The sequence below is a fragment of the Mastigoproctus giganteus genome, chromosome 7 (assembly GCF_048544385.1).
Source record: "Mastigoproctus giganteus isolate SK-2022 chromosome 7, ASM4854438v1, whole genome shotgun sequence".
Classification (NCBI taxonomy): Eukaryota; Metazoa; Arthropoda; class Arachnida; order Uropygi; family Thelyphonidae; genus Mastigoproctus; species Mastigoproctus giganteus.
The window spans coordinates 218947257-219091435 of NC_143581.1; the positions used below are offsets into that span (position 1 = coordinate 218947257).

Consider the following 144179-nt stretch of genomic DNA (forward strand, 5'->3'; position numbering starts at 1 on the left):
TCATAGTGGTCGCAGTCATACATGCTGCCACGTCTCCTCGCGGCCACAGAGGCAACGAGGATCCTCAGTGATTCCGAAGCTAGAAAGCTTTGCATTAAATGGCCCGTGCCTGGTGAGCAGAAAGGTGATATGGAGCCCCGGTTGGAACCAATTTGGTGTTTTTGGAAAGACTCTGTTTACGCTCGGAAGGAACGTCTTGGTGATTTCCTCTTTAGTGGACTCTGTCCACCGATCCTGCCATTCCTGTCGGAGGTGGTTGAACAGTCTGGTTTTTTTCAAACTTCCTGTTGTTGACGAGGTCCAATATAGTACACGGTATTTCTTTTGCCATATTTTATGTCAGGGCGCATCTAATGATTTCCAAATCCAGGGGGAGGACTCCCGCCAGAACCTGGAGTGCGTGCGTGCTGACCGTCGAGACAGCTCGTGTGATTGTCACAATTATTGACCGCTGGATACTGTCCAAGGTTCTTCTATTTACTACTGTGGTTACCTTTTTGTACCAAACTGGTGAAGCATATGTGATGACCGGGATGAAGGTAGATTTGTAGTAGAAGGACACGGTCTGCTTGTTTACCCCCAGTCCCTCCTGGTCACTCTTGCGACCAATGCAGAATATTTCGGTATCTTTTGTTTAATGTACTTTAGATGGAGCTGGAAAGACAGATTTTTGTCTATGATGATTCCGAGATATTTGATTTCTGTAGCAAGTTTTATTGTGATCCTTGGATTTTCACTTGCGGTGGTCTGGCAAGGTCGAATCTACCCTTCAGGAGTACTGAGCAGGTCTTATTTAGCGAAATCCGCAGGCAATGGATTGTAGCCCAGTTTTGAAAAATTCCTATCGCGTGGTTGGCTTTTTCTTCGATGTGCGCTCGTGAGTCAGCAGCAACAGTTAGCCTCAAATCATCGGCGAAGGCCTGGGCACACTCTTCGCCAATATCAAGGGCTTTGCTTTGCTTCACGACAATGCACCTTCACACAACACGACCATTGTCAAGCAGTTTCTTGAACGGAAGGGCTTACAGTGCTTCGCCATCCTTCGTGTCCTGCGGATTTGGCACCTTCTGATTATTATCTGTTCCTCAAAATGAAATCCCACATGAAGGGCCACTATTTTTACAGTTTCCAAGACCCAAACCAGAGTGACGAGGGAGTTAAATAGGGTTCCATCAGATCAGTTCCACAGAGCCATTCAGAAGCTGCACGACTGTGCAAAAGGTGTATTGAGTTAGAAGGAATGTACTTCGATGATTAAATGGTAATAATATTTTTTCCTTGAGATTTCGATTTTTTATGAATGAATTCCTAAAACTTTTTAGACACACCTTGCATATCTGCGAGAGAGACAGGGATATTGAAAAAAATATAATAAAAATGTCACACTGCAGTCACTCGGAACATTAGTTCAACTACCCAAGTGTATTATGTTCGTGAATTGCGTGTATTCTCTGGTCGATTTTCCTGTTTTGCTGGACGAAAAACTCAAGTTTTCAGGAGAAAAACCTTGCCATCTACGCCTGAGACCGACTAACTCAGCCACGGAGTGAAAAAAACCCATAAAAGTTCCTAGCGTCACCGACGGGATTCGAACCCGGGCCTTCACTATGATTAAGGCATGCTGTTGGTCAATAGCATTTTAAATATGCTACCATGGCAACCGTTTGCAAAAACGGGATGGATAGCCAAAATAATATTAGTGTGAGGTACCAGCTAAAATAGCATGAGAGGACTTTTTGTAATCATCATGGCGAAAGGAGAGTAAAACTATTGTTAATAGAATCAAGCCATCACTGATGCAGGATAATGACTCTTTCCCATATGTAACTCCAGCTACCTTCCTAAAACTCTTGGCATAAAGTCTATCATTTTGATGATTGAAATTTCCTTCAACACCGAAGATTTTCTAGTCTGCGAAAAGGATAATTTTCTGTTTTTCTGCCATCCCAGTAAGTTTTATAGCCAACACCCCGGTTTCCCTTAGAGAGGGAGTTAATGGATGGGTATTACTCATCCTCCTAAAAAATGCATAAATCTCTAAATCTGATTTAACCCTGATATGACTCAGCACCATCCAATTTTCCTGGCCACGATCATATGTTTGCAAAGAGGATTTCTATGAACCAAACTGATAAAAACCTTTATCGCCTCTGAAGTTCAGGCTGTGCACAGACAACCAAAATTAGAACTGCCATCTATTCACTGGGTGTTGCTATATCTTTTCAACAGCACAGTAACAAAATTGTCTGATAACGGCTAGAGCAATTTTAAAGTATCTTAAAACAGCTACTAGATTTCTGTACAAACAAAGAAACATTAAGATTACCGTATTTGCCTGAACATACGGTGCACTTTTTAAGTGGAACACGTTGCCTACAATTCCACTGCGTCTTATGGTCGAAAAGCATACCAAATGAATGCAGCTATTTTTTTGAATAAGACTATACATTGCAGAGGTGACCAACCCTGCAGCATGCGTGCCACGCGCAGCTCTTGTTATTGGCACACCTATCGATGGAAAAAAATAAAGTAAAAAAATCAGAAATGAATATACAATTTAAATTCCAATTTTATTTCAAAAATTATAATACGGATTTTAAAGTGATAGGAACCCATTTGATATTTACTGCTTTTATCAGCAGTTTAACTCACATACATTCCCCCTTAAAAGTTTGGAATCGCAGCGTATGACAGTTTCAGTTATTTTTTTAATTTTTTTTATTTTTTGTGAAATTAGTTATGACAATGTAAGGTTCAATATAAGAAAACAACGCACTGCAAAGTATGTTAAGATTTCTTGTTAAGCATCGAAAAATTTACAGCAAAAATATTAATATGATTAATATTAACTATACTGATTTTAATCAAAATATCCCCCACGAGATTTTATCACTGCCTCACCAAACGTGGCATTCTGGAGATTAATTTTATAATAATGTCTTGACGCATTATTTAAAGCGATCTGTAAGGTTTTCGATAAATTCTGTGAAGATGGACAGACTTCACGGTCTAGATGATCCCATAAGAGCTCTATTGGGTTTGAGTCAAACGATTGGAGGGGCCACACCATAATTTGCAATACTCCCCCTCCTGTTTAGTTTGCTAGAGCTGCACAGCTCTAGCAAAGTCCCTACACAGCTGAAGGCTGTACTTCAGATCACTGTCTTGTTGTAATTTAAAATTTTTTCCACAAAGTCGAAGTCCAGAAGATACTGTATTATGTTCAAGAATATTTTTATAGCCTTCTTTTCTTAAAATTCCTTCAATTCTGATGATGTCACCCACTCCAGAAAAATAGAAGCATCCCCTAGACCGCGATGGAACTACAACCGTACTTGACTGTAGGTACTAAACAATGTGGCACCATTTTTTTGTTCAGTTGATAGTTTCACATAAAATCTAGGCTTGGATCCAAATATTTCGAATTTGAATTCATCCGTCCACAGTACTTTTTTTCCCACTCTTCAATTGTTCAATGTTGATTGCTCTTAGCCCAAGTCAATCATTTCTTTCGATTTTCCGGGTTTAATAAGGGTTTTCAGATCGCTATACGACCATGAAGTCCTACTTATTTAAGACAAATTTTTAGAGTGGATGTAGACACGGGAGTTTTATGTTCCTACTGAACTCATCTCGGATTTCAAGTGCAGTAAGTCGTCGACTGCTTTTAGAAATAAGTGTTAGGGTCTTATTCTGTGCTTTCGTTTTACGTGCAATCGTCCTGATCGTGGTTTGTCCTATAAATTGCCAGTCTCCTTGAATCGTCAAATTGTATTCTGTACTCCTTTAAATGAAACACCTAGTTTTCTGCCAATACTTTTCATGGAATAACTTTCTTTATACAGGGTTTATGACAGCACTTCATTTTATAACACTCAGTTCCTTATTTCTTGCCATGTTTATCACGAAACACACAAAACTTACATCAACCACTCTTTCTGAATGACTGGTGTTTGATTTTATAAGTTGCAGCTCTTACTCCTCAGTTTATATTATTGCAAACCACTAGAATCATCTACAGCCTTCTATAAATTAAAAACTACTCCTAATTTCTAGAATATTCTAGAATAATCTATAATGTTCTACCACATTCAGGGGTCTTCTATACCTTTCTGGGATATTCTTCAAATGAAATATGATTTCAGACTTTTAGGCGGACAAATATTTATTCTTTAACCTATATTAAATTTATTTTATAAACATAAAATTGTTCAATTTTTTATTATAATCTTTTAGCTTATATAGTAATTTCTTTACGTAGTTGGCAAAAAACATTTGGTGGGGTGGTCCAGCAGTGCGTGATATTGGTTCCAGTAGCTTATGGATATTAGTACAGTATTAGGAGTGGCAAATTATATTAGAAAGAAAGCTTATACGTACGGCATCAGCCAAAAGAAAACGAAACTTCCCATTTCACTTATCCATTCCCTCCAATAGTTTATTTAATACTTCCTTGAATTTATTTAAATTATCCATTTCCACAACAACAGATGGCGGTTTGTTCCAGCAACCAACCACTCACTGGCTAAAGGCAAACTCCAACCATCCTTTCTCAATTTGAATTTATGCCCCTCGTGTGCAGTCTGAGCAAGGAGAAGAATCTTATCAGCATTGACCTGCTCAATCCATTCAAAACCTTAAACAATCAGATCACATCGCAAGTGCCTAGTCTCCAGATGCTGCAATTTGCAGAAGGGCCCTCACCAAAGCCTTTCTTTGGATGAGTACCCTTTTGTTCCTCTCATCAATCTCGTTGCCCTTCTCTTTACCCATTCCAGCAGCCCTACACCCTTCTTAAAACGAGGCTTCCAGTCCTGTATGCAGTGCTCAGGGTGTGGCTTGACCATTTCTTTACACAAAAAAAATCCAAATCATTATATTAGGGCCACCCATAATTTCTTACATATGCCCGTATATGTATGATGTCTGTAAATTGCGTGTGTTCTCTGGTCGATCTGCCTTTTTTACTTAATGAAAAAAACCCAGTTTCTGGGGGAAAAACCTTACTATCTATGCATGAGACAGACTAACTCAGCCACGGAGTGAAAAAAGCCCATTAAAGTTCCTCGCGTCATCGACGGGTTTAGAATCCGGGCCTTTTCAACCCGGTGTGGGGAGGACGGTGACAATACCACTGTGCTACCGCGCAGACCATTTCTTTATACAATAGGATAATCACCTCCTTATCTCTGTTGACTGTTGTTGTTGTAGGGTTTTAGGAGCATCAGCGACTAACGCATATTGCTCTGTGTATATTTTCTGTAAATTGCGTGTGTTCTCAGGTCGATTTTCTGTTTGCAGGACGAGAAACCCTAGTTTCTGGGAGAAAAAAACCACGCTACCCACGCTTGAGACCGACTAACTCAAACACGTTGTGAAAGAAGATCATAAAAATTCCTCACGTCATCGATGGAACTCAAACTCTGGTCTTTTCCACTCACCCGGTGTGGGGAGGAAGGCGATCCTACCAACTGTGCTACTCACGAGGGCTTCCCTGCTAGCAAAATTCCAGTATATCATTGGCAAAACCTTATAAGCTGTCCTGGCAGCCCATCAAAACCTTTCCTAAGTACACATATATCATATGAAAATTATTTTTTTGCATCCAGTTCCTTTGTTACTGCATCACACTATCCAATCATATTGGTCAGACAAGACCAATCCATTCTGTGACAAGTATAACTGTCTAGATTGTCCTGTATTACTTGTTTAATCAGTGACTTCATTATTTTTCTTGGAACAGCTAACAGGTCTGTAATTTGTCGTGTCACCCTTTGATTTCCCTTTGTGAATTGGGGATACATCTGTACATCTCTCCAATCCGTGGGGACTTCCCCTGAATCCAAAGATGCTCTCATAATTATGGCTCAACGGTTTGCTTCCCTCCTTAGCTGCCTCCCTTAATATAACTCGATAGATCCCATTCCCCAGGTGCCTTTTTTATGTTTAACTTTAAAGCTCTTCCACCACTTTCTTCTCAGTTGAGGTATGCTTTTAGGTGGGGCGCGACGCTCTAGAGGATAGAGAAAAACATCTCTTTAGTACTCATGCTTCTGTGTTTTGTGCAATACGGTAATTTTAATTTATTATGAATTTGTACTTCTAACGAAATTGGTACAAGGCAAAAGAGGTTTCACAAACTATTGGTGGCGTCAAATTGAAGGTGGTAAAATATGCCAACGAAACAGGGCATCTGAAAGATATTTGGGTCCTCCTCCAACCAACAAAATGATACCTTTACTCGTGAATCTATATTTCAAAAATATACAATACAATATTTTATCCGAAAATTCTCCTTCTAAAATCTGGGTGCGTCTCATGGTCTGGCAAATACGGTATTTTGCTGCGCTCAGGCAAAAGATCAAGGAAATATTTCAATTATGCGTTCATATTTTTAGATATTTCATCGCTGAAAATTTGTAATAGTACCAATTGAACTTCCATTCATTTGATTCAGTTCTGTGTTTTCATCCCAGAAAAAAAAAGTGCTGGAGAATGGCTTGGATGACAGAAAAACTGAGAGAATAGATGCGGGGGGAGGGGAGAGAAAGAAGAATGCAAACTCGAACATCACTGCATGTTTGCTCCTCACCCTAAATTGTCAAATAGGGAGAAAACACATATTGTGTACGCATTTCTTTGTTGTCTGCTTCGAGGCTAAGTGTTGATAGATATCTTTGTTAGTTCAGGCAGCTTGTGGAGGCACGGCATCCATCCACCACTCTCCTCTCTTTCTATTTACGCATCTACACACATACGCTGCAATTCCTATCGATCGTTTTAGCCCTATATGACGGAGATGCGCCTGCGCATAGACAACTCATCGTTGGAAACTTTTTTTTTTTTCCTCCTGTCCGTGTTATTTGTTTGTTCCAAAGGGAGAAAAGGGGCACAAATCTCATTGCGCTCGCACGACGGTCTCACCGTAGGCGGAGTTTGATAGTGAGAGGTAGTCAGCGAGGTTGGAGGTAACCGCTTTCTTCATTTCGACTCTTGCTCGATCTCACTTGGTAACGGCATCTTGAACAAAGAATTGCTACCAGGTAAGTAAGGCTTAAATCTTTGCTAACGTGTAGGTAGGTGGCAACTGTTGGCAGTTTGTGGTGGAATAAGCCAGCGAGGTTTTCATTGTGGCAGCAGATTTGGAAATATCGAGTGATTGTTTACGTGTATTTAAGAAGTGTACGAAAATAAAACTCGAATATTTGAATTGGGTTGAACGATCCATATGGTAGGCAATATGTATGGCGTATTATTATTAGAGGAGAATTGTATTGATACCCGATGGTCAAGGAATTGAAGTTGATATAAAATCTTTGGGTTGAATAATATTAATAAAGTAATGAATTTGATATTAGAAATAAATTAGACAAACATCACTAAGGAAATAGTTTGCATAAGTAAATTGTAGAGCTCCAATATGGGCGAAAGGACACTAGGATATTTCGCACCATTTATTTTAAGTACAGTATGTCTAAAGGGGGGGGGGTTGTCTTTAACCACTTGCACGTCAATCCTTAACACGGACGTTTGCGTGCTAAACCTTTCTATCTATCTGTCCAATATTATATCCGACGCGTATCGCCCACCTGACAGAAGGCATAAATCTTATTCCAACAAGGTACAGGTAACATAAGAGAAGACGTGTTACCACCACGTGATCAAGAGGAAGCGCTTAGGGTATAACAGGTTACATCTCTACCAATGAAAATTCTAGGATGCCTAGATGATAGACGACGCTTTTCATCCTGATATACAACCCATCCTCGCTCTTCTATCCATTCTAAGATTTATCAGTTTCTTTCAGCAACGATGGCGTACCTTTCAGAGCTCCATTAATTTTCTTAATGATTATAATTGTTCTCTTACCATTAATCTTTGTGTCTCCGTCTTTCTCTCACCGTTCTGCTCCGAGCGCTGATGGTATATCAAACTCCAGATTTCATTGTAGTTTTGGTTGATCCATTGTCTTGCTCTCTCTCTCTACGTTTCTTTAATCACTCTATTTTTAAGCATTTTGTTATCCAATGCATGTTGTGTTTCTGGGAGCAAATAACCTCTTCCATTATCCCTCTTTGCTTTTATTTTTTACTATTTCTACGCTTCATTCGTAATCTTTCCCTTTCTCTTTGTGCTCAGTTTGGTCTCCGTGATACAAGCCTTGAGGCGAGTCAAAGAATCACAGACAGAATGTAAGAAAACAAATAGACTGTTTCCCAAAAATCCTCACGTAACAAGGCTTTTCTTTTGAAGAGCAGTAAAAAAAAGAGGAATGAACGAGATATGGAAGATAATCCCGAAATAAATAGCTTCGAAAAGCTCACACGCACAAAAAAACTCTGCTAAAGTGTTGGAGTCCCCGTGGGACTTAATATATCTAGGACCTTGCCAGTGTTTTCTTTTTAAACCTCACCATTAAAACATGAAAGCACACGTTTCCAATAAAATATGAACTACACGGATTATCTGTTACTGCTTACATTTGTGGCTATCAAAAAGGGAGATAAATTTAAATGGAGAATTTTAATTGCAAACTTGACAGTATATAGTCAACACTGTATTTCGATATATGTAAAACGACATTATACACTAATTATTTTTATTTTTAGTCCTGTTTTATTTTACCAAAACAGAGTGATAAAAGGAGTTACATGATTTTACTAATAATATATTAGTAACTGAAAATTTTTAAATCTTAAAAGTTAACCATATGATTTTGATTATATGGTTAAATATTCAACGAAACTGGATTGTTATATTTCCAAAATGATAATGGAAATGCATGCTGTTTGACCTGTAAGGTGCGAAATTAAGATTCTGGATGACAATGACAGACAAAACCAAAAAGTATTATCTCAAGTAGAAGATAACAAATAATAGCCCTTATGGTAGCACACCGGGTGGAAAAAACATGAGTTTGAGTCCCATCGATGAGGGGAAGAATTTTTATGGGGCTTTTTCACAAAGTGGCTGAGTTAGTCAGTCTTAGGCAAGAGCAGCATGATTTTTTTTAATTTCCGGAAAAGCGGGTTTTTCTTCCAGCAAACAGAATGATAACATCGATTGACGAATTAGAGCATGTCTAGGCAAGTTATTACATGTATAAAGTTCTTTCTTGCTCTATCATATAGAGCAGCAAACAAATGAAATGTCAAATGAAGTGTTTCAGGATTTTAACTGCTGCAAAAGCAAGATTTCCGCCTCCATTCTTGTTTGAAAAACAAACAAGAAAATGTTGAAGATGGAGTCAGTTCTGCAAGAAAGATGATGTCAAAAAATCTTCATAAAACTTCATTAAATTTTCACAAGTAGTTCGCTCGACTACAGTCTTATCTGTAATTTTGTGTTCTTTAAAGGACAAAACAAAATTTTGGTTATTCACCCTCTCTTCTTTTATTTCAGAGACCGAAACAGACCCTTTTATGAATATTGAACACAAAGCTGTAAAAGATAATTATTGGTTTTACGTGGTTGGTTGTTATAAGGTTTTAGGAGCATCAGCGACTAAGGCCATATTGCTCTGTGTATATTGTTTGTAAATTTCGTGTGTTCTGAGGTCGATTTTCTGTTTGCTGAGTGAAAAACCCGACTATCCGGGAGAAAAAACCATCTACCCTAGCCTGAGACCAACTAACTCAGCCACATCGTGAAAATGGCCCATAAAAATTCTTCCCGACTCGAACTTAGATCTTTCCACCCGGTGTGGGGGAGAACAGCGATCTTACCATCTGTGCTACCCACGAGGGCCTGCTTTAACGTCATTAATTATGTTTTTAATTTTTTTTGGCATTTTCTAAACTCTCAGATGTTTACATAGGATATTATGGAGATCAGTAAACAAAAAGTCAATAAAGATCAGTCAAATGTCCACAAGCATAAACATGACTAATTTAGCCTATCCTCGAACTCATGGTCCCGCATATTCCCCAACAGACACCCTGGTCTGGCTTCTTGTTTAGCGATTTATTGTGATAGTCACTTTTCATACAGATGCTCGACTTCGACATCAGTGATGTACGGCTCCATCCAGTTACTCACCTTGTACAGTGAGTGATTTTTCCTTTGCATCGACATACGTAAATCTCCTGAGGCGCTCTTCTCTTGACATTGGGGGCTCTGTTCTTAGATCTTTCGCTAAGTACTCTTTGTGAGTTGCTTTTACTGTTGTTTCCGTGGGGACGTTTAGAGATTGACAAAAGAGCGTTTTCTCCTTCAAATGAAAGAACACAACAAAACAGGTTCTGACTTGAGTTGCTCAGCGCTGAAATACTTTAAAGAAACTAGTTTTTTTGTTGTTGTTTTTTTTCAATGTCTTACAATATTTTGGTATTTGGGATTTACGGTATTTTTTATTTAACTCTCTGCCTTTTGATATGTTAAAATCATATGCAGATAAAACAACAGACCCTGCTTGTTTTATCTGCATATCAAATGTTGAATTTCGCATTAACTTCGGAGGGGCACCTGAGTGCTTTTAAGAAGGAAATGCACTTCAATTTGAAAGGTAGAGGCAGTGTCCCATTCACGAAGTTCTGAATAATTAATTTCGATATAAGTCGTTCCAAATTACGTACTTTCGATATAAGTCGTTCCAAATTAAGTATACTTTCGACATAACGCCATTTTACACACACTGGCCAAAAAAATAAGAACGAATCGGGATGCCTTTGTTTCGAGTTCGAGTCCTGTTGATGACGAGAGGAATTTTTATGGGCCTTTTCACAACGTGGCTGAGTTAGTCAGTCTCAGAGATGTTAGCATGGTTTTCCTCTGGAAACTCAGGTTTATCATCCAGCAAACAGAAAATCGACCTCAGAACACACGCAATTTACAGACAGAAGACACGGAGCAATATGGCCTTAGTCACTGTTGCTCCTAAAACCGCACTACCACAATGAGGGGCATCGACCAGTGTAACAGCACATGTAAAAACATGTCCGATAAACGCTGTTTCGACATATACTGACCTGCCATTCATATCCAGACACCCCTCCGTTGATGGTCACGTCCTACGTATCAAACAACTATAAATATGCTAGCAGGCTTTCCGAGGAGACAGCAGTATAATTATGAATGCATGATGCCGCGAATTAACAGACTTCCAGCGCGGAAAGATGATAGGGTGCCATATAAGCAATCTGTTTGGACACGATATTTCAAGGGTACCGAAGATCCTTAGGTCGATGATTGATGATATGATCTACAATGGAAGTAGACTGGTGCCGAAACCGTCAAGAAATGGCCCAGAAAACGCCCGAAGCTGAAGGAACGTAATAGGAGAGCCCTAGAAAGGATCATCCGCTCGGAACACAGGTCAACATTGCCGCAGCACACAAGTCCTCAATGAGAAGATTGGGTCCTATGTCAGCACCAGTACATTGCGCAAGACGCTGCATGACATGGGTTATCATGGTCGTGCAGCCGTACATCAGCCACTAATCACACCGACTAATGCCAAATTTCGTCTAGCTTGGTGTAATGCTAACCGTTCTCCGACCGTAGATCAACGGAGAGCTGTGCTCATCAGTGATGGGTCACTGATGAGCACAGGTGTGGGTATGGAGGATGCCCAGAGAAAGCCACCTGCTTGACTGTTTCGTCCCGACGATGATGTTTGGCAGAGGCAGCGTGATGGCCTGGGACTATTTTTCAGGCGACTGCCAATTGGCCGGGACAATTGGTTATTTTGGACAAAATCATTGATGTTGAGGTCTATATAGACCATGGACATTATAATAATGTTTTACTTATATTGTGGAAGCATGTCCGGGAAGGCCCGTAGCTATATCAGCAGGACAAAGTTCCATGTCATACTGGTCAGAACTATTTGAGGACATGAGCGTGGAAAAGTTGGAGTGGCCAGCCCAAAGCCCCGACCTCAATGGTTCTCTATGCTATAGGTTCTCTATGCTATAGATTCTCTATGCTATAGAGAACCTATAGGTTGAATTCGATCATCAGTTGCGAGTGAGAAGGAGTGCCCGAAAAACAGAGCTGAACTGGTTGCTGCTTTGAAGGCCCAATGGCGGAAAATATCGCAGGCAATTTATAAACAAAAAAAAAAAAATGGTGGAGAGCGTTCCACGGCGATTGTCATAAAGGCTACAGGTTTGAGCACACGTTATTAGTCTTCCTGTAAATAAAGCTTATTTGTATATATGCAGGTGTCCGGATATTAATGGTATGGTAGTATACTTCGACGTTTACAGGATCACATCACCGACGTACGACTACCTGTATCTCATTTTTCACACATCTTCTATCTTTAAATTTAGTGCATGCATTAAATCTAAATACTTCATGGTAGCTTATTCAGTGTTCTGTGCGAATATTTTAAGATTCTTGGATAAATCTTGAACACTTAAATCCGACATTAAAGTGTCAAAATTTTTAGAATATCTTTGTCGAGACTCCATTACTGTGTTCTCTGCAAATGTTTGTTATTCGCCAGCCGCTTCAATATGCGATGAAGCTACGGAGTCTTAATGAAACGTCAACCATTCAGCAACCTACTCAACAGAGATGGTAATAAAACCGAAAGCTGTCTAATGAATTATTTCCTGTCAAGTTTTATCGCAGAGAAGTTTCTAGAGGAACGTGATTATTAATGATCGAAGGGAAAGCATCATTTGGGTGCGATGAGATGGCAGGAAAGAGCACTTGCGCTCATTCCGATCTAAATGTGTTTAGCCAAATTTGATAAAATTTCCCATCAAATGCAGGTCTCCAATGAGAGACTGAGGATCTTTGGAATCTTGTGTGTTTGTTTGTTTGATTGATATTTTCTATGAATTATGTTTATTATCATTGAGTTCTATTAATTTCGATCACATCCAGACGGTGAGAAATATTATTTTAAACAACCAAATTATTAATTTCTACTCAGATTACTTTGTAAACAATTTTTCATTAAGTTTCGACTTGCTTTGGTGACATGTTTAAATCGATTTAATTACTTTTATTTACTGTACAGTAAGGTTGAATTGATTGTACAGTACGATTAAGCTGAGGTGTTTGTATTAGAATATACGAAACCCAGGTTACTAAGATGATGAGGAGTCAGTGCACTGTACTCCTTTTGAAACACCCAATTCGATCCTATTGGCGGGTTAAAAAATCCATTTATTTTCGGGAGAATAAACCAATTAATCTTCGCCGATCATGAAGGAAAATATACATATAAAAATGTTCGCCTCATATCAATGAAATTGCATCCAGAACTTTTGCAGCAAGGTATGTAGCCAATGTGACAAAACTTTATTACAAGTTTGCTTTAAGAATCTCGCCACTAATATGGTAGTTACGATCCACGACCTTCTACACCCTAAGGAAAAAGGCCTAAGTTCGAATCAGATGTGGACGACAGGACTTTTTAAACGTTTTTTTGCACTCAATGTATCTTCAGGTATCAAATTTCGCTCAATGTATTATCAGATATAAAATTTCCCTCACTATATCATCAGATATAAAAAAATACCAACGTAGTTTGCTCATCCCTTTCAATAATTTACCAGTCATTTAAATCAATTCAACTACTCATTGCCAAAATATTAGGTGGAAGCATATTTCAACAATCACACTGGCCGAAAGCAAATTTCCCCAAATCTATCCTGCAACTACCCATTTACACTTTAAATTTATGTCCCCCCTTGTGCGTCATTGGAGAAAGAGTAAGGATGCATTTAGTCTGCTCGACCCATTTTCTCAAGCCTTAACCAATTCAATCAGATCTCGTCGCAGATACCTATTTTCTAGATGAGGCAATTTACATAAATGAAGTCTTTCTTGGTAAGAGTACCCTTTTGTGTCCCTGACTAATCCTGTTACTCTTCTCTGAACCCGTTGCAACAGATCTACATCCTCCCTAAATATGAAACATTCCAGACCTATATGCAGTACTCAAGGTTCGGCCTAAAAGGTAAAAGGTAAACTGCAGCCATTATCAATCCACTGCAGGATGGACGCCTCCTCAACGATTCATATTGAAGGAAATAGACCATAATCTGCCACGCTGGTCCAGTGCAGGTTGGCAGATCGATCGTATTTAGCAGTCAGGGGCTTGAACCCAGGTCTACTCTAAGAGTGTATGCTACAGCACTCCCGCTCCTGACCACGCAGCTACGGCAAGGTTTATACAACTGGCCTATATACAACAAGGTTTATACAACCATTGCCTTATACAACTGGTTAAACACCTTGTCCGTGCTGGAAAAATTCCCGCGTATCACTGGCAGAATCCCATGAACTGTCCTAACACCAGTGTAGCAGCAGCAGCAACAACAACGGTAGCAGTAACAACACTCTTTGTCTTCTCCCACTCAGCCCATCTCTTTATCCATAGAAATAAATTTCCCCTAATGCACACTGCTGCAATTTGTACAGCACTCTTTTTACGGGAAAAACAGAATCAAAAGCTTCTCTGAAATATAAACATAAGATATCAAAATTATATGTTAGCACAGAAAAGCTCCGGGTCTTCGTCCAGAAAACTGGCAAACTTGCCCTACACTCAATTTACAGACATTATATACTTATATAATGATGCCTTATGGCCTGAGCTACCTCGTTGAAAAGTCTTAGTTTTAATAATGCCCTTTTTATGTTTTATAACATTAATTTTGACACTATGTTGTTAACTGAATATGATAATGATCATAAAATGTGATCGTTTATTTTTACAGGATGTGGTTATGAAGGGATGTTACTAAGTTGACTGATTTACAAAATTACATTTTGGATGAGGATAAAAGAATTCGACTATAAATAAATAATAAAAAATAAATACATAACAAAATTTTAATAAATCTAAACTTGTACAAATTTCTTTCTATTTAAAACCATTTTATTGTTGAATATACTGTCTGATCACTTTATTAGAATCAATGAAGAAATGTGGGTTATATTTTAGCGTATTTATGCAAATTTAGGCAAATTAACACAATTATGTGGTGTGTAACGTAATGCAAGAGACGTTAAAGATGTGTTGGGTACCACTAGAAATAGGAAAAGCAAAGGAACTCATCAGAGGTGTGATTATCGGTATGCATCTAGAGGGCATGCTATATATAAAAGAATTTACTTTGGCTCCTTAATATATGTTAATAAAGTTTGTCGTATACGGTTGGTGTATTCCATTGTAGTTATTATGAGCCAGAACTTTCCCAACCCAAGAAGCCAATTTGAAGAATCAGTTTTTTTTTTGTTGTTGTTGGGTTTTCCAAGATGGTTGTTATCTAGGTATTCCAAGAATAGTGAAATGCATAAAGTTCAGTCATTCGAACTTCATAGATTGTATGGAAAAAAATAGTGCAGAATTCCGAGGAAAATGGATAGCTAATGTATAATTGAATGGTAATTCCTCTAATTATATTTAACAATAAAAATAATAAATATATAAGAAGTTCACGCTTTTTGCTTCATACCTCATTCTTCTATTCTAAGAAGCCTATTTTGAAATGCACACGTTTCACTTTCAAAATTTTAACTCTCAATTAGGAATTCTGGAGTGCTCAATTTAAAAAAAAGGGTGACAAGAGTTGATAAACTCTAATTCATTACTTAAACACTATAGTTTCATTCACCAATCGTGTTTGGGATCATTATAAAAAAAACCCTTCAAGAGCCAATACGGTTCGAATCAGAGCTATACACCAATTAAAAACACAAAGGCAGTACTTTTGTTTTCAAACTCCTAGAGGTTGGCATCTTCAATTGATATCCTTCTGCTGTAATTGTTTCTGCTACAACGATCGCTGATGCCGAAAGTTAATTAGCTATCCACTCTATCATAATAAGGGACTCTCCATCGACAAAATATCTTTTAATTCCTTGAATGAGATACAAAAAAAAAAAAAAATCTACATCTTATTAAGGCGGGGGGCGTACGCAACGGTGTCATTTATTTCCTACTATTACCACCCAGGAGATAGCTACTATCTTAAAACATCTGTTTATATTTATCGAGGAAAGGAGGGGGGGTGAAAATCTATTCTTCAGTAATGTCAAAGAAGTATGAACTCCAGAAATGCGCATGTCGATCCATAAGATCTCTTCGTGGTACTAATATTAAAGACAAATATTACGTTTTCCCTGGGCTGCAATACGCTTTGTATTCATGCAGGGTTTCAATGACTGATTCGCTGACAAGAAGCTGTATAAATGAGTCCCCTTTGTTATCCTTTCGTGGTAATGGTTGCTAGGCAACAAAGAGACAGAATGGAGAAGGGCAGACGCACAAAGATCGACCATGGGCAATAAAGATATGGCACAACAGCATTCATAAACACGTCTAATAATTACAGTTAGAGACTGTAGTAGAACAAACACACCATGGCAATCCGACAAGCTGTTTATCTGTTTAGGAGATACGCAGATGGTTTGAGTTTGGAGACGCTGGTAAAGTTACTCCATTCATTTCAACGAATTTCTGAAAAGGAGCATCTATCTTGAGAGAAAAGGTGCAATACAAATAAAAAAATATAAGGTTGAATTTCAACTTTTACGTTAAAAGCAGTTTGTCAATACCAGCCTTGTTTAGTAGTAAACATAAATGATCCGGTCTTCGTATTTTATCTTATATTTTTCTACAATGACTTACCAAAATATTAGAGTGAACAGTCGCAAGCGAGTTTGTCCTTCTTCAGTAGTGATATGGAGAGGCATCGACAAAGTTATTCAAGATCTACAGACCATTACCAAAAGTCAGTAAGCAGGCGGGGAATTCGGCATACTAAAAATTCTCCTAGAATAGCCATTATGCGGTAAATTCGAATTATGTGTGAAGTGAAAATAAAAAATCTTAACGACGAAGTAAGAAACTGATTTTCCAAGTCTCTCGAGGTATTTTAATTTTCGTAATTATATTCAGATATCGTTATGAAATTTGGATATGGCTGGTTGTGCTATTTTAATATTTTCCGGAGCAACGTATATTGATATGCAGGGTGTTTCAGTTAAACGTTTCAGAACTTCTAAGAGGGGTAGGGTACATGCTGACAACTCGAAATCATATAGCAATGTGGGGTCGGAAATGCTTTCCTGAAGCGGTGTTGTACACAGAAGCACCATAAAAAGAAAAGAGACCGTAAGTGAGAAATCGTTTTAATAATACATGAAAAGAAGCAAAAGGTACATGGATTAAAGTAAGTGTTCGAAGTTTCTTCCACGGGCTACAATGCACGCCTCACATCTCCGATGCATGGACATCCGAACATTCTGGAATACTCCAGGCGAATTTCGAATTTCTTCGGCAGCTACTGCGATTCTTGCAACCAGCTCCTCAGCATTGTCAACAGGGGTGTCATGGACTAGCGATTTCATATAACCCCAGAAATAAAAATCAAGACATGATAGGTCGGGTGACCGAGCAGGCCAACGCACGGGACCACCACGTCCGATCCACTGTTGACCAAATGTGACATCCAGGTAGTTACGAACATCTCCGCTATAATGGGCAGGGGCTCCATCGTGTTGGAACCACATTGTCTGTTGCATCGATGCAGAAATCTGTTCATCTCTCAAAAGTTGTGGCAATACTTGCTGCAGAAAGATCAAGTAGATAGGTCCGGTTAGACGACACGGTAACAGGTAAGGTCCGATGAGGTGATCTCCCATAATACCGGCCCATACATTGACCGAAAATCGAATCTGTGCTGCACGACGTCGTATTGCATGCGGGTTCTCGACCGCCCAGACATGGTCGTTATGCGTGTTGAAAATTCCTTCCCTTGTGAAGGATGCCTCATCGGAAAACAACACTTCAGCAGGAAAAAGGGGATTTGTAGCACATTTTCCAAGGTACCACTGTGCGAAAGCAATACGAGGTTGAAGAAACTTCGAACACTTACTTTAATCCATGTACCTTTTGCTTCTTTTCATGTATTATTAAAACGATTTCTCACTTACAGTCTCTTTTCTTTTTATGGTGCTTCTGTGTACAACACCGCTTCAGGAAAGCATTTCCGACCCCACATTGCTATATGATTTCGAGTTGTCAGGATGTACCCTACCCCTCTTAGAAGTTCTGAAACGTTTAACTGAAACACCCTGTATAGCTATTATACACTAAGTAGCCATTTTATTAGGTGCACCTGCCGCCCACCTTTTGGCCCTCAGAACATCCTGGATTTATCGTAGCACAGACTCAACCAGGTATCGCGAGCGTGTCACCAGGATGCTGGTCCATGCTGACTCAGTTCATTCCCACAATTGTTGCTTGGATGGTTGTGGATCTCTATTCCGAAGAGCTCATTCTATCTTATCCCACAGGTGTTCAACTGGATTGAGATCTGGTGATTGATGAGGCCATCAGACTAGGCCAAATTGAGTCTCATGTTCTTTGAACCAGTTCAGTACGATTCTGACCCTGTGACATGGTGCATTATTCTACTGGAAGAATCCATTGGTAGATGAATACACTGCAGCCATGAAAGGATGCACCTGGTTAGAAACAATTTCCAACCAAACCAGGCAGGACACCTATCAGGACGAATCGATGGATTCATGCTGTTTTCGACATAGCCTGGTCCTTCTGAGCGAAACAGCAGGAACCGCGATTCGTCAGACCAGGTAACGTTTTCTCAATCTTCCACTGTCCAGTGTTGGTGTTTACTGAGCACATGGAAAGACTTAACATTTTTTTTTTTAAGATTTACAGAAGGGAATGACACAGGGCGATTCAAAATTCAACATTACTTTATCATTTTACTAGACACACAGCACATGTTCATAATTAAACATCCACGATGATCGGATTTTTATTTTTCAAACTTTTTAAAAAAAGATTTTAGGTGCATTATCGACTTAGACCATATTGCCCCGTATAAATTATGTCTGCAAGCTGCATGTTCTATGGTCGAATTGCTGTTTGCTGGATGACAACCCAAGTTTCCGGGAAGATAAAACCATGCTACTCTCGCTTGATACCAACTAACTCCGCGACGTGGTGAAATAAGACCCCGTAAAAATTCCTCGCGTTATTGACGGGATTCGAAGTCAGGTCTTTTCCACACGGTGTGGGGAGAACAGTGGGCTATCTTTCATACTGAATGTAAGGAGTGGTACTGTATACACCATGAACTTCACATATTGGAAGAATTAAATGTCGATATCGAATCAGAAATTTCAATAACTGTTCCAACACTATATCTAGTCTCATCAGTCGTGGTAAAAAAGTTTGTGCTAAAATTTGGGAAGGAGGACACTGTCACCATTTCTCTGTTGCAATTTCTGCTGTAATCATGTTTATAATAATAAAATAATAATAATAATTAAAATAAAACTTACTGTAACATCTACATAATCATATTTATAACAATAAATATGATTATAATAGAGTTTTATTTTCAGAAATTTCAAGTTCAGTTTTATTTTATAAGATTGAATTTGAAAATAAAACTGAAAATATACTAAGGGTTGTGTATCTTTTGAATCCCTGTAGTTGGATGTCTTGTGCGTAAAATGCCTGGGCGTGCTATTTTATCAGGAATTAAACATTCCCAAGTAGCAAACGGCAACGTGCTGGAGAGATGGAAGCCCAGACGTGATTCTGGGCCAAGAAACGACCAGGTAGGCGTATATTACTGACCGAGAAGAGTCGATACACCTTGAGACGGTTGTTTACCTCATCTTGCTATCAAACTCTAGAGAATCCGAAGCAGCTACAGGCAATCCTGTAAGTGGCTTCTACGACATATACAGAGATGCATCTGTGAATATTCTTGGAAGAACCACAGTCCATAAGCTTTTGATAACAAAAACAAATGCACACCATCGATTGGCATGGTCAGGAGTCACATTATATGCACTTCCACGCATATGGACGTGTCTGGATATGGAAGTTGCCTGGGTAACGCTTACTACTTGATGTGTTGTTGGGTGGAGGAGGAGGAGGAGGAGAGAATGTAATGGTCTGGGAGTGTTTCCCGTAGTATGGAACCGTGAATGATGAACTAAATTGATGTTCTGTACGATTCTGTGTGCTCTACATTGTGACAATTGTAAGGAAGTGGCCTTCATCTTCCGATAGGATAATGTAACATCATCCGATAGGATAATGTTACAAAGCAAAGATTACGAATATTGTGGTTTTATAAATAAAAATATTTCGTATTAGGGTTATCCGAACGAGCAAAGTCATCCACCTATGGGTAATCTGTCCGTAAATTGCGTGTGTTCTCTGGTCCGTTTGATTGTTTTGCTGCGAGAAAAAAAAACCCGGGATCCCAGGATAAAAAAAAAAAAAAAAAAAAAAAATTGATTGCTATCCTCGCCCGAGCATTTTTAGTTTGGACTGGAACGCAAAATTAAGGGGTAACAAGAAGGCTCTCTCTTCCTTTGCGGGACTCAAGAATGCTTTAAAGGTTTTGCCGCGAAGCAGAGAAATAATCATTACGACCAAAGATGAGCGAATACGTTATTAATTTTTTTTAATAAATACGTTTGTTCATAACTACAACTGTTCCACGATTTTTGGTAAGATAGTGTATTTAATAAAATGGTAGGGGAAGGTATTTTAATGTTTACCGAGTATGATTCTAGATGGACAATGTGTATAATTCAAAGCAAACTAGAGGAGTGATGAAGATCGATGCTAAGAAAAAGGATTTTTTTTTTTTTTTTTTGGCTGTCTTATTCTCAAAGACCAACCCTCTTCTTTCCGCTACCAGAAACCTGTTTTTCTACCATTTCCTCATTTCTCTGTACTCTCTTTTGTTTCTTTAAGAATGTGCAGCTCTTCCTGTAGGTGGATGGGATGAAGTTGGTGCAATTAATTAAACGTCTCATGTCCAACAAAGAGCCTCTTTTGTTCGAGGTGTCATGCCAAAGTGTGCCAGGTTTCGCTTTCCAGCGGGTGTATTGTTCAGCCAACTGAACAGAGTATCTAAAGGAATGACTGCGTTCCCAAAGCGTTCTATTTATAGAAATGAAAGGGATGGGTTGTAAGGACGATGTCAACGAAGCACAGCGGAATTACTGTATGAAGTTATCTCTTGATGAAAAGACAAAAGGATTCTGCTAGTGGAATTGTAGAAATTCATAATTTTCGATAGCAATAATCTGAGTGATACGCCCCTCACGATTACAATTTTACTCTTTTGGTGTCCTCGAGTGCTCTCCAGAGCAGCTAGAAGAATTCGAATCCTGTCAATGACTCGAGGAATTTTTATGGGCTTTTTTCACAACGTGGTTGAGTTAGTCAATCTCAGGCAAGTGTTGCATATTTCTTTTCCTCTCGGCAACTAGGGCTTTCCTTCCAGCAAGCAGGCATATGGACCTAGGAATTCAAGAAAGTTACAGATACAATATATTGTCGCCTCATAGCCTCAGTTGCTTTGGCGTTTAGTAGAAACGCACCCTTTTGTCTGCTAACTGCGACAATCACAAGCAGGGTTGGGTTATCTTCCAGAAAGCCAGAAAGCGGTTCTAAGTTCATCATATCGAAAAGCTTTAAACGAGAGTTTTTATTAATTTTTTTTTTATTCGCGAAGCTGGATTTCTTCGACTAAGAAATCCAGCTTCGCGAATAATATTTTACAAGACTGTAAGGTTTAATTGCTAGTTCTTTGTTACAATTGCTCTGGCATCTAAATCAGATTGGCATGACATTCGACAAAGGCACAGTACGACGCAGTCTCGATTATTATGGATGCTTAACTATCAACAGAATTATTTTAGGAAACGAATCTAAGAGGATTCGATTATTATAGATGCTTACACAGCGAACTACATGTAAAGTTCGTATAGGAGAATATTAAAGGTACCAGGAGATAATATCTTTATTAATTTTTCATTCAACATCGAAATAGCAAAGTTTATCCTTCTTTAATTGATCAGGGCAAAAATAGATGGATTTTGAAAGTTGTTCATTCAAAGAGGGGAGCGACACGGTAATTTAACTTATTAATACATCACTTATAATTAATGTAAACATATAGATAAAAGTTAATCACTTAGTGAAATTTAAAGGCTTTTAAATTACATACAGTTTAATTATAAATGAACCATCCAATATCACAAGTTCACTGCCTTCATGGGTAGCACCGTCCTCCCCACGCCGGATGGAAAATACCTGACTTCGAATCCCTCGATGATGGGAGCAATTTTTTTGAATCTTTTACACAACTTGGCTGAGTCAGTCGGTCTCAGGCGAGGGTAGCATGGTTTTTCCTACCGGAACCTCGGATTTTTTGTACAGCAAAACAGAAAATCGACCTCAGAACACACGCAATTTACAGACAATATACACGGAGCAACATGGCCTTAGTCGCCGATGCTCCTAAAACCCAACGACAGCTACAAGTTTACTGATATCGGCTGCTTTGGGAAGTTGGCAATATATTATTTTAGCGCTAACACTAATACACTGTTCAACAAAATTAACAGACCAAAATGTTTTTCATGAATATTTTATTGTGGACAGTGTTGCCGAAATTTTGTATAATAGACATCCTGGCATGCAAATTCCGAGTGTCCAATAGAAATTGACCTACCGCCTTAAAGAGCCGCACATTATGCAAATCATTTATGCCTATAAAAACACGGGCTGCTACCACATCACTTCATTCCCGTTTTTTGGCTTGCTCAGTGGTATAGCCACATCTCCAGTACTCAGAATGGCAAGTCATCGTCGTTTAGATGACTCTTTGAGATGGTGGGCCGTTGAACGACATGAAGCCCGAAGGTGGCACTTTGGCTTAATGTGTCGTCTCGGCATTATGAAAGCAGTTTCAGGAGAGAGAAACCGTTACAAGAAGAGCTGCCAAAGGTCGCACTAGGGCTACTCAACCAGAACAGACCGCTATCTGGCTCTAATAACAAGACAGAACCCTACAATGTTCTGTCATCAACTGTCTCTTGAGGTTGCTACGGTCACAAGTGAAAACATTTCCAACCGGACTGTGTTAAGACGGCCCAGTTCGAGTGAACTCTACGAAATGAAGCCATTGGTTTGTGTTCCATTAACCCCAAACCACCAGTTCATGGCTCCAGTTCGTCGAAAGTGGTGCCATGGACATGTGACTTGAAGCCCTGACAAATGGGGGAAGCAGTCCTGTTCACTGATGAGCCCCGTTTTAGCCTACAAACAGATTCTAGACGTTATTTCATTTGGAGACAATGAGGAATGAGGTACCATCCCTCCAACATCAGAGAAAGGGACACTTACGGTGGACACAGTATTCTGGTGTGGGGCGGAATAATGATCAACAGGGGTATCGTGACTGTGCTAAGGTACCAATTACAAATCTTCGAACCCTGTGTGAACAGTTGGCCCATATTTTCTTTTCATGCACGACAACGCCACTGAACATAGAAGTGAAGTGGTGGAGGAATATCTTGAAACTGAAGATATCCAACGACTGCCGTGGCCAGCACGATCACAGACTTAAATCTGAATGGAACATGTGTGGGACGCCCTTGAGTGTCGCATTGCGCGCCGACAGCCAACTCCTCGGTCACTTGACGAGCTAAGGTCTGCGCTAGTGGAAGAATAGGATTTGTTGCCACAGAATCGTACAAGTACCATTATATCGAGCATAGTCACCGCTGTCATGCCTTTTTAGCCTTGGAGGATCATACGCCGTACAGATATCGTGTGACCATGTTTTCGAGCATCTTCTATCGAATTCTGTAATGTGACCGTTTTGGTAATTTTTATACAACCCCTATAAATAACTCTTATACCTATCCGAAGTTTCTCGTTTCCTGTCTCCTCATTTCATAGCTATTCTATGGTACACTACCATACTAAATTTTGTCCCGCTTCATCGCAAGCTGCACGAGTTATAAACCTTTTCTATGTGTTTTGTTAATTTTGTCGAGCAGTGTATTTTCGCCTCATCACGTGGCTCGAATTTACTGTGCGTAATGGTTGTTGCAAGAAGCCTCCTCTTTTTTGTATGCATTGCTCCCTTTACCCTTCAGTTAGCAACTAGATCTTGAACAAATTTGTCCTGCCCTGTCTTCAATTAAAGTTCCCATACTATGAGGTCTATTTGAACTAATTCACAATTGTTTCCATCAACACCATATGTCACGATGCAGACCAAGCATTATTGCTATTGTGACCATGGGCCATTTTATTCTGGATAGTGGATATACTCTTGAAAATGTAGGATGCATTGGGAGATTTAAGCACATCAGCAACTAAGACCATATTGCATCATATATATTATGTCAACAAAAATACATGTGTGCTACGGTAGATTCATCTGTTTGCTGGCGAAATAACTCAACTTTCCGGGTTTCACTAAATTTCAAGCTATCGACTGGCGAACTGAACGACTTGTGAAAAAAAAAAAATGGCCATAAAAATTCCTTGTATTATGGACGCGAATCAAACTTGGAACGAGCTAAAACATTATGACTACTCCTGTCTCCACGAGTGGACGCATCCCGCAGTACCTAGGAGTGATGTCACCAACGGGCGCAACATATAGATTGACGGCATGGGTAGTTCAGTTTGTCAGTACGAAGCCGGTGCAGTGGGAAAATGGAAGGAGTTGACGGGAATAATCTATGGCGCTAGGAAGGCGAGCCAGTATCTCAGCAATCGCAGTTACTGTCGGCTGTTCGAGAGCCGCCGTAGTGAAGGTTTGGTGGGAATGTCCAAAGAGGTACAACTACCCACGGGGCCGGGAGAGGGAGGCTACCACTGGCTAACGGTCGCGGTGAGCGGTGGTTGGTACGTGCTATCCAGGAGAACAGATGGCTCGTGATCCCTAAATTAATGGTAGACTACAACATGGGCGCACAGAGCAATATTTCCGAGCACAACATCCATCGGACGCCCTTGAGAAAAGGCCTAAGAAGTAGGCGACTTGTTCATGTGCCCATGCTGAACGACCGTCGTCGACACCTCCGCCTGCACGGGAGCACCGTTCCTGGACAATGGACGACTAGAAAAGACTCGCCTGGTCTGATTAATCACGGTTCCATCATGCCGACGGACGGGTGGATATTCAACAGTGGGCAGGTGAACAGCTGCAATCAGACTGCACGGTTGGATGAAAACAGGCCGGCGGCCGCGGTGGTATCATAGTTTGGTGGATGCCCCTACCTTAGCATTATATCTAAACAAATTTTACCCTAATTGTGAACTTGTATCCAGATGTCACCGGATTCTTTCTAAAAGGCCATGCCCCGTGTCACACACCCAGGGCAGGAATGGTTCAGGGATCATGTCCAAGTATTTCGTGTGCTTCCCTGACCACTAAATTCTCCCGTTCAATCCCATGGAAGATTTCTGAGATGCGGTGGTACTTAGCATTCACCAGTCGACGCAGGTTGCCGAACTCCGGACGTCCTTATGTCCATTTTATTTTCATTTATTGAGTAAAGCGGCCCCTATCCAAAAAAAAAAAAAAAAATCTGGCAAATCCACCATACATATAGAAATGGCATAGTACAGTATACAATTATTAACAATACAAATTTCACATTCACATTACAAATCAACTATACTGAGCAATGGTCATCCCCTCAGCTACAGCACAACTTGGGCAAGTAAGCTACAGCAGAAACCGATGAAGAGACACTGTCCACAGATGAGCACAAGCAACAAATCCTAGAGACTGATCGTCACAACGAGCTGGACAAATAGGCTACAGTCCTTCTGTCCAGCTTGTCCAAGATATCTGAAGACACCTTCCGCGGTCTCGTGGAGTCGATGCTATGCCAGGTGCAAACAGTTATCAGCGAAAGGCAGCCCAACACTATTACGTAGGCGGTCATAATGTTAAGGCTCATGAGTATTAATTGAGCTATCGTGAAGTTGGGAGCAATATTTTTTCATATATCTTCTTATATACACCTTGGTTTCGTATATCTTAAAATCTGGTCATCTTTTTTCTCATTCCCTATTAAAAGGATCCGCACTCAATATATGCTTGCGTCTGTCTACGTTTGTGCGTCTATCGTCCCTCTGGTGGTCTGTTTTAAACTTTTTTTTTTTTTTGAGTCTCTACTGCAGTCTTCGGAACACATAGGTTCCAAATTTGGACAGTCTGCCTGTTCCTTAGGTCAACAGAGCCCTAAGTGTACAGGAACTTCAATTATTTGCGCCTTGCATTTATTTAAAAAGATGTCGTTATATCAACCGTAACTGCAAAACGGAAAGTGTAACATTTCCGTATTTCCGTGACATAATGCCCCTATATCTACGTCAATGGTACAAGTAAATGTTCTTAAGATGAAAGTTAACCCTGAAGAGAAAGCGGTTTTTTTTGTTTTTTTTTTGCATTCACTTGTACGACATCTTAGCTTCATCAAGTTGAACTTGACCTTTTCAACCCGGTGTGCATACACGGATAATGCACCATGCTGTTTAACAAGTAGAAAAATATATCGATTTAACGTGAAGGGTTTCTTCATTTATTAAACGCATACAGCTGATAAGGAGACTAAATTTGCATAATTAGATTTCTAGCATGCGCTCCTGGTAATCCAAAAATACACACCAATAAAAAAGTTGAGTTTCTAAAATTACATTTAAAAAATTTTTAAAATAACTTCACGTAGCCCATCTCCACCTTTGTTCTCTGTGTTGGTGTAGAAACTCTAGGCTACTTCGCCACCAGGGAGCAGAGAACACCTGGGTAGCTGACGCCTGGTGCCCGTCCCCAGGCAAGGTGAAACCGGCCTGGGTCTACTGTCCTATATGTGCACAAAATTTCGCACCCACCGGAGGTAGTGCAATACCGCGGGGTACCAGCAATCCAGCTTCCAGGTTGCGCAGACCTGGGAGCCAGCAAAAAATAATAAAAAAATAATAAATAAAGTGGCATAGTTACTCATAATAGTACCACTACATATTTTTTGGTAAACATGGCAATCAATGCTTAAATTATAGCAATTTAACATTTATCACTACTTAATTAAGGTTACTGATAATAGTGCCGAGTCCAAACAAGGCCTGGAGTAGTACCAAAACGAGCATGGCTTTTAATATTACATCATGTACACTATTTACAATATAAACATTTAGTTGTTGCCAAGGCCTAATTCGGGCAAACACAACGGCAATCATCATAGCATCCTACGTTTTATGTCATCTACCAAACTGAAGGATCCTTTACAAGTCCTCACCTCAGAGCCATGTACTTACCCAAAATTATAGCTGTAGTTTAATTGTAATTAGTACATGCTTGAACTTTAATTGTAATTAGTACATGCTTTATATTGTGGTTCTACGTTAGGTGACGTGTCACAATATGGCAACTATTGTGACTGCAGAGCAATTATGATTACGATGTCTAAAAAAATAATTTTAAAAATCAGAAGAATCAAACAATTCTCATTCTGAAACCGCAGAGGTCAGCCAAAGGTCAAGGTACGCATTACAATTTTTTTTTATTTGTTGAAAGCAGAAGTAAAGTTTTATATGCATAACGGCTGAACACCACCGTTCAGTTGGAATAGAAGATATTGCTACGTGTGTTAAATGTAGTGTTACCTTCTGTTCCTTCCAAAAATTCTCGTGGGTAGCAGAGTTGGTATGATCACCCCCCCCACCGGGTGGAAAAGACTTGAGTTGGAATCCCGTCGATGACATGAGGAATTTTTATGGGTTTTTTTCACAACGTGGCTGAGTTAATCGGTCTCAGGAGAGGGTAGCATGATTTTTCTCACGGCATCTCGGGTTTTTCGTCCAGCAAGCAGAAAATCGATATAGAACACACGTAATTTACAGACAATATACACTGAGTGGACAGAAATCATGGGATACTTACTTAGTAATGGGTAGGCCCACCTTTCGCCCGGATAAGGGCACTCACACGGCGAGGCATTGAGCCCACTAATTCATGAAAGCGTTCCACAGGTATTTCCATCCATGCTTGCTGCACCGCTGTCCATAATTCCGTGGCATTCCTGGGTGGAGGATCCAAAGCTCGAACGGACACCCTGCCTTCAACAAATAACTGTTCAGGCAGGTCCATGTTGACATGACGGGTGCATAGGCTCGTGTGGTTTCCATCAGATACGCACCCTGACGTCCACTCGAAATAACTGGAAACGGAACTCATCGGACCAGGAGACCCGTCTCCAATCATCTAAGATCCAGTGCCGATGTTATTTCGCCCAGTTGAGGTGTAGAGTCCTGTGTCGTGGTGTTAGCAATGAGACTCTGGTGGGTCGGCAGCTGCCATAACTTATTGCAGCTAATGACCGCCTGATGGTCTTGGTGGAGACGTTTCTGGCACCTCCCTCGTTGAGGTCGGCGGTGATTTGTGTGATTTGTGCCACTGTCGCTCTCCGGTTGACTGAAATGATGAGAGACAGCCGTCGACGGCCACGTTCATCCACCACCTTTCTCCGCCTACAGCGCTGTCCACGATGAGATATTATTCCGGAAATGGCGTATTCCGATACACTCTTGATACCGTCGAACGGGGATAGTGCAATTTCTATATCACCTCCGCGACAGAGTGAGTCATGCGTCGGGCACCCACTATCATCCGTCTTTCAAAGTCAGTTAACTCACAACGTTTATCCATACTGACATCGAATTACCGTCTACGTAAATGCAACGATTAACTGACTTTTTACAGCGAGCTGGACTCCAACTCAACAATGCCACATTACAATCACAAAGAGGAAGGTCAAGAATGACATTCGAGTTATGGTTAATGGTGAGTCAGTCCCCAAAGTTTCATTTTATACTGACCTGGGACTAACGTGGGATGAAGACTTGAATTTCGAGAAACACTTCCTAAAGGCAAAGAAGAAGACCTATGCTGCTTTCTGGGCTATCCGCCAAGAGCTCGCAGGCTGTCATAACACCAGACTGATTGGACAATATATTAATAGATGTCTCACACCCATACCATTATATGCCTCAGAAATCTGGTCCTCTGCATCTACCTCTCGATGTAATAAATTTCTATCAATGGAATATTGGATTCTGCGGTGGCTGAACCGTCTGGGAGGGAACCCCTTCACAATCTCGAAATCCATTCTCCTAGTCAACCTAGGCATGACCTCCTGGAAGCTAATTGTCCTAAAAAAAAATCTGTCAACGCTTACCAAGCTGCTAACTCGCCATATTGATGCCCCATCAATAAAAGATATCATCGCACCAACAGGAGGAAGAAATAGAAGCCATCCCCCACTTAGGATGAAGCTATCAAACTTGGGCTCCCTAAAAGGAATGTTCCCATGTAACACCATGGAACACTTCAACACCTTCTCCATTGATCCGGTAAAGTTTGAAGTCAACAAAACCTACAGAAGCCAAATTATAGACCAAATCTGGACTAAATCACCAGGATCGCTGTGAAAATTGAGAAGTTTTTATTAGAAATTTGATGATATGACCAAATAAAATGCAATAAGGTAATGAATAAATAAATCTGTTATGTTAGTTACTGATAAAGAAGTCAACCTATGTATTTAACTCTTCAATTATCAAGATCTATGTTAATTCGAAGGGAATACATTTAGTAAATGTATATATCTATTTAATAGTTTTTATTATACAATAATTATATTGTAAAGAGCTGAAAATTTGTACAAAAGTGTATAATGTATATTTTATAATTTCTGTATACCCTTCTAGCCCACTTGCTGTACAGGGGGTGAACCTTGTGTTAATAAACTGATAGTAAATTAAAAAAAAAAAAAAAAACGATGCAGTGTACCTATGTACCTGCCAAGCGGTGGGTTCGTCCATTAGCGTCTGACGTCGCGGTGACCAGGAACCAGGTATCCCATGAATTCTGTCCTTTCAGTGTACACGGAGCAATATAGCCTACGTGCCTGTAGGTAGCATCACGGTATGGGATATGTTCTGTTGGTATGGGCTGGGTCCATTTATATTATAAGGTCATGCTACTTCCAGTGAATATCTCTGTCATATTGGCCCAACTTCACCCTGCAGTATTTCATTTTTACCCGGATTGTGATGGATCCTTTCAAGACAACGCAATTATCCATTTTGCAAAAAATTGTATGTGAATGGTTGGAGGAACATTCTCAAGATTTCCAAGACCTACTCTGTACGCCAGGCCTTCAGATCTGAATCCAATTGATAATGACAGCGATATCTTGGAAAGGACATTTCAGCTTCCCACATAGAGAGGTATGTTAATATTAACATACCTCTCTATGTGGCCATAAAATGTTTCTGGGTTTGTTAAATAATAAGTTTTATTATTACAATTATCTAGACCGCATTTAGGACCTGAAATGGGATCCTACCATTTTTTTTCATATGGTTGTCGTCTTGCATCTTCTGATTTTTGTCTGTCATTTACAGATGGACTTCAGTTGTCCAATTGGATGATACAGGAAATTCAGAATGTTGTTCGTAACTGTCTATAATCTTTACCAAATAGGTTCTTTTCAAATGGGCTGTCGCCAATAGTCCGGATTCGAATCCGATTGAATCAAACCGCTATAGAAGCTTAAATATAGAAACTTTTATTGTTTTTAAAGTTTGTTATTCAAAATATTAGCTCAAACGACGTGAAAGAAAGTAATATTGCCAGGTTTCATCCATTATGAAACCTGCTATAAAAAAGTAACGCAAATCTTTACAAAAACAAGTTAACTTACTATTGACTTAAGAAAGTTAGCTATCCCAAAAAGCCTTACGAATATATTAAAGAAATTTCCATTTTCTCAGCACAATGGAGTTCTTTATGTCTTGCTCTCCATTATGACATTATCGGATTTTAATCGGAGAAGAGGAAACGCTTCATTATACGTTCCCGACATCCTTGAAGGCAAATCGAATCAGGGAGCGGATGAATGTTACTAAAGAAACGGAGGTCATTAAGCGGCCCGGTGTTATGAAATATTTTTAGAACATGCTGTGATTTTGCTTCCTAATTATTTTGTTTTAAAATTTACATTGCTCTGCCAATATTATTTCGGCCATGGTATTTCACAACAAACCCTATATGAAATGGTGAAATCTTGTAGCATCCCCTCGGTATATTTAACTTCTTAACAAAATAGGTGTAGAAGGTGGCTGGCACAAATTAGAAGAAAGAAATGGCGCTGTAGAGTAGCTTCCTTAGTAAAGGACACTGTTTAGCATGTAAATGGGCGAGTTGATCTATGGCTTAACTTCTTAAGCAAACTGATGTGTCTTCGAGATAATGAAGTGATGAATGAAGTTTTAAGAAGCCCAATTACAGAGAGGAGGAAGGAAAAATTCGAAGAGTTATGTACCATTAATCTTCTATAGTTTGGCTCATCTTTTTAATCTCATTAGTCTTTACATCAGGAGTTCGATTTAGATTATAAAGAAAAATTTTTCTAGCTTTAACTGATTAGGGTAAATTTCCATTTACAAAAGATCGGTCTATGTGATGAAAGATGTCTATTTTCAAAATACTGGCCTTAGAGACCTTGAAGACCTTCTAATGGATCAAGAAGGCCTTTCAGCTGGGAGGGGGGAATATATGGAAGTAGCAGGGACCTCCCGAAACAGCGTTTAAAGCCAAAATCTATTAGAATCTTGGCCACAAATGGCCAAGTGTCTAATAAGTTACATAACAATGCACAGCAGTATGGCAACGAAAATGAGTGTCAATATACTGCGTCTGTTCTATGATCAATTTCCTATTATCGGGATGAAAACCCATGTTTCTTGGATCAGAAAACACGAAACTTTTTTCCCGAGGCTGATTAACTTGCTATGATGTAAAAAAAATCATAAGTTTCTTCTGTTTAGACCGAGGTCGAACCCGGGCCCTTTTACACAGCTGAACGGAACCGAGAGTTGAGTGCAAAGGATGAAAAACCAGTGAACAATTATTGCTGTATGGTAGTTGGGGACGATGGGGGGGGCTGTTTGGAATCTATTAAGACCTTCTAATGGAGCAAGAAGTTCACACGCGATACGATCTAACCAGGAACTGCCAAGTGAAGGCTAAGAGTGCGGCTGTCCCTCTTCAGCTCTTGAAGAAGGCCCTCAAAGGTAGTCATTTTCACTCTATATTGTACTGAATTTTATCAACTTGTTTTGAATTTGAACCAAGACAAGTAAGGCTATGAGGCTCTGGTATCTCATTGTCTGTAAAATTGCGTGTATTCTTAAATATTTTTGGAACCTTGTGGCCTGCTCTACAAATGGAAAATACCAAAATTCAAATTTAGAGACAATTAGCAGTCATTAAAAATTCTCTAAAATAAAAAGATACAGTTACAACTTCACAAAAACATGATTTCGAAATAAATATACATTTCATACAGCTCTGTTTTTATAATAAATATATTCTAATAAATTCACGAATGAATCCACATGAAAATCATGAAACAAAACTTGTTTTCCGAGAGAGAAAAAAAAAAAAAAACATTTTGCGAACGCACCAATAAGTACTGTACTCACAATGAAACTGCCTTCTATTATAGTCCTAAAAATGTCAACAGAGCATATGATACCAATGGCGTCGTGTGTTCTCTTGTCACCACAGTCACGTAAATAACTTGGTGAACGACGGTTTGTGTATTCCTGAAGCATTTTATGTTTCGTTTTGACAATATACTGTATATTTAATGTATGAGTAGCAGAGGAAGAATTGTAGAACAAGCTATTCAAGATGTCCCTAATCACTGGTTAACGATGCATTGCAGTATCATCTAGACAAGACTGCAGCAATAATTCAGACACAGCATGGGTTTGTTAAGGGAAAGTCTTGTCTGACAAATTTGATAGGATATTATGATGTGGTTACAAAGGAACTGGATGCAAAAAATAATTTTAATATCATATATTTGGATTTCAGAAAAGCTTTTGACACTGTTGCGCATGGAAGACTATTGTACAAATTGGAGCAAAATGGTATTAAGGGTAAGTTGCTACAATGGATAAAAGGATGGTTAAGTGGGAAAAGACAGAGGGTGGTACTCAATGAGTGCTGCTCTTCGTGGACTAATGTTATTAGTGGAGTCCCACAGGGTTCGGTGTTAGGTCCACTGTTGTTTTGTGTGTGGTACTACACTTAAGGTGGTAGAAAATGAAAAAGACCTGGGAGTAATTGTGCAGTCAGATATGAAGTTTTCTGAGCAATGCAGACAGGCTGCCAGGGCAGGTCATGGGGTTCTGTCAATGATATATAGGAATTTTGCTAGCAGGGAGAAGGAGGTGATTGTCCCTCTGTATAAGGCAATGGCCACGCTTTGAATACTGCGTACAGGTCTGGAAGCCTCATTTTAGGAAGGATGTAGATTTACTTGAGCGTGTACAGAGAAGGGCAACAAGATTGGTGAGGGGAATGAAGGAGTGCTCTTACCTAGAAAGGCTTAAGTTCTGAAAATTGCAGCAGCTGGAGACTTAGGCACCTGCAAGGTGATCTGATTGAGGTATATAAGGTCTTGAATGGGTTGAGCACCTGAATTCTGATGGGATCCTTCCACTTGTTCAGATTACGAACCAAAGGGGGCATAAATTCAAATTAAGAAAAGACAGATGTAGAATAGATGTGAGGAAATTTGCCTTTAGCCAGCGGGTGGTTAATTGCTGGAACAAACTTCCATCTGTCGTTGTGGAAATTGATAGGTTGAATAAATTTAAGGAGGAACTGGACAGGCATTTGGAGGGAATGGTGTGATTTTTTTTTTTTTTTGGCTGATGCTGCATAAGCTCATACACTTGCTTTCTTGAATCACATGCCACTACTACTACTACTGTTTCACTCTTAGAGTAGAAACAATTATTATTTTGTTTGTTGGCAGATAAGGCAGTGGCATATATTCTCCCTGTGAAAAACCCGGATTCGCCTAACCATATGACCAGTGCTACGGTTCACGACATCACAACAAATGAACAGCTGTTGCGCACGGAAGTAATGCAGGTTAATAGGATATTTCTCCACTTGCAATGAGGGTGTCCGTGATTTTACGGAGTACTGCCATTCGATTTTGCTAACATAACGAAATATAATTGGAATTACTTCTTCTAATTGCTTTAAGTTTGTAGTTTCCGTTTTTTTTTTTTTTTTTTTCCTATCAACATAGTTTGCACCGATATATGTGTCACCTCCGCTGTTACAAAAGTCGTGTGGCTCTAATGACAGATAAGTTCGTTTCCATATATTATGTGGTGAGCTGTTCCGTTTAAATTCAACAGCAGTCATTGAATATGGAAATGTTCGATTTTGTAATCTTCTGGTAAGGTAGTGTACATTGCTTACTGATGTGAGGTTTAAGTGTACGCAGTAATGAAAAAGAAGAAATTACAGAGTTTCCTCATATCGTTTCATTCCACCAAAGTACTACTCCAACTTTCGGTTACTTAGAATGCCAGCCAAATCCACTTAAACAATCGGCAGAGGCAATAAGTAGCTTCAGGTAATAAAGAAAACAGAAAAACAAAAAAGACACTGCACTAAGTGGAACTCACTATCAACCACAGGCTGATAATGGCGTACATTAACAACGAAAAGAAACTAAAACCTTTTACTAGATTCCGAAAAAAAGCACATTTCGGTTGTTTGTAGAAAAGCACTACTGCCAAAACATTAAATTACTAATAAAGCTACAAAGGTATCTATTTTTAATTCGTGTGTCGTCAGAAACCTTTCCACATAGTAGCTAATTTTGGTAATTACTTTGTTGAAAGTCCATAAAGCATTTTACCAGTGTTTTCGAAGTACGCAGGTCAGTTGCTGATAACAGCGGCCTCTGATGAGAAGAAAACATTAAAATGTACATTATTGTGAAAATTTAAAATATTATTTTATTCTAAAAACCGCACGAACATAAAACGTTCGTGCGGTTTTTAGGATAAAACTAAAACATACGTAAAAAATGAACATAAAACTATTTATGTTTCCTGTGATCGTTTAGCCAGCGATCAGAGGCTCGCAATTGGACATCGGTTGTATTCTACCATTAACACACTGCAAATTGTTTTGTTGGTGAAGTTGTTGTTTTTGTTGTTGTAGTAGGGTTTTAGGAGCATCAGCAACAAAGGCCATATTGCTCCGCGTATATTGTCTGTAAAATGCGTGTGTTCTGAGGTCGATTTTCTGTTTCCTGGAAGAAAAACCGAGTTTCCGGAAGAAAAATCATAGTACCCTCGCTTGAGACTGACTAACTCAGCCGCGTTGTGAAAAAGGCCCATAAAAATTCCTCTCGTCATCGACGGGACCCGAACTCAGGTCTTTTCCACCCAGTGTGGGCAGGACGGCGATCCTACCGTGTTACCCACGAGGGCGAGTTGGTGATATGGCGCCTTCGATGTGCGCGGCATAGGTTCACAGGACGACAATCGATGATGTGATTTTTTGGTGTTGGTGATGAGTCATTTTGTGTCGCACATTGACAACCTATCAAAAAATAGCTTGGCTCGTTGCCGACAAGCTAAAGAAGCGACAAACAAACTGATAGTGTCTGGAGTTTGTTGTCGGCTGTAAATTTATGTGGAATCCATTTCCTCCCTCAATTCTTATACCTTTCCCATTTGATGTAAATGCAAACGAATGGTTTCATAAGCCATATTGAATCTACACGCATCTGACATGTCTGGCTTGAATGCAACTCAATAGTGGCCTCCAATTCGTTGTTATCAGTGGCGGTTGGTCGTCCCTGACAGGATGCATTATCAAATAACTCAACACGTGGTTAGATTTTTTTAACCATTTTTGGGCTCTGCGTTTACTCACTCCACCTGTTTCCAATTAATGTAAATATTATACGAGCTGCTAGTATAGTGTTCATGCCTGGTTTATACTAAAAAAGTAATCATGCTCGAATAGGCTCTAAAAAAGTAAACATGCTCGAATAGGCTCTAAAAAAGTAAACATGCTCGAATAGGCTCTAAAAAAGTAAACATGCTCGAAAATGTGAATGCTCCAATTCCTAATTGGAGCATTCACATTTTCATTGCTTTTCACTATTATAGCGAAGCACGCTTCACGCTTGCTAGTCATCGTTAGCTCAGTATCACATGCACGTTCGAAGTAGCCTAGTTGGTATAATCACCATCCTCCTCACATCGGGTGGAAAAGACCTGAGTTCGAATCCCGTCGATGACGTGAGGAATTTTTGGGACCTTTTTCAAAACATGGCTGAGTTAGGCGACGTTGCTACGGTTTTTGATCCCGATAACTCGGGTTTTTCATCCAAAAAAAAAAACCAGGTAAATCAACCAAAGAACACACTTTATAGACATATAATATATATTGCGCAACATGACCTAAGCCGCTGATGCGCCTAAAACCTTATAACAAACAAGTAGACTTTCGAAGTCCATCGACGGTTAATCTCCATATACATTTGCTTCCATATGCAATAAAATCTCGATTTTACAGAATATTAAGAGGAGGGAATGTTGGTTATTGCCGAATGTTCGCTAAACCGAAAGTTTTTTGCTCAGTCCGTTTGCAACCCTTGACTTCATTGGTTGACACATGGTCCATGGAGTATAAGATAGTATACTCTGGTCGTATAGTTGTGCCTAGAAAAACTGTATTCAGAGTCAGAGCCAAGAAGTCGAAGTCGAGAAGTTCAAGGAGACCACTGCATTTACGCTAGGAAGCTTTGAATTGTGTTTGTTTGTAATTCAAGTCTGTAATTCAACGTATATAATACATTTTCTATTTATACTCCGGGACGACCACGTGGTCAGAGGAATTCACAAGATAGAGAATACAAGAAAGAGCACCGGATTTTAGCAGGTCACGGGTTTGAAACTCGGTCTCTCAAAATATGTGTTCGTGTGCACCCTCTGTCTAGTAAATTCCAGTAAATTTTTATACATATAGTATTATTTTTTTGTATAGATTTCAGTGCAATAAAAAATTATTATTAAAATTTGATTGATTTTTTTATGCCTTGAATTTTTTTCACTCCTTTTCAAGAGGCAGTTTATTTAGAAATTGTTGAAATTTTATTACGAAGGCTGTCTAAAAAAAGTAATGGAAACATTACTATGTATCTAGCAGAAGTATACACGGGCTAGTGAGACTATATAAAAGGAACCAAGTGTGGTTACAACAACTATTTCATAATCCTACGTGAATGGGAATAAAAATATAAGAGCGCTGCGGGTGATCTGAGCTATGGATAAAAAGAAAATAAAGAGTGAAATCACACGAGTACGAACCCTCTTCGCTTTCGAATAACAGAAGGCGTACTGGGAAAAGTAAATTCCTGTTCTTCAAAAACCATACTGCTGATGGCACCAGATGCTACCCATGTGTTTGAGATCATTGTATTCCTCTCAAAACACTCTCCACCTATGGGAATGTTTTGAGGGGAATAACTATCAAAAGGATAGATAATCATGATCGAAGTCAACCTGATATTTGAAGCAGATATGTTTTATTAAACTAATTTAAACCATTTTAAATGCTATGCATAAGATAATTTTTATTGGTAGACTAGACTGTATCCCAAATAGTCCAGCGGGAGAATAACACCTTAAACTTCAAAAGAATTTGGTCAGATGGAAATGAGTCATATGTAATTCCATAATTCGGAGAGTTTATATTACAAATGAATAGACTAGCTTATTTAATGATAGATATTTAAATTCTGCCATATTTGTTTTAGAACGAGTCCACTGAATATAGACTTCAGATTTATTCGTCTGGATGTCCAGTGTTAGATAGCTCAAGGTCCTCCAGGAGAGGAAGTCAATCATGTCCATCTACACAAACGAGGCATATACAGGGCTTAACTTTTAAAGCTAACAGTGAAAACACAAAATTTAAGGAACCTGACTGCACTAAATTCATAATGTTTGCATGCCTGAACAGCTGCTTTAGCATATATTTAGGAAAACCACGGTTTAAATCAGGGGGTTCTTAATATGCAAGTCGCCCTCGCTATGGAAGTTGGGGAAAGTGTTCAGGAGAGGTGAGAAGGCCCCAAAAATGACTTTTCATATATTAATGAACAGCTTTAACGTCAGATCCCAATATTTGCTCGGATAATTTCATTTACAAATTTTGAAATGACAATAGGGTAGCAAAATTGGAAAAGAGATGAATGTACAAAGCAGGTTAAGAACCCCTCATCTAAACCGTGATTTAGATAGAGAGTGAGAGTGAGTGTTTAGAGTGGAATCAGGAATAAAGGATTTAATCGCTAAAGATAAAATCCATAAAAGAATAAAATATATGACTCTACAATAATAATTTCGCTGCTATGAAGTGAGCAAATATTGGGATCAGAAGATTTAAAATAATAGTATAACAAACGGACAAGGAATATAAATCACGCTGATCATCAATTTCCCACTTTTGTATTGCCTAGCGAATTCCAGAATATCGATTGGAGAGACGTTCTAATCTGTGAAAAACTGTCATATTGGAACCTCTCAATTATCGGAACCATTCTCAGTCTCGTTTGGCACTAATTTGGTTTCTTGGTATCTCAGAATTCAACTTGTGATTCCAACCTATCTAGAGGACCGGACCACCAACAATGATTGTGTACTTTAAATTATTATTGGTGAGGAAGAGGTCGAGGGTTTTGGCCGTGTATTTAGAATTGTCTGGTAGTCTAGTTAATAAATAAACAAGTTCCATAAGGTCAGTAGTAATTGCAAAAGCCACACTGTCTGTTCCATCTGGGTTCGGGCAAATAGAAAATGAAGCCAGCTGGAGTTTTGAATATTAAAATCACCGAGAAAAATTACTTCAGGGTTAGGAAAATTAGACTGGATCAAATTGAGTATCAAAGAAAGAAACTGGAAAAATATCTGAGTGATTTGCACAGTTGCGAGAACAATATAGGAAACAAACGAATTGCGGTAAAGAGATTCTGAGCTAAAGGAAATCAAAAAAAGAAGAGATTTCAGATTAGAAAGAAGCAAGGAGATAAGTGGGTATATGGATAAATATCACCATTCAAGTGGAAGGAATCATAAAGCGAATAATTAGGAGAAATCAGATGATGGGCGGTGGTTGAGGCAATCGACCGAGAATTGTGGTTCCCACAATTCAGAGGTAAAGACATACCAGGCAGTCTTTTTTTGCTGGTATAAAAAAGTTTTAGTTCTTTTTACACCGTATGGCTAATATTGCCCTGTCAGATAAAGGAAATGGAGTTGGGCAGACTGACGATGGAAATGGACATCACTGGGATTGGAACTAAGACCATGTGAATTCGTGAAATGAATTAGGAATGTTTTGCGAGAAACAATACATTTGTGAATACTTCTGAAATGAATTAGGAACGTTTTGGGAGAAATAAAACAAACTTATCTGCAAAAGGACTAGTTTAGTCATTTTTGCGGATAAGCTTGTTTGACTTGTAAATTTGGAAGAAACATTTTTAAATTCATGATATTTTAAGATATAGCGCACACACTTGAAGAATATAGCCAGATTCATAGCCATTATATAGCCATTATAGCCTCCATAGTGGTACCTCCATATACACTACTTGGGGACACTATCCACTCACAGATGTTAGAGTAGAGGCAGCAAGACTATACGAGCACAGTCGTACATAGACGTCTCATATAGGCCCTCAGTGAATAGTACAGTTGGTATAATCACTGTTCTCTGCGTACCAAGTGGAAAAGATCTGAGTTTGAATCCTGTCAATGATGCCAGAAATTTTTATGGATCTTTTTCACAACGTGGCTGAGTTAGTCAGTCTCAGGTGAGAGTAGCATGGTTTTTTCTCTACCGGAAACTCGATTTTCGTCCAGAAAATAGAAAATGGATCATAGAACATAAGCAATTTACACATATTATTATATAGAGCACAAGATGACCTAAGTTGTTGATGCGGCAAAAACTCTACTACAATCAACCTCCTATAGCATTACCATAAGTTCGGCCCGGTAAACTGTCTAGCAGCTGGCCTGCGAGAACCGTTTAAAGCTGAAGTCACGAAACGTAAGGAACACTGGAAATCATGGTGCCCATCGTAACTTCAAAGGGCATGATTCACAAAGAACGATAGAAAAAACAAGTTAGTTAATGTACGCAGTTCCTTACATTTCAGGTGCGTTAGCAAATAGTAACAATTCATGATTTATTTTATTTTATTAAAGACAAGATTAACAACAGATAACTATGGGAGCAGAACAATGAACACAGTTGATAACTATTATAACAGAACAAAACAAAAAAGAGCAACGACTTTCATGCGCGAACCGAGAACATTTCGTTTCTCTGCATTCGCCATATTGCTTTTATTCCTCTAACTAGCGCACGCTAACAAACAACATCCAGTGCTTCAGCTACAATATACGGATATATGGATTGCCTATATATGTATGAAAAAAAAATAATTTCCGGATTTCTATTGGTCTGACTTTAATGAAATTTTTAAAGACTCCACAACTCGTTTTAATGTAAAGAAATATAAAATTTCATTATAATATGGAGAACCACTTCTATTTTAAGCTCCAAGAGGTTGGAGCTTAAAATAGAAGTGGTTCTCCAGCGGTGATGACGAGAATGTATAGTTATGGAGTAAGTCTACCATTCCTCTGCATAGTATGGATGCCACATCTCGACTCATGCATATGTTGTGTTTAATAAAATAAATTTTCTGTTTATACTCCGGGACGACCAAACGGTCAGAGGAGTTCACAAGATAGAAAGAATACAAGAAACATATAGGCGTGCCTTCTTGCACTCTGGTGGATATACGTAGGATATACTAATAATACTACAAGGCAACACATATTTGGATGTCGCAGAATGGACAGACCTTAACGATATTCAACGTACCTGAATCACAGGTGTGATCTCAATATCACCTCCATTACCATTTTATATACCCAGCCTTAGCTATCATCACTGGAAGAATGTAAAAAAATATACATTTAAAAGAACTTGGATTATTAAAGTTTCACAAGAATTAGAGAATCACCAGAACATAACATCTTTAGTGGAAGAAGATGAATAAGAGTATGTTATAATGGTTTAATTTTGCTGAAGGTCATAACTCCTTAGAGGAGAAAAGCGCTGAGAGGGAATGTACTCTTGAGGTATAAAAGAATCAATACAGGGGAATATGGATATCTTTATGCATTTGTAGGATCGTTCTATTTCTTAAGGCATCGAGAAAGGCAAAGAATCACCCTCTGCATTGCTGTAGTCTTTTAAGACACACATTCACAAAAGGAGCTCAAAGAAAAGAGAAGATAAAGTTTATTGCTTCGAACACCGGTGCAATATCAGTATAAACTAGGTCAATGTACAGAGGATAAAAAGTCTTTCTTGTCGCGAGTCCTTTGCTTTATTCTGTATGCCACTTTTTATTTTTAAAAGCCTTCTTTAGAATTGGAATTGCACAATAATTTGGCGTGATCAGGGTTAATTAGCTACAGAACAACTTAAACAAGGTCAAGAGATAAGCAGTAACTCCATATATAGATACAAGGGTCACATTAAAAGTAACCATTTAATACCTTCACTAAATGAAAATGGCTGCACACGTTATTCTCAGCGGTGTCGATTCATTGTAATATCATTTTTCGCCTTCATTCATTTTACTATCCCCTCTTAGAATATTATAGACCTCAATCAAGTCCCCTCTAAGATGCCTGGTTTTCAAGTTCTATAGCCTACATATTCGAAGTCTTTCGTCATATTGGCCATCGAGGGTAGTACATTACATATAAGCATCGTCCTCTCCATACCGGGTGGAAAGGCACAAGTTCGAACCAGTCAATGATGCGAGAAATTTTTATGGGGTTTTTTCGCTCTCTTTCTCTCTCTCTTTTCACAATGTCGCTGAGTTAGTCGGTTTCAGGCGAGAGTAGCATGGTTTTTCTTCTGGAAAGTCCGCTCTTTCGTCCACCAAACAGGCAACTCGACCACAGAATAAACGCAATTGACATGCACAATATACATACTGACTCCTCATAGGTTAGTTACATTGGTGCTTAATTTAATAGTATATAACAGAGTTATGATGCTCTGGAGAGTGTTCTCCGTATCATATTGGAAATTGTTCTGACTCCGTATCATATTTGGGTAAACTTCTCTTATTCTTCTACAAATTTTGGTGCTTAATAGATACACACATTACATTAAATTCCACATGTGGGTATCCCTCTGCTGATCTCATCAAGCGAATTTCCCGTCTTTGGATTCTTCAAAAAAAGCTTGATGTCCTTTTTTTTTTCTTTCATGTGCGGTCTTCATGCTTGCACACAGTATTCCACGTGCAGTCTCACAAGTGCCCTATACGTGTGTTTAAATCACAACTTGTGTTCAGCAAGTTGTGATTCAATTTTTAATTGCCCACGAGCAGGCGTCAAGAAATTTCGTAGCAGATTGGTCGAAGAAGGGGGAAAATGCAATGGAAGCATCGCCAAACACAAAGAAGAAAGAATATAGTTCACAGATTTCTTCAGGAAAAATTATGGTAACCGTTTTCTTCGACCACTGTGGGGTTTTGCTTCTAGACTTTAAAGAGCCTAATGCCAACATTAACTCAGAACGTATGCAAACTCTGAGCCGCCTTCGCCTCTGAATCAAACGCCAACAACCATGAAATCTGACAAAAAGAATTATAAAGGAATTATCCTACTTCATTATAACGCAATTCCAAAGCCAGTTTTCACAATGTGTAGACTCCAGCTAAAACCACAATATACAGTGGTTCGAAATCACCATAAAAATTTTTACGAGCTTCACGTAGCTTGATGGTCAGCGCGGGAATGCGGTAGAACACGCGTTTCAGTTGATTACGGTTCGAGTACACGTGACTATTATTATAAATATGGCTTTAAAAAATTCAAAACAAAAAAATTCCCCATTCTGATGTAATCGTTTTAAAAGAAAACTACAGACAGCTACCATAAACAATCCAAAAATTCCACCAAGTTCCTAAACACTTACTCACTATGTACTTAATAATATAAGAGGTAGCACAAAAGACTAAAGCAACCGCTGTTCTTAGCACTTTGACATTTTCCTATGGTAATATCCTTTGTGTGAAAAGCGGCTTCCTGGCATTACGGATGTTCATGCGGTGAAACCTCATTCACAGGGCTTTACATTGTCATTGTTCATTCTGCTTTGCCAACACAGCAATCCAATAAGATTCACAGTACGAAATCTGAACACTAAATATTAAAATGACTTGCCCCATCCTGTACAAACTTTATAAAGACCTCCATAAAGACTAATCGAAAAGTCGAGCAACTCATAATGGATTTTCATTTTTCCATAGAACCGTAACACACACAATGTCTAAACTGACCTCGTTCTGTGAGCATTCATCGTTTTCGTTTAAAATAAACACGTCAATACTTTTGGAATTCCAGTAATATTTGAAGATTGTAAATATACGCAAAGGAAACAATATGAGGAAGGTATATTTTGGTATCGTGGTGGCTCCAAATTCTTAGAAATTACGTGGTCACCAAAAAAAAAGTTCCATCTCCTTAGTATAAAAATACTAAGTATCGCAGTAGTTCTAGACCATATCACATGATTATCCCGGTGCATACTGTCTGTAAATTGCGTGTGTTCCAAGGTCGATTTTCTGTTTGCTGGACGAAAAACCCGAGTATCCGGGACGTAAAATCATGATACCCTCGCTTGAGACAAACTACTCAGCCTTGTGAAAAAGGCCCATAAAATTTCTCACGTTATCGACGGGATACCTCACGTTATCAGGTCTTTTTCATCCAGTCTTTTTTCATCCCCACGAGGCCAAGTTTCCGTTAAAAAAAGTTAGGTCCTACTCCATAAATTTGCAAAAAACATGCTTTTTCGTTGTTCCAATACTTTTGATAACACAGTGTACTTTTCTGGGAAAAAAAGTGGACCTATATATGACTTTAATGACTTCAACTCTCTATGTCGGAGATATGGAAGTCTGCTATAAATGTGTTTATTTACATATCTCCGACATATTTTTATTTTTTAAGAAAACTTAAGATCAAACATCAAACAGAATTCTGATTTATAATTTTACACTAATGTCATCATCCCTTTATTCTTCGCTATTTCCATAATTGGATCAAACGCTTTTGTAAATAAGCATGTTTCCGAAATTCTCAGTGTGATAAGTAAATCAGCACATATAAGGCACATAACCAGTGCGCATGTCACGTAAACAGATCGATATCCATTAGACACGAAGTGATGTATGCATAATAACAGCCTAACTAGAAGATCAACGTAGTGGAAGTCTGCTATAAATGTGTTTATTTATTATTGAGGACTAATGAATACGGAAAAATGTTTTTAAACAAGTTGATCTAAGTCACGAAATCCGAACCAATTTATTCAACATAACACGTAAAACATATGAATCTTTTAAATTAAACAGACTTCTAGAATAAACAGTTGGGGATGCAGTTGGTTAAAAGTAAGCATTCGCGGCGTTAAAAACATCTGCTTCATCTTTGATCAGCGTTAGCTGCCGGCGTAATCAATATCTCTAATGACAGAATTAAAGCGATGATATTAAGCACCTTATTCGGGGGGTGAATGATAGATAGTGCAAGGAAGCCACGGGTTTTTGCTGCACTGGCAAAAAAAAAAAAAAAAAAAAAATACAAGTTGATAAGAAAACAAATTATATGCTTTCCTCCTCACACAGGTAGCAACTAGTAGACCTTTGAGTTTATTCAAACTATCAGCCTTAACAACCTGCGAGGGCAACTTGTTCCAGCTATCAACGATTCTGAGGCTACAAGAAAACTTCCTCCAATGTAATATAAACTTCAAGCTCTGTAATTTGAATTTATGAGCCGTAGTTCTGGAATTGTTTATAACAGTGAGAATTCCACTTTCATTCATTTTACTATTCCCTCTCAGAGCCTTATAAACCTCAATCAGGCCACCTCGGAGGTGTCTGATTGCCAAGCTCTGTAGTCTACATAATTGGAGTCTTTCCTCGTATACGATGAGGAAAGACTATGATGCATACGATGACTTTGAGCATACGATGCAAGAAAGCAAGCTTAGGCTTCAGCATCAGCAAAAAAAAATATATAATACTAATCAATAAATAAATAAATAAAATAAAAATAAAAATAAATAAATTTAAGGCCTAGCTCAGACTGAAATTTACTTAAGCTATCAACTTCCACAACAAGAGATGGAAGTCTGTTCCAGCAATCACCTACTCGCTGGCTAAAGGCAAATTTCCGCACATCTATTCTACAACCGTCTTTCCTCAATTTGAATCTATGCCCCCTCAGGTTCGAAATCTGAGCATGAGGAAGAATCCATTCAGCATTGAGCTTGCTCACCCCGTTCAAGGCCTTATACACTTCAATCAGATCACCTCGCAGGTGCCTAGTCTCCAGGCGCTGCAATTTTCAGAATTTAAGCCTTTCTTGGTAAGAGCAACCCTTTGGAACAAAGGGTTGCTCTCACCAATCTCGTTGCCCTTCTTTGTACTCGTTCTAGCAACTCTACATATTTCCTAAAATGAGGCCTCCAGACCTGTACACAGTACTCAAGTGTGGCCTGACAATTGCCTTGTACAACGGGATAATCACCTTCTTGTCCCTCCTAGCAAAATTCCTAAATATCATTGACAAGACTCCATGACTTGCTCTGGCATCCCGTCCGCACTGCTCAGCGAATTTATTATCTGATTGCACAATTACCCCCAGGTCTTTTTTACTCTCCACTTCTGTGAGTGTAGTACCACACAGTTGGTACGTTTATCTTGGGTTACTGCTACCCATATGCAGTATTTTGCATTTGTCAATGTTAAACTTCAGTTTCCACTTCTCAGCCCATTTTCCCAACTTATCTAGATCCTGTTTCAGTAGCATACTGCCTTTACTGTCGTTAACAACCCTGCCAACCTTTGTATTATCTGCAATACTTGGACATTAAGCCTGATATACCTTCATCAATATCATTGATGAATACACAGAACAACGATGGGCCCAGCACCGAACCCTGGGGAACTCCACTAATAACATTAGTCCACGAAGAGCAGTGTCCATTGGTTACCATTCTCTGTTGTCTCCCACTCAACCATCCCTTTATCCATTGTAGCAACTTGCCCTTAATGTCATACTGCTCCAATTTGTGCCGCTTTAACGATTCTGCCAATCTTTATCTGCAAATTTTGACATCATGCCGTCTATTCCTTCGTCAATGTCATTTATAAAAATGAGAAACAACAATGGTCCAAGAACCGATCCTTGAGGGACCCCACTCCTGACATTACACCAATCTGAAGAATATCCATTAATCACAACCTTCTTCCCTGCAGCCATTCAGCAATACATCTTAGAATCTTACCAGTAATCCCAACCTGTTCACACTTATACAGCAACCTCTCATGAGGGACCGAGTCAATTGCTTTGCTAAAATTCAAATAAACTGTCGAAATTATTCTCTAAATCCAGTTCATGGCTAACTGTGTCAAAATAGCTTACTAAGTTAGTTAAGCATGATTTAAATTTCACAAAGCCATGTTGTGTGTCCTTCAGAATGCCATATCTATCTAAATGTCCCTGGATTGCACTCTTGATCACTGCCTCTAGATTTTTCTTACCACTGAAGTCAGACTAACCGGTCTGGTTACCAACTTCACTCTTAGAACTCTTTTATGTATTGGCGATATATTGGCACTTCTCTAATCTAAAGGAATCTCGCGTGAGTCCAAAGGTGCCCTCACAATTAACCTCAATGGTTCAATATATTCCCTTGCGCTCTCCATAAAAACTACAGGATATATGCCATTAACTCCGGGACCTAACTTGCCTTTATGCTCAACAGTTTTCTAATAACAATAATCTGTAATTACATCACTAATTACATATGGTTCAGCCTCATTCGCACAGCCTCTTCTCAGCATGAAGGGTCTTTCGTCAGTAAAGACAGATGCAAAGTACCTGTTGAATTTATCCGCAACAAGATAAATTGAACTAGAACTTTCCAACACCCACTTGTCTAAGACTTTCCCACACCAAGTGCACAAGGGTCCAATCTGATTCGCTTTTTGTTTCCTTGTATTCACATATATGAAAAATTCCTTGCCCCCATTCTTTGTTTTCTTAGCCAAGGCTTTCTCATACGCATTCAGTCTTAGCCTCCCTGACCTTATTTGTGGTACTATTACAGATCAACTTGTACCTGTTGTAGGCTTCAGTACTTTTGATCGCTCTGTAACTATTCCATGCTATCTTTTTCTGCTCTATTAGACCAGCCAACCAGCTCCGCAGTCATCCATTTCGGTATCCGCCTCCTGCATTCATGGCTTCTGTGATTTTTGATTAAAAAGTATTCCATAATTAAAATGCATTCGCCATACCTCGGCAATCTGCCCAGTTCACAGATGCCATATAGCGATTTAAAAACTATCAAAAGTTAAAACCAGTGCCTTTACCTTTAACTACTGCAACACCTTTCTTCATCTTCCAACTGACGATTGTATGATCACTTCATGACAATGATTCTTGTATTTTAAGCCAGGTTATGTCATCTGATTCATTAGTGACGATGCAGTCAAGACTATTCTCGCCCCTCGTTCTTTCTCTACATGCTGATACAAATAATAATCATCGAATTTATTCAAAAAAGTTTTTCCTCTTCGTGAGTTTTCCTCCCACGTATTGCAATCGATCTTGGGCATATTATAGGAGGAGTTTATCCCATTGTACAAGGCAATGGTCAGGCCACACTTTAAGTACTGCATTCAGGTCTGGAGGGCCTCATTTCAAAAAGGATGTAGAGCTGCTGGAACGAGCACAGAGAAGGGCAACGAGATTGGTGAGGGGAACAAAGTGATGTGCTCTTACCAAGAAAGACTTCAGTTCTGCAAATTGCAGCGTCTGGAGACTAGGCACTGGCGAGGTGATCTGACTGAGGTGTTTAAGGCTTTGAATGGACTGAGCAAGTTCAATGCTGACAGGATTCTTTCTGTTGCTCAGACTATGCACATGACGGGGCATGAATTCGAACAAATTTAATATGGTGGTTGATTGCTGGAACAAACTTCTATCTGCTGTTGTGGAAGTTGATAACTTAAATAAATTCAAGGAAGAACTAAAGTAGACAAACTATTGAAGGATATGGATAGATTAGAAGGGAAGTAGTTTCTTTTGGCATATGCTGTATAAGCTTGCTTTCTGGCATCATTTGGCACTATCAATGCTAAGGCTAACACATCAATATGAATTCCCTTTTGTGTTTTCTCCTGTAGATACAAGTATTTCATAAACGCGCCTACCTTCAAGTTTGTTGAAAGTGGTGGTCTGGACTGACATCCTTTCCTCAACCTGTACAAAATAAAAATGAAAGTTAAGGTTTTTGAAGCACATGGGCAGTTTAACACAAAAAGTTATGCTCTTTCATAATCTTACACCCATTTGTCAACCCCCCACGCAATCTGCCAACCAAAGTTGGTTGTTGCGTGGATTTATCTACATCTCGTCAAATTTATTCTCAATAACTGAAAAGCCAGTCTATAGCATTTTATCAAAATAAAATGGAATAAAATAAAAACATACAAAACACCTCTTGAGATTTAAATCTGAATCTACGGCATAAGATGTAGACATGCATCCACTGTGAAGCACTGCAGTAATTGTTCGTGATTTTCGTTACTTTCAGATTTTTTTAGACATTATGCATTATAAATAAAAAATAAACACTTCTAATTGTTCAATAAAAAGGCTTGCGATCAAGAGTGTTACGTAGCTAATTCCGAATCAATATATCAAAATACAAATATCTCAAACTTCATATTCCAAAACATCAGATGTCACATTTTTTTACAACTCGAAAAATCAGTAATAAATATTATATGGTCGTTGGGGAAGAGCGCCCTCTAGAATGAGCATAACATTTTTTATAAATTCATAAATATCTACCTAACTGTACATTAAAAAGTTTTTCTCCTAGTGATATTTATTCGAGCCAATGGGAGAAGAGGGCGAGGAAATTACGTCACTACAAATACAATTAGTAATTATTGACAACTACCTCCATAACGTACACCAACCTCGTGCACGTGATTCACTGTCTACATTTGATGTTCCATCGTAACGTTTTTTGCATATTAATGAATATTGTAGCTTAGTATTTTGTAAATATTTTAAATATTTGATATAATTTGTAAATATTTCAGTTAAATATTTTAGTCCTGCTCTTTCGAATGCAACAATATTCCTCATATATTATGGAACCCGAAACAAAAGGCCTTTTCCTAAGTGACCTTTGCAAACGCCAGTAAATAATTACATAGTGATATTGGCTGAAGTCCAGTATAGTATACACCGGCAGGTACTTAAATGAAAGCGAGGAAGACGGCGATAACTGACAGGTGAAGACCCTCCCTTTCTTTTCTGATTGTTTTGTGTCATCGAAGGAGGGGGAGTTAGCTTAAGTAGGGTGTTCATTCCTCCATCCCGCTGTTTTAAAATGGGAAAACGAGTTCCCGATTTAAAAACAGCGGCAAATGTGGGGAAACCCCCCCCCCCTAGGCATATCAACCTGGGATAACAGTAGGCGTAGAAAGCAGTGGTATCTGCCAATCACTGCTTTGTTCCTGTCCGTTTGTCAAAATATGGGAGTCACAACTTGTCAATCACTGCTTTCTCGCTGTTTTGCTTGCCGCCATGTTGGAGGGTGTACACCGTTCTAAAATTTTACCGTGATATTTATTCGACCTTGAGAATGCCGCGCACTAACAGATGCACAGGTAAATAATTACAGAGGTCATTTCCTAATTAGATATCGACCAGTGCGTTTCGACAGGTTTGTTTTTTACGTAGAAAAGGTATGTTTTTTATGTAGATTTGACTTACTCCATATACCTCTACATTTTACGTAGAAAAGGGTGCGCAGGGGTGGGCGAGCAAAGCGAGCAGGGGGCGAATCCTCTAGTAAATATGGAAGTCTAACAATATTAAGAAAATATGGAAGTCTAACAAATGCCCATCTTTTATCACATTAGAAACTAATAATTGTACTATTATCTGTTTAAATAGCGATGAGAGCATCTGAAGCAGAGAATATTTGTGATTGCATCTACAATTACCATCTTTGATTAATGTCAGTGATAATACGAGAGTAATTACAACAAGAATTGAAACGGTAGAAAATTATTCGTGCCCCTAAAGGACCAACTGCTACGGTAGTTTCAGGAGAAGCTAATGGAATTCAGTAACGATTTCCAATAAGAAAGATTTCAAGAAATAGCAAGATTAACTGACACTGAAGCCCACTTTGATCTCTCTATCATCCCTTTAAAGTTTCTAAAGGTGTGAAGAAAATCCTCTCAAATAAACTAATTTAACCTACGCCGTTTACTATTTTCTAAGGACTACTTACTGACCTATTGATACTCTAAATTGTATTTCAACTTACAGTATCGTGCTTCTATTTCCTTTCCCTCCCTACTTGTTCCACCCACATTTCCTTTTCTACGGTCCATGGCCCGTAATCCAACAGTCATTTATCTCCAAAACCACGACACATGCCGTATGGCTATACCAGAAAGCTACAAAAGATAAAATCAATATGTGTCCCTGCTACCAAGTTCCAATACAGCACTCAGAAGCTGGTGCTTGTTGAAACTAGCCAAGCTTAAAGACTGAAGAAAGCGTGAGTTTCAAACACAGAAGTTTCTTAGATAAAAACCTTCCATTCATCTCATTGTCGATGACTTCTTCCTCATTGACTTGTGAAGAACTTCTTTATCAGTCAGATGCTCCGTATTTCATGCCATGTAGTCCAACTGAACAATCCAAAATTAAAAATAAACGAATAGGAAAAAAATTACTAAACAGTTAGAAACAAACTTAAGAGTTCGTATTTCTTGAAAATGAAAGGGGGCAGAGGGCGAAAACGCAAAGGGGAGGGAAAGAAAGAAAGATATAAAACAGAAAAGGAAAGAAAGGAGACAAAAAATAAAGAGATAGGAGCCAAGAAAAGAAAAAAAGAGCGATGGGGGTTACTAGGTGATCTATCTTGGGAACTATGTTATAGGATTTTTAGACGCGTCAGTAACTGTATTACATCTGCAAATTGCATACGTTCAGTGGTTGATTTCGTGTTTTCTGGATAAAAAAAGCAAGAGTTTCCGGGGGGGGGGGAAACATAAACGTGCCACCCTCACTTGAGACCAATTAACTTCGCCACGTAGTAAACAAAAAGTCCATAATAATTCCTTGCGTCATTCGTGGGATTCGAATTTAGGTCTTTCCACATAGTGTTGGGAGGATGACGATTATACCAACTGTGCTACCCACTAGGGCTCTCCTGGGAACTAAGTTAACTCCATACACCAAAACAGAATTGAAAACATTACCAACCTCCGCCTAATTATACTTTCCTACCTTTAAATTTGAACTATGATGATGGCTCTGTGCCTCTATTTCGCCTGTACAAACTACCATGAAAATATGGTTAAGAAAATTCAAAAATCATTAATATATTGGACATTATTAGCTAGAGACTGAGAGGGGAAGTGGGATAATAGCGCCACCTCACTGAAGATTAAAAAAATTAAATAGTGCAAAACTAATTGAATAATACATATGTATATATGCATTATTTAATTAGTTTTGCACTACTTGGGCCGGAATAAATATATTCTGGCCCAAGACAGAGAGAAGTATAGCGTGGTGATCGTCAACCTCCGATAGGAGACAGCATCAAAAGAAGAAGATCCTTGACCCTTCTTGTCTCTCATTTCCGACATTTGCAGATACGGATTTTTCTTTACAATCTTCTTATACGTTTACTTTCATTTAATTTCAGCCTACTTTCAAACTGAGTCTGTCAATGTTAGCTTCTAATTACCTTTGACTTTTCGTTGGCTTCCTACGTCAACTCAATTCTTTCTAAGGCTAAAGTTCAATTTACGCTCTAGAAACCAGTTGCTACCTGAATATATCGTTGGTTTTACCTATCTTAATTTTCTTCAGTTTTTATTATAAATGTTTTCTTAAGGTATTCTGTTAGGCTAATTTTTGAAACAAGATTTATCCACTGTAAGATACCTTGTTCAAATAAGTTACTAATTTCGTAGCTTTGATTGCTTTTAATATTAGCAGTGTATCAAAATAAATAGAAATGATTATGTTTCCTCTTCCCAGAAATAGAAGGCTATTTCAATTACGTTGTAAATATATTTCTCCTGTTATAAAACAGAAATTTTAATGGAAAAAAAAAATGCTTAATGCATTTTTCCAATAAAAATCATCTGGAATATTTGACAGACTGAAATTCTTGCTTCTCAATTATTCAAAGTAAAGAACTAGGCAGATCATGTGACCAAGAACGTATTCATATTTTATAATTAAATGTCTAATATTAAAGAACTGTACCATTATACTGCAAGCAACTGAAGAATGTTACATTATTTTGCCAATCCAAATTCTGTCAGTCGACCATTTCTGTGTAGGCGTCTACCTGTTGAAATTTCATTATTACGAAATAATGACACAGACATGCAGTTGCCATGGTTACTATGGCAACTGCATGTCTGATACAAATGCGAAAATATGTCGATTTCTAGTATCACGCGGTATTACAACTACAAGGTCGTGTATGGCCAAGTCGCGCATGAGCAGAACCGAAATCAATCAGCATTTACTTTTGAAAATTAATAATAATAATAATAATAATAATAATAATAATATTATTATTATTTATAAATCATTTATTGAGCATAAAGTACACAGAATTATAAAGTTAATCAGAAAGGCTAAGGTAGTTAATTCCAACAAATGGTAACTGAAGTTTTTACGTGAATTGCACAGGTAGTGCTACAACATTGCACTCTACAATATTAATATAAACATATAAATATATGCTTAGGGGGCTGTTCACAAATTACAACGCAAGAAGTTCCAGTGAAATGTTAGGATTGCCCAATGAGTGACAGGGGAGAGTGATCATACGAATGTTACGTAACAGATATTTTCATAAAAAATCAGTAATATGACTTGAATAATGGGGAATGGGTTGAAAATCAACGATGCGTTAGTTTCTCTATATTTTTGATAACATTGTATACACAGACACACAAAGTTTAGTTATCTAAATATCGCCCAAATTTTTTTTATCACTTCAAAATGAAATCTAACCATTATCTCTACATTAATAAATTTATTTTTGACCCCCATGGTAGTGCGATGGATACGCCATCCTTAAACCTGTTCGGAAAGAGTTCAGAGGTACTATATGGTTCTCTTCTCATATGAAAATCCTGGGGGGGGGGGAAGGGAGAGGGATAGTTAAGTAACCGAGGAGGAGCAAAGTTTTCCCTGAAAAGAAAATTCGTTTTTTTTTTCTTTTCTTTTTTACCCACTCCTTGCAAACTGCTCAAGAATACAAGCGTTTATAATTCATAAAGGATGGATTAAAGCCTTGAAAGTTCGATGTTATTCCAAGGTCAAACTGGATGAAGGATTAATCCATTTTGAATATTAAGGGGTGCTATATGACCCTTGGTTACCAGCTGACATATAATTGCAATATTAATTAAAATAGGGCAATCAATTACTCATGTTCTCCCGAACGTGAAGGGAAAAAATTCATTGGAACTCGCCTCTAAGTTCTGCTGCAGGAATACAACGGAATAATGACAGCCATTAATCTTAAGCACTGTAATGGTTCAGATAGCCAACCAGGCTTAAAAGGGATTTAGAAGACTTATTAATTTCGCATTACAGAAAATACAGAAATTGGCTCATTTCGTATTCTGTGACCTTTGATATTAAGCACCAGAGCAACTATTCTTTGCGCTTTCCTTCAACAGACATACTCGAAGAAATAAGTTTAATCCAAATTTTCCAATTTCCAAGGAAATTGGAAAATTTTCATTGAACATGTGACTCTCAAAGGACCCCGTGACGTGAGAGAGAGAGAGAGAGAGAGAGAGAGAAAAATGTTGACAGCATACTACAATCTGAGGTAGTGTTACTATTTGTTTATTTTAATAAATCAAAGAAAGACTATGAAATAAGTGTTGCATTTCAAATTTTTATTAAAAATCCAGGAATTTCTAAAGGCCTCTTCAATCAGGGCTCTAGTTAGCCGAGTTTAGGAGGGGGAGGGTAAAGCCCCCCGTAGTTATTCCAGATTTTTCAGCCTGCGCGACATGCAAATCGGCCCATGAACACAGGCACAGTGGTTCAATATGGTCTAAGCAGCTGATGTACCTGAAAACCTAACAAACTAATACTAGAGATAATAGAACATAATAGTGAACAGCCCAAGTTTATTATTTTAACTGTAGTAAACTAAAAATCGACATTTGAAACCTAACAATTCAGTCAAAATTCAATGACGAATATACCACATTTTTCCTTTTTTTCCAGCTCTTCATCACCTAAACGTAACTATGATGTCCAAGTGGTGGTTATTTGCGCTAGGTTTTCTATGTGCCATTCTCATAGCAACCTCAGCTCCCGCAGATTCGAAATCCGAAGACAAAAATGAAGCTGTGAGATCAAAATCCGATGATAGTACGGGCAGTGAAAAAGGTAAGCAATATAATACTATTCGTCTTGCTGATTACTGAAGTGGCAATTTTTGGCAAAGAATATTAAGTACGTTTTAGGTAGGAATCAGAAGAATATATTCCCACAATTTGTAAAGGGAGTTTTTATACTTTTATTCTCCCACCCAAATCAAATTTCTGACTACGCTGTTGGTAGCAAGGCATTATTATTATTCAAAGCATTATTATTTATGGGATTTGTTTCGCCCCGTGATAAGTACTGCTACCAAGTGCATGGAGTGGCTGGTTACTTTTATTATTACTGTTGGTCGATGAACTCTCTAACTATACTACATGTGTTCAGATCGCAGCTTTCTCCGGATCGTTCTAGGTGTTTTCTTTGAGGCCTATTGCTGATAGGTTCTTGTGGAGACTCTTTAGCACCATGCCAGTGATCAGGATGGTCATTACTTGTTTCACGTGTCACATTCCTTTGACTTCCTATCTTAGGTCTGTGTGAGCTACCTGATCTTTTCTCGTTAAGTTTTCCGAAAGTTTCTGGTGTTGGGCACTGCTATGTTCATCAGGCAGGTAGTCATCCCCCCTCTTGTCGATGAGGGTTATGCCTGTAAGCTTGTGCGGGATAGGCTTGTCCCTTATTATGGCGCGGTCCCAGTACAGTTTGTGAAGCTTCAGTTCTGCAAATTGCAGCGTCTGGAGAATAGGCTTCTGCGAGATGATCTGATTGAGGTGTTTCAGTCTTTGAACGAATTAAGGAAGCTCAGTGCTGATGGCGTTCTTCCTCTTGCTCGGATTACACATATGAGGGAGCATAAATTCAAATTGAGGAAGGATAGTTTCAGGATAGATGTACGGTGGTTTGCCCTCAACAAGCGTGTGGTTGATTGTAGAGAAGGGATGGAGAGGTGATGTCGGAAGATTTTTTTTTTTTTTTTTTTGGCTGATTCTTTATAAGTTTGCGTTCTTGCATCATTTGCCACTAGTAATATTAATGCTAAGTTGCTGATGCGCCTAACATCTTAAAAGAAACATGGTTTCTGTATGCCAATTTTTCTCATCAGGTGTCCCATATACGTTATTCATTCTGCTTTAAAGTGCCCGGCCTAAGTTTAGTATTCACCAACTGCAGTAATCTTGGTTCCTTAATCTTTTTTTTTCCCCCATGGCACTTTCTTCATTCTTCGATATGTCAATATTCAAAAGCATTGGTTTTATTTTCGATATATTTGTTTAGCGTCCATATTTTTGCTCTGCATGACAACAAGGTATTTATTAATCCTAAGCCTGGGTTTTATATCAAGGTCTCGGGATATTACGCAATATTTTTTTTCATGTTGCTAAATACATGTTACCTTCACTTCTTCATTCTACGAAAGCTTTTACACACTCTATGCAAAACAGAAAAAATTATGCAAATCATTTTTTCTGTTTAATGATGCAAAATTTCATCTCTAACAATAATAAAACAAAGAAATATTAAATTAAATAGTTGGATGGGCGTACTTGGCAATGTAAAACTCGCAGATTTGCTTCAAATTTAATATGGTTACTCACAATTCTTGTTCAACATTCAGTTCAGATCTGATTTTGTTCTTAATTTGAATCAGCTGCTAGAAATCAGATTCTGTTGATGTAGAAAGCATAGAAAAGTGAACATATTGCTGTTGTAGTTGGCAATGCGTATACTTCTTAGTGAAATTTATCCTCCATACTTTTATAAAAATCATACATTCAGCTATTCTAGATTTGTAAAGAGCAAAAAGCGAGAGAGATAACACTGAGCAACAAAATGAAAAGCGTTTTCTCTCCTTTAAAGAGAAATGGTTTATTCTAGGAAATCTAAACATTCTGAATTTTGTATCACCCACATGCAAAGAAAATGAAAGATTTATATACGCATAATTTCATTGTAATTGTAATTAACAACGTAATTACAATGTCTAATTAAATGAAAATTATATTTGTTCAATTATCCTTTTGTGATTGAAATCTGAAGCGAATCTGATCAACGTTCAACAATAGTGAGGTAGCATATTTGGATTTGCCATGTCCTGGTCAACAGAAAATTTTCGTCCCTTACGATATTCCGCGAAAGTCACTGGGTAGAAAGAGACCACATCTGAAGAACAGAGGGAGTGCACAATGAATCATATTGTGCATCTGTGATGGCAGTTACCACTGCAGATTTATGAGCAGGATCGTCTATCAATGTGCACTGCTTTTTCTGACGATAGTTGGCAACCAGTCTTTAAAATATATCCACGTTTCCTTAGAAAGAGGACTGATATACATGGTCAACCAAAAGTTATGGATCGACCTTGTTTGTGATGCAATTATTAATGCACCTTTGTTTGTGTTGCACGAAATAGTTGCTTAAAAAAAAAAGTCAAGTGCAGCCATTATCAACCCACTGCAGGATGGAAGCCTCCTCAACAATTCATGCTGAGGGGAATGGACCATAATCTGCCACGCTGGTCCAGTGCGGGTTGGCAGATCGACCGTATTCAGCAGTCAGGGGCTTGAACCCCGGTCTACTCAAAGAGCGTGTGCTACTGCACTCCCGCTCCTGACCACTCGGCTACGGAGGCCGTCGAGCTGCTTGCCCCATTATAATTAAAAAAATTGCTCCATCAGAGTGCCTAATTCAACACTTTGGGCTGGGTTCTGATTCGTCGCAATCTTCTTTAAAAACCCCCAACATGAATAACTTAGAAATTCATGAGTTTGAGGAGACGGCATCTGTATTTCGCAACGAATCTACACATTATCAGTTCACCAGCCAGCTAAAAATAGACTGCACTAGAGAACAGGTGATTCTTTTCTTTCTATTCCCAAATTGTTACCCGCCCGAGAACTTATCACAATCAATGCTTCGAGGAATTTTCCAAGAAAAGCATCCACAAAGAAAACATAAAACCCTTTCACACGTGCGTCCTTTTATCCCCAGCTGTAGCACAGATCCAATTTACGAAGTCCTTCGCGCGTGGGAAGAAACATCCCATGCAACATTAGCGCAATGTGTTTCGCAACGCCAACTCAGAAGCGATGCTCGAAGGATCGATAGTCTGCAAGAGGGCAGAGAAGGAGTGGCGAGTGTCGAACAGTCGTGTGGGTGGAAAAGGTGAAGAGACATAAGTGGTAGCATGCCTTGGTGCACAAACATTTAAGGGTGGGAGGGACTGTTCATTTACGCAGATGTTATTTTCGTAACGTGGATAGCTGATCGATATCACGAAGCACAAACTTTTGTTATATTATGCAGCAAGAATGCCCTTTCTGGATATGCGTTATGCCACTATAACGTATCATCTGTTCCAATTGATAGTTTTTTTAGCTTGCTTAATTTTACAGTTCCATCACATAAATCAATGATTCATTCCTCAGGAAATGAGAATCGTTCAGTTCAGCTCTACGCCATTATTTCTCGTTAACAGAATATTTTCAGTTCACTACGAATTTTGTAAACATCCCCTTTGTGCATTTATATTAGCAGCAGATAAACACTAAACCTAACAGTACTGGCTAAGCCTTTTTTTTTTTTTTTCCCTTTTCAATATTTAATGCGATTCCATAATTCAAGACAATACTGATTATGCTTATACACGTCATTGACTAACCTCAATTCTCTAAACAGCCTAAATATATGTATCCTGATCAAACAACCGAAACTGTTGAGCAACAATTCCGTAACTTGGAAATTTTGAAAATCAGAAATTTTTTTTAAAAATTTTACTGCAATTTTTTTTTTCATCTCTCAATTTCACTGCTAAATAAAACCTACTGCAAAAGGAATCACGTCAAAAGCTTGTTTGGTCTTTTAGTTATTCAAGTTCAAAGAGTGTTCTGGACAGAGGGACATAAGCAAATTAGCCGTATGTAGCACAGTTAGTGGAATCGCCGTCCACCCCACACCGGGTAGAAAAGACCTAAACTCGAGTCCCGTCGATGAATTGAGGAATTTTTAATGGGCCTTTTTCACAATGTGGCTGTGTCAGTCGGTCTCAGGCGAGATGCCATGGTTTTCTCTTTCGAAAACTCGGGTTTTTCATCCAGCAAACAGAAAATCCACAGAACACACGCAATTTACAGACAAAATACACGGAGCATTATGGCCTTAATTGTTAATGCCCCTAAAACCCTAATATAAGAACTACAAGAAAATTATTATATAGATACAGTTACTGTGATCTCTATAATCTGCTCAGAATAACACTACCCGACAAAAATTTTTTTTCCTTATACTTCTGGAACGAAAGTTGGTTATTCTGAACAAAATTAATGTCCTGATTATGAAAATATCAATCTTACTTCTGTCACGTCGACATCAAAAGGTATTATGCATTTTTTAAATTCCTTGTTTTTATACAATATCAGTATACATGGTTGTAATTATTACACACAATATATGTTACTTAGACATGTTTCCCACTCAATGATTTCCTTTTACACTCCAGATTGTTTTCCCGTTTAAGGAACCAACAGTAATCTCCCATCATGATAGAGTCCCAGCGGCGACTTTGGTATCGTTTTTCCATTGCAGATACGTCCTGTGGAAGCGCTCTCCTTGTTCATCAGTGACATCTGCTAAGTTTTCAGGAAAAAAAATTCAGATGGGAATGAAGGAAATGCATTTGCGATGACATTCGGCACCCTATGTTCTTGTAACATTTCAGCGTTTGTCATCAGTTGCTCATAGTTCTCTTCTTTTCTCTTTCCGAGGAATCCATGTACCACAGCCTTGAGAGATCTCCATGTAGCCTGTTCAACATCATTCAGGTTTCTTTGAAATTCTTCATCTTTTAGGAGCTTTCTCATTTGAGGACCTACACTGGCGTGCAAAATTTAAGGACCAGTCAGGTTTTCACCTGTAGCTTCTCACAGGAGTGGCCTAGATATGGGAAAAGCATACCAAAGGAACCTCATGAGGTATAGAAATGATGAAGGAAACAACATCGACACAACAACGGAAACAAAACGGTACAGAGGAACTTTATTCAAAAATGGCAGCATAGCACTGGCTGCCATGATACAGATGCATCACTGCCAAAGATCGAACAAAGGGAAGAGGTAGTCCTCAGTAGGAGATATGGCCACCCCTAATGTCGATGCAGGCTTTGCACCGCCTGTCCATACTTAGAACAATGTTGTTAAGTTCTTGCGGTAACATCGTTCATTCCTCTGTCAGCGCCATCTTCAGCTGGTCAACATTTTCTGATGGGTGTGGACGTGCCGCTATGGCGTCTCCCCATAGCGTCCCATATGTGTTCGATGAGATTTAGATCGACGGAACGGGCAGGCCAATCCGTACGAACAATGTCCCCATTTTCCAAAAGAATATCAACAGCTGCAGTGCGATGGAGTGTGGCGTTATCATCCATAAACACGAACTCGGGGCCAATGGCACCTCGGAACAGACGCACATGGGGAAGGATTACCTCAGTACAGTAGCGTGCACCGGTTACAGTACTGCCTTCCAATATCTGGAGTTGTGTACGTCCATCCAAGATAACGCATCCCCAGACGAGAACACCTCGACCGCCATATCGATCCCTTTCAGTGATGACTGCGGGGTATTACCGTGTGCCAAATTCTCGCCAGATTAGCTGACGTCCAGAATTGCTGCTGAGACTGAATCTACTCTCATTAGTAAAGAGTACTTTACCCCATTGCGCTGCTGTCCAGTCCTTGTGTTCGATGCACCACTCTAATCGGTGTCTCCGATGGGCAGGTGTTAAAGGGACACAGCATACCGGCCGCTGGGAGTATATATACTTGGCCTGTAAGAGTATATAGCGGTCATCATTGGGCGTTGTTTTTCGTGGACGACCACCACTGGTCCTTCGAACAGCTACTTATGCCGACGACACACGTGAGACGATGCTATGGGCGATACGGAACTCTGCAGCCACACTCCTCGCACTTCGACCTTCCTTGAGCTTCTCAATTATTCGACCCCGGGTAAAGTCATCCAGATGTTGTCTACTGGCCATTTTGTTGTCTGTAGCACTGTATGAAACCAATCGAACGTCTGTAACAATCGTGCTCAACATTCGGTAATTTTCACATAACTGCTGAGCTGCTTTTATCTGTTTATGTGAGCCCTCTCATGAGGATTCAAATTTTTGCATGTACACCAGCTTTCTACTGAACGGCCACAGTTATGCAAATCGCTACAGGCTGTTTCGTTTGATTTTCTGGCTGTAACCTTTAGAAATAGTGTTGGTCCTTAACTTTTGCACACCAGTGTATGAAAATTCCTTCCTTCAGCTTTGAATGAGATAAATTTGGAAACATTTTCAGTAAACATGCGAATCGTCTGCTTTCTTTATCCAGTGCCTTAGTGAAATTCTTAATCAGTCCAAGCTGGATGTGTAAAGGGGGAAGAAAAACCTTTTGTGGATCAACCAATGGAACATACTTTATATTGCTTTTGCCGGGAATATATTCATCTATCTTATCCCAGTGTTGTACGACGTAGTGTTTGGCTGTTGCACGACTATCCCACAAACACAGAAAACAACAGTATTTAGTGAAATCACCTTGCAACACAACACGCAGTCCAATTACTTTGAGATCACCACAAATATTCCAACCATAGTTATTTTAACGTATAGCAGCAAGAATCTGGGACATACTATCGTAAGTTTCTTTCAGGTCAACAGCATGAACAAGAGGAATTGATGGTAAAGTATGTCCATTATGAAGCAATACTGCTTTCAAATTTAGCTTTGACGCATCAATGAACAAACGCCATTGAGAGGTATTGTGATCAATGTTCAGTTCGTGCATAAGACCAACGACATCTTTGCAGACACACATGTTGTTTTCCATTGCAAAATATCTTGAAAACTCTTCATTTCGCTTACGGTATATTGTAATGTTTATACCTTTGGCGAGTAAGTTCCACTGTTGTAGTCTGGATCTGAGTAATTCAGCCTTCTCTTTGAAGAGACATCTGATAAAACGATTTCTTCTGTACCTTCATCACTACTTCCAATACCCCAAGATTTTGGTGGCACAGGTACTGGCAGTTCTTTACTGTGTGGCGCTGGCCTAATTGCTGATGGGATATTTGGATATTTGATGCAGTGCTTGCTCTTTTTGGAAATGCCTTTTATTTTTGTCATGCAGAAATAGCAGTCGTCGAAATGATTCTTGGGCTCGCGCCACACCATAGGGACGGCAAAAAGTAATGCTATCAGCCTTAAGTTCGTTGTACAAGTAATACAACAGATATGTGGAGTCCAATTTTTTTCTTGATCACCTATCTTGCAGCCGAAGCACAATGAATATGCAACTTTTATGACATTGTATATTTTCTTCCTCTGAGTTTTTGAGGTTAAGTGTCCACAAACATAGCAGAAGTTGTCTGGGTGATTAACGCAAGGCAAGTTCTGTGAGTTGTCTTCTCCATTTAAACAATGAATTAACCTAAAAACAGTAAAAGCAATTGGCAAATTTGAACAGAAGGTGAATTCTTGTAGCGTAGTTCATCATACACTATACAGTATATTGAACAGTTGAATGGTGTAATGAAATTAATAAAAATACTGACTTGTCTGGAAAAGTGCATCACTATATTGCAAGAACAGTAATGATGTACTTGCTTAACTTTTAGCCCAATAAACAAAACCACCCAAAAGTTAATAAGTTTAAAAATTGTATTTCAAACAGTAATGATATCTTTGTACAGAATCCAGTTATCTATCTATATCTTAAAACTGAGACGTGATAGCAAATTTTTATGATTGATTTTAAATTCTATACATAAAACCTGACCAGAAACAACCATTGATTTGTTGGAGGTAAAAATCAGGTTGGGCAGTGTAATTGCCAGCATTAAGTTAAAATGTTGAAAGTACTGCCAGATTGATCACTTACTTAAATAATAAGGTCATGGGTTCGAATGCTGTCTCCGGTATGGGTGTTGCGGTTGTCCAAAATGTTTTAATATGAGGTATATGCCAGCCTTTATGCCTTTATGCCAGCCTCTAGTCTTCGATGAACACTCTCTACCAGACTTGTAAAGGCACTCCGATATTTTCTGCCATTCGGCCTTCAAAGCAGCGACCAATTTAGTTGTTTTTTGGGCAGTTTCTCGTCACATTCACCCGTCGATTCAATTCATCCTAGAGGTTCTCTATAAGATGGAGGTCAGGGCTCCATGTTGGCCATTCTAATTTTTAGACGCTCATGTTCTTAAACCTGTCCGTCACAAGCGAGCATTATGATATGGAGCGTTGTCCTGTTGATACAGGTATGGGCCTTCCTCGATGTGCTGCCACAATATAATATAGGTAACACGTTATTGTCCAAGAAGTCTAGATAGACCTAACTCAGTATTCATGGTTTTGTCCAAAACAACAAATAGTCCCAGGCCAAACCATGAAAAACAGCCCCAGACCATCACGCTGCCTCCACCAAATTTCATTGTCGGGAAGATTCAGTCAGGCTTCTTCCGACATCCACCATACCCAGGCACGACCGGCAGACTGAAAGATCATGTAACTTGACTCGTTACTCTAAAGCACATCCTTCTATTTATCTACGGTCCAAGAACGGCAGGTTTTGCACCAAACTAGACGGCATCTGGCATTACTCAGGTCGATAAGTCATTTGTGGATGGCTGCACGACCACAGTAACTATAATCCATATCATGCCTATATCCTGCGCAATGTACTAGTGCTGACATGTGTTCTAATCGTCTTGCTGAGGGCCTGTGTGTACTGCGACAACGTCGACCTGCGTTCCAAGGGGATGCAGAGCTCTTCTGTCACGCTCCGTCAGATTCGGGGATTTCCTGGGAAAGTTCGTGATGATTTCAGCACCAGTCTTCTTCGATTTGCAGATATCACCACCAATCGTCGACCTAGGGATCGTCAGTGCCAATGAAACGTCACTCTCATATCGATTGTTAATGTAACACCCTATCATTCCACGCTGGAAGTCTGTTAACTCTGTCGATTGCTGCATCTTGCATTCACAATCGGACTACTGTCTCCTCGAAGGCCTAAGAGCATATAGATGTGCTTGTGAAGGACATGACCAATTATCATCGGAGTGATGTTCGGATATTAAAGGTATGGCAATGTACCATAGTAACAATGGCATACAGTCTAAGAATACGTAAAACAAAGAAATTGGAAATTATTAATGGAATAATGCAAAAAATGTGGCACCTCCGGTGTTATTTTATGTTTCGTAAATGTTAAAGTGTTTCCTGGAAAATTTCGAGCCTCTAATGCAATTACAACATACATTTGTTGGTAACGTTTCAGCTTTGTAATAAAGAAACCCCTTTCTTCATTCCGCTTCCCAAGAGCTGTTAAAAATTGGTCATTAATGGTAACTATTTTTCAATCATATTCTCTCTCTTGATGTCTTATTCCTTTGTTTGCTGCTTCCGATGTGCTTTTTCAAAGACACTTTTCCTTTCTTAACCTTTCAAACTGACAACTTCAGTTCTTGCAAAACCGTATTCATTTTAGCGTCTACGCTTGTCCATTCTTCCTGAAAAGTGCGGTTCTTTTCTATCAAGTCAAATGTTTTTTTCGTGTAAGCAATTTTTGTACGTGAAATAATAAGAGCGGCGAATGCTGACTAAATGAGAACCAGATGCTGATTAATTTTTTTGCATTCACTAGAAGCGTGCTGCTGACGTCAATCTATGGCCCCTATTCAACTGCCGTCACCTCAGAGCTAATGTAAAATTGCATGAATACCCAAGAGCATTCCGAAAGCTGGAATAGGATATATAGGAGGATGACGTCACATCTCAAATGACAGATGGTGATAAAAATGGCGTATAGAATGAATAATGGACAGATAAAATACAGAGGAAGATAGATTTTTACTGGTAATAGCAGTATAAGTGAGAAGTCAATCGATAATGTCCAATATGAATTGACCAATACAATGAGGTATTCAACACACTTCATAGTTACAACAACGCACGGGTATATCTTTTTTCGTTGTACTCATGGCCCACTGCAGTATACGCATTTCGTTCCAGATTATTAGACGCCCATTACTCGGGAATTTATGAAATTCGCGTTATTGTTTTCGTTTTTTTTTTCCGGGAGATCCTATTAAAACAGTGTCATGGATAGGGTAAAGTTTGAGATACAAGAGAACCCTGTTCGCATTTTCACTTTTTTAAGTTACATTTTTTAGATAATACAAAGGGGGGGGGGGTTGTTCCAGAAACCAAAAGTAGAGATTAATAATGGATGCCGGCTGGGTAATGCTCATTTTCTGCCCCCGTGTGTAGCACAGTCGGTACAATCGTCGTCCTCCTCACACCCGGTGGAAAAGGCCTCAGTTCGGGTCTGTCGATGACGTCAGGAATCTTTATGGGCCTTTTACACAATGTGGCTGAGTTAAGAGGGCTCAAGCGAGGATAGCATAGCTTTTTCTGAATGAAACTCGGTTTTTCATCCAGTAAACAGAGAACTGACCGCAGAACACACGCAATTTACAGACAGTATACACGGAGCAATAAGGCCTTCCTTGCTGATGCTTCTAAAACCATGCTACAACAACAGCTCATCTTCTGACGTTCGGTTTACAATCCGCGCTATAGATTTTAATGGAAGAAGTTAGTAGTAGTCTAGTAGCATGGATGGGTTAAGGGTAGGCGGATAAGCGTCCCTGGAGATTGTGTAGGGGTAGTAATCGGACTCCGAATCCCCTACACTGAAAAGCGCCCTGGCCCAGTAAAGCGATTTCACCAGGGCCCGTGGAGGATTCAACTGAGTAGGTATGTTAAAAAAAAAGTTAATAGATAATCTTATCTAGATTAAAAATGTTACAAACGCACGGAGTCATGCTGAAATAGGCACGTACTTACTTTTCACCCTGCCTATGAGGATCGGACGAATATTTTTATACAAAATAAATGGATAAAAAAATGTACTATTTTCTTTTTTCTAAATTTCTGCATTTATTTTTTCTGAGTTGCGAAAATTTCTATTGCTGCCTATAGCTTTTACTTATTGATATTGTTAATTCCTGATCTCTACGTGATACATCCAATTGTCGTAGCCACCAACTGTCTTTCACCAGACTGTCATAAGCGAAATATCATTCACCAACTGGCCCTCGTGGACAGCATAGCTGGTACAAATTCCGTCCTCCCCACACCGGATGGAAAATACCTGAGTTCGAGTCCCGTCGATGACGTGAGGAATTTCTATGGATCTTTTTCACAACGTGGCTAAGATAGTCAGTGTCAGGCGAGGGTAGCAGACAGTTTACAAGGGGTCGCTGATGCTCATTAAACACTACTGCTACTACAACATTCGTCAAACTGTCTAATGCACCGAATTGTCACATACAGCGAACTGTTGTACAACTAATTGATGTGGACCCTAAATGAATATTTCCCACTGAAATTTTCTTTACTGGAGAAACAGGAGAAAGATGTGGGAACAACGTTGTTTGCAACTAATTACTGTGGAACACACCTCCATAATCAACATCTGTTATCATATGTTGGACGAATCGTTGTCAATCAAAATCCATGATGTATGTTTCTGATTGGTTGCTACTAATCCTAATCGATTTTCTGTTTGCTGGACGAAAAATCCGAGTTTCTGGGAGAAAAAACTATGTTATCCTCGCCTGATAACTTAGCCACGTTGTGAAAAAGGCCCCTAATGTGGGCCTTTTCTGGTAGGCATACATCAACTCCAGATATTGATGTATGCCTACCAGAGACCAAATAACTCAGCTTTGTAAGGTGTCTGGAACGCTTTGCAGGAGAATGTCAGACTGTTCGCATATTCATTCTATCACAACCGTTTTCAGGGAGTAGCTTTTTAGCCGTACTTGTCTCAGTAATATTTATGAGGGAGCTGACGGAATTGTGGGCTCCGTGCCGAAGACGGCAACAGATGTTGCAAAGAAGTGCTGATTCTAAAGTTCTGAAACAATAGTTGTTTTTAGGATAAGGAGGAAAATGTCTGGCTTTAATACAACTTGCTAACATCTGTTTTCATATTTTAAGAATCATAAGGAATAACGTTACTATTCGCCGCTGAGGGGGGGGGGGGGTTATTACGAACAAAAACGGAAAACAAGTGCTGCCATCTCTCGAGATACGAGATAAATACGGATAAATGGATTTCTTGCGGTTTCAGTGGGCAGGGTCGGTTCTCAGACGGAGGGAATGGTATATATATATTGTCAGATATTTGCCATTGGAAACTGAAGAATTTAAGAATTTTTTTTTAAGAATTTTGTAAATTTTACATACACCTCAAAAGTATCATACAGTAAAGGTTCGAAACTGATCTTTACACAGAGCCAGTTCGAAAACCTTCAAAGGTAATCTCTCCACTCAGCTGTCTGCAAACTCGCTTCAGACATAGCTCTGTTATTTTTGTGAAGTCGGAAGGGTTTTCTAGGTTTGTTTCACTTTGACACGACACTAAGTACGCATCATTCCACAAAAGAAAGACATTTCAAGACGTAGACTTCAAAAGACAGCGGTGGTGAAAAAAAAACTGTTTCTTTTAAAAGTGATCATTAGTACAATTTCCTCTGTAATTAATTCGATTTTTTTTTTCTTTTATGAACGTCATACGAATTGCAGTAAACTTTGACTTTTGCAAACAGAAGGTTCTCGAATGTCTCTTGCTCTCTGTGTCTCTAAAGTACAACTTATAATGATGTCTCAACCGTGTAGTCTGTGTTATGATTCCATAGTTCAAATATGTTATTATTTATGTTGCGGACGTCGATTATCCGAAATTGAAAGCACTACAAGCTGTCAATTTATTTTACATCATTTAAAATATTTTGACAAGAAATAATATTTAAAAGCTGACGAGAAGGTTGAAGTTATTTTATTCTTTTTTGCTACCAGTGAATTAACTGTTTTGAAATTCTGCATGGAAAATCGTATTTTAAATATTTGTGGGCGTTCGACATTCTGTTTGCGAGAAACTTTTTAGGACGAGAAATTTTTCACTCGGGGAAGCGACTCCTTCTAATGCGCACGTTCATTGTTATATACATCTCCGCGTGTCCATTGTTATATACATTTGCAGGTGTCAATTATTATATACACTTGTTCATGTCCATTTTCATAGTTGACATAGTATGTTTGTCGGGAGGTGCCAGTGGTTCCCCACAAAATCGCACTTGGTGACGCTGTGAAGATGCAAGACTCTGTAAAGCCAGATGAGTGTGAGTTGTGTTGGGTACTGTGAGTTATGTTTGTCTGTTGTTTGTGTTGTTCATCTGCCTACTTAGTGGGAGCGCGATCACCAAGGAAGGCACCTCCCAGCATCCGTCCAAGGCACGAGGAGTCGGGTCAGGACATCTGACGGAGCCTCTCCTCCAGTAAAGCAAGGAAGCAGAGCGCCCAGGAAAAGAAATGGAGAAGAAAAAGAATTGTATGTAAAGAGGAAGGAATGGAGGAGACATACAGGGGATGTCCTCAGGCAAGCAGGAGTGCGAAACCGCTAGTTGGTAGAGAGCCCTATAAAAGGGCTGATAGTGAAAGTGCGGAAAACAATATGGCAGTTAGACAGGTATAAAAAAAAAATCACTGTTATATCCATTTGCGCGTGTCCATTATATACATTTGTGCACGTCTATTGTTATATAAATTGGAGCATGTCTATTGTTTACGCATTTGGAGTGCTTCCTCTTTACACTTAAGGTAAACTAAGAAATATATAATGACAAAAGAAATATGTAACGATTCGCTGTCTATTATTTTAATATGATACTATTGTTGCATAACACATTCTTTCAAATAAAGATGGAATTTTTCATCTGAAGTAATTATAAATTACAAATTCGAAATTACCAGTGGACTGTTTATTATCTGACTTTATACAGATAAGAGGTCCCAAGAAGATATCATGTTTGGCAATCAACAGAATAAGCCTGCTGGTATGGTAGATGACATGTTATCATTTCCAGAAAGGAAAGACGGAAGCAATGATGTGGACAGCAGCGACTCTAGTGGAACATCAGAAAACAACACTCAACACGAAACAAGTAAAGGTAACCAAAATCTGGATGTTTTCTCTTAAGTTTCAACCATCATATTTCAACAATACATTTAAAATTATAATATTTTATTGATTCACAAATGGCGCAATGGTGGATTTCGATCGTAGAGATGGATATACAATAATTCGATATGATGTCATCAACTTATACCAGTAGTCTCACTGTGCACTGTGGCATTTCAAGTCCAAAACTTAATATCATATGCTTCCATGGCTATGATGTATTTCATTTTAGTTTATTCCCGTTGTAAATAAGAGGGAATTGTTCTATTTCTGAATATATCCATCTCATGCACTGGGATGTCTATCAAGGACGTGGTCGCGTTAAAGATTGGGTTAGCTAAAGTGAGGTGTCGTTGCCGGCTATTCCAACGCATGAGGTGGCTTCTTTTAGAAATAGACCAACTTGTATTTGTTTACATCGGAATAAACGAAAAAAGAAATACATCATAACATATAAATGTACAAACAGAATAATAGAAAATGAAGCTTACCGATGATTCAACTTACTTATATCGTCTATATGGTCGCTGGACGCTTTATTTTTCTCAGGACCTAGTTTCTTGTTATAGATATAAAAGTGAATCTATTTTTTTGGAGGGGGAGGATGCATCTATCGGAGAACTGAATTTCTTGAAACTATCTCACTTGCGGAATAGCAACCACAAAATAATTTATACAATTGGTGGAGTTGAAGTTAAAACATAGAGGTAGAAAGGGGTCTGAGAGTTATGATATGGGCAGATATGAAGTTTTCTGAACAGTGTAAACAGGCGGCCAGGAAAGCCCATAGTATCCTATCGATGATTTATCGAACTACATCCTGTAGAGATAGGGAGGTCATAATTCTACTTTATAAGGCAATTGTAAGACCGCATTTGGAATATTGAGTCCAAGTATTGAGACCTTATCTGAAAAACAGACATTGAACTTCTTGAAAAGGTCCAAAGACGGGCAACTCTTATGGTGAGATAGGCAAAAGGACGACCGTGGGAGGAAAGACTTCTATTATGTTGGCTACAGAGCTTGGTAACCAGGCATCTTAGAGGGGATCTGATTGAGATTTATATGGCTCTGAGAGGGGTTAGTAAAATAAATGAAGGCGGAATTTTCACTGTTATAAAGAATTCTAGAACTAGGGGCCATAAATTCGAATTACGGGGAAAGAGGTTTAGAGGGGATTGCAGGAAGTTTTCTTTTAGCCAGCGAGTTGTTGATTACTGGAACAAGTTGCTTTCGCAGATAGTTGTGGCTGACAGTTTGAAGAAATTTAGAGGTCAACTAGATAGTTACCTACGTAAGAAAGGAAGCGCATAATTTGTATTTTCTTATCTACCTTTTCTATATATATATATATTTTTTTTTTTTTTTTTTTGGCGGTGCAGTAAAAGCCTGTGGTTTCCTTGCACTATAATGGCTAATACTAGTACTAATATTCTCAAGTTCCTTTTTTCGCTTAACCTCATAAACATAAGCATTCTAGAGAGAGAGAGAGAGAGAGAGAGAGAGAGAGAGAGAGAGAGAGAGAGAGAGAGAGAGAGAGAGAGCAACTAGCTCTTGCTAACCTCTTGTACATCCATCTCTGTGATCTCAATAACCAAAGTTTCCATTCAAAATGGACCAAATTTATGTTTTAATTGAAATGCATTTACACTATCATTAGAAAAACAAATTATAACTGCATTGGATCACACAGATATACGTCCTCTGCTTATCTTTTCCGTTAAAGATAAGGGTTTTCTACTCTCCAGCAGGTCAAGAGGAGAGCAAGAAGGTACAAAGAGAAACTTCTAAGGCCAAATACGATGATGATGGGAGGTTTGATTATTACGATTATCTAGACGACTCTAACTTTCGACTAGGAGATGATGGATATGATGGCCAGTCAGGTAAGGGTAATTATTCTGTCATATAAATATGACAGGATAATTTTTATTTTTGAAATCAGTTTTTCTTACACCAGAGTCCATTGGTACTCCAGGAATATGCAACAGGTACTCACGCTGATCCGCTGACCATGAAGAAAAGAAAATATGAAGAAAATTTCCAGGATAAAGACTGCGCTCATAAAAAACTAAAAAGCTGTATAGAATAATTTTTATGAAAAATTTACTATTCGTGTATGTTGCTGAAAGATTTGGAACTCCTAATATTACTGGATTTATTTCTGTACTTGCGTAAATTACTAACTCATTTCACATATTGCAAATTATTGTAACTCCATTTTGATACAATGAAAATGGAATTCGGATTTCCAAAAAGTCCTTGATATTACTGTAAAATTAGTGCTTTATGGACTCACATAATAAAATAATTTGGATTATTAATTTAATTCTTTTAATAATTTTTTCTTATATAGAATTTTTAAAATTATATTTCCAATGATTATCACAGCAAAACAACCCTTTTATTAAACACACAGAGTTAAAATCTCAATAAATTTCTTTTATCTTGACAGAAGATTCTGAATATCAGTACGATGACGGCAATGCCCTCTATCGACGAAAACGAAATTTACAGCCACACAGCAGACGAATGCTTAGAAACAGCCTGGAAGAATTATTAGTGAATGGCAAACGTTTGCCTCGAAGAGCCCTGAGAATGAAACGGGAAGTTGACGTTGAGGACCTCTTGGCAATGCTCGCAGAACAGGAAAGAAATGGTCATTTTTACGACAATGAAGAAGTAAGCTAAGCTATTTTGCGCACGAATTGCATAAAGGATTTATATCTAGAAACCTCTGTTTATATATAAAAGCGTAGCCAAACATAATATAATATATGAAGCAGGGTTTGTATATATAATAAAGTAGCTAGTAAATAAAAAATATGCTTGTATTTCCTGTTTAAAGCTTTTTTTTTTTAAATAAAAATCATTAATACCGTAAAAGGTTTTTTTTTTTCCCCTCTTTTTCATATTTACCTGTCTATTTCTTGTATAATCCACTTTTACCTCACCAGGTGTCACTAGCCACAGATCACGTAGGTAAATCACGTGTAGCCTGCCTGTTGGTGTGTGGATTTTAAAAGGTCTGGTCGTCAGATCGCTGTATTTTTTTTATTTATTTTTCGAGTATTTTTGTTGTTGGAAAAGTTCTACCAGACGTAGGACGAGTGTCAAAAGGGGAAGAGGATGAAGATTCCACCGGAACGGTCCCCGTGGTAATCGAAGTACGTATTATACACTGTATGGCGTCTCCGTGCAGACCATTTTTTTTTTTTTTTTTTTCTTTTTTCCAAATCGGGTGAATTGAGTCTTCCTTCCCACCCCAACAAAACATCCATCTAGTAGTTTCGAACAACCTTTAACAAAAGCTACTCCAGTATTGTGCGATTTTTTTGGCTTCTTCCCAGCATCTAACACAATCAATGGGTTCGCTGGTATCGTCCGGTTAACGCAAAAGAAATTCGATCAATTTTATCGACTATTCGATGCCATGACTTATGGTGTATTTCGACTGTATACAATACTTTTCGTTTAGCTCTCTCTCTCTCTCTCTCTCTCTCTCGTTGGCACTGACTTTCAAGACTGGCAGCAAGATTTATGCTGTTCAATAATGTCTTCTAAAACGTCCATCTCCAGATATTACCATTAAGAATGGTTGATTTCCACAGCTTAATTCATATGGAGGGCGTTACACATTCAAACCATGTTAATGTCTTATAAAAGTTAGTTTGGGAATGCTGAACTCGTATCGCTGACTTTTCACACCGTGTAGAAGGGCAGCGATCTGTTTTTATGGCTTGAGTTCGAATCCATTCAAGGAGGAAGGGAGGAAGTTTTATGGGCATTTCACACGTGACTCAGTTAATCGGTCTCGGAGAGGGTTGCACAGCTTTTTACGGAAAAATGGGTTTTTCATCCAGCAAAATAGATAAACAGACCAATTAAAAACACACATATAACCAGCTACTTTAAAAAATAAACAAGATTACGAGATTGACCAATCTCAATTTTTAAGAAGTCTATATTTTAAAGAAAATATGCTAATTGTAGAATTATTATAATTTATTTTATAGAAAACACGTTCGGTAAGTAGGTATAACAAAACTTGTAGTAATACACTGATGTGAAAAATTTAAGGACCAGTCCGGTTTTCACCTGTAGCTTCTCAAAGCAGTGGCCTGGATATGGAAAAAGCAAAGGAACCTCGTGAGGTACAGAAATGATGAAGGAAACAACACCGACACAAAAACGGAAACAAAACGGTACAGAGGGACTTTATTTAAAAATGGCAACGTAGCACTGGCTGCCATGATACAGATACATCACTGCCAAAGATCGAACAAAGGGAAGAGGTGGTCCTCAGTAGGAGATATGGCCACCCCTAATGTCGACAGGCTTTACACTGCCTGTCCATACTTAGAACAATGTTGTTGATAAGTTCTTGCTGTAACATCGTCCATTCCTCTTTCAGCGCTATCTTCAGCTGGTGAACATTTCCTCTGGTGGGTGTGGACGTGCCGCTAGGCGTCTCCCCATACTGTCCCATATGCGTTCGATGGGATTTAGATCACCGGAACGGGCAGGCCAATCCATACGAACAATGTTCTCACTTTACAAAAGCATATCACAGCTGCAGTGCGATGGGGTATGGCGTTATCATCCACAAACACAAAATCGGAGCCAATGGCACCTCGGAACAGACGCACATGGGGAAGAATTACCTCAGTACAGTAGCGTACCCGGTTACAGTACCGCCTTCCAGTATCTGGGGTTGTGTACGTCCATCCAAGATAACGCCTCCCCAGACGATAAAACCTCGACCGCCATATCGATCCCTTTCAGTGATGACTGCGGGGTGATACCGTGTGCCAAAACCTCTCGCCAGATTAGCTGACGTCCAGAATCGCTGTTGAGACCGAATCTACTCTCATCACTAAAGAGTACCTTAAGTAAAGATTTTGTCGTTGTAACCTTTAGAAATAGTGTTGGTCCTTAAGTTTTGCACACCAGTGTACTAAATGATATTACTGGCATTTATTTCCATGCAACACAATCGACCAAAATACAGTCATGAGCTAAAACATTATGACCATCCCTATCCCAAGAGTGGATGCATCCCACAGAACCTAGGAGTGACGTCATTGACCGACGCAGCACATACAGTGACGGCACGGGAAGTGCTATAGTTCGTCAGGATGAAAACCGTGCAGTTGGGAAAGGAAGGACTCGAAGGAGTTTGAACGGGGAATGATTTGCGGCGCTAGGAAGGCGGGGGCTAGCATCTCAGCAATTACACGCATTGTCAGCTGTTCGAGGGCCAGTATAGTGAAGGTGTGGAGGGAATGATCTTAAGAGGAACACAATATCAGCCAACGTGCCGGCACATGAAGATCACCACGATTGACAGTCAAGGTGAATGTCGGCTGGTATGTGCTGTCTGGGACAATAGACTGCTCATGATCCCTCAATTAACGGCAGACTACAACCAGGGCGCACATAAAAACGTTTACGAGCACACTATCCAGAGAATGCCCTTGCGGCAGGCTTAAGGAGTAGTTGACCTGTCATGTGCCCATCTTGACTGACCATCATCGATACTTCCGCCTATAGTGAGCAAGGGAACCAGTTGATAACGTTCTTACCTGGACATTGGTTAACTGGAAAAGAGTCGTTTGGTCTAATGAACCAATCTGATGAAAAAGTCTGAATTGGTGGTATCATATCATGGTTTGAGGGGTGTTTTCATAGATATCACTGGGTACCCTCATTCTCATTTGAATACACCCTCACCGCCAGATTCTACCTGGGCCTTGTATGGTACAATATGGTTATCATGTCCAGATGGCATAGGACTCTTTCAAAAAGGCAATGCCCCGTGTCACAAGGCCCGCACTGTGCAGGAATGGTTCAAGGATCATTTCCAAGTGTTTTGTGTGCTCCTCTAGCCGTGAAATCCCCCCCGTCATCAATCGCATCGAACATTTGTGGGATGCAGTGGAACCCGAAATTCATGTTTAATAAAAACTCTAAATGTTGGAAAACAGATTTTTACAATATACAACAAAAGTGTTTGCAAAGAGATTGCGCTCTGCAATTATTGATTAACGCAGATGAGACAGACCAGATAGTAAATTGTCTTCCCACATCCTTTTTAAATTTCAAAAAAGCCTGTTGTAGGCAAAACAGATTTCACATTCAAACCTTGTTCATTTTTTAAAATAATTCTGAGTAATAATATTGTTAATACAATTCATTTACTATTAAATGAATGTTTCTAAGAATACATATTGACACTGATAATGCTGCATTTTTGTTTCCTCTAGATACCAAAAAGTTACAGAAATTTCGAAGATCTTTCAGAAACGGCTGAACCTGAATTTCGTTATCCATACAACGTCATGGTAAACAATGAGGATGCCATTGCTGCAGCGAAGCTCTTGGAGGACCTTCCTGTTGACGACCGTGTAGCTCTTTCATACGGGGATGAAACAGCCACCAGACAATCTATCCCAAATTGGCTCTTGAATCGACAGATGACCCCGTTTTCCCGGCGTGCCTCGTACTTTTATCCTCAAGACTATCGTCATGTGGTAATTCCAGCAGGACAGAAGAGGGACATGGGACTACAGAGGTGGGGAAAATTTCTACAGCGTCCTGTATCCGTAAACAATGAAGATGATCTCCAGAGGCTTTATGAATTAGCTAGTCTCCTGGAGGAGGATCAAGAGCCTGAGAAACCTTATTGGAATGGCGCATAAGGTGGGAGATTCTTAAAAAATGTGTTCTTATATTCAAAGCATCTTTATCAAATTCTAGACATCTGCTAGGTAAAAGATGGAAAACATTTCATCTTTTACTTGCTTTTCCATCTTTTTCCGTCTGATAAAAGATGGAATATTTTTTTCTTTTTTCCCCATATTTTTTTCTATTTTTGCATCATTCCCTGCCAAATGTTAGGTAAAAGATGAAATGCTGTTGTAATCAGTGACGTACCAATGTCCAATGGAAATCGGTCGGAATTGTAGGGAGGCAAATCAAGAAGTTCCCACCCCCAAATCATTAATGGTTTCTCGTGTTGAATGTGCTGTATGCGACCTTGCGTTATTAAGTCTGTATTCTGCGGACCAAGTTCCTAATTTCTTTCAGAGGGTTTGCAATTCGATGCAACCTTTACAAGTACCTCCTGGCTTTTTAAAATTTACAAGAATGTCATGACAGTGTCAGAAAATAGTCACCATTACCTGAAAATGATGAAGTCACTGACTGCAACGTCTTTTTACGAAGCATCTGACGTCTTTTTAAGTGGGTTACCAGAATTTGATAAAGCGATGGGTAACTGCATAAATGTTTTTGTTGATTATGATTATATTGAAATACAAATGTTTACTTTTTTCCCTAGGCGTTTATATTAATCCTTAATTGTTATAATCAGATAGAATTTAACTCGAAATATCTTTATCATTCTGTGAGGTGCGCAAATAATAAAGATTTGATGAGTCGTGCAAGTAATCCCCATTTAGGGTCATTACGCAATAAGCAATGCTATTTTTGGTATCCAAGCTGGATGATTTAAGTGTTTTTGCATTATCGGGTCAATTTTGACTTCACGATAACAATTCGTTCGTTTATAGAGCTGTTCTACAATAAATAAAGATTTACTTGACGATCAAATTATGATTTGGCCAAATGATAGATGGTTTGAGCGTTGCTTCAACATTCCAAAGTGACTATGGATTAGAATCAGAATTTAAGATTTTAGATGAGGAACAGGTGAGCCTGAATAAGTATGTCCAGAATCTTATAGAAGCACCGAGGAAGAATTTCAGCCCTCCAGAACTCCAAAAAAAATTTATGCAGGAAAAATAAATCTGAATGGCATAACCAGCCACCTGGAACTGGAAAGACTCCAGCTGATTTTTAATTGTCTTCTTAGGGCAGAAAGAGATGCAAAAAAAAAAAAAAAAAAAGGGACGAAAATTTATTAGTGAATAGAAGGTGATTGAGTGACATTTCCAATCCTGCCTTGCAAAACCACACTTCCACGATAAGTGATCTATATCGCACGCCATCTTCTAAAAGTTAAAGACGACCAGTCCTATCTTTCAAATAAACTTATGGAATTAGCAAAGGCTCATTTAAAAATTGCAGGTACAATCTCTGAAATGTTTCAGTCAGAAGAGATCAACTTCAAGCATGCGAACTGAGAAATCTTCTATGGACAAAAAAAAAAAAAAAAAAAAACGCCGATGCCATTTATGTTCAACTAGAAATCACAAAAACATTCTACTTTATGCAACAGCAGCTATAAAACAGTTTCATAAGATACAGCAGTTGTGAATTACTGTATTTGCATTAAGTATCAGTGAATTTTTGTTCTTTTATAAGGAGTTAAAATCTTGGGCGTTGTAAATATAAAACACCATAATAATGTTTCAAACACCATAATAAATCATGTTTCAAATTAAACTCTAAAATTGATAAAAAAAACTTATATCCTGAAATATATAAATATGAAATTTAGTATTTTCAAGTAATTAGTATAAAAAAATAGAGCTTTCCTTTTTCGGGTCAAAAAGGACACGATGATACCAATTAAGGGCCAATTTAATATTTAACAATATATAACTGGGTGTCTCAAGCCATATAAAATTTGTAAGTTTACTATTGGATCATGGTGCCCTGTAGCAAAAATGTGCGTATGTAGTTGTGAACAAAATGCGTACACTACTGAACAAAGTGTTCCTTGTGAAACTGGTAGGGTTATTAAGGTGCGGAGTGAACTTCCAGTAAGATCTGGCTGCAGAGTCTCTCCAAGAAGATGAGCATTTGGTTAAAAACTTTAACCAAACGTATAATAACAGTAAAGATAATACGAGGTGTGTGAAACCTTAAAAACATTGAACATGTACAGGAAGCGATTGATAATAGGCTGACAAGTATGAAAGTATTCTAGATATAAAGTAATCAACAGTTGGCACGGGGCGAAATTTATTTCTAAAAGGTATGTCAATACAATACCTCTTTCAAATAAATAGTATAAAATCATCTGAACATTGCAGTTAACAGCAGAAGATAGACCTTAAACCAAATGAAAGTTTTTGAGATGAAATGAATGCTGAATCAATGCAAGGCCAAGGTGGTCCCTCTTCGTTAAAAGCTCACGAATGCTTTAAAAAGGTGTGAAGCAAAATATCCGTTTTTCTACTAGAAGTTAGTCAAGAAATTTCCACAACGCATTGAAACAGCCATTAGAGTTAAGGGTGGGCCAATGCACTCTTAATTTCTTTGAACATATACTATGTTGCATGTTCATAACTACAAGTGTCACATACCTTTAGATAGGACAGTGTACAGTATTTCAAATATTCAAGGCTTGAGAGCTAATATGCAAGAAACGTTTTTCGAATATGGTGGCATGGTTTCATAAGTTAAATCCCCTTTTTGATTTCTTTAACGAATGTTTTCATGATTAGACATTTTAAAGATATCTCGAATGGATATTCTGGACGTTTTACAGTTAAGTGGCCGCCATAATCAGCACATTTTAATCCGGCGATTATTGCTTACCGAGATTTCTTAACGGCAAATGACGTATGCGAAACCACAGTCCACAGATAATACGGAAAACATCACTTCGAATGTGATCGATGAATGATGGTATATTGAAAATGTTTCCACGTGAATAAAATCTTGCATGATTTTACCAAATATAAGTCTTTTTTGTGATGATGCTTTAAAGAACATCTATTCAAAACCAAATGCACTGTGAATATTAAATTCAAACAGATTTTCCACTATGGTGAATATCGAAAGTGATATTGTTGTTGGCTTTTAGGCGCATCGGCAAAGGTCATATTGCGCCGTATATAATATGTCTATGAATTGTGTATTTTCTGTGGTCAATCTGCTGTTTGCTGGACAAAAAACAGGAGCTTCCGTGAGGAAAAAGCAGTCTACTCTCGCCTGAGACAAACTCAGCAACGTTATGAAAAAGTCCATAAAAACTCCTCGCGTCATTGATGGGATTCGAACTCAAGTCTTTTCCACCCGGTGTGGCGAGAACAGTAAGGATTCCACCAACTGTGCTAACCATGAGGTATAAAGTGATGTCACCTTATTATTGTAAATTTTTAGCAGAAATAAATCTTATTTACTTATTTCTAATATCATAATGTATTGTGAAAATTAATCTACTAAGAAGAACGTGTAATATACGAAGAATATCGTTATTTTGTTATTTCTCTTTCTAGAAAAACTAGCAAGTTTGTAATAATCACAAAACAAACTTAAAACCAAGTTTGTTTATACATATAGTTAATTTTTTCCTTCAAATTTATGACTAAATAAGAGCGAGTAGTATAAATATTTCAGATCTTCCACAATCTTAAAATATATTCATTAATTTAAGAGTTTAACACGAACTTATACATTTTCGGGAATCTTCATCGTACAATAAAATTGTCACGTGATTAATTTATCAATATTTTTCCTTTCATACAGGAAGCAGACGATCTGAGTATAATCGTCCAAACTAGTAGTGGAACGCACGGAGCGCCTCCTGTTGTCTTTCTGTTGTCAATAATGTTGCACCGATGTTCAATTCGTTCGCCCAGTGCTTGATAGCTTTTTGATTTCTCAATTTTGCAGTTTTTTCAACCAATGGTGGAGCATATGCAACTTTGGAGAAGAAAAGACTTCGATTATTTGAATAAAGAACTTCAAAGAAAACGCTCATTATGACAAGAATTCTGTTCTAGCTAAGCGAGCAAATATTCTCAAGTTATGAACAGTCAGATCGTAACCTTCGATCGATATTGGAAAAATAATAATGCTTGAAGAAATATAATATTGAATTTTACATTGGCTGAAAACGCAGTTTTTAGCTAAAAGCATACCTCAGGTATTATGTAATTTATTTATTTATTTTTAAATCTTATTAGTTAAGAAACCTACAAATATAAAAATTCAAAAGGAGGAATTTTCCGAACGATATTAAAAAAAAAAAAATTAACGATTATTTTTATTATCATTATTTTTTAAAACAGCGTACAAAAAAAATCTGAAATTGTGCATTTAATTAAAATAATAGATTTGTTACATTCGATTTACTGTCATGGTAACTGCTAAGAAGTTATGAATTCTTACAATTTTCGCATGAAAGAAGCAATGGTCACAAACAGGCAATTTTTGATAAAGTTTATATGAAGCATTTGCTACCTGATTTGAAGAAAAATCTGCGCATGTGCGTTACTAACAACTTGCATATCAAGGAAATCATTTTCATCATATGTATCATAGCCCGAACTTCATTTTTATGTAAATTATAAAATGTAAATCTCACATTTCTTTAGAGATTTCGCTTCTTTTTATTAAAAATTGGCAAAAAATATTCAAAATCTTAAGTTAATGCCACTGCGTTGGTCTTTACTGAACCATTAATTTGCATAAATTTAAATTTACTAAGTTCAATATCTTAAAACAGGATACATATCTTTAACCAGTCGTATCTCTCTTCAGTTAGATAGATTTTTGATACTTTTATGGCGACTGGTAGCCCGTCAGGAAGGAAAAATGGGGATGGATAGGTATAATGGTAAATAGTAACAATTTTCTTGTTAGTTCAAAAGGAGAGCTTGTACCAGCGCAATCTCCTCTGCTGACTCCCCCACATCCATTGTGCATAACTGTATTGTACAGGCGTTACATGTTAGACCATTAATTACAGTTAACCAAAGCCCATGACAAGGAAAATATTGGTTATCTCTCTCAAGCTTCCTTATCAAAATTTCGTAACAGATCCTGGTAGATTCAAAATGCAATTTGATGATATGGCTTTGAAAACCTGTCAGACATTTAGCGATTGGAAAATATTTTTAAACGTATGATAAAATACGTTTAAAAAATTTTAAATATTTGTATTTAATTTTTTAAATAATTTTTATAATTTTTCTTTTATTTATTATTTTTTTATACTTTCCTAATTTTTTTAAATTTTTAAATTTAAATATTAACAAATATTAAATAAAAGATGTTCAGTTTTTTTAGATGGGATAAAATTTGAAATGTTGTTGTTGAATACCTATATTTTATGAAAATCCATTTTGACTGAGGGCTTTCACAGTCAAATTATAACTGATTTGTAACTTTACTAGGCCTAACTAAACACCCACTAAGCATCTCATATTATATTTCATAATTTGATTGCTGTACGGATTCACATCTATGAGTGTCCACAGCAATTCTAACGAGGAGGTTAACTGGGGAACAAATGTTTGCACATCTATGACCATAATAAATAATAATGGATGTTTGACTATTATTATTTACAACTGTTAGCCATTCAAATCTTGGAGATTGAATTTACCCTTCTCTTCGTTTCATGTGGATGCCCATGTCGCCTATCAATAGCATGGCATAGTTGGATCAATTCCAAATTCTCTTTATTCCTTAGGGCGGATTTTTCTGGAGAGAAAAAAAAATACTAAAAATATGTCAGCAGACAAAAGAAGACGGGATAAAAAGATTTATTGATTCCTTGTCAGTTCTTTGTGGTGCTATGTAACCAGATAGGTTTATCAAAAGTGCTACTACAGACATTAAATCAAATTTCTTAAATGCAAGTTTGTTTGTATTCCTGTCTAAATAAAAGACTGTGAAGTTACTACTAGGGTTTCCGTATGTGTTGAAAAGTTTAGAAGCAACTAACGCGTAATAGTTTTTCTGTGTAAAGATGATATGAGAACCCTTATTGTCTGTATGTTTGTGGCCAAATAAAGGATCTCTAATTAACTGTGTCGTATTCTTTGAGTCTTTTAAATGACATACAAATCCTTATCATTACCTATTCACCTTACCTTATACCTATTCCTCTAATCCATCAAGCATTGCTGATACTATATTCTAAACAATTATAATATGCCACACTTTGTACTTCGAATATAACTACAGGGGGTACGTCGTTGCTAGAGGCGATACTATAAATTCTGTCCCCCCACGACGGTGGCAGGACTAATTTCGTCACTGATACTGGTACTTTGAAGACTGCGTCTTAATCCACTCAATGTCAGAAAAATTCCCCCCTCTTCCTTAAAGGGGGAAGGTACCATAAAGTGTGAAGATGCCTGACATCCTCTTGTGGAATATCCCTCCATGCCTAGATTAACTTAAAGCGGCTATGATGTATGCTGGTTGAGGCATGGTTCTATGTTTTGTACCATAATGTTCCAAATATGGACAATAGGGGAGAGAAATGAAGGAATCCACCAGACCAGGGAAGCAGAAGCATGTTGACATTGCAAAAAAACAGTATTAGCAGTACGGGATCGCACACTGTCCTGTCAGGTAAAAGGTTGTGCAACTTCTTTGGAAGAAATGACAGAAGGAGCAGGTCTAAATACAGTTTTAACGTAAGAGCTACCTGTGATATTACTTTGAACAAAAACCAGTGGTGAGCGACTCATAGGAGACAGCACCCATACCATGATTCTTGGTGTTTGTTTGAAACCTGGATTCTTGTGTTATCGCTCTCCAAACAGAATTTTGACGCAATTTCTAAAGGAATTTCGTCGCCTTTCTTCCAGCCAGCTCTATGATTATACCGCTGAGGGTCACTGAGATATGGTGAGGGGGAATGTCGATGAAATGTACTGTCTTGCTTCTTTTAGTCGTTTTCTAATAGCTCTTCTTGATACCAGATATCCCAAAGATGAATCAACGTTATCCTTAATTTTCTGGAGAGTCAATCAATCAGATGCAAATTGGGGGCACATTGTTTAGGGTCATTAAACTTTGGTTGCTATTTTTCAGACGACATCAGCAACCAATCTAAGTAATTTTATAGCAACATGGTCTGATTCTGGCACTAACCACCCTACAATATTCCAAATTACTCCACGTCAGCAGCAGATGGTGACAACTTCCCCTTTTATTCACTCGTTAGTGTCGGTAAGGAAGAAAAGACACAGGACAGTACCAGCAGTAATTCCTGAGAGATTCCACTTACTACATAGTGCACTTAAGAATTTATATACGACTACCCCTACCTCCTATCTTTTAGCCAACCCCTGATTCAACAAAGGCTCTTACCAGTAATCGTAATTTTCTCCAGTTTAAAGAACTTCCTTTCACGTGGAACCGTATCGGACGCTTAATATTGAACTTCATGATAATTAACCAGACTGGTCATGCAAGACTTCTCCTTCACGAATCCATGGTGTATTCCTTAATGCATTGCACCATGGCTTGATCATTAACCATAGACTCCATGATCTTACGAAATTGGCCACTCTATAGTTGCCCATCTCATGTGGGTATCGATTAACGCTTCTGACCAACCTATTCGCCTTTCTTTGAATCCTCTCTAGAAGCTCTATGCCTTTTTTTTTTTTTTTTTTTTCATATATGGAAGAAAGATCGAGGAAAAGATTTTATGGACTGGACGACATATGGTAGGTGTTCCAGTATCTGGATAACGACTGTGGGTGTGTTCAGCTATCCACTGGAGCCAAGCCAACATTGTCCGTGTCTTAGGATCTAATTCAACAGAAACAGTAATTTTCTGGTTGGACCATCCAACCTCGCGCAGCCAAACTATAAACTCTTCAGTTGGGCATACACTGCTTACGCACTTTGTTTTGACATCTCAAAAGCCTTCCCAACAAACTCACCAACATCCGACCTTCTTTTGCAATTAATAACAACATATGCCACACTGACTCCTTTTTCCACTACTTTAAGTGCTTGCCTATCGTGAGGATTCATCAGACACTAACCTCCATGATTGGTGAAGGATACTTTCAGTTTAAGCCGTTGAAGAGGACGTTGAATAAAGTTAAATCAATCCTTAACGTTAAAGACGTTGAGGATTGATTTAACTTTCAATCTACTCCTTGGTACTGATATGCACATTTTCAGACAGTTCTATTAATTCTTTTAGATCGGAGCAATAAGGCTAAATGTAAATGTGTACTGTAAAAAACTTTATCTACTGAAACAAACGTTGAAACGAAATTCTGGGGACCCAGAAATAATGACCTCAAAATAAAGTGAGAATTTAAAAATGCAGTTTTACTTGTAACGAATCTCTAAAATCTTGTTATTACAAAAGCTCAATATCTCAAATTAAAACGAAATAAATAAATAATTTTGTTTCTTATCCATTTCAGCATCACTACCAGCTTTCTGCCCACAGTGGTTCCATTTATCTTTGAAACACCGGCTTCAAATCAGAATAACTGCCATATCGCGCACACTTGCCTTCTGACTGAAGAAATTAAAGGAATTTCTTGTGTGGTAGATGATTTCTGCCCTCATCAGTCCACATATAAAATCAACTTATTTCCATAATTCGCGAGAATCGTATCCATTTTGTTCAGTTTAGACTTATACAGAAAATGTGCGCGTGTCATGTCAAATGGGAAATCACTAAGAAAAACCAGTGTATGAACTCAAGGGTAAAAACAATAATACTGCGGTTCCATAAATTGAATTTTGAATTATATGAACGAGCGGTAATGGAGTTTTGCTGGATGGTGAATAGCCAACTAGAATTTCGATTTATTCAGATGTCGAATTGCCTAGATCAGAATGAAATTGCCATGACTGAAATAAAGAAATACTACTTTATTCAATATCGGTTAGAAAGGTTTCCCGTATGTATATGACAGAAACAAATCTTAAAATTTCTTCTCTTTATTTAGGGAACTGTGTAAAGGCACCGATGGCACTTAAGCCAAAGGTAAAGAACCTCGCCTGCATTTGCATATACAATAGTTAATAAAAATGGTAATAAAAGTAATAAATTCTTAATAAAGTGATGGTACTTAACTTTTTTTTTTCTTATTAAGGTGCCTGACCCGTGTACTTAAGCACACATGTGGCGAAAATGGAATAATTAATTTTTCTTAAATTTTTTTCTTTGAGACTCACCCAGTGGGTCAGAAGGCTCGAAGTTCATACTTATTGCTTTTAATGTGCAAAGAGTTTACATCTTCAAAAAATGTTTCTTTAGAATGGGCAAGAAATCATCAGGCGTCGGCTGCTTTTAGCTCTTCGTCTTTAAAAATAATTTCTACGATGTTGTTGTTGAATTTTAGGTGCATCAGCAACTTAGATCACATTGCACATTATATATTTTCTGTAAATTGCATGTGTTATTTGGTTGGCCGATTTGCCTGTTTGCTGGAAGAAAACCCGAGTTTCCGGGAGAAAAAACCATGCAGTCATCGCTTGTGGCAGACTAACTTAGTCACGTTCACGAAGATGAGACATGAAGTTTCTGAACAAACAATCACCACTTGAGACCAGATCTGACTGGAAGGTGGTTTTATTATTGAAATCCACATTCATGAGTGCAACCTTGGCTTTGTGCACGTTTGCATTATCCTGGGGAAGCAAAACTTTAATGATTCAACTTTCCTCGTCTTTTTTTCTGAACTGCAACTTTTAATTTTGGCATAAGGCTGGCATAATATTCACCCGTTATTGGTATTTTAGATACAAGATAATAAATTAACAACAATCCTTTTGTGTTCCAGAAAATTGAGGCCAACGCTTCTCCAGTTGACGGCTGCGTTCGAAACCTTTTCGGGGTTGGAGATCTCTTGTGTTTCAACTGCATGCTTTCTAATTTGGTTTCAGGATCATAAAAGTTCAACCAAGTTTCACCGTCACTCACCAAACGGGAAAAAAATCTATCTAGATTAAGAATTAATTTTAAATTCTCTTTTGATGACTCCACCGTCTGATGTATGTCATAAATGGAAAGGTTCCTGGGAACTCATCTTGCACAAACTTTGGACATTCCCAAATACCTCTGCCTTATTGTTAAAATTCTTCGAGGGAAATGTTAAGTGCATTTTCAAGTTCAGGCACTTTTATTCTTCTGTTTTCTAATTTTTTTATTCAAGGACGATTCGTTTCAGAACTGATTCTTTCAGATGGCCGACCAGACCTTGGATCATCCTCAAATGACTTTTTTTATCTCTGCTGACCACCTTGCAACAGCAGCATAATTCGGCGATACTTCCCCAAACACGCAAGTCATTCTTTCCTGGATTCGTTTAATTTCTACTTTCTTTGACGTGCCTAAAATCCTACTTGAGCTGCTTTCTGATGGCAAAGTGACCTGACATAAAGAACATACTACACTTACAAACATATCTCTCTTATATATACTTTTATTCTTTCCTATACAAAAATCATTTATACACTTGACTTAGCTTACGAACTTAAAAAAAAAAAAAGAAAAAAAAAAAAATTTTTTTTTTCCCTCCTATTCCCCTTCAAAATTGTGCTTTTGTCTTCTTATTTCTTAGCTATCTTTTTATTTATCAGATCCACTTTACAGATTTTCTGTTTAAAATGATTTAGGTGGAGATGGGCTTTTGCCTGGGAACCACCCTGACACAGTATACACACACACACACGCCCCTACGATATCCCAAAGTCTGTCTTACCGCAAAGAGCGGCTGCGCAATAGCACAGTAGTTATAATCACCGTCCTCCCTACACCGGGTGGAAAGGGCCGGGTTCGAATCCCGTCAAAGACGCGAGGAACTTTTATGGTCTCAGGCGTGGACAGAAAAGCTTCTTCCGCAGAAGAGATTTTTCGGCCAGCAACACAGCCAAATCGACCACAAAATACATGCCATTTATGGACATATTTCATAGGCAGATGAGTTGGTTCTCTGGTGGCCCTAATATCAGTTTTACGTTTTAAGAACCGAAAAGGGTTAACCCCTTTTAACACCACGTAAAGAGTTAAGCCGATGCATCTAAGGCCAAGAGGCGTATATCATGACTCTAAATTGCATACATTCTACGGGGTGTTTGTCTCTTTTTCAAGATGAACTCAAGTTTCCATCAAGAAAATCTATATAAAATGGAAAAACCAATGCATAAAATATAAAGTTTTTCATCTAGCAAAAGAGGCAACTAAACTGAAAAGTACAAGCAATTTAGAGAAACAATACTGTGACGCCTCACAGCCTTAGCTGCTTTGTCAACAACAGTATGGATATATAGGTAGCATTATATTTACAGTAATAACAGTCGGGGTAAAAAATAGTAATATGAAAAATGCAGTCAAAGAGTTGTTGTTGTTATTGGGTTTTAGGAGCATCGGCAACTAAGGCCATGTTGCTGTGTGTATATATTGTCTGTAAATGGCGTGTGTTCCCGAGGTCGATTTTCTATTTGCTGGACGTAAACCCGAGTTTCAGGGAGAAAAAAACAATACTGTCCTCGTTTGAGACCGACTAACTCAGCCACGTTGGGAAAAATACCCATAAAATTGCCGTCATCAACGGGATTCGAACTGCTGTTTTCTACCCGGTGTGAGGAAGATAGCGATCCTACTACCCACGAGGGCTGAAATAGAAGGAAAAGTATGAAATCAATAAAAGAGTAAAAAGGGAAAAACGGAGACTGCAGCCTGTGGAGACAAACTGATCTGGGAAAAATGACTGAGAAGGCCTTAGGCTTCATGGCTTTTTAAAAAATATGAAATAGAACACTGATGTGCAAAACTTAAGGACCAACACTATTTCTAAAGGTTACATCGACAAAATCTTTACTTAAGGTACTCTTTACTGATGAGAATGGATTCAGTCTCAGCAGCGATCTGGATGTCAGCTAATCTAGCGTTGGCACACGGTATCACCCCGCAAACATCACTAAAAGGGATCGATATGGCGGTCGAGGTGTTCTAGTCTGGGGAGGCGTTATCTTGGATGGACGTACACAACTCCAGATATTGGAAGGCGGTACTGTAACTGGGTACACTACTGTACTGAGGTAATCCTTCCCCATGTGCGTCTGTTCCGAGGTGCCATTGGCCCCGAGTTCGTGTTTATGGATGATAACGCCATCCCATCCCACTGCAGCTGTGATATGCTTTTGGAAAGTGGATTTGCCTGCCCGTTTCCCCCGATCTACATCTGATCGAACAGATATGGAACGCTCTGGGAAGACGCCTAGCGGCACGTCCACACCCACCAGAAAATGTTTACCAGCTGAAGATGGTGCTGACAGAGGAATGGGCGATGTTACAGCAAGAACTTATCAACAACATTGTTCTAAGTATGGACAGGCGTTGCAAAGCCTGCATCGACATTAGGGGTGGCCATATCTCCTTCTGAGGACCACCTCTTCCCTTTGTTCCATCTTTGGCAGTGATGCATCTGTATCATGGCAGCCAGTGCCATGTTGCCATTTTTGAATACGTCCCCCTGTACCGTTTTGTTTCAGTTGTTGTGTCGGTGTTGTTTCTTTCATCATTTCTGTACCTCACGAGATTCCTTTGATATTCTTTTCCCATATCCAGGCCACTCCTATGAGAAGCTACAAGTGAAACCTTACTGGTCCTTAAATTTTGCACACCAGTGTATAAACACGACTAAATCATAGAGCTGATTAATTGTACATTGTGGGTGGTTGAGTTCTGCTGCAAGAAGTTGGAGAGACAACTTGGGATACCGAAAGTAACATGCCTACGTTAAATGTTGGGCCAACTATGACAAAGGGTAAATAAGGGGAGCTAAGCGTATTTATATACAGTAAACCCCCGCTATTCGCGGGGGTTACGTTCCTGAGAAATTCGCGAATACCGAAAACGCGAATACTGAGTTATGGCTCCCATAGTAATAAAGGGGTTCCGTTCCAAAGTATGAAATATATAAGAAAAACTAGTCTAAAATTTTGTCTATGTATGTATTATATGTACCTTCATAATATGACATGTACATAGACAGTACATAGTGAAATGCAAGCATATGGCATCGAAATGAAAATAAGAAACAATTTAATATTAAATGTAATATTTATTAGAAATTTCAAACCAGCGCCTTTGCTAGCAAAAAAAAAACATCCCGCCAGTGCTATCACCAGTTTCGCTAAAGTGTTGATAAAGGAGTTTTGCCTTTTCGCGAATGATGAGTGAACTTAACGGAATTTTATTTCGAGTTCGGTCTTCTATCCACAGATTTAAAGCCTTTTCCATTTTTTCTAATTTAACATCACGAGTTACAGAGCAAATTTTTGAAGCAATTAGCGCGTTTTCACGGACACTACGGCGGATTTTTTCTTCCGATTTCTTGATTGATCGTACCGTTGACTCATTGATTTTATAATGTTTTGCCACTGAGGAGACACTTTCACCATTAGAAATTTTGTCTAATAACTCAATTTTATTCGCTAATGTTATCACCTTCTTTGATATTTTCACATTTCTCTTTTTATTCGTAGCCATATTTTTGTAGGGGTTAGAAAGAACTTGTCCACAATAAAGTCACTTTCTTCCGTTAACACACTCGAAAAAGTCTGTTTTACACTGCAAAACGGTAGATTTATCATTTTTGTAAGCATATCAATTTATAAATTGATAAATTTATTCAGTTTATAAGCATATAAATTAAAAGCAAACGACGAAACCTTCCATGACTAACACATACTGAACAAGGATTACCGAGAAACATCCACGCTCGCGATTTTTTCACCCCTCTCCCCCCACCCACTGAGCGCTGTTTTGACCGGGAAAGATAATTTTAGCCACGCCCATGTTTTTTATGGCGGAAAATATTCACGGCGCTTTAAAATTCACATTTTTTTCAGGTTTCATTTTATATTAAATCGGCGATCGCGAATACGCGAAACCGCGAATACAGATACCGCGAATAGCGGGGGTTTGCTGTACACTGTTCACAGTTGAAATGGCCCATTTTAAAAAGAATGGACAGATTTACCTGAAAATCTGCATGCATAACACGTAAACGACTAGCATGCCAAGCTGATTCTGCAGTAGAAAGTCCAAAACTGTGTTTATTCCCGCCCGGACATGAGAAACTGAAGGTGTAATTACAAAAAGAAGAAAAAAAAGTGTTCAAACCCTTTTTTGTAGGCACAAAAAACAGTGAGCTAATGATTGTCTAAGCTTGGACAATGCCTTTCATAAACGTACGGTGATGTCATGCACAACTGACAGGCTAGCAACAGGAACAAATCTGTCACAATATGCCACATTTCCAAAATTGTAAAATCATCCCTGTATGCGCTAATGTCGGGGAGCACGATTAGCAGACGACTTTGAGAAGTGGAGCTACATTCTCGGCATTCATTGCGTCGTCTGCCTCTGACACAATCCCATGTTCGCCAACGTCTGCTGAGGGGCAGGGAGATAGTGGCTTGGAGCAAAGACTAATATTGTGTAGTATTTAGTGACGCATCACATTTCTGTCTGGGATCTAATGACGGCCATATGAAAGTGTGAAGATACACAGGGGGGGGGTCAACACCCAGAATCACGTTATGGAGAGTAATCAGCTCTGGTCGTTAATTATAGTATTGGCAGCAAGACATCATGTTGAAACCATTCTGACGTAGCTGAATAGTCAACGCGGGATACAGTAGTACACGCATTTCAGCTAACTGTGGTTCGAGTTCACGGCATTGCTAAATACGGTAATGTTCTCATATTCTCCGTCTTGTAAACTCTTCTAACTCTAATGTGGGCTTACAAGAGTATAAACGGAGTTCCATAATATGTGGACAGCTGGAAGTGGTAAGCGTCAATACAGTAGCAGACTAAGTTGGTGCAAATACAGAGGTTTTTTAACAAACTAATGCTGAAATTTTTAAACTTTTTTTTTAAATAGTTGAGATGGATTAGGATCTTGAAAGCGCGTAGGTCTACTGATGGGAACTGATTCAACAAACAGATCGACGTCGTGGTTTGTATCTTAACCATCGATGAAGTAATCAGGTCGCATAACGAATTCTGATTGGGTTGTCTATTAAATTGATAATATTTACATTTAATAAATTTAAATTTATTTCACAGAACTTACGTGACTACAAAAAAGCATCGGATCCAGACAATAATGGATTACTATCACTTTGAGATTTACAGGTCAACAGGAGATCTGAATTTTGATCTTACAGTGAACATTGAGAAACACCAGAATCCTTCACCTCCTCGACTGAACCTTGCATCACGAAGTGCGATGTCCACTTGAGGAGGCTGACGGATTGCGAAGGTATTCAGTATATGAATTAGGATTATTCTTCAAATGGTGGAGCGAAATCTAGGAAGAGAGCATCCACTACTTTGGATTGGTCCAAGTAAGCATAAATACCGAGGAACATGTAATAAAATGGATGAACGCCATGGTCTCGGTCCAATAAAACTGACAATGGAAAGCAATTATGAGAAATTTTCTCTGGCGATGAATTATGAGAAACTTTCTTTGGAGATAAGAACTACAAAATAAATTATAAGGGTATCCATTTATTGTTGAGGTAACTATGGCAACAGAACATGATGTAACTAAGCAGAGTGTGAAGATTTTTTCTTGGTTGTTTTCCAGAGAAGAACGTGTGTTTCCTTCGGAACATTACCTTGCGTGCGACTCCCTATTGCAAAATGCGAAGGGAAATTAAGTAATAAATATGCAAACAGGCAAGTACAAAATAAGACAAACTGTTCATCGCGCGAGCAGCCCATTGATGAACACATTCTTCATAGCATTGTATCCATCCATTCAGTTTTTCTTTTAAATTTTCCTTCTATTTCTGTTTCTTAAAACAGCCCTTTTTCCTGTGTAACTGAATGAGGAAATCAGCAATTTCCTCATTCAGTTACTTCTGAGGGGACATTTTAAGCTCTCACGGTTTGAGAACGTACATATATTATTCTGAAAAAGTCAGTTAATATACGCAGTGCGTTACATTTTTATTTCTTAAAGTAATCGATTTTTTCCCCTTTCTGTGATGAACAGAAGCGAAAATTAAATAACTAATTATATTGTTACCAATTAATTTCTAACAGATAACTAATAATTACATAACAGAATAATAACATAATCAACAGCGCCTGAAATGCGACACGTATTTTAGGTCTGACTTAAAAAATTAAACAATCGTAGTATACTATCAACGCTTTCGTAATGCAGTTCACTTATTTATTCTTGGATTTTAATAACAATTTAACATGTATTTAATGTGTTTTCTGTGCTTAAAGTAATAAACAAATTTTGTAAAAATTCATGATTTATGTATTTAGTAAACTCATAACAAAAACCAAGTTAGTTAATGCACACGGTGTGTAACGTTAGAGGCGCATTAACAAATAGCAATAAATCATGATTTATAACAAAACAGATAAAAAAGCAACGACATGAACCGAGGACATTTATTTTCTGCGCATTCGCTACATTGCCCAATCATTCCTCCAATCAGCACACGACAACAAACATAATATCCAGTGCTTCAGTTACAATATACGGCATATGGATATGTGATATTTATGGAAAAAAAATAATAATAAATTAAATTAAATAATAATAATAATAATTGCTGGATTTCTATTGGTCTGATTTGAACGAAATTTGGGATGGTTCTACAAATATTTCTAAAATGTTTAAATATAAAATTTCATGAAAATCCATCCACTGGGTGGAGTTATTACATGAAGGGGAAAAAAAAAAGAAAGAAAATGAAATAGTAATTGCTAGAGTTTATTACTATTAGTCCGATTTCAATGAAATTTGGAATGGTTCAACAAATCCTTTTAACAGGCTGAAATATAAAATTTTATGAATATCCTTCAAGGGTGAGTCGAGTTATTACATGCGGACGGACAGTTGGACATGGTGAAGACAATAGGCGCATTACTCATATACGCTAACGCCCCTAAAAGTAAACAAAAAACGGCTCATGTGCGAACAAATAATATTTTGTGTCTGCACGTGCGCAATAATGGATACTAATCAGGGCAAGGCAAACAACATAAGATTCAGTGCTTCTGCTAGAAATATAAATATATAGAAATTATATAAAGAGATATGTATTAAAAAAAAAGGAGAAAAAAAAGAAAGAAATAATTGTCAGACATCTATTATTCCGATTATTTTTAAGAGGCAAATATAAATTTTATAATAATCTATTTACTGAACGGACGGCCAGAAAATAAATAATTTCCGGATTTATATTAGTCCAGTTCCAATTTTAATGGAATTCGAGATTCCTGCTCAGATCTTCCTAAAAGAGACAGATATACAAAATTTCATGAAAATTCATCCAATGGGAGACTAGCAATTGCATGCGGACGAACGGACGGAGAGACCGAAGGACATAGTGAAGACAGTGCTTTACGCATGGCATGCTGATCAGGGACGTTCCTAGGGCATGTGGCACCCGAGTGCCAATCGCAATTTCGAGGCCGGGTGCCAATTGAAATCTGGCTGCCCCTTTAAAATTTTCTTCATATATGTATGTAAGTTTCAAGTTTTCAGGCGCCCCCTTGAACATTGGCGCCCGGGTGCAGTGCATCCTTTTTTCCCTCGGGACAGCCCGTCCCTGATGCTTATGCACTTAACGAGCACAGTAAAGGCAGTTTTTTTTTTTAATTAATTTAAAATGAAATTACTTTTTCACTTATCTGTTGAAGATACAACCTTTCATATTTAGGATCAAAGTGCGTAAGAACGTTATATAGTTATTGAACAGAAGTGTACCCTTTTCTTATATAACACACCACTCACAGAAAAGTGTGGGAACTTAATATAGCCACTTAGCTAAAAGCATCATGAATGTACTCTGGTTTTTTAAGAAATGAGTGGAGAGAGAGAGAGAATGGAAGTTTCAGAAAAATAGCTAGAACTACTTCTCTTCCCAAACCTCTCGATAAAACGAAGTGAGACCACATAACTCTTAAGGACAAATGCATATGGAAAATGGGTTTTAAGACGAGTACAATTTAACAGCCTTGGTGGTAATTCTATGCTAAAAATAGCCAATCGCATGTAAAAACTGGAGTGTAATAAACATGTTTTATTAGAAACACGTAATTCTGAAAGAATCTAGGGGTGAAAAGCAAATTCTCATAATTGGAAAAACTTATTTTAAACTGTCATTCCCAGAGTTGCCTTGTTAAACGATAAAGCAACTAAGCCTCGTAGCCTTAGTTGCTTTATCGTCTAACATACACTTAAGTTAACCTCATTATATTCTGTTACTTCAGAGCTGTGGCAACAAATTCCATTCTTCAACCAGCGCTGGCCTCAGCTCACCAAGTGACCGAGGAGTTGGCTGTCGGCGTGCAGTGCAATGGCCACACATGTCGATTGGATTTAAGTCTACTAATCGTGCTGGCCACGGCAGTCGTGGATATCTTCAGTTTCGAGATCACGTCCACGGAAGTCGTTGAATATCTTCAGTTTCAAGATATTCCTCCACTACTTGAGCGTTATGTGCAATGACGTTGTCGTGCATGAAAAGAAAATCTGGGCCAACCGCACCCCTACATAGGGTTCGAGGATGGATTCTCGGTACCTCAGCGCAGTTACAGTACCCTATCAAAAACATGGAGGAGTGCGGCCGTTGATCATTATATCGCCATCATTATTTTGTCACTTCTCTGATGTTGGAGACATAGTATTGCATTCTTCGTTATCTCCAGATGAAATATCGTCCAGAATCTGTTTGTAGTCTAAAACGGAACTCATCAGAGAACAGAATTGTTCTCTGATGAGTTCTGGGGGTGGCACCTTGGTTTAATCTGTCATGCAGTGACACATTAAGCTAAGATGCCACCCCCAATTCCGGCTGACTGGCTTCAATTCATCCAACGGCCTGCCATCTCAAAGAATCATCTAAACGATGATGACTTGCCATCGTGAGTAGTACTGGAGATGTGGCTATCCCACTGAGCAAGCCAAAAAACGGGAATGAAGTGATGTGGTCGCAAACCGTGTTTTTATCAACATTAAGAATATACATAATGTGCAGCTCTGTGAGGTGGTAGATTGATTTCTATTGGATACTCGGAATTTTGCATGCCAGGATGCCTATTATATCAAATATTTGCCTTCGGTGACACTGTTCACAATAAAATATTCATGAAAACTATTTTGTTCTCTTAATTTTATTTCTTGCACAAGCACTGGTGATGTTAATATTATTAAGTATTTCAGAATTTCAACAAAGCGGTACGTATGTCATACGTTCAACAGAATTTGAACCTATACTCAACAGCAGGGCAGTCCAACGCTACGCCCTTGGTGAGATCAGGTGGCGCCCGCGAATTGCAACCATCTTTTCTGAGAATGTACGTTTCGAGGAAATACTAGGATGTAAATGTAAGAAATTAATCTTTTGAAATAAATTAAACCAACTTTTAAAGCATTTAAATTTCTTCCCTTTCCCTCTTCTCTACTAAAATCAAGTACCACTGGCGAAAATAAAGCTCAAACTACTTAAAAATATATCTATAAATTTTCACAAGAAAATTTATTAAATAGAGAACTAAAATTCATTTTATGAATTTATCTAAAATTTAACATATTTTGCTATGGCTAATTACAGATCATTATATAAAACAGAAAATTGTTTTGGTAAAAGCTCAAAATTCTTACTTTTAAGCTCTGATATGGTAAAATGGCGAAATATCAAAAAAACGTTCCATACCAATGGTTAATCCACTTTTCCGATTTTTAAACAAGAGCATAGGGGGATATATTTGCTATCCCCGCAAGTTTGTTGGTTACATTCTTATATTCGAAAAACAGTGAGCATATGACCAGGAAACCTTGCGGGGGCCAGAAGACATATATATTCCCCTGCGCCCTTGTTTAAAAATCGGAAAAGCGAGAGAACCAGGAAAGCGCCTAATACACAGTACTGTAAAGAATTCGCAAATGCGATTATCGAAGGAGCCATTACTAACGCGAACTGTTAATCACTAGTATTTACTCTATCAAAACGATAAAATTCCAAAATATAGTGAAATTTGTTGATATTTGGGCTAAAGCGCCTGGTCAGCCAAAAAAAGGTTGGATAGCACTGCTCTATAGAGTTTGGAGCAAATTTAAAGAGATTTATGGAAACCATCCCTCGTTCCTCATTATCTGTTTGAATCACCCCGAAAAAAAAAAAAACACAACAAAAACTGTTTTCCTAATATCCACCAGGCAATGGCGAAACTATCATACCGCCATGTACCCCACCAAGGGGAACCAGGATCATTGGCTTGGCATGATTATTAAAAGAATCTGATCTCGAACGTTAATCTCGGGGGGAACCAGAATTTGTAGTTTTGCCACTTCTACGAGATGCAAAAAAAAAAAAAAAAAAAAAACAGTTTAGCAACCAGAGAAAAAAAAAGCTGCCTTGATCTCAGTGTGTCATTGGTTGGCAAATTCTACTCATTTCGGCTGCATATATCATTGCAACCGAAACGAGTGGTCTCATTTTGGTTGCAGACTGAATATTTCATCTGCGAGTTTCAAATAATAGCTGATTTCGAATCAAGCAGATACAGCGAAATATACTTTACAACCAGCATTAAGCGCTCGTAAAGATAGATGGCGCCACTTTCCAAATGACAACATATACAGTATTATCACTAAAATTCATGCTTCTAGCTTTCCTTCTTAATTTAATGGGATCTCGTAGGGAAAAAAAAAAAATAATAATAAATAAAAAATAAAAGTAAATAAAATAAAATAAATTCCATCTTGGTCTCCTTTCTAAATCGACAATGTCTGAGCATAATAACACTTGAGGATTATTACCCCAGGGGCTGACATCTGGTGAGTATGGGCTTGGCACACCCAGGGTCCTGAGCTGGATATCATCATTCTACTCTCTCTCTCTCTCTCTCTCTCTCTCTCTCTCTCTCTCTCTCTCTCTCAGGGTAATTCAGAAATTTTTTTTTTTGGCTGGTGCAGCATAAGCCTCAGGCTTCCTTGCACCATATGGCTAATGATAATAAATAATAAATAATGACAACAAACTTCTGAATCAGAGAAAATAGTCATAATGCACTTATTTTACGGGGTGACAGTTTTGTAATATTTTGAACGATTTACTGTTCTGCAGTTTGCTCTTTACTTTAACTTAAACGTGAAAAATTGAGCAAAGAATAGAAATTTCTCGAATTTTCTGTTGATATATGATCACTGGGAGTAATCAAGCAAAAAAACAGTTCCTATGACAACATCTCGGTAGACTGCAATTTCTCCGATGAAATCTTTTCGCTAAATTGCTTTCGCGGGGTAAAAGTTTAATAACGTTTTCCGCTTCGGTTGTCTAAATGCTCGCAACCAACCTTCTGTGTAATATGCACACGATAAAGTAATCGGGATGTTTCCTCAGCTATTTGTGCAATTATTGTTTTGGAAAAGGCAAAAAATGCTTGATGGAAGAGTAAAAATAAATAAATTACTGGTTTTTAAACGCTCATAGTCACAATGCACTTATTTTACAGCTGCAACTTATATAGTGAAATACATAAGTCGTCCTGGCAAAAGTATAATTGTACACCGTGACATTCATCACTTTTCCATTTAATGACAACATAAATCCCAGTTTGATTCTCCAGTGCTGAGAGCGTGGAGTTCGCTGTCTATTGCCTAGGTGAAGGGTAACTTTGTTCGTAATCGCTAAGGGCAATTAATCGATTCTCTATGTCCAACGACAGTTGAAAAAAAAAATTATAATCAAGAATGATACACATGGATTCGTGGAAGTGAATGTCTGGTATTCCATAATTTCTTTACTGTGCAGGAAACGAATCTTTCCCCAATTGCTGCGATATGAAGAGTGATGATCAGATTAATGGTCTCTTTACCATCAAACTAATGCTCTTTCTGTAAAAGGATTGTTACAGGCTCCAAATTTGCGACTAATAAGGACTTTATAACAAAGTTGCAAGCTAAACTTGCAATTGTCCATAAAGAGAAATTAGCTTCCGTAGTTTCTGCTGAAAACCTGATGTCCTTGAGTTCAGTCCAGATAGATATTATACTTCACCGACCTCACATATAGTGAGTGTGAAAACACCATCCCTTGATTATTAAAGAGTACAGAGGCCAGGACGTTCGAGACAAATTCTGAAAACCAACCATTTGGAGCTTTGCTTCTGATCACGGTTGACGGAGTGCACGTAACTAGTCAGTGGAAATAAATAGAACCTTTTTGGCGGAGACGATTTTGTACAGTCAGAGTTGACATTCCCTATCCGCATTGATCCCACTTTACCATTGTGTAGAATTCAGTCATCGCTTCCAGCAAAGCCAAACAGCGGCCATCTTTTGGCAAAATGAATAGCGGACAACTTCTTCAAAGTCCTATTGCTGAACCAGTAACATTTTGAGAATAATTTTTCCTTTTCGGAATACTGGTTATCATTAAAAGTCACATGGATGATATTTGTTGTTGCAGAGCTAATATGCATATTATTATTGCGCAGATTTTTTTGTGTTTAACAAATTAAACAATAAGGGAGTATCGCGATACATCGAATCGTTTAGAAAACTTAAAGAACGTATATTGGTAATAATATTTTTGCTTATTTATGTGAATTATTATACACTTTTTACAGTACATTTTAATACATAAACATTTTATGTGGCTGGGTTTGGCTACCCAATTCAAACATTAGTTACTATGATACACACTGCCCACTTTATTGGGAACATAAACTAAACAGCGCCTTGTATTTGCTGTTGGTCTGTGTTTGCTGTAGGCCGGAATCACTGTTCCTATAGGAGGTCACTCGGATTCATCAAGGCGCTGGAAAGTGACTCCAGGATTACTGGATCGTTCATACTGTCCTTAATTCTTGAAGAACTGTAACAGGCCACAGCAGATGCCTGAAGTCTTCTACCTTGTTACCCTTAAGCCGCTCATTCGCATACTTGACGGGGTGGAGCGTTACGTTGTCTTCTTTAAATTATACTTGTCCATAGGAGTACACGTACATTACCAGTCGTATCTGATCCCAACGATGTCCAGATGTGCTCTTGTATTCAATTTGCCGTACAATAGGATTAGGGAGAAGACGGGTATGCCACGAAAACTTGTGCCACATCATTATGCTTTCTCCGATAGCCTGTACTCTCGTACACAACGGATGGTTCCAATACAGTACTTTATGTTGCTTTTTTTTTCGTGTTGCTCACTCGTGGGGGTAGCAAAGTTGATATAATCACCGTCCTCCCAACACCGAGTGAAAAGACCTGAATTCCGTCAATGACACAAGGAATTTTTATGGGTCTTTTTTCACAATGTGGCTGAGTTGGTCTCCGGCCGTTGCATGGTTTTTTCCTCACTGAAGCAGCTTTCACAGCGTTAATGCTAGTGTACTGCTCTCTTTTTTAGAGAATGCCTTCTTATGATTGGAAACATATTACCGTTACAATATTTCTGAGAGACTTTTTTACCGCGGTTTATACTCCCCAAATATATTCCCATAGGGGAGAAGGTCGTTACTATGTTTTTTTTTTCGTGCAAAAAGAACGAAGATTATTAGGAGTCAGCGTATTGTTTTGGAAATTGCATGTACTCTATCAGTCTGCCTGTTTTTTCTGGATGAAACACCAGAGTTTCTGGGAAAGAAGATTATCGTAAACCCTCATCCGAGACCGACTAACTCGCCCACGATAAATTCCACAAAGATTCCTTCCGTTCTGTCGCAACTCTTTTATGACCCACCTCTTTCCACTCTGACATTGTAGAGAGGACATCTACAATGCTGCCGATCTTCTTAAGCATGGAAATTGCACTTTAATTTGGATGCAAAAAAACTGGGACGTCAAAAGCCAACAGAATCCACAAAATCCATAAAAACAACAGCATCTACATTCTGAGAAACACGCCCAATCAGATCTAGCCGCTCCTACACAGCATACACTTCTTGGCGGCCTAGATGAATTCTGTGGGAATGACTTTGACTGAAATCTGACATTTGATGGTGAAATGAGGGTTCAATCTCCTAAAGAAGATGCATCGTAATGAAACAACACCTATGCCATGCACTAGATACAACAAACAAGAAATTATATTTATAGGATGATTTATCCATCACTGCTCTAAGGAGCAGAAATCCGAAAATTCAGCTCCACCAACAAGAAATACTTTCAGATAATTTTAGAACATCATGCCTGGAGAGTGGCGTAATCAGCGCGCAGGCACGTTCTTGTGTCCCATTAATACTGCATTTAGGTTCATCGGTACCATATGGCTAAAAACGTAGATAACGTCCATGTTGTTGTTGTTGTTGTAGGGTTTTAGGCGCATCAGCAACTTATGCCATATTGCGTCATATATATGTCTCTAAACTGCGTGTGTTCTGTGTTCGATTTGCTGTTTTGCTGGACGAAAACCCCTAGTTTCTTGGAGAAAAAAACCATGTTACCCTCACTTGAAACTGACCAATTCAGCCACGTTGTGAAAAAGAATCATAGAAGTTCCTTGCATCATTGACAGGATTCGAACTCAGGTTGTTTCCACTCGGTATGGGGGAGGACAGTGATTATACCAATTATGTTACCTACGAGGGCTAGATGAGGATTATATTTAATCTGCGAATAATACGGATATTTCAAAAAAAATCTTAAACTCAATCCTTCTTTTTAGGAATCTGGTTTTACCCAACTATATTCATCCTGATTATTAAAGATTCTTTGGCCATATTCCCTTAAGTTTTAGATCTTTCCTTAGCATAAGTAACCCCACCAGAAACTATAATGAAAACGTACTGTATTATTGGAATGCAAGAAAGAGCTGGTTGAAGATGTCAGTGGTGCCATCTATTCACAATACTGAGAATCTCTCCATTTCCGGGCGCCATAAACAGAAGAAGGTAAATAGAAAACATAAACGAAACAGAAACAGAATACTTCATTCTTATCGGATGGACACGATTTCTTAATTATAAACTATTAAAAAATATATATATATTTTTTTTTCTAACATACCTGCGATTCATTGCGATAGATGGCAGCATTATCAACTTACATAAAACTGCATGGAGTTGCAATGTTATTGATTACGAACTATGAATTATGCAGTATGGTGAGCAATCACAAACATGTTTTGTAATAAATATCGTGACTGCAGGGTGCCGACGGAAACCAAAGCTTAAGTCAGATTAATCGAATAGCGGCAGAACTTGAAAACATCACTAGTATTTGCAATTGATGGCCTTGATTAAAGGGTATATTTTAAGAAGAAACAGCAATATCTAACGGTGCTTTATTAAATGAATAACAAAAATTTTTAGTTCAGATTCAAGATTTACAGTGTTTTCAATTCCAAATTGGCATAAACCACCCTTGAACATGAAGCATGCTCTGAATTATCCGTATCGAACTGGTCTTTCAGCCGGTCACAACATCGCATCTAGTGACCTTCAGGTAATAGATAAAACGATGTTAATCTTCGATCTACTGTCTTCAGCACCATTAGTTTGAAACACAGAAGACTGGAGAAAATCATATCGATCTTTTCATTAAATTGTTATTTTAAAACAGCACACATTAAGTCCTTATAGTTTACAAATTCTTTTGTGTTATATTCGAAAATCAATTCAAAATACAGTATGCCCGGGGCTCAAATTTACTGCGGGTGGTGAGGATGTAATTATTATAATATTTTTTTAAGTTTTGCCCCAGGTTTATTTACATTCATTTTATTTCAAATGAAATAATAAGTTTTATGCATGAAGGGGTTGTCACACAAATTAATTTATCGTTTTAGGGGTTCGCGGAATCGCAAAGTGGAGAAACCCTGCCATACGCAATTCCAGCTGCTATAACCAGGACAATGACAGCACAGTTCCCCGAGGACTACAGATACCCCATTGGTAGTTACTCTTTACAGTAACATCTTATTATGTTTTAGCTAAAATTGCACCAAGTTGCTCATGTAGTAAACGATACACCATCTACTAGAGTCTGAAGATATAATCTGGTCTTTTAAAAGACGCAGTATGGGGACGAGGTTATGAATACCACATTGGTTTCGTTATATTATCCGAGCGACAGGTCTTTGTGACACATCTCAAGATGCTCAAGCCATGATGTAGCTGTCTATATGCCATCTGGACTGTCAACTGATACAGACAGATCCAATATTCCTGCAGTGGTCATTCATCATATCGGTCACATACAGATGGGATTCATTTCATATATTAGGGAATTGGTAGCAGAGAGAGAGAGAGAGCAAAAGACAAAAAGCGAGATAGATAGTTCAACAAAATCTATTTACATTCTATGTACAAAAGAGAGAGAGAGAAAAACATTGAAAAAAAAAAACATTTCTAGATAGATATAAGAGAATAAGAAATATAAAAAGAAAGAGGAAAAGAAGGGTAGAAATACAGCGATACAGAAAAAGGAAGGAGAGAGAGAGAGAGAGAGAGAGAGAGAGAGAGAGAGAGAGAGAGAGAGAGAGAGAGAGAGAGAGAGAGAGAGAGGAGACAAAAGCAAAACAGAAAAATGAAACGAGGGAAATAGATGAATAGAGAGAAAAAGAAAGAAAATGAGAAGAGAGACAAAGAAAGAAAATGAGAAGAGAGACAAAGAAAGAAATAGAGGAAGTGAGAAGGAGTAAAATAAAAAAGAGAGCGAGAGAGACCGTCTTTAAATAGTTAAATGTATGGATCTCATGATAACGTCATCTCTCTTTCTATTCAAAAAATCAACTGTTTATTCGTACCATGTATAGAATGAAGGCTCAGAAACCAGATCATTAGACCTAAATTCCTGGAGGTCGTAATTTTCAGGAAATACGTAGAAAGAAGGTTGTTCAAACAACAGAAGTTGAAGGAATAAATGAGGAAGAAGAAGAAAAGTGGTTTCCCACATCTGCGCATCCAGTCAATAGAAGAAGGTCATTAATATACAAGAACACCAGCATTAGTGGAGAAATTAGAAGACAAAGAGCCGTCTACTATCACCCGCAGTGAGAGAGAAACTGGGTATTCAATTACAAAAAACAGTTGGCAAACCATTAGATGGAAGCATACTTACTCGTAGACCTTTATACTAAACTTGATCAAAAGCCTTTGAAATCTCAAGAGCAACTGCTTGAGTTTCAACGAACTTTTCCATTGAATTTGTCCAAAGATGAGCAAATAACCGAAAATTACCTTTTTAAACTAAAAGTAAAATGTAAATTATACTGAAATTCACATTTAAAACTTTAACCTAAAATTTAAACAATTTTTTTCTTTATTTTCATTACGACTGTAACTTTCTCCTCAATCCTTACTATTTCCTTTAAGCCCCCTCTTTCCAATGTTAATGGACCCCACCTCACAATCAATACAAATAATCCTTTTAATCCCGCTGTCCGTAGTGTGGCGACAAAATGATGGAGTGGGACATTTATTGGCCGGTGTCTTCTTGATTATGTATCCCGTCCAAGGTTACAAACTTGCTGAAATTACTAGTTCTCTAAAATCCCCAGCTTATGGGATCGAACGGTTCATGTAAAAGCATACCCAATGAGGCATCTTGCACAACCATCTTTTTCCATCAGTTCAATTTTCTTAAAGTACTGCAATATTCAAATTTCAAATTTCATTTCTGAACTAAATCCCTAGCCACGAAACATCAGTACGCAATTCGAAAGTTATGAGACCGCTCTTCAGCGCATATAAAATATACGTCAAGGTCATTTTTTTAATAAAATTTCAAATTTCAAATAAAAAATGGTCAAGGTTAAATAAAATGGTTTCACGCATAAAGGATTGGAATTTTAAAAACTGTATGGTGCCAAGAGAGAAAAACAAGCAAAATTATTCAAAACTTAAATGTAATTTATTGTACAGACTGTATGACAGGAAAGGGAAAGGAAAACAATCAACAGAAGGAAATAAAATCATAGGTTAAACTGAACTGAATATTATTTTCATCCATGTATATACATTGATACAAAAATTAACGAACAAATACCAAAGCTTAAATAAACAGAAAACCTTTTACTAGAATGTGACGTAATTGCCCCGCCCACTTGTACGACGTGACCCGCATCCCTTTTCTCCCATTGGCTACCCCATCCCCACCACGCGGAATTCTCAAGGTCGATTATTACTCTTTAATTATTTACCTGCGTTTACAAAGGTCACTTAGGAAAAGACCTTTTGCTTCGGGTTCCATAATGCATGAGAAATATTGTTGCATCCGAAAGAGCAGGGTTAAAATATTTACGAACTATACAAATATTTGCCTGACCTAGCCGAGTGGTCAGGATCGAGAGTGCATAGTACGCGTTCCTTAAGTGGACCGGGGTTCAAGCCCGTGACTACGATATTTGTATTTACGATTTATTGTAAACTCTACTGACTTGGTTGTCGTTCCGGAGTATAAACTGAAAATTTATTTATTTATTTTATTTAAAATATTTACAAAATACTAAACTATTTACAAATATACAAACTATATCGGGACGATGGGTCCCTTCTTAATAAAATACAAAAAAAGTTACAATGGAACATCAAATGATGCCGAGCGTGGTCATGTATTAGACAGTGAAGCACATGCACGAGGTTTGTGAACGTCAAGGAGGCAGTTGTCTTGTAATGAGACGAACGCTGGCATGTGCCCCACACACGCGCTCTACATTGTCAACAGCAAGTGTCTGATTCTGCCCAGTAACCCATTTCTGTTCCTACCATCTAACGTTCATCAACCTCGTGCGCGTGCTTCACTGTCTAATACAGACCTTTCACGGCATCATTTGATATTCCATTGTAATGTTTTTAGTATATTAATGTCAGCTGACGAAGGTACCCATAGTCCCGATATAGTAGAGATATGATTGTAAACAGTTAGTATTTTGTAAATATTTGTAAAGTTTTGTTATTTGTATAATGATAACATTATACTAATATACTAACGTTATAACGCACTGATCGAAATCTAATCAGGAAATGACTATGTAATTATTTACCTGCACATTTGTAGGGACGTAACCGCCCCGCCCCCTTCTCCCAGTGGCTCGAATAAATATCACTAGGAGGAAAACTTTTTAATGTATAGAGAGATAATGGATAACGATTGAAAATTTACTTGGAACCATCCTGCTTAGAGAGTCCTAGGCATGTTCTACTGGACTGCATCTAGGGATATCAAAAGCGGCTATGAGTCGTGATACATAGCAATTCGCAAGTACATCTTAAAAACATCGTAAGCAATCATACCACGAATGAGTCATGGTATGATTGCTTACGATCTTTCTAAGATGTACCTGCGGGTTGCCATGTCAACCTCTGAAGTTTCATCCACCAAGGTTAATTTACCTTTATGTTTGGCAAGAGGTTTTCATCCACCAAGGTTAATTTACCTTTATGTTTGGCAAGAGGTTTTCATCCACCAAGGTTAATCTACCTTTATGTTTGGCAAGAGGGGACAACAGCGTATAGGAAAACAAGGAAAATACTGTTCCTCTTCATCTTAAGATGATGAAGAGGAACAGTATGAAAGTTGCTTTGTTTACAGAAAGTAGTCCGCGAAGTAGCACAGTGGTCATAATGAACGTCCTGCCCGTACCTGGTAGAAAGACCTGGGTTCGAATACTGTCAATGACATGAAGAACTTTTATGGGTCGGTCTCAGGAGTGGATGGTAATACCCGGGAAACTCGTTTTTTTTTTCCCGTCCAACAAAAGAGGCAAACCGACCAGAGAAGCGAGGGTAGCAAGCTTTTTTGTTCATGAAAACTCGGGTTTTTCGTCCAGCAAACAGAAAATCGACCTCAGAACACACGCAATTTACAGACAGTATACGCGCAGCACTATAAACCCAACAACAGAGAACACACGCAATTAATGAACGTGTTAAATATGGGCAATTTGGGTTGGTTATCGCGTGGCCTTAATGACAGTTTTTTTTTTTTTTTTTTTCTATACAGAAAGTATAGAAGCAGAATGAAGAAAATGTCGTTGAAATAATCTTACGGAATAATTACCTATTCACTTCTTCCTGAATCTGTTCTTGGAAATTATAAGTCGTGCTACATCATTGCATGTCTGATGGTCGAGTTGTGTCTGTCGAACACGCATTTCACTTCTTTCCACAGATATCAATGGATCAAAATCTGGAGACTGGCTAGCCAAAGCAGATGCATGAAGCCTCCTTGCTATTCTTTAAACTATTTACATATTTGGGAAGTCAATGGTCGCATTTTCATCTTCAGAGCGCCCTATAAGGAAAATATGCAATATTACCGTGTGCCCAAGGGACAAAGAGCCTCACATGATTACACGACCTACTCTCAGTATTCAACGGGATATTTTTAGTGGCTTGCTTCTGAAGAGTGAATAAGAACTCATCGGGTCACATGACTTGCCGCCAATACTCCTGTCCATCCTTTCAGTCTGAGGCACCACCATATTTCAGTATTGGTGGTATTAGTAATGGTCGCATACGATGCAAGGGGGCAAACTTATAAAGCATAAGCCGAAGCAAAAAAACAATCGACTCACATTTCCTTAATACCATAATTCCATGTCCAAAAATTTGTCTAATCCGTTGTTAAATGTATTAAAACTATGCACTTCCACAATACCAGAAGGAAGTCTGTTCCAACAAACGATTACTCTTTGGCTGAAAGCAAATTTTCACATATCTGTCCTGCATCCATCCCTTTTCAATTTAAGTTTATGTTCCCTTATGCATTTCATCCGAAACACAGTAAGGATGTTACTCAATTCTTAAAGCTTCAAACATAGGAAATCAGTCAACTTCCAGACAATAAAGTTTACAGAGCTAAAGACTTTCTTCGCAAGAATATTCTACTCTCATTACTCTTCTCTGCACCTATTCCACTAGATCTTTCCTAAAACGAGGCTTCCAAGACCTGTATGCAGTACTCAAAATGTAGTCTAACCAGTGTCATATACAGCAGGATAATCACCTCTTTATCCATGCTAGAAAACTTTCTGTATCGTCGATAGAATCTTATGAGCTGTCAGAGCACCACGTCTGCCACTGCTTAGGAAATTTCATGTCGGATCACACAAATATCTAGGTCTTTTTTGTTTTCCACTACATTGACTGTTGTACCACCCAATGGAGTGAGTGGTACAACATTCAGTACGGTTCTTGGACCTCTTGTTTTTTCTCATTTTCATAAATGACATCGAAGAAGGGATAGAAAGCGTGATGTCAAAATTTGCAGATGACGTAGAGATTGGAAGAGTCGTTAATAATCAGGGCCAAGCAGCGCTCCTTCAGGATGACTTGAACAGACTTAAAAGATGGTCAGAGAAGTGGCAGCTATAGTTTAATGCTGCTAAATGCAAGGTATTAGTAGTGGTCGTATGCAATGCAAGGGGAATAGTAACCCACAAATAAGTTATGCACTTGGGTTGGATTAATAACAGTAGAAGAGGAAAGAGATCTGGGAGTTATAATACAGACAGATATGGAGTTTTCTGAACAGTGTAAACAGGCAGCCAGGAAAGCCCATGGTGTCCTATTGATGAATTATTGAATGATATCCTGTAGAGATAGGGAGGTCATAATCGCACAGTATAAGGCAATTGTAAGACCACATTTGGAGTACTGTGTTCAAGTATGGAGATCTCATCTGAATAAAGACACCGAGCTTCTTGAAAGGGTACAAAGACGGGCATCTCATACGGTCCAGGACGACCGTATGAGGAAAGACACCATTATGTGGGCTACAGACCTTGGTCACCAGGCAACGACTTGATTGAGATTTAAAAGGCTCTGAGAGGGACTCGTAAAATGAATGAAGGTGGAATTCTCACTGTTCTAAAAAATTCCAGAACTAGGGGTCATAAATTCAAATCACAGGACTTGAGATTTAGATCAGATTGTAGGAAGTTTTCTTTTAGCCAGCGAGTCGTTGATAGCTGGAACAAATTGCCATGTTGCCGTCGCAGGTAGTTGAGGATGACAGTTTGAATATATTCAAAGGTCTACTTGTTGCTACCTGTGTGGTCTGCGCGGGTAGCACAGTGGTATCGTCACCGTCCTCCCCACACCGGGTGGAAAAGGCCTGGGTTCGAATCCCGTCGATGACGCGAGGAACTTTAATGGGCTTTTTTCACTCCGTGGCTGAGGTAGTTGGTCTCAGGCAGAAAAAACCCCAGTAACTGGGGTTTTTTCGTCCAGCAAAACAGGCAAATCAACTATAGAACATACGCAATTTACAGACACAAATACGGGTTAATGTATTTAATTACGGGTAACCCTAAAATAATAATTTGAATAATTTGTTGCTACCTGTGTGAGGATGTAAGCATATAATTCGTTTTTTCTTATCTGCCTTTTTTTTTTTTTTTTTTTGCCAGTGCAGCAAAAGCCCGTGGCTTCTTTGCACTTTATAGCCAATACTATTACTATTATTACTATTATTATTATTACTATATTATTACTATTATCCCAGATTATTACCCAAGGTAATAGTCTGGGATCGCTGCTACCCAAATGCAGTAACTTACATTTATCAGTCGTAAACCTTAATTCTCAGCCAATCTACCTGATTTTTCTAGGTCTCGTTGCAGTAGCATACCCTGATTACTGTCATTAACTACAACAGCAAACTTAGACATTAAACTTAATATGCCTTCACAATATCGTTAATACTGAATAGTAAGGAAGAAGAACTGAATGGGCACCGAATAACAGTTATTAATGGCTACTGCTCTTCATGGAAGAGTAGTAGCCATTAATAACCACTCTCTGTCTCCTGGCACTGAACCGTCCCGTTCTCTATAGTGACTTGCTCTAATTTCTGAAATTAGAGTATATGATGCCAAAATTATTTTCTGCATCCAGTACCTTTGTAACTACGTCACAAATAATCAGATGCCCTCGTAGGTAGCACAGTTGATATTATCACCGCTTTCCCCACAAAGGGTGGAAAAGATCCGAGTTCAAATCCCATCAATGACGGGAGGAATTTTTATGGACTATTTTCACAACCTGGCTGAATTAGTCGGCTTCATGCAAAGGGTGGAAAAGACCCGAGTTCGAATCCCACCAATGATGGGAGGAATTTTTATGGACTATTTTCACAACCTGACTGAATTAGTCGGCTTCATGCAAGGGGGGGGAGCATTGTTTCTCTTCCAGAAACTCGGTTTTCTCATTCAGCAAGTAGGCAATTCGGCTATTAATAGTCTCTATTTTTGTCAATATTTTGTTCTATCAAGCAATTATTTGGCTTTAATGTTATACATATTATCACTGACGCGATCTCTGTAATATATACAAATATATTTGTATAAATAAATAAATAAATTATGGGTGCTACCTCTTGTTGATTAAGCTGAGAGAATGTGAATTCCCTATAAAAAGGTTAATATTAATATAAGGAAGGGAGAATACAATCGGTAGTCCAAGCTTGCCTTTTCGAATTTGGATTTCAGACAATTGAGAGTTAAGAGAAAGGAGAACCATCTAGCACGGAAAATGGGGGGGGGTTAGATTTTATATCGACAGATCTAAAAGTTGATGCAATAATATTTATATACTGCCTAAACGTTATTGTTCAGGGTCTATATAACTAAAACATGTTCTGATCACACCAATATCTGAGAGCACACACACACACACACACACACACACACACACACACACACACACACACACACACACACACACACACACACACACACACACACACACACACACACACACCAAAATCAATCAATTATACAGACGCCGTTCAAGGTCTGTAAATGCGCCCTCAGGGGACTATACAAATTCAAAAGCAATAATCAGTACGACTGTGTAACTATGGCAACAAGATGTGGAAGGAAATTAAGTTATTTCATTTATACTGTAACCATGGTAACGTGGAATTGCCTTTACTTCGTTTATACTTCCCATGAATATCAAATATTATTATTTGGATGGGTTAAGACTTCGATTTCTATTCTGAAAGCGAAACATTCAGGAGAACCGCGGGCCCATTCATATTTCATCAGGAAGTTAATTCAGTTAGGATAGATTTTTTTTTTCCCTAACTGCGTTTACTGAATGGCTATACATTCACATAAAGAGATATATAAGCATCATTTCTAAAAGGATAGTTTATTGCCGAGTAAATAAAGTACTGCAGGCGTTGTTGTAACTATCCACTTGAAGGGAAAAGATCGAAGCGATCACCGACTAAACAACACAAAAAAACCACCGGTTTTATCCAGGAAGAGAATGGCTATAAACTTAGGAGTCTGGTTTGTGTAATACCTAATGCACGAAGCAACTCCAATGCTCGCAATTCTGGCAATAAAAATGTAATAAAAATGGCCAAAAGAGTGGAACAAACGTGTCATAAAGTCCCCAAGTCTCGATCTGTTTTGATTTAGACCAAGCGTCAATTAAACATCGCCAGAAGACGATACACGAAGACATTTGTAGCTGCCAAAAGATACTACAGATACTTCTGTTTATACTGCCTTGACTATCGCAGTAAATCAAAGTGGCCATCAGACTCGACATGAACGATGTAGTTCTCGGAGGAATTTCATCCCATGGAGAGCTCGTAATGTATGCATTAATACTTCAAGTATTGATGCGTGCAACCGCCATTCATTAATACTTCATGAAGTTTAAATGAACAGACATCGATGATTTCAAACGCAAACAAGGCGTTGATGAATAAATGAAGAATGACTGATGAGACAGATCGTGCGGAGAGATAAATAGATTTAACAGAGATAGATAGATAGATAGATAGATAGATAGATAAAGCAATAAATTTACAGGGTTTAGGAGTACTCGAATAAAGCTATCGACAAAGAAATGAAATCTTTCTATATTTTCATATGAAGTAGAGTGAATGACAGTTACAAACTAATTTTAAATTAGATTCTATGTTTATTTTTAATGATAATTGTAAACTATTAATATATAAATAATTGGCAGCCAGTCGTAAGTCCAAGTTGCTGGTTGTCCTCTGTCTTCGCATTGCGGCTGTTTTATTCCTTGTTAGGAATACGACAGAGCCGAGTGGTCGATACAAGAATAGAATAGTACACGTGTTTGAGTTGACTGTGTTTTGTGTCCACATAACCCCTAAATATGGTAATATTTTTGTATTTCCGAATATATTTTGTACATATTTTTGTATGTACACTCAGAGCACATATAAACAGAAGTAATATTTTCATATATTTACAAAAATCTTTTATTTAAGCAAATATAAAGGGAAATAAAATTTTATTAAAAAAAATATAAGCTTAAGCAAACTTCAAATGTTTGCGGCTATGTAAACTATTAATTCTTTTTACCTCAATTTAGTACTGTTTATTTAACATAACACTAGAAATCTGAATGGTTAGAGTGACATTTATGGAAACAGAAATATCACTGTAATGTAATTTATTATCATCATCTGTTTATTAAGATTGGTAGAGTCGTTAATGATCAGTGCCAAGCAGCGTTCCTTCAGGATGACTTGAACAAGCTTCAGGAATGGTCAGAAAAGTAGATGTTTCAATGCAGCAAAATACAAGGTGACACACTTGGAGAACGGAAACCCCAAAATAAATTATACACTTAGTGGAGTTGAATTGAAAACAGTAGAGGAAGAAAGGAATCTGGGAATTACGATACGGGCAGATACGAAGTTTTGGAGCAGTGTAAACAGGCGACCAGGAAAGCCCATGGTGCTATCGATGATTTATCGAATATTATTTTTGTAGTTGTAGTTGGGTTTTAGGAGCATCAGCGAGTAAGGCCATATTGCTACGTGCATATTATCTGTAAATTGCGTGTGTTCTGACGTAGAGAAAAACCCGAATTTCCCGGGGGAAAACCATGCAACCCTCGCCTGAGACCGACTAACTCAGCCATATTGTCAAAAAGGCCTCACGTCATTGACGGGATTCGAACTCAGGTCTTTTCCAATCGGCGAACCTACCAACTGTGCTATCCACAAGAGCACTGAATATTATTCTGTAGTGAGGTCATAATCCCACTGTATAAGGCAACTGTAAGCCTGAATTTGGAATACTGTGTCCAAGTATGGAGAACTCATCTGAAAAAAGAACATTGATATTCTTCAACGGGTCCAAAGACAGGCAGCTCATATGGTGAGATCGGCAAAAGGGCGACGTTCGAGGAAAGAGTCCGATTATGTGGGCAACAGAGCCTAGCAACTAGGCACAGCAGAGGAAACCTGATTTGAGATTTATAAGGCTGTGAGAGGGATTAGTAAAATGAATGAAGGCAGAATTTTCACTAATAAAGAATTCCAGAAGCCGTAAATTCAAATTACAGGGTAAAGGTTTAGACTAGATTGTTAGAAGTTTTCTTTTAGCCAGTGAGTTGATTACTGGAACAAGTTGCCTCCATAGATAGTTGAGGCTGGCAGTTTGAAGAAATTCAAAGTTCTACTAGATAATTAACTTCATGAGGAGGGAGGCATATAACACTAAACAACAAATTTTGGGTCATATCTTGTTAAGACCATGACAGTAAGTTTACTTACTTTCGTGGCCGTAACTTACTTATAGATTTTGAGGTGCTAAACACGGGGATATTGCTTAAAACGGCAGATTGACTCTTGTTTTTGAAAAAAGTAGTTTTTTATATTTATACAAGACATTTTTTTTTTTATATGGCAGTAAGATGTAGCTAGATGAAGCTTTTGCTTTCGCTTGTATTCAGCTTCGGGAGCATCCCTTTTCACATCCAACAATAATCGACTAACATGGCGGCACTCCATTTGCTTTTGTATCTTTGTTCCATCACTGTGATGTCTTGATGGATGCGCTCACCATGTTCGTTGCTGACGGCACCACAATTTGGCGGGAAGAAATCCAGGTGTGAGTGCAAGAAATGCATCTTCAATGACACGTTGTACCCCAGTTTTTCGTAAGAAGTAAAATGTAAAGTGTGTTCGTGGCAGTCTGCGCGCGTAGCACAGTGGTATCGTCACCGTCTTCCCCACACCCGATGGAAAAGGTCCTGGTTCGAATCCCGTCGATGACGCGAGGAACTTTAGTGGGTTTTTTCACCTCGTGGCTGAGTTAGTCGGTCTCAGACGTAGATAGCAACGTATCCCCACACAGAACCTGCGTTTTCTTTTCGACCAGAGAACACACGCAATTTACAGACAGAATAAATATATGGGTAGATGTAATCATTTACAGGGGACCCTAATATAATTAAAAAAAAAAATTTTGTGTTCGTGTCAAATGGCACCAGGGATTTCCCCCATCTCCACGTAGTATATACATTGTCATGTGAAACAGAACACTGTTGAGGCCAGAGATTTTAAAAGTGTATGGATACTGTATAAGTGAAGTGTTGTGCATCGTTGTTCATCTAAGAAGTAAGGTGTATTTAGTGTTAGACAGCACCAGGGGTTTCCCCCATCTCCGCGTAGTTTTCATTGTGGGTGTACCAGTTTGCTGGAAATGCCAGAGGTTTAAAAGTGTATGAATATTGTATGTGTAGTGTCATATACAGTTCTCCATCTGGTCGTTTAGCCGCTACACCCCAGCTGAGACCCAACGTTGCCCCACCTTTTCTCCGTGGAGGCAGACCAGAAACCCAGTAGTTTTAGTCTCACTCTGGCAGGTCCTGCCACCTAATTTCCTGAGATTTCAGTGATTAGAAACTTTAAAAAAAATAAAAAAAAAAAAAACACGCGCGCGCTTTTATATGCACGTACATACAGACAGATCCATATACAGGGTGATTCACTACCAGTGCGACAAACTTGCAGGAGGTGTAGGGGACACAAAGATGAATCGGAATCACATAGCATTGCAGGGTCCGAAATGCCTTCGTCATGCGGTAGAGGACATTGAACGGGAGGTCGCGTGAACAGCGATCCCACTGGAAATCAGCATTTGTGAACCGTTTCTGTTGAAGAAACTAAGTAGCAAAAGTCCTCAGGAGTGGATAATCCGCAGGCTCCAATGATTGGACGCGTTGCAGATGGTATGAACTCATTTGGTTTGTTGACAGTATTCTCCATACAGTGGATTGGGAAATACTCAATCGTTGGCCTATCGCTCGAGTACTCGTACTCTGATTTCCTTCTGCAAGACGTAGAATATTCTCCTCATTGTCTGGCATCCTCGTCGTTCGCTCTCGATTCATGGTACCTCTCGTGAAACAACCAGTCTCATAAAGTTTATGCTACCAAATGCAAAGTACTGCACTGGGGAAGAGTAACCGAGGAGTAGTTTACACATTGGGGGAAGAGAAATTAAAGAAAGTACTGGGCGATAAAGACTTGTAGATTAGGATACAGAAAGATATGAAGTTCAACATGCTGTGTAAGCAGGCGGTAAGAAGGGAAGGGCACATGATGTTCTGAATATGATTTATTGGAATTCTGCAAGTTGAGAGAAGGTGGTCATTAATACCTCTCTATAACAAACATATAGAACTTCTGGAGAAGGTGCAAAGGAGAGCGATTAGGCTGGTGAAGAAAGCTAAGCATCCCTGTGAGGAACGGCTTAGAAGATGTAGTCTGCGAGCTTAGCAATAGACACCTCAGGGAAGATTTGATTGAAGTGTACAAAAGCCCTTGAATGAAGGAAAAAATGAACAGAGGAGGAATATTCTCACTGGTGACTGAGACAAGAACCATAGGGCTTAACTATAAAATCTTAAGGAAGGACAGTAGGGTAGACTTTATGAAGTGTAGCCGAGGCGGAAAGTTTGGCAAAATTAAGAATTGGACTAGCTCTTTTTGACGATGGGAATAATATGAAGGTTATCATTTCCGTCGCCCCCTTAAGATGCAGAATAAGTTCATTTCCCTACCTTGCATCATTATCCAATTTTAATACTAATATTTCGTGATCATCCTAGTTTTCTAGCCGAAATATTGTTATACCTAATAATCCGAGATGTAGGGAAATAGTGTCTGAAAGATATCGCGGTAGCACAGTGGATATGCTGATCCATACACATTGGAAAATATTCGGGTTCTAATCCGGTCAAGACTCTAGGAAGTTTTACGGAACACAATGTAGCTTAACGTTAGTCGGCGAGGGTTGCATGTTTTCTCTTTTTTTTTTTTTTTTTGTCCAGGAAAGAAGCAAACAGCACAGAACACGCACGCACAGTTTACAAACACAATATACAAACACACTGGTCAAAAAATGCAAACAACCTTTATTCAGCATCGAATGGGGCCGTCTTTGCTTCTAATAACGGCATAGATTCTATAAGGTGTTTCAGGGCGTTTTGGTCTAATTGTAACCATTCTTCCAGCAAAATATCGCATGGATACGACAATGTTGAAGGAAGAGGACTTCATTGCCGAATAGCTCTCTCCAGCATATCCCATACATTCTCAATAGGCCTTCGGTCGGGTAAATGTGGGGGTCAGGGAAGATGGTGGTAATCCGTGTCATGTTCTACGAACCATTCTTGAACAATCGATTCTAGCACGACGCGCTACTGCATTGCCATCCATAAAGTGGCCATGATCTTCGGGATAAAAGTGTAACACCGAAGGGTGCAGTGGATCTGATACAAAATTCAAGCACTCCCTGAATTACATTCGACCTTCCACCAGTATCAACAGACAGCAAAACATTCCCCATACCATGCTACCACCTCCAGATGACTGCGTTGTCTTAACAATGCAAGCAGGGTTTATCCTTCGTAAGGTTCTAGCCACACTCTCTGCCTATCAGTACAAAACAAAGTGTATCGGGATTCGTTTTATTACATGACTTTCTTCCATCCACCGTCCAATCACGACGTTCTCGCACCACTGCAAGCAGATTTTTCTGTTTTTCTCTGAAATAAGTGGCTTTCGAAGAGGTAGGCGACTGCCAATACCTAAATATCTTCAATTCCCTGCGCCTGGTATGGGTTGAAATAGGACAGTTCTGGCCTTGGTTGAATTCAGATGTTATTTGATGAATGTTTTGTAAATTTGGGAGATTGGATATATATAAATTTTGTAGAAATAAAAAGGTTAAGGTTTACTAGATGTCCTATTTTTCCATACAATTCTCTTTAGAGTACGATGGTTTCGCTCTTGAAGTATTGTTTTTCTTTCACATTTGCGCCTTTGCGATGTGGAAGAAATGTTTCTTTCCAGTCATTAAAAACCTTTGCGATGGATGGTTTTAGAAACCAATTATGTCTTTTTTCTTGAATCGTGGCTTCTGCTAAACGTGCATTCACGAGTTTCTCCCATACTGGCTTCAGGTTACTGCAGTTGAACAGCCTGTTAATCTTTATACTCAAAAGGCAACACATCATAACGCCATGTCACAACATTCTTTGTATACACGGTATTTGAATTTATTCGCATTTATTTGCATTTCTTCAATCTGTGATTGTCTTAATACATAGGTTCGTATTTTTATGGCCAATGTGGGTATTATCGCTGCCCTCGTGTGTAGAACAGTTGGTATTATCACCGTCCTCCCCACACCGGATGGACAAGACCTGAGTTCGAAACCTATCAATGACGCGAAGGCCTTTTATCCAACATGGTTGAGTTAGTCGGTCTCAAGTACGGGTTTCATGGTTTTTTTCTCTCAGAAACTTCGGGTTTCTCGTCCAGCAAGCAGCAAATCGACCACAGAATACATGCAAGTTACAGACATAAAATATATGATCTAAGCCGCTGATGTAACTAAATCCCTACTGCAATCAACCATATCATCGAGCTTTGCCTTGTTGCTTTGGCGCACTCACTTCACCTCAGTCTCTGAAAACTCGGAGTGTTCAAGGACCATGTGTCTGCTCGTGGAATTAAAAAAATAAAATAAAATAAAGAAAACGCTGTAAAAAAAAAAAAGTAAATTGCAGCCATTATCAACCCACTGCAGGATGGAAGCCTCCTCAACAATTCATGCTGAGGCTGTACTTCCCCCTAAGTTGGGTTACATCGTTTTCGAACATGCGTCGAGGTAGTTAAGGCCATGAGGAATCCGTATAACGTTTTTGTAAATTGTATGTATTGTAATATCAATTTTCTTGATTTCAGATATCAAAGAAAAAATCGAGAGAAAAAAAATTGCAATCCGACTTAAGTTTATCCTCATTAACGGGATTCGAACCCACGTCTACAGATGCGTGACAAATGCAGCAAATACAAGCGGTCGAAAATAAATGTTTCAAAACTAAAGAAATAATTAAAACAGCCGAAGAAAATGCAGAATAGTTGGAATAAAGCCCAGACAGAGTGAAACACGAAATGATAAACTTCACATATACGCTGTCAGAATTCCAGAAATTCTAAAAGCTCTTTGATTTAGTGCTTTGATTTAATGGAGTACGTCTTCTATGCATGAAAAGAACATGTCGACCCACTTCTTCAATTAGATGCATGTTTTTTTTCTTCCAACCCTTTTTTATGCAGTCTATCTAAAACATCACCTCCTCACTTTTCACCTCCCTCCCCTCAAAGAGCCATTATTCTTTCCTCACTCTTTAAAAGTGGACAAGATTTTATGCCACTCAGCAAACTATAAAAACTATAAACCCTCTGCACATTCTTTTACAGCCTTCAACAGCGCAGACGTGCCATATGAATACATTGCTGGATTTATCGTCTCTTCTTTCTTTCTTTGACTTGGCGTTCTTTCAAGTCGGCTATCGATTTGAAGGGTTGCGAAGCCTCACGCTGAATTCCTACGGACATGTCCTCCAGACATTGAAATGCAGTAACGTCCATTTAAACCTATTAAAATGGAACAGAGCCAATAATTTTCTCTCCTCCCACTTGTGTGAAACGTACATCTTGTCTTTTTTTTTCTTTTTCTTTCTTTCTTTCTTTTTTTTTTGTCAGTAGCGCCACCTCCCGGTAACCAATACTGGTTCAGTTTCGATGGTATACATTAACCTTGAAACTTCGTCTGCTTGAAATATACTAAGCAGACGTCTCCTTCAATAAATACGATAGATAGGGGAAGTGGAGTGAGCTTTTATCCATTGCGGTGGCACAGAATTTTATTTCCCATGAGCTGGGATTTTTCTGCAGGGGTTGAAGATTTAAAATTCGACGAATAATTACAATTCTCCATTATCTTTGTAGCTGTTAGTAACATCGCAAATGGACACACTGAAACGATACGTGACAAAAACGTCAAATTACATCCACCAAGTGAGAATTAGACTAGGCGGAATGTTACCTAATGATATGGAGGTGTAAAACTCTCCTGAAAAATTTGTATCTCATTACTCCCTCAACTTTAAATGAGATTTTAATGCGGACTAATGTAAAAATAATGAAAGAGCAAATTTGTGTTAAATTCACGACATTTTTTTTAACGATTAATCTGTTATTTTCTAGAAAGAAAGAAAGAAACAGATAAGGGAATAAAATCACCGAATCATTAGAAATAAGTTTTCACAATGCTATACATTTGCACGAAATTAATCCGAAGATATGGAACTAATTAAAATTAGTTTTATTACTGGTCATTAGCACTATCAACAGGGTCAATTTGAGAAAGAAGCGGCTAAAAATCCGATCCGCGAAGTAGTTGTTAGAGAAACAGCCACTACCACTATCTCGTCTAGAGTTTACCTGACTTAATCAACTCAGTAAATGTCAAGGAGGACCACTTCTTTTCTTTTTCCAAGAAACCTCCAAACTCTCTGTTCCCGAAAAGGTGCTAATTGGGAGTTAATTGGAAGACGTTCCACTACTTCGTTTTGGTTGCCGTTTAAACAAAAGTTGCAAGTAGCGCATACAGGCACGTGCTTTCCGCTTGCTGATGATGTCGGAAGCTGGAACGGAACTCACGATCACGTGCTATTGCCGCTGAAAAGTAGCGAAGTGTGTGTCGTGTTCATTCACTTGCTAATAATGATAAAAACAACCCTAAATATTTTTTTATTAAATATTTATGACATCACTTTATTTTGCTAGAGAAGAGACTGTGCTTTAGTTTTCAAGGAACGCAAAATGTTAAAAAGATATTTCTTGGCTAAATGCCTAAGAGTAGGAAGGAGTTTGTTTATGATGGGCAATGCACACATATCATTTCTACTACCAAGGTAGTTTTAATTATATCTCATACTGTTTATCATATATAATTAATTATATCTCAATTATATTTAATTATATCTCATAAATACCTTCACAAAGAGTTACCATTGCATTGCACTACCTCGAATAAGTAACGCTTCACCTATGGAGAAGACTACTGTTACGTATTCTCGGCGGATACCACCACACATACGGCACCGTTTTAAGGCTTTTTGGCCCCACTTCGGTGGGCGGGTAGGTATCCACTAATGCAACAGTGACAACCCAGTTATGAAGTATAACTCCACATCAGGCATCTCTTATATTGTGGAGTTATACTTCATAACTGGGCTGTCACTATTGCACCAATGGGTACCTACCCGCCCACCGAAGAGGCGCCAAAAATCCTTGAAACGATGCCGGCTAGGTGGTGGTGGTGTGACGTAAAATGTTATTCTCAATTAGCCAATGGACTCTACAACAGAAATAATAGTCTAATTTGGATTTACGCCATGTGTAAACTGAAGGTGTCGAGGAGGATCAAACCAATATTTTTATTTATTTATTATTATTATTATTATTATTATTTTATCTATTTATTTATTATTATTATTTTATTTATTTATTTATTATTATTATCTTTTTTTTAAGATGGAATTGTACCGGTTTTATTTTTGCGATATGTTAAACAATAAATAAATAAATGGTAAATTAACCTTGTTTCTTCTCGATTTTCATGATATAAAAAGACAGTGACAAAAGACAAGATCAAAAGGAAATCCTTCCCATCTAATTATCGGCCCATTACACTTAAGGCGCCTCCGTAGCCAGGTGGGCACGAGCAGCAGTGTGTAGCACACGTTTCTTGATTTGAACTGGGGTTCAAGCCCGTGCCCACCAAATACGGAGGATGCGGAAAGATCAGGGAATGACCACCGCATATCTCCGGCGCAATATGGTCTTAGTTGCTAATGCTCCTAAAAACCTAACAACAACTCAAATCCACCTTATCATAGAATATTGTTCTCACATGCAACGGCGGTGCCCACATAACCTCTCTCAGGTTTCTAGACTCCATTCAAAAGAGGCAGTTCGGTTAATTAATGACCCATCTGTTACAAAGTCTCTCCACTCTATCTGAATTATTATCCTTAATTATTTTCTTTGATCTTGTATATAACCTTTAATTTTTGATATTTATGTTAATTTTTAAAATTTAACGAGATTACTTGCTTTGTTTACTTTGAAAACCTCAAAGTATCATTCGTTTACTTCAACATATTGAGGTTAATCTTGTGTACATTTATTTTTTTGTATAGTTGTTAAGATACTTTTTTTTTTTCCCCTTTTAATTTTTGGCTTGTCTTTGGCTCGAACTCTGTTGGGCTTTTGGCGTCCCTCTCTTCTGCTGCTGCTGCTGGCTGGTAGCCCCTGGTCTACCTTCCCGTGGTGGTGGTGGCGCGTTTCCGATATGCTGATTCCGGGTAGCCAAACCGACAGTTCAATTTTTGGCCATTTCTACAAAATCCTGTATTTTAAAAGTGAAACGAGGAGATGAACTAACGTTCCAAGTGTCGCCCTACACAGATACATACATCTTCATTCTATCTGGTCTGAGCGGGTAGCATAGTGGTATCGTCACCGTCCTCCCCACACCAGGTGGAAAAGGCTCGAATCCTGTCGATGACAAAAGGGTTTAAATCCCGTCGATAACGCGAGGAACTTTAATGGGCTTTTTTCACTCCGTGGCTGAGTTAGTCGGTCTCAGGCGTAAATAACAAAGTTTTCCCCCCAGAAACTGGAGTTTTTTCGTCCAGCAAAACATGCAATTCAGAGTCACATTACATTAACAGGTATATAGAAGAAATTCTGATGACTTTAATAAAATAATTTGGAAAAAAAAAAATCTCCATTCTGTCTCATAGACATTGTTTCACAAGTATTCAGTGAGAAATTTCAGGCATATGTCTCTTAGGACCATTTTTTAGCCTTTTTTTTGTAGCCATTAAATATTACTATTTATGAGAATTCGTTCCCTGAAAAATGTTTCATATTCTTCCCATATATACTAGAAATCACAATGACCATCAAGGAAAGGCGCAACAGTTTTAAATGTCTTATATTTTTTGATGCATTGGGCTGGCATTGGTGGGCTTGATGTCATTAAATACATATGACATGAGAATTTTTTTAGTTGGTAGTGAAGCATTATAGCGAAGAAATTTCTTTACGTAAAGTGGAGTAAGCTAATCAGTTATTTTGTGAAAAAAGGTTTTATAAAACTGGCAGATTTGTTGAAGAAATTCACGGATCCTATTGTTGAATTCTTCATACAAACCTACACCTCTTTAGGGTGCAGGTTTAGTTAGCTATTGTTACTTAACATCCCATCGTTTATATTATTTTATTTTAATATTTTTTTATGAAATCCCCCCCACAAAAAGTACTGGAATTCCAAACACAAAAGTATCGGAATGTACTTGGTACTGTGCATAGGGTGAAAACTAAGAAGATAAAAAAAAAAAAGACACAAGTTCATATTAGACTTGAATTTCTGTAGATTGCAATTTTCAGGAAATATATGTGGAGGAAGGTTGTTCCAGAAAACGGAAGTTAAAGGAATAAATGAGGAAGAAGAAAAGTTGGTCCTGTGAATCTGAAGTTGGACAATAAAAGGATGTCGGCTGGTTGCGCCACGTTTTAGACTAGTTTGGGAGAGAGTAGGGAAATTATAGAATCCGATTCAGAAGAACAGTGCTCGTGGAAGTATCTACAGAAAAGGATTCTAATAGCCCAATAAACTTCTAATAGCTGAATAAAGAACGCAGTGAAAGGATACTTTAATGTTACTCTTTTAAACAAATAAATAATTTTTCTGTTTATACTCCGTGACAACGACACGGTCAGAGGTGTTCCAACTTTCACTCTTTTGGTTCTGGCAGCAGAGCCAGTTGAATTCAACACAAGACTTCAATTGTATTTTATTAAAAAAAAAAGAGAACCAGTTTTAGGACACAAACGGGATGATTCAAATAACATAAAAGAAGCGATACTGCACACGCGCAGAACGATACAATGAGGGATACCATGGGAAAAAATAAAAGTAAAATTTTTTTTCAAATTTTGTCTTTATTACTTATTTATATTTATTTTTTTAATTAATGAGCTGTGTTTACTTTGTATTTAAACAAGCGGTGCTATAAATGAGATGCTATATATGTGCCACTCGAAAACTGGCTCTCATAGTACACGCACGCATATGGCGATTCTTTCGAACTCTTCTCAAAAGTTTAAATATTTAAAACTTTAGATTCATCTGAAGAACACATGAATGCGCCAGAGCAGGACCGGGTCCATTTTTTGGTCTCGCGTGCTTTTGTTTCAATGGATAAGATAATTTATTAATATAATAATAATAACCTTTTCGTGGCTGTCATCCGATGCTAAACTTAAAACGATTACGCAGACCTCTACTTGATTCAGATATTGTGGAAAAGCAATGTTCTAACAGAAAAAAATAAAATAAAATTATATTATTTATTTATTTATTTTATTTTATTTTGGCGCTAGCAGTTGACATTACCAACATCCACTACTGCAGATAATACTTGGGGATGTTGATTTGAATTCGACTGTATTTTCTGAAAATATAAAAATAAGGAAGGTTGCCAAAGTCAGTAGCGAAAATACAAAGTTTAGGGCCCTCTGCGAAATTCACGAGTGTGCTCTTTAATAATCGATCCAAACTGGATCGATCCAAACAGTCTGGATTCTTCCTAGCCCCCGCGGGCTCCACCACGATGCAGTAGTTCTGCCACTGTCCAAAATACAGAAGTAAAAGCAATAAATGGAGAGGGGAAAGGGCATTTCAGCGGGTCCGAAGTTGAACTATGAATGGAAGATGAATCATTCAACATGAATAGGGCTATCAGACATCTCCGATTTGACTATCTGTACCTGGAATGTCCCAGTTTTTAAAATGTGTTCCCAAAAAAATTTACACAAATCATCATGTACCATTGATATGGAATAAAGACCGCTTTATTCTAGATCAATATTCTGTCATTGTATTGCCTTTTAAATAAAGGCCAGATTAACCTTTTTGCAATGTTATTTGTTTAAAAATAGTGCAATACCAAGGCAACCAAGGGAAAAACCATCACCTATGTACGCATTTTGAATCCTGCTGAATCCAAAAAGACATAAAAGAGAACAGGATATCTTCCGAACTTCATGTAATTTAATAATTATTTTATTTTAATAATAGAATCATTAATTAAATAAATTCATAACATCATTTATTTAATAATAATAATTATTATTATTGAATAATTTCGGTCCCCAAAAATACAGGATGGTACGTTTATTTTCCATATTCTCAGTAACTTTAGTTTTAGAATCAGACGACATAAATTGTGCATTTTATGACCACATGTACCAAAAGATATGTTTTCTTACTAATCGATAATAAATGCATGAATACCAAATATCATCAAAGAATCCGAAATGAGACGGTATATTTGTTTAAAACGAATGTGACGAAAATTGTAGTAAAATAACTATTGTATGAAAAATTCACTTTGTTTGTTGCCTTAGGTAATGCAGTATTTTTAAATAATACAATAACATCACTGCGTGATCGAGGGTATATATATAAAAAAAAAATCAAGCGGGTACTACTGGCCAATTGAACGTTGTTTCCACCTGTCTTTGATAACAGCCTGATTTCTAAATAAGATCAGATTTTTTTCTCAGATAGAGACAAAAAGAGAATATTCCAGTAGTTTCATTTTTCATTTTTTGTGACTCTGTAATAAAGTCACGATTTGCGCAGTAAGTAAAACTTATAAAAAAAATGTGTAAATAAAAAAAAAAAACCTCATGTAACTGTTCCATGGAAAAGTTGCGTGTGACATCACAGTATGATACGTTTCTGAACTTGCACGATACAAAATTACGTTGTTCGCTACTGAATTAATAACAACAGCTTTCGTCAGAAGAAAGGGTAGAGGGAATGTGTTCGATTGCTGGTTTATCGTGAAAGTATATCGAGCCTAAATTATTTAAGGGTCTTTATGGAATGAGCAGGCACGCATAGTACATGAACAGAGCATAACTACAGAAATAAACCAAAGTAACTGCCCAAAAGACCATCACGTCACATTTAATAGGGCCCTTGACATTCTATGACGTCACAATATCTCAAATCCAAAGAATTTAAAATTAATTAGCGTATGTTACACTAAAAATGGGAAATTAGGCTTAATAACCTGATTTATATTACAAATCCGTTACCAAACGATACGTTTGGTAAATTTTAATAATGCGATCACAGCAAATTTTTAACTGCACAATTCTATAAGAATTCAGCCATTTTGTGTATTAAATGAAACGCAAATAAATCGATACCAACAAATCTCTTTTCTTACATTTACTCAGATGCGTGCTGTTTGTTTTGATAAAAAAACAACTCGGAGAATACCCACTAGAGATTAACACAGCGTTCAACACAGTGGCCACCCACTGCTATAAATGTCTGTCTTTAGTGAACTGAAGGTACTTATCCTTAAAGAAAATAAAGAGAAAAGGAAGAAGTAAAGAAAACAGTCGAAGGCCAGCCTACAAATGGAAATCGATTATCGGTATTTCCATGCGCCAAAGTAAGCAAAAGTAAATGTATGCAGGATACGTAAGAAAGCAGAAAGCATACATATCTTGGACTAGCGGGTTTTGTTTTGGTTGCCAAGAGATTGATTTGTTTGCTGAGAGAGAGAGAGAGAGAGAGAGAGAGAGAGAGAGAGAGAGAGACTGTAGATGAAACCACCTCCTTTATATCTGCAAAGAGCAAACGACTTTCGGGCAACCTGTATCTTGCCTTACCACTTTGATATTCAAACAGAAGTCGCCGAAATGTCAGAGTTTGTCTACCAGTTCGATAGGACTGCCGTCTCCTGAAATAACTGATCGCTGTTTATTTCCGTCTCTATCTACTTAGCAGCGTCGATTTTTATTGGATTTTGTTGATCTACTTTTTCGACATTTTTTCCCCTTTCTTTTTCCCAAAATCGAAGTTTCTTTCTTTTTGTATTTCACCAACAACACCAGCATTACCAAATGCCAATTTACATCAATCATTGCTTTTTTATTTGCATTAGTGTTGCAAATAAAAAAAAAAAGGCAACCCTTAGTTACTGTAAGCATCCAATACAATTTATTAATGCATATATTATATATTATTAATATATTAATTGTCATCATCTGTTTCAGTTACCCTAATTATTCGCTGCATGAGTACTTTCGCTTCAAAGGTGATACTTGTGCATATGTCCATTCTGATATTCCCTCTCAGACTTAGTAACTTGGAATCTCCTCTTTTCAATCCTCTCTGCCTTAAAATCTCTCTATCCCATGCTGACAAATTCATCTGTTGTCTCTTTCGATCTCCCAATTCTACAAACCACTTGGAACTCTTTAACTTCCTTTCTCTGAAGCTTGACTTTCTTCAGTCCAACTTTCTTAACAGTGAGGTAATTTTTCTTGGTGATTTTAATGTTTACATTTGTTTACTTCAGTTTTCTAGTCACATGGACCAAGGTGGTCAAGATGCTGAGGCTTTTGCAATTACTACTAACCTCACACAGATTGTTCATTTACCTACAGGAATACCAGACAATCCTAATCACGCAGCCAACACCTTTCATTTTTTTCTCCCGAACCCATTCAAATACACGGTCGAGATGAGTGATCCTTCAAACACATCAGATCACAACTTGGTGATGGTTCTTCTCCGATGGAGCCTTTCTCTCATGACAATTCTCAGCACCGTGTTGTTTAGCATTACAAGAATGCAAAATGGGATGATTTGCGAGATTTCTATTCTTCTTTTCCTTGTGTGAATGTCTGTTTTAAATCGTTTGATATCGATGTTTGCTCACATCGTGTCAGTTAAATTATTCTTATAGGAATGAAATCCTTTATTCCACACTCCACCTTAAAATCTCGTCCTTTATCTAAACCTTGGTTTTCCAATAAATATGCTAAGCTTGTTCAAGATAAGAAAGTTACATATCTCAACTGGCTTGCATCCAAATCTCCAGGTTCATTTCTGCCTACACCAAAGTTGCAACAACTGTAAAGCAGTTAAAACAATCAGTTCAAACTAGATTTTGAACAGGCTAAGAGAAAAAAAAATTGCTTCTCATCCAAACAGTAGTCGAGCATTCTGGTTTCTTGCCAAAACTATTGGCCGCAACTTTTGTCCTTCTGTACTCCTACCTCTGTTAAAACCTAATGGTTCTATTGCCACCTCAGCTAAAGATAAAGGTGATCTCTTGGCATTCTACTTTTCTTCTAACTTTTCTATCGATGATCTAGAAAAACCATCTCCTACCATTTCCAGTACACTCCATTCGAAGCCTCCTGTGGTCTTCCGTCAAAAGGATGTCAAAAAGAATTTTGAACAGTATTGATATCATGGAAGCGACAGGTACTGATGGTATTTCTTCACTTGTTCTGAAAATCTGTGCGCCACAGCTTACCCCTTTCTGTGTCGCCTTTTTACACTCTCTTATTCTAAAGGTGTTTTTCCTTCTACTTGGAAATTTGCTAACATCCAGTTAGCTCCTAAAAAGGGTGACAAATCCCTCCTATCCAATTATTGCAGTTATACTATTGCACTTACTTCTATTCTTTCTAAAGTAATGGAGAAATTCATTAACCGCCATCTTCTAAAACCTTTCATCTTATCAATGTTTTCCGATATGGATTCCGTCAGTGTTGATTCAGGTGATATACCGAAAATTCACTGGAAAAGTTTGGTAAAACTCGGGCAGTTACACTTGACATTTCAAAGGCTTTTGATTGTGTTTGGCATAAAGCTCTTTTAAATAACCTTCCATCTTATGGATTGCCGACTGTGTTTTGTCATTAAGTATCCAGTTTTCTCTCTGATCGCTCAACGCTGGTGATGGTAGACAGCTGTCTTCTAACTTCTTCACTATTGCTGATATTACCTATGGTTCATTTTTTTGTCACTCTTTTTCTCTTATATATTAGTGACCTTCTTCTATTGACTGAAAATCCAATCCATAGTTCTGCTGATGAGAGCACATTGCATTCCACTTTCCAGTTTGAGAACTCTTTCCCTGCACAAACAGCTTTAACTTCTTTAATATCCACTACCGATTCCTTAAATGCTGATTTCCAGGTAATTCTCCAATGGGGCAAAAATAACTTAGTTTAATTAAATCCTTCTAAATCTCAGTTCCGTCTTATACAGTATCTCCAAAAAGGATTATTCTGCTCCAGTGGTTATCTTTGATGGCACTCAGATTTCTAGACAAGATCAGATATCTCTATTAGGGTTTACTTTACTTCTAACCTGTCTCTTAGCAAAAGCATATCACAAATATCGCTTCTTCTGAATCTAAAACACTGGATTTCCAAAGAGAAAATCAATCCTAACCGCTTTCAGAAGAGGACGGTTAGGTTAATTAATGACCCAATATTACCAAGTCTTTCCACTCTCTGTCTCATAGACGTTCTGTTTCTGCTGCATGCCTTTTCTATAGATACTTCCATGGGCAATGTTCTTCAAAATCGGCTTCTATCAATCAATCTGCTTCTCTGTTTCAGACCAGTTCCTCAACCAGTCACCAACCATTTACTGTCCTACTTCAAATTCATAGAACCAACTTGTCTCCTTGCTCATTTATCACTACCACTTCCTTTTTCTAGAACAACTTCCCTCCACACGTATTTCCTGAAAATTATAATCTACGGAAATTCAAGTATAATGTCAAGAGATATCTTCTTTCATCTTTTCAGCCTTAAATCCATGAATGGTAGTATTAAGTACTACAAGTTCTAATACCTTTGTTTAGGGGTTTCATATATATATATATATATATTTGAATTGCCAAGTATACTAATTACTTAATCTCGAGTATTATCTTTGTTCAAGCGTTGTTCATGGGTCTATTTGGTGTTGCCTGAAATGAAAAAAATCAGGAATAACTCGAAGCTCCAACTTCCCCCACCTGAGATTGGCAACCATAGCCCCAACTGACGAGGACTTTAAAAATTCCTCTGATCTTCGAAGAAATTCAAACCATGGCAAGTGACGCATCTACTGTTTTTACTATCCAGTGATGTACCAACTGTCTGCTATCCACTGACGTACTTACTAGGATTCTCTGTAATAAACCTGTCTGTAATTCCACTGAAACCTTGTGAATAAATGCTTTTATATGTATTCTACCGGCGAATTTTCCGTTTTGCAAGATGAAAAACGAGTATTTGCGCGAAGAAAAAAGACTGTATCCCGAATATAACTAAACTAGGTCACAGTCGGTTATGAAAAAAATTTAAATGACTCACACCCTCCGAGAAATCTATCGAACCTTTCTTTAAAACGTTTTCCTGCATACAGTACATGGTTAGATAGGCGAGACATTATAATTCACGAATTTTCTTTCATAACTTTTGGTCTAAATTTTTTATTTCTTTGTATTGCCTAATTATAATTCACAGTCAAGAGAGTCCAGTCCCTCCAATCCTTAAATTATGTTTCAGCCTCAAAAGTAACTAATCCAAGAAACTCATGGGTCATCTACAAGAGACTAATTTCGTAGTCCAAACTGATGAGTGGGACCATGTCTCCATGCAATAGATATTGAATACAATAAATTTTGTTTTGGGTACATTCGCGTTGTTTATTATTTATCTCTCTTTTATTGCCACAGCGTCTTCTTCAATAACAGCTTCAGCAACCTTCTTCTACCAACGGCAACCCCTAGTGACCCATCTCTTCAAACTCAGCGATCGTGTTGCGCAGTACATTAGTAGAGGACAGACCTTAGCATAATGCTTTAATCAGTGGTAGTTTCGCAAAGACCCTTGTGAATTGCTGCCATTTTGATAGTAAACTCGACAAGCAAAGCACGATCCATTAATGTATTTGCCATCAGAAAGTCTCTTTTCACAGTAACCTCGCTTGACCAAACTCACAAAGGTTGCGTATGTTGCTTTTTTTCAGAGAGAGAGAGAGAGAGAGAGAGAGAATGAATTAAAAAATATGTGCTTGTTATTTATTATATGGTAATGCATCACACCGCCAAAGACTGCCGTTTTTATGATTATTGTCAACTCATCCAACCATCACAGACTATTAGATTTTATATTAAAATCTAAATTTTAATATAAAATCTAATATTAAAATATAATATTAAAATCTAAATTTTAATATAAATATTAAAATATAACAATATTAAAGACGACGAAATATACAAGGTTTGATCAAAAAGTTCGGCGAATATACTTATAATTCTTGAATGCATAGGTGTAGCTAAAAGACTGAGCGAGGATTAAATGGACATATTTTTAGCATGCGCACGCCACGTTTAAACTTGTTATGTGCCAGTATGCTGCGCTGCTTTAAGCGAACTCTCTTTTTCTATTTGAAGCGTGTACAGAAAATCACGAAATTTGGAACAGCATATAAATTAACTTTTGTTGTAAAATTGCAAATTCAGCCACGGAAACCCATGAAATCGAAACCCATTTTGTTGAAATCGGTATGACCTTCACGTGTGTGAAGGTCAAACCGACTGCATTTTTGATGAGGAATTATTAGCAAGCATTCTGCGAGATATGACCCTCGTACTATACTACCAAAAAGTTTTAAAACGCTTTTGAATCGCAATTTGCTGTGAACTTCTCAAAATGAAGAAAGGCTGGCTCCTTCACCACGGCAATGAACCATGTTGCACCTCACTCGTCATATAGCAATTTTTGACCCACAAAAATTTTCCCATCTTTCTGGTACTGCACCCATCTTATTCTCCTGGTTTGGTACCGTGCAATTTTTGGTTATTCCCAAAATCAAAGCAGGAAATGAAAGGAAAATTATTTGAGTATATTCAAGAAATTCAACGAAACACGATTCACAAAAAAGTTTTCCAAAATGTTTTGATCAGTATTAGGCACGATACTATGTTGCAGGAGACAATGTACATATCAATGTACATATCAATGTACATATAAACATTTATCACTAAATAAATTTTATTTTTGCAACATTTTTGAACTATTTGATCAATCCTTCTTAGGATAGGAGATTTAATCAAAAAGTTCGGGGGCCTGACTTGGTATCTTGAAATTGCGGCGTCGTAGAGAGTTGAGACGTCACAACTTGATACAACGGTCTTCTTAATGATAATAAGTTATCATTATTTCCATAACATTGAAATGTTAAAAACGGTTTTCGGAGATGGTAAGTGCCCACCGAAGACTTTTCAGTGGCCCATAAAGTTTAAAGAGAGCCATTTGTCCATCGGAGATGATTCTCACTTTAGCCGCCCTTCCAAATCCAATGATTCTATCGCTCGTGTTTGTCATCTGATTAGAAGTGATCGACTATTAACTATCCGCGAAGTTATTAGCAAATTAGTATTTCTTATGGGACATGCCAATAAATTTTAACACAGTATTTGGGAATGCGACGTGTCAGCCAAGTTTGTGCCTCCAAATGCTCAATTACGTTCACAGAGCGGCGAGTTCTCGCATATCAGGACCTTCGTCAATGTGTGTTTGCTGACCCACACTTTGTTTCTTCAATCATCTAGTAACTAATCGTGGGCGTATGGATATGACCCATCAAAGGCCCGCTACTCTAAATAGAAAACTCCGTCTTCTCCATGCCCCAAAAAAAGCAATTTGGATCAAATGTGAAGATCATGTTTATCCTATTTTCTGATCCACAGGGCATTGTTCATTATGAATTTGTCTCGCATTATCCAACAGTGAAACCAGGAACACTACAAAACTTCTACGGCGATTGCGTGATGCTATTTGAAGAAAATTTCCGAAAAAAGTTTGCTTCCGAAAATTGGCCCTTGCATCATGATGCAAACACCCCATCAGTGTGGTAGTCCCCAAGCCTGCGCGTGCAGCACAGTGGTATCGTCACGGTCTTCTCCACACAGGGTGGAAAGGGCCCGGGTTCCAATCCCATCGATAACACGAGTAACTTTAATGGGCTTCTTCACTCTATGCTGAGTTAGTCGGTCTCAGGCATAGATAGCAAGGGTTTCCCCCCCCCAGAAATTGGGGTTTTTTGGTCCGGCAAATCGACCAGAGAACACAGCAATTTACAGACATAACATATACGGGCATATATAAGAAATTGTGGGTGGCCCTAAATAATAGTTTGAGGTTTTTTTTTGAGTGTGGTCCCCCATCCGGGCCCGTCAGATTTCGCTTTACCCCGATTTATTATTATTATTATTACAGTATTTTATTATTTTTTTTATATGCATCCGTAGTTTAAGGCTCCCACCTGAAGATCACAGTTTCAATGATTGAGGAAATTATTCATTCAAAACGCGACACAGGAACTATTTGCCATTCCACAAAAAGCTTATCAGGGATGCTATCAGAAGCATTCGAATTGGTGTGTACTGTCTTCTACTTCGGAGAAGTCCCATCCGAATAACTTCAAGGAAATGGCGCTTGGATCATGACAACGCCGCGTTCTTTTTTTTCCCTTTCAATTATAGCTACAGATTAGCAATTTGGCAGTTTATCATTTATACTTATTTGTCTGTGAAAGATTCTTGGAGCATCAACCACTTTTGGCCACAGCGAACCAACTGAAATAGCACCAATTGAGATTGTTTACGGGTTGATTAGGTGCTGTCCTAAAAAATCAAAAATAATTCAAGGTGAAACCCCAACTTTCTCCACCTGAGATCGGCAACTAAAGCCCAGCTGAAGAGGACTTAGAATTTGCCTAATCTCAGAGGGAATTCGAAGTTATTTAAATTTTATTTCTCTTTATGCTTTTCAATTTTATTTTCTCTTAAAACTTAAAAATTTTTATTTTTAAATTAGTAACAACATCGTACGTAGGAATTTTTTCTCTTTCAGTTCGAAACAATTGTTTTAATAATTGTTATTTATTAGAATATTTATACATTTGGTATTCATTCAACAGCACAATGGAGACAGAAGAAAACTCTTTTGAGGAATAACTTTTACGCATCAAATGTGATAAGAACAAAATAAAAATCATAAGGAATGACATCGTAGAAAGAATAAATAATGTTTCTTGCCCTACTTTATTTGTAGCACGCGTCGAAAATTCGGTCCTGCCACAGATAAGTATGTGTAGGTACTATTGACAAGGGAGAAGGAGAGAGGGAGAATTCGCTTTCGGCGGACGTGACTTGATTGCATACACCCACGTCATCTCTCAGATCTGTCTCTTGTGAGACTTTTGCACAACTCCTCCAACTGCCTCTGTTAAAAGGATTTCAGTGCGCGTCAGAATAATTAACTTGGAGGTTCTTGGCTAGTGAACGATGAGTGGTGCTTTGCTTTGCTTTCCCCCAACTTCTTTCCTCGGGATAGAGAAAATAATTGCCTTAAGACTATTTTAATTAATTTTTGCGAAGTAAAAGAAAGATGGAGTCATTATTCAACTTTTTTAAAATTCTTTGGTAATGTTGAAAGCTGAGTATGATGTGATAAACAGCTTCTAAGTATTTGCCTATTAAGCGTTTTCAATAAGAAGAGGGTTACAGCAGTTTTTTATTACAACGAAAGAGAGCTATGCCAGGTGTTTACAATGTTGTTGCCCCCCCAAAAAATGGCCATTTTATTGTTTACAAAAATTTGAAGAAAAATCTTTAAGAATAAAATATCAATACAAATATGGATTTTTATTGGGTGTGCAAGTCATGTGCTAACGACCAAGTCCAAGAAAAAATTTCTGTCTCTCTAAGGGCAACTTCGCCAGGTATTTACAACATTTTCCCAAAAATGGCTATTTTGTTGTCTAAAAAATGTCTATAAAGAATAAAAATCAGTAAAAAAAAAAAATTGTGTGAAAGTCACGTGCTAACGTCCAGAGCTGAGAAAAAACATTACAAGAGCAGAGATTTTACCAATATAATAATTGCAGTAAAATCTTTTTGTGCTGGTAAGCTCAGCTCTCTCTCACTAGGAGCAAGTGGACCATGAGAGTCGTTAAGGGTGCTTATCAACGTGATGGCAGACTGTCAAACAGGTTCGCACGATGGTGACTATTCGTTTCACCCATGGATAAACATTACAGTGAGGCATTAAATTTATTTTTTAACAGTCTAGCTCTCCCCTGTTCCTGTTGTGAGTAATAATCAGTAAATTTCTGCTGAGAGGGTGAGGTAAGCAATTTTACAATCATAGCAAATTTTGATGTCTGTGCACGTATCACGAAGTTTCAAAGTAATTTTAATTTATGTGAAAATTTTAAATTTTATAATAACTGGTTCCTCAATCATCGTAATGGTTACAATTTATCACCAAATTTTATATATAAATTGTCCAATCCCCAACATCTCTATTCCAAAAAAATTAAAAGATTGGTGAACCACGGCTATTTCTTCCTCTCTGTTGAAATTTTGTTGAAAGTCTTCTTACGATATATTCTTTGTCAACCTACCAGACTGGAAATGTAGTAGAAAAATTTTAAAATAGTAAAATTAAGTCTGCCCATAGAATAACTGAAAAGAAAATAAAAGGAAAACGCCAAAAATCGGTGTTTCTTTGCAGGTTTAGAGTTTCCAGAAATTAAAAATTAGTGAATGGAAGAAAATTTTATTTCGATTCATTTTCCAAGTGAAAACTCCAGAAAGTCAATGAGACGATATGTGTCCTTCACTGGCAAAAGCTGCGACAAACTGAAATAAAATTTTGAGAGAGTAAATTGAAGACATGGTTCCATTACAGTTATATTCAATCTTGGCATCTCAAATTCTATCTTCACAATTCCTCCACAATAGCATGTTAGTACTTTACATTTTCCCACTTGTTTGGAGAGAGAGTCTGGGTTAGATTCCTGCCGAGGATTGGAGAAATTTCTAAAGTTATTCCCAAACGTGCATTACAGGTTGAGCTAGTACTGTAATGGATAAAAATGTTTCACAGGTAGTTCAATTTCTTCGGCTATACGTGATCAAATCCGTATAGCCGAAGGCGTTTTTCAGCGACTTTATACAGCTGAACTTTGGCTGCTGAAGTGGATCAGCAATAAACACCATTTTATCTTTCACTTGCTGGGAGAGAAGATAACTTTAAATGAAAAACACATGAAAATGCGAATAACGTCGAGTAAAAAAAGTGTTAAGGACATGAAATTTATAAGTAACGTTCTTTATTCTCTCATGTTACTTAATTTTTCACAAAAATGTTATCTTGTTCACAACATACCTGAAAAGAGTGGAGCATGCTCGAAACACTGCCTGCAGTGCAGTTGTTGGGAGTGATATTGTACAGTTTTTCAATTCCTCCAGAGTGCGTGCATTATTATTGTAGGAATTCTCTTTAACATAATTACACAAAAAAGAAGTCTAATGGAGACAGATCTAGAGAGCTTGGTGGCCATATTACTTTTGAAATTATGCGACCTTCGAAAAAGAGGAACAGCTCCGCCATAGAGGCACTTGAAGTGTGATTTGTTGCGTTTTAATAATCTCTCAGTGAGGTTGCTCAGAAATTCCTGGACTGTGTTAATGTACCGCTGGAAGGTATGGTTTCTGTGAAAAAGATGCAACCAACAATCCTGTGTCAAGTGATTTCGCACACCACACTATAATTTTCGCAGGGTATAAGGGAGTTTCATATACTGAATTTCCTCCTTCGTGGTAACTGTTGAATAACATTTTCTTTTGTTGTGCAAGCCTCCATAGTAACTTGCTGCGATGTAAAGTTACTATGAAGGCTTTCACTTCCCTTAACCTTTGCTAAACGTTTTTCAATCATAATCAATACGAACATAACTCACAACATGCTTCCCAGCTGCCTGAATATTTTTGCAGGCCTCTGTATCGCAGATTGCCTTACGATGAACAAATCATGTTGGGTAGTTACTGATTTGAGATTATGTTTACGATGAATACCCAAAACATATTTAAATAAAATGAAGATAAAGTAAAAATATATAATAAAAACTTTTAAAGGGTATGGATATAAAATTTATAATAGTACAGGGTTGTTAAAATTAACGTATCCCTATGTAGAGGGTTCTGGAGTGAGTTCTAAGGCTCGTACTGAAGAGAAATTTGGACAACAGATACAATAAGGAATGCACTCGCCATTTATTGGAAAAAAAATTAGTTACACATTTTTTTGTCACTATATGGCGCTGTGACAATACAAATCACTTGAACAGCACTACAATTGTTCAATGTGTCCCCCATTTCGGTCAACAACAGTTTCCATTCGAAGAACAGCATTTTCTACAGCAGAACGTAACGTGTCAACTGGAAGAGCCAGCACATGACGTCTAATGCTGTCCTTCAGATCTGCCAGAGTTTGACATCCTTCCAGATATACCCCTGGTTCTTCAAAAAACCCCACAACCAGAAGTCGCATGGGGTGAGTTCCGGTGATCGGGGTGGCCAAGATGTCTGGAAACAACGGCTGATGACCCGTTTGTCTTAGCAATCTTTGGACACAACGGTGGATGTGGGGTGGCGCACCATCTTGCATGAATATGGTATCCTGAAGACACCCACGTTGTTGCAGCTCTGGTATTGCGAAATTTGCCAACATTTCATAATATCGCTGTCCTTATTTATTTTTTAGGTCCTAGCCACTGAAATCCCAGAAACTAGGTGGCAGGACCTGCCGGAGCAACTCATCATGATGCTGGACACCCGGCTAGCCTCCACGTGGCAAGGTATGGGCAACGTCGGGCCCCACCAGGGGCCAGGCGGCCAATAAGCCGGACAAACAATGGGCACAACAGATCACACTGCACAGACATGACCCACACACTTTCAAGTCTCTGGCTTGACAGTGTACTGTCCTCGATACAGCGAACATACGCGGAGATGGGAGAAATCCCAGGCGCCGTCTGACACGAACATACCTTATACCTTATTATAATATCGCTGTCCAGTGACGGAACAGGTGCGGAGTCCAGTCGGTGTTACATGTTCAAAAAAAAAAATGGCCAAATCATGAATGTGGCCGTAAATCCACACCACATTGTCACTTTTGGAGAATGCAACGGGACCTCTTGGATAACTCGAGAGTTTTCTGTTGCCCAAATGCGACAGTTGTGCGTATTCACTTGTCCATTTGAGCAGAAGTGGGCTTCATCACTCCAAAGGATGTTCCATGGCCAAGTGATATCCACTATCATTCGCGCCAGAAATTGATGTGCGTATGTGAAACGAATAGCTGCATCACCATGCTTTAGCTGCTGTAGCATGTGCATCTTGTAAGGATAGTACCGCAACACCTGACGCATTACAAGCCTTACAGTGGAATACGGCATGTCCACTTCACGAGAAACAGCTGGCACACGCGTTACTAAATGGAGATTGACTTGATAAATCCACGACAGCCATAGCCACACCTTCAACACGAGAAGAGTCCACTCGTTTTCGATTTCTACTTGGTTGAACACCAAGGTGTCCTGTCGTTTCAAATTTCTCAATCATTTTGCGGAAAGCACAAACAGTCATAGGTCCACGCCTTCTGACGCCGGAATTGTCTGATAGCCGCAGCTGCATTGTTGCTGTTCTGATAGTACAGCTTCACTAATAGCGCCTTTTCATGCAACGTTGTTGGCATTGCTGCTGTAGTGCAGGCACACATCTACTATGTGATTTTGAAGAGACTGCTTTGCTTTTATAGTACAGAAGAGCTGAGTAGTGGCGCTTGGCAATAACTTACGATTATGCAAATAACGTAAGTTATTTGCATAATCGTAACTAAGATAGTTACGCGCCATACAGTGTCAAATTTTGTAACTAATTTTATTTTCCAATAAATGGCGAGCGCATACTTTATTGTACCTGTTGTCCAAATTTCTCTTCAGTGTGAGCCTTAGAACTCACTCCAGAGTCCTCTACATAGGGATACTTTAATTTTAACAACCCTGTACATAAAAAACACTCATGGGCAAACAATTAGAAACCTTTTGCAACTGGCGTCAACAGATAATTAAACCTACGGTATGCGCATGTAAGTTGTCACATAATATGATCACAAGTTCCTTGGTATCAGATTAAAACTATATACTTCTCTGGAACTTCTTGGTCATCTGGTCACGGGGAAGATAGATGATTTTTCCGATTTTCAGACAGATATTATTGTTGGAGTATGTCTAAGAGGAGCCACAATTGAGAAAACAAAGGAAATCAGTGGGGTGTTAAAAGCAACCCTCTCAAAAGTACACAATAAGCGGAAGACGAAAGGAGAAAGCAGCTCTAAGAGGAAGAAATGTGCAAAAGGTCAGTACTCCAAGAATGAGACGGGAGGAATTTAAAGCGAATTGTGCGTCAGAATAGAAGGTACAGTGTGAAACAGATGACTAAAAATTCAATTTAGGCAAAGAAAGACATTTACAACCCAACTATGAGGGGGCGGTAGAAGAAGCTGGGATTTGGTAGTCGTGTGCCTGTGCCTATACGAAGACTTATTTCTGTAAAATCGATTTAAGTGGCGTCGTCAATACCAATTTAATTAACCAACACTATTGGTTAATTAAATTGGTAGGACAGAGTTAATTAAAAAGGTAGGGCAGAGTTGCAAGATGATGCAAAAAAGCAAAAAAGCAGTCAACCCCTTAAATTTTTGATAATTCAAAAAATCAATCCTCCAATAAAAGGTATGCAAACTCCAGATCGGAAAACGGTCCAGCGACCGCTATCGCCATCTCTACTTCGCCTGCAAACCAAGATCGCATTAAAAAGAAATCAACCCCTCCATCAGAGGCAAACATGAATCAGAAACCTACTTTTGGTCAGGTTATTTCTCTGTCGACAAAATCGGCCCCTCAAAATACCACTAAAAAGGATTCCCCTCACATAAATGCCCATCAGCAACAACATGCCATACGGACAAATGGTGATCCTACTGATCATCCTCCAACATCCCAACCATCTGATTATCACCCTTGTCTTGCAGAAAGATACAGCATCACCTCAGTTCAAACAAGAGGAAAGCTATTTCCTCTTGGCCGCTGTAGCCTAGTGGTCAGGCACGCGGGTGCATAAGTACACGTGCCTTGAGTGACCGGGGTTCAAGCCCGTGACTGCTGAATACGGTGCTGTTTCTTGTATTCTGTCTATCTTGTGAACTCCTCTGACCGTTTGGTCGTCCCGGAGTATAAACAGAAAATTTATTTAATTTATTTGTCTCGCGGATTGAACCCAGTATCACACCAAGCGTCATCAAAGAAATGTGCGTAGAGGGGATGGGTATCGACGTAGAAGTACAACAAGTACGAACAAGACATCCAGCATATTCCTCCTTCACTATCTCATGCCCTATCAATTGCGAAGCACGATTACTAGACAAAACCATTTGGCCCAGTGGCACCCTGATTAAACGCTTCAGGAAACGTGGCCTTCAACTAGGGTAGCGCAGTAGCAATTAAGGGAATCCTCATCCAACTCGAAAGAAAATATGCAAGTCTCTCTTTTCCTTCAAAATGAGCGCAGCATAGCCAATAAACTTCACACCTTGTAGAACCTTCTATTAAGCTCGGAATACGAATTCATCTGCCTGACAGAAACCTGGCTTCAAAATAATAGACAGCTAGATGCTTTGGCTGACAATTTTGGTTTTAAATGCGTTACAAGAGGAAGAGAAAACAAAAGGGGAGGAGGAGTAATGATACTCCATAAGAATAATTTCTCTGTAATTAAAAACCAAGAGTCGGACTCGGAAAATTTTGAAGCCGTCTCAGCAACCTTCAGAGAAGGTGATACAAATTTGCACAAAGAATGTGCAAATTTGTATTCTATACCTTCCACCCAACCATGACAGCGAAGCCAGAAATGAACTCCTTAGTTGGTTCATCGCAAACTTTAACCCAAATGTAGAATCTATCGTGATGGGAGATTTGAACATGCCTCTTCCTAAGCACAAAGATGCAAAGAGCGAATTGGATGATACTATGGAAACCCTCTCGAAACAACTTGAAACGCCCCTCACAAGAGGCACACAGCGCCTTGACCTGGTATACTACGATACTCTAGACATCACATTAACTGACAGTACGACTCGCTTCGCTTCTGATCACATCCCTCTCTCAATCCAAGCCAACCTAAGAAGTCAAACTTGTAGACAAAAAGAGAACTGGAGGTGGGAAAACAAAGCTGATGTTATCTTCTCAAACAAGTATATAAAACCAGACGTAATTTTGAAACTGCTCATGAATTTCAACTAGCAAAATCTCTTTCAACTCCTCGTAGACGATGCCTTAGAAGCACTTTCGGATACACTTCACTTTATTGCTCCTGAGGGGCGGGGGGAATCAAAACGCATTAAAATTTCCGATCGAGCAAATTCCTGGTTTAGTCCACAAGTAAATTATGTTTTCAAACAGCAAAAACTCTTCAGAAAATGGTAAAAAAATTGAACACCCACCTGATTATATTCAATATAAAGAAGCTAGAGAACAGTTCATTCGATTGAAACGTCAAGTTCACTATGACATGGTGCGATCACATTTAAAGAAAGGAAGCAGGATATCTAATAAGAAAAAGCGTACGGATATAATGCCCGAGCACATCTTCTCAGAATGGACCAAGCCACCTTTGGAACTCCTCTGGCAGAAAATTAAGTTGACAGTGAAGCCAACAGAGAGAAAATCCGTGAAGCAATCAGCAAACTGAAGACAGAGGTCTATGCTGAACTGTCTCAAATCAACATCGCTAGAGATGACATTAAAGCCGCTGTGAATAGCCTCAGGAATAAAGCCACAATTGGGCCTGATAAATTCCCCCTCTTCATGATTAAGATCAGCAGTGTATACATTATAGATCTGCTCCTTCATATTTTCCACAAAATTTTAAGTGAAAACCACTTTCCGAGGATATGGAATACGTATTTCGTTAAACCTGTTCCGAAAAATAACAATCCTAAATCCGCCAAAGACTACAGGCCTATTGAAATTGGATGTTCGCTTCAAAAAATATTTGAGAAATCCATTTTAAATACCAGCAACCATCACTGCTTCGGGCATAGACCGGAGTACCTTCATTCAGTGATCCCACAAAGAGCGACTACCACGAATCTTACGGAGACTATTTCGAATCCAACACACCCTTAACTTCAGACAGCAATTAGATATTGCCTTCTTAGACGTTGCATCCGCTTTCGACAGTATTTCCATCTCAGCTATTACTATCACCTTGGAGGAATATTTCTATATAACTGGGCATGTATTAGCAATAATAACGCGTTCTTTGAGGGAGAGACACATCACTGCCATAAATGGAATTTCCAAAGAGACCCTCCAAGTCAACAGGGGAGTCCCACAAGATGGTGTCCTCTCTGCTACGCTTTTTCAACAGCACTGCATCCTTTCCTGACCCAAAATCAAAAACAATTTGTCGTATATGTAGACGACTTGAAATTTTTCATCACCTCGAACGACCAAAACAAATCCTTACAACGCAACAACGAAGCAAATTCCAAAATCGCGAGTTGCAAGAATACCTTAATTGCATGGGGCTCCAACTAAATGAACACAAGACAGCACAAATGGTTTTCACCAATAAGGTAATAAAGAACCACATATCAATACGCGTGAATGGCAGCGTGGTCAATAAAGTCAGGACACATATTGATCTTGGTCTGAAATGGGACGAAAATCTAAACTTCACACCCCATTTCGGACATGTAAAGAAGAAAACTTACGCAGCGCAATGGAACTCCAGACAGGAACTGGTAGGTATCAGGAACCCTGACCTTGTTAAACAATATATTTTAAGATGCATCCTCCCCATCCCTCTCTACGCATCTCAGATTTGGTCTTCTGCCCCAGATGCTACCATCAAGGCTTTCCTGGGTTTAGAGTACTGGATGCTGAGATGGTTAAACAGGATCACTACGCAGCCATTTACAATTTCAATGGCTATTTTATATGCCAACTTGGATGTCACGCCTTGGTCTCACATAATTGTCACCAAGAACATCCTCACGCTTGCAAAACTGCTGACCGGGAGACTCGACTCGCCTCGCCGAAAACTGACTACCTGCTGACTCGGCCCCGCATGATACAAAGGTGGGCGAATAAGACACCAACACCTCCAATCCGTAGCGCGCTGACGCAGCTGGGAAGCCTTCAGAGATTTTTTACTTCTAACACCATTAAGATGTACAACGATCTTCAAGCAGACCCAGAAAATCTTTACACAGAGAAGAAGTACAGGATTGAAATGTTTCAAGAATGCATTACTCCACCTATAAAAGTTGAGTGAAGCCCACAGATGAAAACAAAACAGAAAGCAGGAAATGAAGAATGAACTGGTCGGGACTGTTTTTGCTCCTGTTATGTTTACATTATACGTCTTGTCTTTCTGTTATCTCGCTGTAAATAGTGGTGTAGATGTGAACATTCTCTAATTCCCTGTAAAATTGCAATTTATGCTTATGCTCTCTCTCTATCTGCCTGTCATGTAAAAATAAGGCAATTATGTATAATATAATTAATTAGACAATGTATAATTTGTATAATTAATTAGACAATGTATAATTTGTATAATTTATTAGACAATGATATCTATAAATTATAAATGGATAATTATGTATATAACTTATATTTGTATAAGTTAAGCGGGTGTCTCTTAGGTGAAAATAATAATAATAATAATAATAATAATGCTTCCTGTGACAGTAGTTTCATTATGATTACTTGCTACCGGCTATCCTTTTAAATGCTTTTGTATATAGTTAAAGTTTTAACTTTTAAATTTCCTTGCAATATCTTAAAGTTAAATTTAAGTAAGTTAAAAATCAGAATTTCAGAGTAAAATAATTAATAGTTTAATTTACACAGTTTTCTTTTTTTTTTTTTTTTTTTTGTTGGCTCCCTGGTTTGGGCAACCTGGGAGCGGGGTTGCTTGCTCCCACGGGTATTGCACTGTCTCCCGTGGGTGTGGGATTTTGTGGGTTTCAGCACTACAGGTGACAGTGGACCCAAACCAGCATATTAGGCTGACACACGAGTGCCAACAATTTTTTGGGCCCGCTCTGCAGAGATTCTGCGCCAACACAGATGAACAAAGTGGAGATGGGCAAATGCCTAGGAGCCACCAGCGATACCACACACACACACACACACACACACACACTACCAACACTGGACTGTGAACAGCGGAAAAAGATCATGTGGCCTCATTTTTTTTTTTTTTTTCACCAATGGTAAGTTGATGAAGTGAATCTGATGAAGCCATGCATCCAGACTGTCTTGTCTACCACTCAAGAGAAATGAAGGTGGTATCATTGTATGGTATATGTTCTGTTGGTATGGTTGTTGTTGTTGTAATAGGGTTTTTGGAGGAACAGCGATTAAGGCCATATTGCTCCGTGTATATTGTTCGTATTCTATGGTCGATTTTCTGTTTGCTGAACGAAAAACCCGAGTTTCCGGAAGAATAAACCATGCCACCTTCGCCTGAGGCCAACTCAGCAACGTTCTGAAAAAGACCTATAAAAATTCCTCGTGTCATCGACGGGACTCGAACTCAGGTCTTTTCCACCCAGTGCGGAAAAGACGGCGATCCTACCAACTGTGCTACCCACGAGGGCTGTTGGTATGGACTGAGTCCACTTATACCGTTAATATATCATTTCACCTCCAATGAATAAATATCTTTCTGTTTCATTTTTACTCGGACCGAGATCGATTCTTTAAAGGCAACAACGCAACTAGCTACCGTGCAAAAATTGTATCTGAATGGCCCGAGGCGTATTCCCAAGATTTCCAACATCTACCTTGGCCACCTAATTCTCCAGATCTGTAACTGAAAATGTCGGGGATACACTGGAAAGGGCAGTTCGGCTTCGTAGCTCTCTACCGACCAAAATACAGCAATGAAAAACATCCCGATGGAAGAATGGACAAACCTGGAGACAGACTCTCTCAGACACCTAGTGCAATCCATGCTACGACGTGTAATTCGAGAAAAATTGGCTGTACTGGATACTTAATAAAGGTTTCGAATTTTTTGGCCAGTGAGTAAATAACCGATTTTACTTCTGATTTCTTGTCTACAATATATTAGGAATAAAAAAATATAAAAAAAGTATAAAATAAAATATAAAGAAAGGTTTTAATATAAATCGATAAAATTTTTAAAACAGTTTCTGTGTTATACTACAAGGTTAAACAGTGCGTATCTGGGAGTCAGTGACCATTATAAGATGGCCTCTGCGGAGTTGAACGATCTGGTTATTGCTGTTTGAAGTGTTGTGCCGCATAGAACTCTCCAGCATGCTAAGTGCTGCAATGTTTGACACCTTTAAGACATATCCTTTCTATGATGTAAACGTTCATTTTGGCACTTCTTAAAGATGTACATCACGCTTTCTTCATAGGGCAGTTAGATCCAAGTCCAGAAAACGTTATCTTATCTTATCTCTGTTTAGAAATCGGGGCAGATGTCTACAGGCAGAAATCGTGTAGGTGGTTCTTTTGCTTCAAACGTCACAGGTACTGCTGTTGGTTCGCCAAAGAGTACCGTTACCTTTTAGTATCGATCGGTTTGCTTGCTTCGAAGATTTTCTTTCTGCTCCCTGCTTTTAGTTTTGCTGTTGACGTACACACAAAGGAAATCTTTCTGTTCTTCCTCATTATTTACACGACATTTTACACTGTTTATATAAATGAAAGTCTGCAACAGACAGACGGACGGGGAGATAACTATAGCTCGAGGGGCGGTAGAGAAGAGAAAGAAAATTAAGAAAAGATAAAAAAAAAAGGAAAGGAAGAGAAATATAATAAATCGAGACAGAAACACAGATAGACAGGCAGAGGCGGTTCTTGTATTTCTTTGACGATGGGGATGTTGAGAAACAAGAACGAATGATTTTCATAATTTTTAAAGTCTTATATTTCACAGAAGGAAATCATTTCTTCCTTACATCTGCATGTGTATTTTTCTTTTCTTTTCTCTTTATCGATACAGTCCAACAGCCTATAAGGTGCTTTAAATTGATTTCTCTTTTGTACGATTTTTGTTTCCTTCCCTGCTTCTGTGAACCGTGCAACAGTTAACCTGAGGATGATGGATTCAGCCGGATAAATCCAGCGAGCTTCTCCGGTTAGAGCTGGAAGTCGATATGTGCGTGCACGCGCTATCCAAATCACGTAAATGTTATGGACAAAACCTGCAGTGTTGACATTGCACTGTGTCTAGACTCATATCTAGCCAACTGAGAATCGCCTAGCGTTTATTATACGAAGTCCAAAGCGGTGTTGACAGAAGTGACATTAAATTTTTAAAATATTTCTACTCTTTAGTTGGCATATGTTAAGCTATGATACTGATATTGTTTGATTGTACGCCAAAGGCAATCAATGCCATGAGGTTTCGGTGTATTGTATGTGTAAATTGAATGTACTCTATGATGGGTTGCCTATTTTGCTGAACGAAAAGCCCTTGCGCGAGTTCGACTAACTCATCGCCACTGCGTAAAAATAAAGGCTATAGAAGTTACTCCCGTCTGGACCGGACTTGAACCTAGGCCTTTTCACCCGGTGCAGAAACTGATAACTCAAGACGGAGTTTCGTCTTCCTTTCTGTTTGCTGTGGCACTAGACCACTTTTCTTTCGTCATCTGGATAATGCCTCAGTATGGTGACCAGATAAATGCGCACATGAAAAAAGCCCACCCCAAAATTCCGCACAGAATAAACCCCACTGTCATAAATGCTCACATGAAAAATACTCACACGAAAATTGCTCACACGGAAGAATGCTCACATTATTTTTAGTTTACAAAAAACAAATTATTTCATATTTCAAAACGCAAAAAAATTTTGAATTTATATATTTTATTTTTACTTCTATACGATGTATTTTAATATAACTTTTGATATAAAACTTTTGATTTTAATATAAAATAGAATATTTGGATGTAAATGTTTGTAAGGGAAATTACAGGAAATAAATTCTCTCTAGTTTTATTGCAACTAAAGCCTTTTATTTTATTTATAAAAATAAATTATTTTTTCTCTGTCTTACGAAGTGAACAGTCAACACTTTTTGGTTTTTTATCAACAAACAACTAACTCAGACATATTTCAGTGATTTATTTAATTGTCAAGGATTTGAATAGAATTTTCATTACTGTAAATTAGCCAAT

At 38.3% G+C, this 144179-nt stretch overlaps 1 protein-coding gene across 4 annotated transcripts; it reads left to right on the forward strand.

Moving 5' to 3' along the window:
- The first annotated feature begins 6800 nt into the window (after positions 1-6800).
- LOC150083694 (uncharacterized) lies at positions 6801-79275 on the forward strand. 4 transcript variants are annotated; one of them, XM_090378133.1, is made up of 7 exons: positions 6808-7043; positions 54185-54349; positions 68180-68347; positions 70110-70244; positions 70814-71040; positions 74625-75060; positions 78802-79272. In XM_090378133.1, the coding sequence occupies exons 2-6, from the start codon at positions 54208-54210 to the stop codon at positions 75057-75059; spliced, it is 1107 nt and encodes a 368-aa protein (XP_090234259.1). In that variant the 5' UTR covers positions 6808-7043; positions 54185-54207; the 3' UTR covers position 75060; positions 78802-79272. The 4 variants fall into 4 exon arrangements, with proteins under 4 accessions (XP_090234261.1, XP_090234260.1, XP_090234259.1 ...); XM_090378132.1 differs by having other exon boundaries at positions 6817-7043; positions 70107-70244; positions 78802-79270; XM_090378135.1 differs by lacking the exon at positions 68180-68347 and having other exon boundaries at positions 6801-7043; positions 78802-79275.
- Positions 79276-144179: the final 64904 nt, after the last annotated feature.

What these genes read in the sequence shown, in the direction of transcription:
- LOC150083694 (XM_090378132.1), top strand. Translation starts at nt 54,208, where the DNA reads ATGATGTCCAAGTGGTGGTTATTTGCGCTAGGTTTTCTATGTGCCATT. An exon ending in TCAACACGAAACAAGTAAAG is followed by an intron (nt 68,348 to 70,106) that starts GTAACCAAAATC and finishes TCTACTCTCCAG; the next exon opens with CAGGTCAAGAGGAGAGCAAG. An exon ending in ATTTTTACGACAATGAAGAA is followed by an intron (nt 71,041 to 74,624) that starts GTAAGCTAAGCT and finishes TGTTTCCTCTAG; the next exon opens with ATACCAAAAAGTTACAGAAA.